The sequence below is a fragment of the Peromyscus californicus genome, unplaced genomic scaffold (assembly GCF_007827085.1).
Source record: "Peromyscus californicus insignis strain IS unplaced genomic scaffold, ASM782708v3 Scaffold_16__1_contigs__length_79575227, whole genome shotgun sequence".
In the NCBI taxonomy this organism is placed as follows: Eukaryota; Metazoa; Chordata; class Mammalia; order Rodentia; family Cricetidae; genus Peromyscus; species Peromyscus californicus.
In genome coordinates, this window is record NW_026294458.1 from 38186411 (window position 1) to 38330589 (window position 144179).

The window sequence follows — 144179 nt, forward strand, 5'->3', positions numbered from 1 at the left end:
TAGGTTCTGTAAGGCATTAAATTGATAAGAATGCCATGAGCACTTTTATTACAATTAGTTTTATAACTTTGATAGAATATGTACATTTGTAATAAAATAATAAATTCAATAATAAATTAAAATGAATTATAAAATAATAAAAAACACAGAGGTGGTTTTACTGGTGAATTTTATCAAATATTTATGGTAGAAATATTAGTTTTCCTTTCAGGATTTTGTTGCAAAAAATAGTAAAGAAAACATTTCCATGTTATTTTGCAAGGTCAACATAACATTTATGAAAAAATAAACAAATAAGAGTATCATTGTAAGAAAATAAAACTATTACAATTGCCTTCACGGCATAAACACAAAAGTCCTCAACAATCTTCAAAAGTCAAGTTTACCCACTCACAGTCATGTCCTGCCTGAAGATGTGTGAGTGGGTGGCAAGTGACAAATGTAAGATGGTCCTTAATAGACCAGAAAATATCCTGTTGTTTAATGATGTGGCTGACCCCACAATATCATAATCTCGATAAATCATAGAATCAACTTTTCAGTGTTTACAAAAGAAGAAAGCCTGTTGGGATTACATTTGCAATTATTTTGAATCTGTATGTCATTTTTTTCAGGACTGGACACCCTAACAATGCAGAGTTTGTGGAGTTCTACAGCAAACAAACCTACTGGGTTGTCAGCTGTATAAATCTGCACACACCAAACAATTGTGTATGGAATGTAATTCTCACTCATAGGAAACACTTAGGATTTAGCTTAATGAAAGTTGCAAAATCCTCTGCAACTTGAAAACACTGTTCAAAGGAAAGAAGATGTAACTAATCATGGATTAGTGGACTCAATACAATCAGGCTGCCTAGCCTTGGTAAATTGAACTATAGATTCAACATAATCACAAACACAACCCAATGGGCTTTCTCCCCTCAAACACTGAAAAGTTGATTCTATGACTAGTATTGAAATACAAACTCCCACAAGAAGCAAAACAATCCTGAAAATAAAGTTGGTAATGAATTTAAAGGCACAGTTATCAAACTGATGGCCTGAGCATATACATCGTCATACAGATCGATGAAAGGGAATAAGAAGGAAAAATAGACCTGTACGTACAATATCAACTGGTTATCCCAACAGATGCCAATCTAGTTATGAAATACAGATATTAATTGATGAAAGCATATTTATCATTTTCCAAGCTCAAACGGGAATTGGTAGAAAGTAGGAATGGTATGAAATCTGCAAAAATTTTTGCCTATTTCATAAGGACTTTTGTAACTGACAAGAAGTGGTAGGTAATTAAGCAAAACGAAGATTTCTCCTGTGACTTTTTCACAGTTTCCAGTCTTTTATTGACTCCACAGTCACTCTGTCCTGCTATTGGACCTAAAATACCAAATTAAAGTTTCTCCAGTTGACTTCCAGACAACTGAGAGTCAAATTGCTGATACAACGGGGAGAGGGAATGCCCAGTATGATGGGAAGAAGGGAAGAGAAACTCACTTTTTTACAAAGCAGATGGATTTAGGCCCCACTTGCGCACTTTCTTGGCTGGTGAGAGAACCTTTTGACAGGGGAAAAAAAGTGTTTCAATGAATTAGATCTAACCTGCTCCAGTTATGTGTGAAGGACCCTTAACAGAAAATTGATTTTTGTTTCATATCATAAGTAAGTGTGAATAAAACACGCTCTTTTGTCAAATAGATCATTTCTAATCTAAGTTATTTCTAATTGCAGGAGCTCATTCTGGTAGAGTCACTTCTTAATGAGATTTAACTTGATTTGAGTAAGAAAAAAAATTACTCCGTGGTGCCTCATTTGTTCCCGCTCATTTGAATAACAGCCAAAGTAATACTGTCTCTGTGAGATGTTTTTTCCAAATGGTGTTTATGCAGCAAGAAGTTATTGATGTTAACATTTTCTGTTAGTTATTTTTACTACAAAGCTAGACATTTCCGAAGTCCATTCATCCCTACTCGATAAACAGGATGGGGTCAAGGTTAGGAGGACCAACATTGAACTTAATTTTTTTTTAATATCTCCCCATGAAGCTCTCACAATTTAATTTTCATCTCATCATTTTGTTGATAGTGTGAACAACTTTTTAAAATGTGCTTCTTCCCCAACAACTAAAACACAAAGCCAGAACAGAGAAAGAATGCTGTGTTGCCACTGGGTGCTTTTGAAACACAAAGGCTGCTACTGATGGCAGATGGATTTTTGTTCTGAAGAGCTCCGTCTCTCTCCTCAGCCTCCTGCCAGCACAAAATTAAGTGGAGCTTTGGTAATTAAATATTTCAGTGAATTTAGGTTGTGAAAAAAATCTAATTTCGACCCTGGATCATTTAGCATTTATTGTCCGTGTGAGATAAAGGTGGATGCTTTAATTTGAACTATGCTAATCAACTTTAAAAGCCATTTCAGAAAACAATTGTAAATCCTCTACAATAACTCATCCCCTCAGAATCAGGCAGGAATCTCCTGCTTCCTTGACATTATTTCACCAAATACATGAACAAATGCTTAGAACATTTTCCTCTCCGTTCTTCACTTTGTGCAACTCAGTTTTATAAGAACCACATTGGATTCAATATTCACTGGTTCTTTTACTTCATTCTTTATTAATGGGCAATGAGTCATAGAGCAAAGCACAGTACATAGGGAGTCCATCAGATGTAAAGTCATTTGCATACTGTTGAAAGTAAAACATCTATGCACTGTGGGTCCTGGTGCCTCGCCCCCCACCACTGCCATCATCACTTAAGGAGAATCAGCCATCATCAATAAAACGATTCAAAACTTAACTGTAGCAGAGCTAGGACATTTTAAAAGAAGGATTCAGTTCCTGGAACCTTTGAATTCAAATACCAAATAATGAACTGTGAGTTGGCAAATTAGTGTGTACATCCCACAGTAACTTTTAATACCCCCACAATTAGATCGTAGTGGATAGTCCTCCATATAAACTCCCTAACTGGAGGGAACCCATTGTAAGAGAGTCAAATGGAAGAGCGAAAACTGTATAGTTTAGAAAAAAATTCTGCCCAGAACTTGACTTTCAAAACCACAAGCCTTGAGAATCTGAAAGCCATCCTTTGCCATGATTGTAGACTCTCCCTTGTACAGCTGCTCTAGGAATTCTGTAGCCCTAAAGCCATCCTCTCAACTGCTGATCTTTATGGATATCTTCCCCTCCCTTAAGTGTGTGTCTGGATTCTGATGGCAAGGGAGGTTGGACCCATGCCTAAAAGTGGCTGTAATGGGCTTGCTGTGTATGTGAGAAAGTCCTCTTTCCCTCAATCTTCTTCCTCATTAAAAGTCCCTGTTACTAGCCTGGATATGACATTACTTAATTATAGATGGCTTATTATAAAGTGTTTTTTTTTCCTTCCAGAATTTAATCACCAAAGTTGCTTAGTCAGCAACCAATATAATATGATGGTGCATTTTATCTTTTATAGCACAATTAACTATGAAAATGCAGACAATCCTTGGGCTTTAAATATTTTGTAAATACCAGCACCTAGAGACTGTAACAAATGTATCATATTATGCCATGAGTTTTTTTGGGGGGACTACTATTGTGTCAAGTTCTGGGACAAATTTCTTAATACATCTTAGACTACCCTGTGACATTGCTAAGTTGAAAGAGGTGAAGACCTCTCTTCAGATTTGTCAATAACGGGCTCCTCAGAGCAAGAAGTCATGCTGTCTTGGGTGGCAAATGTTTTTCAGGTATTGTCTAAGGACACCTGCTCTCCCACACAGGCAATCATCTCCTGACATGCAATATTCTTGGCAGAGTGAAGTCACTAGTCAAGAGGGAAGCTGAGCTTGGGTGTGATGCTGCTCTGATTACCAGGAGAAGGAAAGAGGCCCTGTGTGCACACAGTCCCATTGTCCAGTGAGTCCAGACTGCCCAGAGACTCATTTTAGAAAGATCTTCTCACTACACCCCAGAGTCTATTACTTTGAACTGATTAGGAAAAATCAAATAAATTTCATCTCAAGACTAGATTCCAAGGTATACTTACCCTGAACCTTCCATGAAAACACTATTGACACTCAGTTATGTTTTCTCAATGTAATGATAGTAAGCTGATCATGGGAGGTGTACAGACTGTGGTGAAGGTGTCAGTCGTGGTAACTGTGTTAAAGTCTCTAGGTCACAACATTATCTTGAAAATACAAGGCCTTCTGCTTCCGTATGTGGAGTTTCTAGTACTACTCCTAAAAGAAACCTGCCTAACATAAAAGTCATATATAAGGGTGACAGTTCCCCTCTTTCATAGTCTGCACCAGACCAATAAAAGTTTGTCATGTTTTACTACTCTAAAAACTGATTAAATGTATTATGTACAGTGAGAGAGTTCATAAGCATCCTTTTACACTGCTGGATTTTGTTGGGCATCATTTAAAATGTGTTCTACGTTTCTTTATATCTGTGTGTACAGCGTATTCTTGAATAATGACCAATTGTCAGGATTGTGAAAATAAGTTACTGAGTATTGTTCGTTTGTATTTAAAAAGAAAAACAAACACACTCAGTTGCTTTTGTGGTTTGGTTTTGGCTGGTTCTGTCTGGTTTAATGCTATAAATTGAACCTCCATCCCTGTGCATGTTAAACACGTGTTCTACCACTGAGCTATCTTCCCAGCCCTCCACTGTTTTTTATTTGGTTTCAAAAACCAGGACACTCATGAAACTTTTGTGGCACTACAATTAAAATGTATTAATCTTTGTTCCATGATAATTATTTTTAGGCTAGTACATGTCTGTCTCTCATTAGAGATGGCAGTCTTGTTGGAAGGTTGCTGGTGTAAATGCTTTCATATTTCTCAACACCAGTGGGTAAATCTTAATTTAGATATGTCTCCAAAGAAACCTCAGGAACACTCTGAAGGTATTCTCCTCATGTAAATAATTATGGAAAGAAAATACCACTTACAATTTGTAATGGAATGATGTTTTCTAATGTAACAGTCTTCGTGTTGTGTGTCATGAGAGCAAAATCATGTCTTTCACAGTGAAGAGTTCTAAGTTTGAAATGGAATTTACAGAATCCTTTTATGCCATGAGTGAAAACTGGAATCATTATCTTAGCAAAGTTAATGACTGATAGATACAATCTATGTCTTTATGCTTGAGCTGTGCTATTCCAGAATTATTGTGTTTCTGTGAAAATATACTGTAATATGAAGCAGTGCTAAGCTGATGATACTATATGTTAATGTTCACAGATTTACTGAGATGTCACACTGCTGGAGTGATTAGGGTTGCTGTACATAATGTCATGGTGTCAGCAATGTTGATGTTGGCTCAGAAGCCATTCAAATTAACATTGCTCATGGCATTTTTACATATAACAAGATGTTACTCATAATGGCAATATTGAAGAAAATACTTCTTCTGTAGGTGTCACACAACATCCCAAACTGTCAACAAAACAGATGAAGTAGAATTTAAAGTCAGTTTCTGGAAAACAAAAAGATGAAGCATTAGAAATTATGCAATTATTCACAAATGACTGTTCCAAAACATGTGTGTTTATATCTTTACTGCAGTTTCAGGCGGTGTTTACGTTATGAAGACATAACTCCGGTGTATGCCTTTGGGTTTTATAGAGTCTTCTTTCCGACATTTGCATCAGGAATTCAGTTTTGAAATAAAAGTCATTCTCAAATTAGGCTGATGTTGTTTGTTAAAATTAAATTCAAGTCCAAAGCCCTAAATGGCTCTGATAGCAATTACCCATAATCAAGTACTAGAATGGTGCAATTTGAAGAAACTAAGATGACAATTGTTTTTAAAAAGAGACAGTTGCCTAAAACAGATAACATTGTAATGCACATACATAGGCTACCGCCATTTTGAGAACTTTGTCAACAGTCTCCTGCTTTCCCAGTTGAAGCAGAACAGGAAAACATTTAAAATAGGCATTCATATAATGATATTTTTGCTAAAACATGTACTTATGTCAGCTCATTTACAAGAGCTCTTATTTTCAAAAGCCCATTTTATAATGTAATTTAACTTGGTAACCAGGGCATCTTTGTAGCACTGGTAAGTAAAAAAATAGCATTCCCATATTCCAACTGAATTTAAAATAGATAGATAGATAGATAGATAGATAGATAGATAGATAGATAGATAGATAAAGGGCAAGTCATTTCTCTAAGGTCACTCAATGAGAAACGGCATGAAACTCAATCAGAATTCACAGCTCAAACATCTGGAATTCTGGAAACACATCCCATGACCTTTCTGAAATTTTCCTTCTCTAAGTATGTGTAAATAAAATCCCATCCTTGCACAGCACTTAAAGTTCACAGAGAACTCAACGTGTAACATCAACCACAATCTTCACTCTCCTATGAAGACATTTTTATCCCACTTAATGCAAAAAAAAAAAAAATGAGACTTTTAAGAGATGAAGATACCTTTCCTTTGTTTTTCAAGACAAGGTTTCCCTGGGTAGCTCTGGCTGTCCTGGAACTCACTCTGTAGACCAGGCTGGCCTCAAACTCAGAGATCTCCCTGCCTCTGCCTCCAGAGTGCTGGGATTAAAGGCCTGCACCATCACCACCTGGCAAGATAAAGAGACTTTTCCAAAGTCACAGCCCTGCTCATTGGCAGAGGTGCAGCATCCTTCAAAGGCATCAGTCTTTCTTCTCCTCCATAATCACATCTTGTTTCTCCTCGATCCTTTCTGGTTCCACCTGTACAAAGCATATTTTCTCCACAAAGATCTATCTCAACACTACCAGGTCCACAGGATCCCTGTTGCCTAAAGTTTTCCTAAGTAACTTTGAGTGGAGAATACCTGCAAGCAACTATAATACAAAACTTATCTGTATTTCTAGAATAAAGCTGTTAAGAGAAAGTTCTAGTGAGCCTTGTACAGCAACCATTCAAAGAATGTAATCATTCAAAGAAGATGAATTAGTGAATGGAATAACTAAAGGAAAGAATATATATGTATATAAATATAATTTTCGCATAGAAAACTTATAGTAGTTAATAGAATTTAGAATATTATCTTCTTCTCCAGGCTAGAACAGAAAAAAAAACTGGCACATCTATTTCAGCCTGAGCATAAGAAAAAGCAAGGCTAATGTTCAGTTGTGGCAAATAACAAGGTGAGAAAGACATTCAATTCCAAACGAGTGTAAACTAGCCCAAGAAACCTAGCATTCTCAAAATTCAGGACAAAGGGAGCAGGCAGAGGTAAAACCTAAGTCCTATGAAACCTCATGTGCTGTAGTCACATCACAAACCCAGTTTCCAATATTTTTTTATGAACCCAGGGATGTTTCTTTCTCTTTAGCTACCCATCTCAGACCTTCCCAGCGCACTCCCTGAATAAATTCCCTTAATGTTTACATTCTCAGTCCAGTAGAAATTAGGACAGAAAAAAGTATTCCATGTTTGTGAATTCACTAGATATTAAGTTCTTCAAGAGTCAGACCTTGATCTTCAACATCCATTTGTCTCTAATAATTCCTGATTACTCAAGACCTGTTTGTAAAATGAACATTCCAAATCCCAGAGTACTACAGAGGGAAGGGTTCTTCCTTAACAGGTCAGTGTGTTCTCTTCCCAAGATGCTTTATAGGATGACAGTTAAGTTTTCCTTGAAGAGGTGAAGCCTTGTATGACAGTGTACACAATGAGTGCTCTCTGAGATAGATTCACACATGCTAAACTCAAACTGGAAAATAAAACCTGTTACAACTGGTTAATTTTAGTGTAAAATATGCCTGATTTAATTTCCTCAATTCTAGCCAGAACATTTCTTCTCTGAAGACAAAATAATATATGGGAAGTCCAACGATAATCAAAAGGTTACAGGGTGAGAATACAGCTGAAAATTGGATAATGAATTGACATCACTATTGCCCTGTAAAGATGGTCTTGACAAAGAGGCACATTGACCATCATTATTATCAGGTCTCCTTCACTCACCAAACTGTACCAGTGTAGGTCAGGTCTCTACTTGCCTCCTTAACTCTCCTTTCATATGCCCTGGAAGCTGTTAATGCTCTTTTAATAGAGTCATTTGATTTTTGTTTATAAAAATATGTCTTAATGTAGTTCAGTGAGTTGCTATCAAATCTTGCAGGCCTGGGAAGGACTCTGCCTCTTTGGCAATTTTATGCTTATCTCTACTCTGTTTATTGACTTTAAAATATAACTCTCAGAGCAGGTAGGGCAATTAGAATTTCTTCACCTCAAAGTTCCTTAGAGAGGCCCTCCAGTATGACAATGTCATAACAACAATTAGATAATAAAGCAATTAATAGAGAGAAGACTGTTTACCCAGAGGACTTGGCTGAATAGCAAGTCAAACTCTGTCAATGTCAAGAGAAACATAATTTCTCTTGGGTCTTATCTGGGTCCATACAACTCTCCTGATCCCATGAATGATATCAGCTTACTCTATTTTCAGTAGAGACCCAGCCGAGCTAGGTTCATGTTCACAGACAAAGAGAGTCAAAATGCCCTTGCCCTCTACCGCATGAGTTTCCAAATCAAGTGTCTTGTTCATCTGTAGAACTGCTACACTAACACAGTGAGTTAGTTCATGGAAATGTTGGCAAAGCACCTAGTATCTAGTGACGGCTTATATGTGCCCTCTTTCATCGTTTCTAGTCTTACTATCACAACCATGACCCAATCCATTCAAAGTGTATTCAGAGATTCACTTTTAATGACCTTGACAGCTAAATTCAATATTCCCAAGACTGGGATCATATCATGGGCACCTTTGGGAGCCCAAGAAATCAAGACTGACGTATTGCCTTCTACCTTCATAGATTCCTCACAACTTGAGTCTACTGATCATTCTCACATCTGTGCCTTCACAGGTAAACATTGATTTCTTGATTTATGCTGTGATCTACAGTGCTATGCATGCTGTGTGTTATGCTCTTACTATGCAAGTAAGAATAGAGGTTGGGACAGGGTTAACTCCAAGATCTGGTATTTTCCAAACCTATTTTATTGTTCCCAGCTGTCTGTGGACAATGTAATCAAATTTCAAGTTATGACAAGGACAAGACGGTTTTTAATGTCTTAATGGTATTCAGAACTGTATGCATTACCGTAGCATTTAAGAGTGACATTTAGAGAATGAAAGGATGCACCATTAGGAATTATGGGTCTGTATACAAATGAATACAAATGCAAACAGAAAATGCCTTGGCCATTCCCTATTTCTTTCCTGAGTCTCTGGTTTATGGGTGAAAGCTTCATTGGCCACAGAAACCATTTTAGAGGGATCATTACCAATTGCATAAAAGTCTGACAGTCAAAACATATTAGGTGATTGTTGGCCATAACTTACAGAAAAAGCAAGCATAAGTGGAGCAAAGCTGAGATGTGTAGATTATTGCAAGACCCTGGATATCAACAACATATTTGAATCCGGGAGTTTACTGTTGCCAGTTTAGTGTGGCTCTGAAAAGCACTTCAAACTCTGCTGCTGGATGGAGTGCTCATTTGATGGGTAAAAGATTTTTGTTTTCTTTCCTAACAGATTTAGAATATTTTGTCTTTCCTTTGCTGCAAAACTGTACTGTGGCTCCTTTGTCCACCCACGAAGTCATATGCTCTTCTACCTCACCTGAGGTGTTAGCAAGTAACTGGAAAATGCTTTTATCTCTACTCTGGAACTATATCTCCCCAAACCTAGCAGAAATGCTAATTTGTTTTCTTAAGGAAAGAGTCTAATAGAAAGATAAATTACCACAGGGGTGGATAAGAGTGGCCTTAGGAGACTGTATAGCATAAGCCTGATACTTTAAAATATGGAGTATCTAAGTGGACATTAATTACACCCCAGAATTCTCCAGCTTCATTTAATTTCTTGCATTCCAAATGGTTTGTTTAATGTGGTGCCCTGGTTATATTCCTTATGGAAAATAAAAGCATAAGATTATAATCAAAAGCACATAAATCATATAATTAATGGGGACTCAGAAGAGGCAACATGCTCACTGTCATGTGCTGATTCTTGTCTTAGACCTGGCCCTTACATGTGGTCCTTAAATTCAGCTGAAGTTGAGGTTGGTAATCGTGACTTGAATTACTACTATAATTAATGATAAGATTAAATCTCTTGAAAACCATGAAATGGCCATATGAAGTGTTTTTAGTATTATGTAAACAAAATGGACTTTGAGCACTCAGATTCAGGAAAAAAAAACAGTTGTTTAAGTCATTTGTCAGTACTTCGGGCAAACGCTGTGGTTGTTCCATGATCTGTTGATTGGGGCTTATAAACAGTGGAACAATCATGTGAAACATAGGATACCAGAGTGTATGCATGAGAGATGCTTAGAGTGCTTTAATAAAACACAGAATCTGGGGGTGGGGAAAATGTTTTCTTGGTTGCTTAAACTTGTTCTTCATAAAGCAGTTCAGGGTAGTGAGCACTGTGAGATGACGGACCCCACGCTGATTTACTTCAGCACTAAATAAAGGACCTGTAGCCTTCTAAAGTATGTACTGAAGACTTTCTACAGAGTGGCAAGACAGACAATAAGATGAACTCTACTCTCAATCTTGCACAAATAACGTTTCTAATTTTAACAATTTTGCACTGAGTTTTGGGGTGACCCTGATTCTTTGAGAGATAAAGAGATTTTCTTTCTTGAAAGTCACATTTTTATCAATTTCAGTAAACATAAAAAGAGTGCTAATATTACTTTTATAAATGTTTGAAAACCATTCTTGTTTCTTCCGTCTCAATAGATATCTTTCTTTGATGTCATTCATCAAATTTCTAGAATTTTCTAGACACATTTCAATGCTAACAAGTGATTTAAATGATTCCAAAGAACCAAAATTCAGTTCCAATTCATATACGGCAGTGTATTTCACTTGAAGCATCATTAGTAGAAGGACACCAAGCCTTGCTATGGTACACCAAGCCTGTGGCATATGTCCTAAACTTAAATTTCTATTGTTACAGATGCTTTATACTGGAACATACTTATCTTTCCTGGTTGTACTCTTTTCCCTAAGAACTTGGATATAAAGCACAGAGTGTTCATGCATCACACAGTAGGAAAGAAAAAAAAGGGCTTTTTTACTAAATAGAAACCATGCCTATGAATAATCAGAAACCAGGAAATAGCCCAAGATATAAAGAGCAGCAGAAACAGATGTAGAGAAAGAATTACACAAAGAGAGTGAAATTGAGTTAGAAGTAAATTTTAAGGTTGTTATTGGACCACTGGAGCAGTTTGAATGCCTAATGACTTCCAGTTCTCCACAAGACCTGTTCCTGTGTCTGCTAGAAGTTTTCAAGTACTTCCTGGCTCTTCTGAATTCTGATCAAAACTTCGTAGTGCCTGAAGAAACCTGTGTACCCAGTCATTTCATTTGTGCATCTTGAAAGAAACTGAATGACTAGGAATGCATCAATAGAATCTACCTGTTGGTATCTGATTTAAAATGGACTTATTTTGAAGTCTGCAAAAGCCTAAGGTATCACAGTAATTAGAAGAGTCCTCCCAACACAACATGCACATTATACTTCAAATGTTAGTAGGGCAATCTCATTGTCTACATGGGACAAGTATTGGTAAATTGCAATTATCCACTCAATATATTTCCAACATTTGCTGGAAGGATTGGGGCATAATTAGAGTATTTTTTAAATAAATTTTTGTTGATGCTATTATTTCTTTCATGACTCCTTAGTATCAGCAGAACTATTTATCATTCCCTGCCAGAGCATGTGAGAAGGGTTGGGTAAATTAGACGACAGGATGCTTACTCTGTCTGCTGGTTGTTGAAGTATTTATCAGTGTACTAATTAGAGCCTGTTTATGAGGCTGGGAGAGCTCACGGCCAATTTCTCACATGGCTCCTGTTGGTGGGCAGAGTTTACAAAAAGGATGGTTACATCTGCTGTGCCTGTTGCAGCTCAGCATTGATATTTTATTCATTTTATAGCTAGCAGCGGTTTTTCAGGCAGTATCTGTCTGCAACAGTGGATGCAGTACAAATACCAATGTAGCTGCGATATGTTTGCTCTGTTACATCAAGTGAGAAACTTGAAAAAAAGAAAAGCCTAAAAATTTGAATATCCTTGCAAACCAAATCTAATGCACCTGTAAACCGAAGTAGATGAGTTAGGTCACAGAAACAAAAGCATTCCCTTCATGCTTCTGCTTGATCACATGCAAGGCAGGACTGATAATGTCAGGAGAATAAAATCATCTTCATAGGGTCATTTTAGGAACTCAAGGGACCCAGAGGGAGAGGGGAGTTAAAATTTTATACTGGCCCTTTGGTTCCTGCCAGGATTCTGCTTTGATTTAGTATGTTAGTCAGGCAATCAGCCAAGAGCACATGCATTTGTTTTGCTCAGCATAATTACTAACTTCAGAATGAATACACTATTTTTCCTTCAGCCCATCTATTTTTATGATTAAATCAAGATTCAAATCAGGAGCAATTGAGATCAGACTTTTCTCACAGTAAAGATGACTAGTTTCTATTGTTCGTTGGTGTGAGACTCATCATCATTAGCTGTTGACAAATTTCACTCCTTTATTTTAAAAATCAGATGATGTTCGCTGTTTTTAAATTTGAAAATGAGGAAACTCTATCCTGTCAATTACTTTATGAAAGATTTGACGTTCTTTCTAACAGCATCTAGTCTTTCTAATAGTATCTAGCCATCAACAGTATGATCTCTAAATGGCCCTCTGGACTACATCACTCACATACTTCATAGTGAATTGTTGCTTACAGGAAGGATGAATGAAGACTCAAAACATCTGAAGTAGATCTCACAATACTGCCCAGTTGACAGACATGACAAACACTATGATCATGCCTTTGATGATAGTGAGTACCAGGCATTTTCTACCTCAGTCTCCGGTGTTTAACATCTCCCCAATTAAAAACAATTTGCAACTAAAGAGAAGCAAAAAATACTGAGGTAGAAATAAGATGCAAACATGAAGAAAATAGTCATGAACAAAATGTCATTTTCATATTACTCTAAATATCAAATTGTTCAGATCAAGTTAATACATAGTCTTATCAGTAGGTGAAAAAAATCTAAGCATCATGGGTGTCCTTCTTTACTGTTGCTGAGTGACAGTGGGGTTTGTTAAAGGTCTTACAAAACACTCCAGAAGAAAGGCTTGAGTCTACCTTGACACAGAGAATTTTGTTTCTACCTCTATCTTCACCTAAGACTTTTATCTTAGTGAATTCTGACTAAATATCAAAAGGATATACAGGCTAAGAGAAGAACATTAAAAAGACAAGGGAGTATCAAAGCCAACCTCTGCCCCCTTTGGATTTAGGGATCCTTTTTAAAATCCAGCTGGCCTTTATCTTTTGTTCTTTTATTTCCTTACTGAAACTCAGTTTTAGCAAATTCATTACAGAGAAAGTGAGGACTTTTTCTCCTGCATTAGTACCATCTTTGTGAATGATGCATCACAGAGTGTTGTGGAGACTTGAGCAAAAATGACTGCTCGAAGTTTGCTTTCTAAGCCTCTCGGAATATGTTGACAAAAGAAAAGGAGAAAATATGGACGTATTTTAAAAAGTATAAAACAGGTGAGAAAGAATCTGAGTTTCACCAGGGAGGGCTAAGAAAGACGAATAGAACGCCCAAACAAAATAAATTTTCAGGTTGAGTTATAAAAGATAGAAATGATAGAGATGTTGAAGATACGAAAATTTTCTCAGTCAGTATTTACCCACAAAAAAAGTCAATGTTTACCTACTTCCACAAGGCAAGAACAGTTACAATATATTTAGATGAGGAAATTGTTCTAAAAGGCAGGAGAACCAAGGGGAAGCAAGATATCAAGACAATATTGGAAGAAAAACTTCTAAAGGAAGAGGGCATGCTGTGCTCATACTGTGGGGGCATAGGAAGGTTTCCAGCAGAAGAGTAATGTCAAGCAAAAGCTCTAACAAGTCTAACAGTGCTGTTTAAGATGGATTGGGATTCATAACACCTAGAGCTAGAGATGCCAATAATACTAGAGTTCTAGTACTTTTCAGTGAATGCTATAAATAACTAAAATTTTTATCAAATTTATATCTGAAAAAAATCATCTCAAACATCTCATTTGACTAGGATCTGATTTAATAAGACATAAATGTGAGTCATTAGAGCAGTGGTTCTTAACCTGTGGTTTGTGACACCTTTGGAGGTCAAATGGCCCTTTCACAGGGGTCACATATCAGATGTTCTTCATATCAGATATTACATTCAATTTATAACAATAGAAAAATTACAGTTATGAAGTAGCAATGAAATAATTTCATGGTTGGGGGGTCCCAACAACATGAGGAACTGTACTGAAGGGTCACAGCATTGAGAATGTTGAGAACCTGCCATAGGAGGACTAATTTAAATTACCTGTTTACTATTAGGTACAAACAATGAAAATTGATCAGACATTTCATCCCTGGTGGCTCAGCTTAGTCACCAGGGACACCCTGACATCAGGACACACTGACAGACCTTGTGCTGGGAATTTATACCAAATGACAATCAGTAGATCCTGACCACAGCTTCCATGGCCCCTCTTCTGTTGTAGGTGAGGAAACTGAGTCTTGGAAGAGATAAAGAAGTTTGTCCCTGGTCATACAGCTAGTAAGTGGCAAAATCAAGACCTGACTGAATCTGAAAACTGGCAAACTGTCTTCACATGTACTGTCTTCTATAACCCTAGTTGGTGATGGGCATCAAAGCAACCTCTTCATGAATATAGTCACATATTTATGTAAGAACATGTAGGACTTTGTTTATATCTTCATGCTCTAATACTAGATATTCAGATCTTCCAAAAATGTAATTTGACAGTGTTTAGATTATTTAATATTTGGTTTAAGAGAGACACTGTTTTGTTTTAAGTTATGATCAAGGAGCTGTCAGAATTAATGATAATAGCAGGAGACCCCATCAAAAGAAACATGAAAATCATTAGTCACATTCTATTTTTTAGTTACGATGATGTGCACATACTGAGAAGTTTTTCTGCCAACGTGCTAGAGCATCAAGGTAGAGTCACTTTCATTTTCAGACATGGTTCTATCAAAATTCCCCAAGACTTAAGTGACAAAAATCACTTTCCTTTTTGTAGACTAAATTTTCTTGGTCCTACCCAGTCCCACACAGGCAGGAGCCAGTTTTTTAAAATAATCACTCAGAGGCTTGATATTAATTACAAACTGGTCTATGACTCAGGGTTATTGCTAGCTAGCTCTGACATCTTAAATTAACCCATTTCTATTAATCTATATTTTGCCACATGTTGCTGGCATCTTGTTCCTTGGGCAGCTGGATGGTGCCTCCCTGACTCTGCCCTTCTCCCTGTCTATCTGTTTGGATTTCCCGCCTGGCTGTTATCCTCCCCTACCATAGGCCAAAGCAGCTTGATTAATTAACCAGTGGTAGCAACACATATTCACAGCATACAGAAAGACCATCCCCTTTTATCATTCATTCATGCCTGGCAATATTTGCAATAAAGTTATTGGATACAGTCAAAGAAAAGGTTTCCAACCCGCCTGACTTTTAACTTTGCTGCATAAACTGCTGTGGGCTAATTCTGGAGCCCAACATAAATGTCTCAGGCCACTGAGACCACTTAGAAGGTCACTGTGCACTAAGTAGGCCAGAGGTGACAGGGAGTGATTAAATGAGCTGTCCAAAAGGCTTGGTATCAGCATAAGAACGAGCACCTCAGTTGTCTCCTTCTCTGCTTTGTGCTAGTGTTTGAATGTAAACATGCACAGTGCCAACAGAGTCTGTATGAGACCCGTCTGTACTACAACGGAGATCACAGCGTAACTATTAAAGATTCTTTTTCTTTAGTTCTTTATCATCACTGCTCTTAGTTATGCAGTAATAATTTCAAGAACGGATGCGTTTGGAATGGCTCTAAGAAAAGAAAGATGAAAACTCTTCAGTTAAATTCTTATGAGAATATAGGTTTCTGGTTCAAATGGAAAGGTCACATCAACACAAACACTGGAGAAACAATAAGGATTTTTGTCTTACAAAATGTTTTTTTTTCTCTTGTCTAACCCTTATGCAGATGCCACTTTATTTAAATCATGTATCTGTCTAAGGTTAAGGAAGGGAATAAAGGACAGACTATGACAAAACTGTTTCTCTCCCAGGAAAGCACTAACAGGGGAAATATCTATTTAAAGTAGATTGTCTCTTTGGTTAAGCAGAAAATGAACTTTCTACAAAGGGTTGTGGAACCCCACTCTGGTGGAATTGATGGTAATTAAAATCTGATGGTAGAATCTAACCATTTAAATTGGGCAAATAGGATTGAAATCGGAGCACTTGACAACCTCGAAATGAGGCTATAAGAGTTTCGCTGCAAGTGTGTGAAATGTTTTACTCCCTCTCAATTGAAATTAGTATTACAAGGACGAAATGAAACAGTTTCTAAATTTATATGTCTTTTCATTAGTAATAAAATGATACTTGTAAAGATGTACATCTTACAATATATAATGATAAAGAAAAACTGGCAGAAAATCTAAAGCTTTTAATAACAAGCAAAGATGATTAGATATTTTCTCTTATGAAATTTTGTTATTGCAGATTTTGTTATTATATAAAGCCTGAAAAGTGTAATGTGGTAATTTAAAGTTTTAAATTTAAGTGGCTAGTAAATTACCAAGTTACATTTTTTTTTCTTAGTTTAACTGAGGGTCATGTAGGTCAAAATGTTACTCTGAAAACCAAGTACAGAAAATTTCATTACAATATACATATTGTACATGTAATTATATTATTTTATTAAAATTAATATTTTAATACGTACTAAAATTATTTAACAGAATAAGTAGATAATTAATTTTTAGTTGTACAAAAATTAATAATATTTTTAACAAGGTCTCTAGTGGAAGAGAAATTAGGATTGCGAAAGTGAAAGTAACTGTTTTAACTTTTGCTCAACAATCTTTGTAGTATATTACTCATTCCAAATACTGTGTCCATTATCAAAGCTGCCTAGTGTATTGCTCCTCAATGGACTACTAGGTGTCCAATATCATAGAGGATGTGATCCACTGTCCATTTCTGTCAGGTTCTGTCATGTTCCAGAGAGCCACCAAGATAGTTTCTAGACCTCACTGTTCAAACAAGGTCTAGATCATTGAACATGACACTGAATTAAAATACATTAATAAGAAAGTGGTGAAAATGCCATTAATAAAAGACAAATGTATAGGACTCCGTGGTTAAGAGTGCTTGCTGCTTTTTCGGAGAACGGCATGGCATTCAGTTCCTAGCATCTATATTAGGTGGTTCACAACCACTGATAACTCCAACTCCAGTAGAATGGATACCCTCCTCGGGCCTCTGCAGGCACCAGCACATTTACCAGTGCGCACACAGAGATACACAAATAAATATAAAATAAATCCTTTGTAAAAATTATATACAAAAAAGGTAAACATCAAATTTTATTTTATGTCAATAGCTTTCCTTCTAATTGAAATTATTTCCTGAGAATTTTTGATGAGTTATAATACATTTATATGTTGAACACAAGCATGCACACACACACACACACATACACACCTTTTAATATCCCTAGTTTCCGGAGGATTTTGATTCTCAAGGAAATGTATGCTTAGCTCATATTAAAAGATTCATAATGTAACCACATAACTGCAAGAAAAATCATTATTCCAAAAGATATGCACAAGGAGGAAGAGACGAGACCCTGGGCTTTAGCTTCCTTAAAGTTGAGGATAGGCAAATGTTCATGATAGACAATGGATTTATGTATTTTTCCCATAGAAAATTGAGAGCCCTGATCTTGACAAGAGACTTGGCATAAAAGTAAGCCTAGCTTAGGCCAATGATGCTATAAAAAACAACCATAAAATTTTTCCATATATTTAATAGTAAAATTATGCTCAGAGCCCAATAAAATGAGCATAAATATCTTATACACATTGATTATACAAGAGAGTACTCTATGCTATAAAGTATACATGCTGCACATAAATAAAGCTGTATTATCCTATAAATTAAACTACTTAAAATTAATATGCTAGCTATAATAAAGATTAAACATTTAATTAACAATATTTTTGCTTGCCCTCTTATAAGTTTTATGATTTGGATGGCCAGGGTATTTTAACTTGCTGTCTAGAGATGCTTAAAGCGAATTCTTTTCAAAGGATTCCCTATTTTAATCACTTAGTTCAAGTGGAGAGAAGTCATGAGCATGCTCAGCAGACTGAGTCATAAAAAAAGCAGATATTCAATGTGTAGAGGAATCCCCACACACTGGAGGGGTAACTACACATCTAAAATTCATAATGTAACTTAACACACAAAAACTGAGATGGGGTCTGGACTAGCATAAAACTCCAAAGGGAATAGTGATAGAGATGACTCACAAGCAGAATGTTCTAACATTAGTAACACTTTTCATCTGCAGCACAAGATTCCAGCTGAGCACCAACTGATAGAAATAGAGACAAATGAAAAGGCTAGGCAGGTTGTCATAAAAGTGAATAAGTCAGGGATCAGAAATGAAGTTATGACCGGTGACACTGAAAAAGAGTTCAACCTGATGGACATGCAGAGGTCCAGGTAATTTCAAGAGACTCAGTGTCAATGGGTCCAAGAGAGAGAACAAGATAAACAAATGTAAGCTCCTCTCATCCCCTTTGATGGAAGAGATAACCCTGAAACATAATTATACCTACCTTCACCTAGGTAGCTCAGAGCAGGGACAGACTGACACATCCTCCAGAAGATTGGAGCTCAAGTGCCCTAACGTGATGATCAAAACAAAGTTCTTGTTTTCAGAATCTAATCTTTATATTAGCTTATTTGGTGTACTAGAACAACAACAGTAAGTTGCATGTTGTATAAACAAAAGAAACATATGTCTCACATTTGTGGAGACTGACATCAAAGATCAAAGCACTTGTAAATTCAGTGTCTGGAGAGAGCTAATTTGCTTGCCTTTTGCAACGCCTACTTTAGTTCTTACTGTTGGGAGAGGCAAATATACTCCCCAGGATTCTTCTATGAAAGAAGATCTTCCAGACTGAATTTAGCCACGCTGTACAGTACCTGCATAGAATGCATGAGGCCCCAGGTTCAATCCTTATTATGAAAAAAAAGCAAGAAGAATTTTCCAATTTGGGCAACAGACTGGTGAAGATCAAGGAAGTTTTGTTCCCAAGTCACCTGGTAAAATCTCACTACTCAGATTTATATTGATTTTTTTCTGTTGCTGTGATGAAATGCCTTAACAAAAACAAATAACAAGAACCTCAACCCCGGTCTATGGTGTTGTACTTCTTCCTCCTACAGTTTCCAGAACCTTCCCACATAGCACCAGCAGCTGGGACCAAGTATTCACACACAAGGAGTCTAAGGGGGACATTGCTTCCTCAAACCACAATTAATTAAAAATTAATTTCAAAATTAGACTTCAACACAGAAATTTTAAGAGGACACAACTGTTCAGACCACAGCAGTACTGGAGGTATAAAATGTTCCTTACAGCAAATAATTTTGGTGATACACAGTACAATGAAGCAGTGTCTAAAACGTCAGTTTAAGCACTCGAAAATGCATAAACCTTTGTGAGTGTGCTCTTTCTAATTTGTTTTCTCATTTATGAAGTAATTTGCTCTTTCCCCTTGCCTCACTCTATTATGAGTGCAAAGGCTGCCAGAGAAACACAAAAGCAATGTGATGGGGAACGTGGGGAGAGAATCTGTCACTGTCACTTTGCTTTGGAGCAATGTGATCTGCAGAGGTGTGGATGGACCAGTAGTGGGTCTGCCTTGAAGCTTGTCACTTTACCATTTGGAATCATGTTCACTACCTTGTCATATTTACTGCACCCTAACATATGCCCTGAGGGAACTACTATTCCATTTCACAGATGAAGAACCTGATTTGAGCATTTGTAAGTTATAAACACAAATCTGTGCTCTCAATCAACAGAGGCAAGGGTCTTCCTGGACCTAAGATCTCTCACATAGCGTGTCTACAAAAATACTTGTTCAGTGAATAAATTAATGGGTGAGGTTTCTCCACCAATGGACAGTGATCAAGAGCACAAGTAAAATAGGGAAGAGAAGCGAAGTCACAACAGAGTCGAAGAATGAAGGCACCAGTAGTAACTCATCCTCATTGCGTGTTGGCGATGTTCTGGTCAGTTGGTAACCAACTCATATGACTCATTCCTTAGAAGACCTTGCAAAGTGAGGTAGTAAAAACATTACTATATTTTCACTTGTTATACACAAGTAAACCATAAGATATGCCTCAGCCAGAATTTAAACTGTGCTAGGCTGACACCACACCCCATGGTTTTCAAACTTCCTACAATGCCACATAAAATTAAATAAGAAGTGACAATAGTGACAAAGAAAAGGTGCAATAATAAGAAGGTAAGACTAGATCGAGAAGCGTTAGGTTGCTATCTACCATATGCTAAATCTTAGTCTTACATAGATTATCTTTAGTTCTTGTATTAGCCCTAAAAGCTGTTGTGAAACTTTCACTCAGGATGAGAATACTGAAGTTCAAAGAGGCTTCCTAACTTTCTCAAGGTCAAGTAGCTAACAAATGATAAAAATATGATTCAAGCCTTTTCCAGTTCCAAATCATGGACCCTTATCTGTCCCATATGATATTGTTAGAAGTCAAGCCTACACATCTAGAAAACTAAAAATTTTCATTGTCAGCATCAATTTGTGTTTCTTAGCCATGTGCTAGAGAACAGAGAAATCCAAGTATTTGTGTTTTGATCAGTGGCTTTCCTAATTTGAGAAGTTGATTTCTTTAACACAGCACGTGTATTGTGACCTCTAAGAATAAACAAGGAGCTTAAGAGAACACTCTCATCTTACCAGGTCAATGGAAACATCCCTAGTGACCAAGAAGTCACAGATTTGTGTAATCAATAAGGTGAAAATGCTGTGCAAAACAGAGTAGATTGACTTCATAATGAAGACATAGTTCCAGTTTGGGACATTGAGTAGAAGGTACCCTTTTATCTCCTTGGGGGCACACAGATGGTACCATTGCCTACGGTTCTCTTTTAACTTCTGGAGTTAATGACATTCTTATTTTAGAAAGTTCTGACAGACAATAGAGTTGTGATTGAATGCAGTTGGATTACATTTTGGTGAGTGTACAGGCAAAATAAACATGGCCAAGAGGTAAGAGCAGAAAAAAATTCCTTGCTTACATCAGGTAGCAAGAACGTGGGAGTGACTGCCAAAGTGATGTCTTCTTCTCACAAAGGAAGTGAAGCCAAGAATTTCCCATTAAGAAGTCTATGTGTACTCATGCAGGAAAATACTTTAGAGACAGGCATCTTCCTAAGGATGTGTGGCTAAGTGCTAAGTTTAAGGCTACAGACAAAGCATGTGAGATTGAGAGGCATGCTTTGTTCGGTAACATGGAACATATATGTGAAAGGCTGAATCAGCAGGCAGGAACACTTTGGAGCATGTTCATTTTGTATCATAAAATGATAGTTCTAGGCATGCTCCAAACAGCTTTAGTTGAATAATGAAAAGATAGTTTGAAAATAACATATGAATTTGACCCCAAAAGTGAATACTTTCCCTAGAGGCTAGGAGAATCTATTGAAAGGAGAATTAAGTAGAAAATACGGATTCCTGAGTTGCATTTTTGACCAGTACTCTGACAGCAGTATGGGTACCAGTCATGAGCACACATTGGAGAATTATTAAAGCCTGTAGTACAAGACAGAGTGTGTTTTATTTGAAACAGAGACTCTATGTATCCCTGGATGACCTGCAATTTGCTACATAGACAAGGCTGCGTTTAGGCTTACAAATGTCCACAAGCAAACCAAATGCTGTGATGACAGGTGTGAGTTACCATGCTCAGTCAGGCCCTGAAGTTGCTGCAAGTTTCTATTCACTTTTCTTTACTTCATACCGATATTTATGAAATGATACCATCTATCAGAAGTGAACAACATGCCTCTTAAACAAGCTCTCAGTTTCTTGACTTCAAGCATATCAAGGCCTCCAGAAAGTTCCAAACACGATTTGCAGCATCGATGCATTCCATAGTGAGTTCCAGATTTTCCTGAGCTTAGGAAACACAGGTGCTGATGTTAAATAAGATGAGAGTCAAAAACAATATTGTCCACAGCTTTGTGAATTATGCATATATTGTACTAATTTTAAATTCCTGGGGGCATGTCCTATAATCAATATGATCTAAGAGGCTTCCTTTCTTCAATTTTGTAGAACTAGTTCATTTACCTGTCAATAATCAGACAGAAATAAGGTTTAGCTCATGTTTTGCAAATGACTTTAAAAAAAAAATTCCATAGCTTCACTGTGAGCTTGAGTCTTTTAGACCTGTCAGAACTGAGACAGGCAAAGCAGTGACTGACTGTTTCACTCTGACAGTTCCTTTGGAACAATTATTTAATGTGAACATTATTTAAATGTGAGAGTGGGATGACTCTGTCCCAGTGTGGTTTTTAAATTTTCAGCCTCAACATCTTATCCGCCATCTACATTTAAAGCAGCATATCATTCTTTGCTTCCTGCCTTCCATTTAGAGTTAGCACAGGGCTTACATATTGGAAAAAGTAATTTTGACTAAAGAGCCAAAGATAAACACATTGCTTTGCTATCCTTGGCTCTGTTATTCTCTTATCCCATCTGAAGGGGAAAATGCTGATTTTTTTTTTAAAACTGAAGCAAAATGTGATTGTATTTTGGATCTGTACAGTTGACAACTTAAAAAGCCATGCTGTCTTCCCAGCTTTAATTTAACCCTGTAGGATACTAATAAAGCTACTTTCATTGGCTGCCATTTTAAGGAAATACCTCAACCTGAAGAGAAGTTAAGTAGAAGCTGACACCATTGCCACTTTTCTCTTAGCCTGGCAGAAATGACACTTACATCACTGTGGAGGAACACTATAGCTGTGTTTACAGTGGAGTCCTAGACACACACTTGATATGAAGATGAAGTGAGATGAAATGCATAGGAAATAGTTGCATGTTTACTCTAAGAACTGGGTTGTGTTGAAGTAAATGTATAATCTGAAGAATTGATGTACCTTGTTCACAAGTCATTCTTTTTTTCAAGAAACAGCAGCCAGTATGTACTCATTCTGGAAATTGCTTTTAAGTACAAACAGTATTTATTACATGCAGCTACTTTCAGCCCTAAAGGACAATGGGAACAAGATTATTTGAAACAAGCAAACAAAAACTACAATCTCCAGCATGGAGGATTTTGTTGGTTTTAAGAGGGGAAAATGCCTAGATGATGATTCTAAACATTCCATCCAATGGCTCCACAGAGTATGGGCAAACATAATTTTCATTGTTGACGTAATGAAGATGATGATGCTTTTCAACCATTTCCCAGAGCACAGTTCATTTTCTGTATGTGCCGGGTTGTGTGGCCCTAATGCTGGTGATATGGGGAAAATAAATGCATAGATGAAAAACAGTAAGTCAAGTACCTCATTCATTGCTCTCAAAAGAATCCAGAGTTCCCACACCTGCTTAGAATGCTGCCATGGTGTAACCAGAAGTACACCGCAGATCATTTATGTGTTGAGTGAAATGTTAAAATTGTTCAAGGATGAACAAAACCATTGAATTTCAACAACCTCTCAAAAAATGTTCAGAAATTTGATTTCTTGGCTTATACGCTTTTAAGTACTTTTTTTTTCCAATAGGTGAACCTAAATGAAGTTAAAAACTGATACAATAATAATAATATAGGCAAAATACACTTCCAAGTGTTTTAATTATCAGACAACTAAAAAAGGTTTCCATTTTAAATAACCTGTATATATTCTCAAGAGCTATAGAAAATGTATTATTAAAACAATTAACATTTCTTGGTTATAGTTATTTCTATCAGCTTTATTCTTGTCTTTTCTATTTGAGCTCATATTATGATTGTGCATGTATCCTGTTTTTATTTATTTTTTTACATTATAGCATAACAGTTTTCTAGTTGATAAAAAATCTTATGTAACTAATTTTCTGTGGTTTTTATATTATTATTATTTTATCACACAAAACTAACATACTACATCTAAGACACAGCTAAGAATTCTGTATATAAGAACGTATATCATCTAATATTTCTGTAACCAGTGCAATAATGAACAGCTTTGTATATAAATCAGCCTAGCTAACATTTTAAAGGTGTGAGTAAATGATGACACATTTAAGTTGGGTCCCCAGATAGGCTGGTCCTCTATACATGTTCAGTAAAGACTATATTTCCCAGGTCTTGCTATACAGTTGACTACATGACTAGGTTTTACACAGTGTATAAGGAAAGTGCCCTACAAGAGCTGCCAAAGCCCTTCCTTAAACCGCACATGCTTCACATCTCTTTTTTTCAGTTTTCTCCATTTTGAACCATATAACAAGGGCTACAGTCCAGGAGCAGTGAGATAAAAGGAGGCTCAACCTGAAGGTTCTATACAGCAGGCTACTGTGCCAGCCCTGGAAATTACACCAAAACTCTATTTTATATTTGAGCTACTGCATCTTGTAACTAGTGTGTGCAATAGATTGCAATTATAGACAGTAGAAATGAATATATTTATAATGAAATAAAACCAACATAGTTACCCAACACACAGTAGTAGTATGTATAGTAATGCCGCTACATACTAAATCCAATTTGGGGTAGATTTGCCATCTATTAATGACACAATATCTATGAAACCACATTAATCAATAACATCTAATCAATCCTCATCTTTCACAAGTATTGGAATATGTAAGAACATTTGTTCCAAGTAATTAATGAATGAGAATTTGGTAAGTGGAAATACTTAATATTTAACTCCAGAAGGTGAATTAACTAATGAAACAAACCTGGAAGACAGATAATCCCTCAAATGTATACAAATAATAATATGCTTTAAATTACTCCCAAGCAACATTTCTACTATGAAATCATCACTATAATATATACCATATAAAGTATTCTGTAAATAGTAAATATTCTGTTACACTATTTCCTCTTTATATTACAAATAGATTTAAAGGTATCATTTATGTAATAGAGAAAGGTAAGTGATTACTTTGGGGTTCATAATTTTCCTAAAATCAAGTATATGAAAGGTGAGATCGATCACACTTGGATTTTATAAGGCTATTTCACTGTCATCACCATATAGTATCAAAGATACAATTTGGAAATTTAGCTTTATTTTTAATTTTACAACTTTTATTATTAAAATATTCCATGAAATAAAAACATCTCATAACAAATTAACCAGATATAAAACTCTTTCAACTCAATGAATTCTATACAGTTAGAATGGGTATGCAGAACAGAAACCTATAACTTAATTTTAATGTGAAGATTTTATTTTAAGAAAGACATTATCTTCTAAGTTAGTAAGTGTTTAGATTTCAAGTGCTTGGGGTAATTTGTTGTTGTTTTGGTTTGGTTTGATTTGGTTTGGTTTGTTGTTGTTGTTTGGTTGTTTTTTTGTTTGGTTTGGTTGGTTTTTTTATTCTGAGGCTTCTAAAGACAGGATTGCTGCTATCCACGAAGATGAGGCTTTCAAGGCTTTAGTGTAGCCAATTCATAGTTCTTTTCTCTCTCACAGCCACAAAGTCAGGAAATTTGGGGATTGTAAGGTAAACGTTCTCTGGCAATCTATAGGAAACACAACCTATGTGTAGCTAGAGTTTTCCTGCCTGGCCCACAGTCAGGACAAATCTCACACCTGCCAGTCACACAGCCGCTCAAACCTAACCAAGTAAACACAGAGATTTATATTGCTTAGAAACTGTATGGCCGTGGCAGGCTTCTTGCTAACTGTTCTTATAGCTTAAATTAATCCATTTCTATAAATCTATACCTTGCCACATGGCTCGTGGCTTACCGGCATCTTCACATGCTGCTTGTCATGGTGGCGGCTGGCAGTGTCTCTGACTCAGCCTTCCTCTTCCCAGCTTTATTCTCCTCCTTGTTCCGCCTATACTTCCTGCCTGGCCACTGGCCAATCGGTGATTTATTTATTGACCAATCAGCAACACACTTGACATACAGACCAGCACCTAAGTTTAAACATCTTATAAATTTTATTTTTGAAGCTGAAAATGTGGCTGATGTGAAAATGACTACTTCAAATGCAAATTTGTAAAGACAAAAAGCCTGTGTTTCCTCCTTTGCTAACAACCTGGCAATACTAAACCAGAAAGCCAGAGTCACAGTCACACACTCACAGAGAAGTCACCTAAGGGCTACATAGTCCAGCTCCCCTTCTGAGGAGGAAAGCAATCTGAATCAGGATGAAGAGATTTCAACCACATGATGTTGATGTTAAAAGTGAAAGTACCAAAGAAAATGTGCAGTGTGATAAGGATATACTTTATTGTCTGGAAAGTATCCAAATGTTGTAAATAAATATAATAGGGAAAGTCATCATCTTTAAAGATATATTTGATAGATAGGTAGGTAGGAAGGTAGGTAGATAGATAGATAGATAGATAGATAGATAGATAGATAGATAGAAGGATAGATAGAGAGATGGTAAGTTTAAAACTGTTTAAGGAATTCAAAAAGAAGTAAGATTATGGGGATATCTATGCTATGCAGTTGGCCAATCTTGTTTTTATTCTCAAACTACAGCTCTATTTTTCTAATTCAAATTATAGACATATGTAATATATCCATATGTACTTTGATATAGATAGATGATAGAAAGATAGATAGATAGATAGATAGATAGATAGATAGATAGATAGATGATAGACAGATAGATAGACAGACAGACAGACATAGAGATAGATTATTATCCAGCACATTGAATAAAAATTCAATGTATAAGTACAAAGAAAATGGAAACAAGGTTGGGGAGACATCTTCTAGTTTGGCAAAATGCAAACCTAGTCAATGCATTTGGAAGCCAGTGCAGTGGTGGAAGACAAATGTTTTCATAGATAAAACTGTGAGTGTAACATCAAATGTGTACACACTGTTTTAGCCTAGAAAAGAACCTCTGCAACAGTACATTAATTAAATAAACATACCATTCTATTGATTTAACCATGCTATTTGTTATATTTTAATGAAATTGTGTTACAGCTGTAGAGACACAAATCATTTAAGAAAGCGTGTGTGTGTGTGTGTGTGTGTGTGTCTGTGTGTCTGTGTGTGTGTGTTCCATTGACAAACTAGAAGGAATTAAAAATTTAATAACACTTTAATGAGAGAGAGTTAATCAACTTTGCTCCATATGTACTCAGAGGTTGAGGTGAGATATCTAAAAGTACAGGCTTCATCTTTTTACATTTCAAATGGGCTCAATGTCTTTCAAAAAACAACAAGGTGTTTTCTTCTCTGTCTACTACACCTCTATGGTAAAAAAAAATAACAACTTTTAAATAATAGGCTGATTCTAATTCCCAAGAAGTAAATAATTACTAAAAACATTATTTTCTCTAAGGCAAATTTTGATGGAAGTCAATTGTTCACAACTTTAAAAACACAGGTGCAAAGCTACATAGGAAAGAAGAGATGGCTTCATGATCTACACATCCTTGATTCAGAGGTGACAATTGTTAAGCACCACCCTTCCAGAATTTACCCTGTTAAGTTGATTAGCCTAACAAACAAGGAAGAAATGGATTCTGTCTTGTGCAATGCTAACACAGCTTTGCTCCTAATGAAACCAAACCTCAAAACATGGACCCCACTACTTTTGACTGCAGCTACCCATCCCAGCAGAGCTGCTCTCTTCTTCATAGAAAATGAAAGGGAAAATTGAGGTAGTCATGTTGGTAATGTAGGTGAAGAAAGAAATATCCAGATTCTTGAAGAATAAAGGAACTGGAGCTTAAAATCATACTTCTCAATTTCCCTTCATGGGGGTTTAAAAATGAAGACACTTAGCGGGAATTTCTAAGTGTTATGTCTAGTACCAATGAGCACAACTCCACCCCCAGCCCAAACCAAGTCTTTCCTTGCTGTTTGAGAAAAGTGCATTAGTCGAGGCTGTTTTATTTCTCTTGCGTTACTCTCTAGTGTGTAACTAACTGTTCCAGCTTTGACTGATACAGTTTGCCCAAAAGCTGTCAGGCAACGCATGCTCACAAACATGAAAATATAATGTTTTATCTGGTTTCCATTTACCCTGAGCCTGTGCCAGAGACGGGCTGCATCTTGTAGCATAAAGGTAACAAGCTATCAACAATTCTAGGTCTGTATTCTCCAAGAACTAATTTGGGATCCTCTACTCATGATCCCTTATATCTAGATAGTATTTTAAACTACTCTAACAGTGTTGTCAAATTTCCTAACATGTTTTATGCATGCATTTTCTAATATCCCAGACTTAGTAGGGACTTTTGCATCTGTGTGATATATCCAGTCAGTTCAGAGCCTGAGTGGAACAAAAAGCAAGAGGAAAAATTTCCTTCCTTATTGCCTTTCAAGCTTTGACTTTATTTCTGTCTTGCCTTTGACTTGATGTGAGACATTAATTCTTCCTGGGTCTGGGTTATGCTTTCTGATTGCAGCTACACCATCAGTCTCCCTGGAACTCACCTTCCCTACAGCAGGTTTTGCATTTGTTCAGACTCCACAAGTACCTGTCAATTTCTTTTTAAGAACTATATAACTTTCTATTATATATATATATATAATAGAAAGTTATATAGTTATATATATAATCACATTACTTTCTATTTTGTATGTAAATACTGTTCTTGTGCATCATTATTTATGAACTATATATGTTAGTGTTTCTTCTTTCCCATAGAATTCTGAGGAATATTTAATCTTATCCCTGCATTTGTTTTGTTTGCTAACCAAGTCTTAAAGTTCTTTTCCAATGTATAAATTGATATGGTATGGTGATATTGTGTTCCCCAATAGATTGTGCACCCTAATAAACTTATCTGGGGTCAGAGAGCAGAACAGCCACTAGATATAGAGACCAGAAAATGGTGGCACACATGCCTTTAATCCTAGCATTCCAGAGGCAGAGATCCATTTGGATCTCTGTGAGTTCAAAGTCACACTGGAAACAGCCAAGCATGGTTCAAGCCTTTAATCCCAGGAAGTGATGGCAAGAAGCAAAAGGGTACATAAGGCGTGAGGACCAGGAACCAGATCCTTGTTAAGCTTTTAGGCTTTTAGCAGCAGTTCAGCTGAGATCCATTTGGATGAGGACTCAGAGGCTTCCAGTCTGAGGAAACAGGATCAGCTGAGAATTTGGCAAGATGAGGTGGCTGTGGCTTGTTCTACTTCTCTAATCTTCCAGCATTCACCCCAATACCTGACTCCAGGTTTGTTTTTATTAACAAGACCTTTTAAAAATTCCTGCCACAATATGGTTTGTGTTAAAGGTTTCCCCACTTGCAAATAATTGAATTGTCTCATTGCCAAAAGCAACTGATCTATGATCAGCTTAATTTTTTTACTTATTAACATGGAATGAAAGTATATAAGTTCAGGTTCTCCATTCTCTCATAATTTTCTCTGGCCAAGTAATGTGAGAGTTCAAGAAACTATGCTTTATATATCTTCACATCAGGCATTACCCTTTAACTTCTGCTCTGGTCTGGCTTCTGATGGCTCACTGCTGAGGCTACACAGAGTGACATTATGTGTTCCACATCTCCCCCAAGAACTCTCGTAGCAGTGGTACTCCATAAGCTAGTTCCTAGGACTGGAGAAGTCCACACCATGCTCAGAAAGAATGGATTCTCCCTGAGTCCTGAAAAGGAGTTCTCTTTAATCCTGTGTCACTTCTTCGCCTTCCCTAGGGTGGACAAATGCCTGTTGGAACCTGGTGGATCTGTAGTTACACAGAAGCTGAGTTCCTTTCCTTTCCAGCTTTTAGTACACCCACCAAAGTATGAAAGTCCATCTTCGTCAGAGCTCAAGTTCCAGGCAAAGGGTAGATCCTTCCTGACAGAATGTTAGTGAGGGACCCCAAATCAGACCAGTGGCCAGGTACTAGGTGCTGCTAGGACAGACTTCATCTGTCTATAGATATCACCCTCCTTCCATGTTGAAGCTTAGTTTAGAGTCACTCTTTCTCAGCATTCATGAAAAAATAAGGATATAGAGAGTAGAAAAAAGAAACATCATCTTAAATAAACAAGTAATATCTTCAAAATACTCATAATTATTTTATTAATTTTGTACATGTCATCAGACCTTACCCCTGACACTCAGAAAAAAAAACAGTTTGAGGTATTAAAACTGAAAAGACATTTGCACATATTTATAAGGCCTTCCCACTACAAAAAACAAATAAAAAACTGAGTGTAACTAAACAGAACCTACATTTTGGGGGTTGTGAGGGAAAGCTGAATGAAGTGAACCTTGCTAATTGCTTTATAGCTCTTCTTCTCTCATTCATGATAAAAGGGCAGCAAAAGGTAATATGAGACTTAAGTTGTTTCCAAAATGATGTGTGTTGATTATTTAGTTCTATGAAATGAAGTGTAGGATTCAAAGGTCAAAAGCTGAAGCAATCCACTCAAGCTAAGCACTCTTAGCACTCCAAAGGCAAAGAGTTCAAACAGACAAACCAGCTTCAGTGATCCAGTGTCTGATTCTCAGAGCTTCAGTTTGAATACCTACTTACCCTGGACATCTGAGATAGATTCATCACAGTATTTCAGTATTGTGCGTGTCCACAGAGGGTCATACAATATGATGGTCAGCTAATCATGTTAACACAGATGGAGGGCAGAATCAAAGACGAGATTGACTTTTTAAGTGATTTAATTTTTGTTTAATGTTGAAGAAATTATCCAGGATTTGTTTTTCCTGATCCTATTTCACTTTGTGCTCCCACCTTGAAATAGGAAAGTTGAGGTAATTATATAACTAATTATTGTAATATAAACACTTGCTCCTGAAATATTCAAGCAAATTGGAGAAAGGGCGGTCCTTTAACTTGGTGGTTGATTTAATTATTATATTAATTTGCAGTGTACATACTTCACTTGAAGCAAATCTAAAACTGGAATATTGATTTATATATTGCATATTAAAATCTGTCCTAAATAATGGGGTCACAAATGATAGTTGGGACATCAGATTTCTACAGTTAATACAGCACTACCAGTAGCTGCACACACCAGGCTTTGGTGTTTGTCATTGAATTCTTTTATTTGTTCAGTTGCGGGAATAATTTGAACATAAAAAAAAAATCACTGTGACTTTTATATTGCTTTTGTGTTAAACGTGTATTGTTTAAAAATTGGCTTTAAAATATTTTTGCAAAACTGTTAAAGGATCAAATGCTCTCACTATTTCATACTAGGGGAAGCTACTGTTCATTCCATACTGAGCATAACATCTAAAAAAATGACATGTTATAAAGAAAGCCCCTTTGGACCATTTATTTCCCCACTTGGCATAAAAAGCTTAGGACAAAGGAATGACATTTTCATGTTGGCTCCTAAAATGTTCTGCAAACTTCCCTTGATCTGCATGTCCTCTTTGTTCTGGGATAAAAAGGATGCTGGCTTGTTAGAAAACTCTAATGGGAGCATCATGCTTGTATGGTGCTGACAATGTCCTCTTCTTAGGCAATGACTTCTAAATCAAGAATAGCCTTTCCATAGTGCCCTTGCTGCTGGACACACAGAAGCTGAGTGTTCACCTGGCAGAAGGGCCAGCCTGTGCTGATGTTCTCATATGAACCAGGACCAAGGTCTCACAGCCATTTGTATTCAAAAGAATAAGTTGTTTGGGATACTCTGTATTCTTTGGACATTAACAACAACTTTTACTATTTGTTTTCTAAATGCATTTCCCAAGAGTATTTTAGTTTTGTTTGGTGTTTTCTTTTTAAATAAGTGTCATCAGGAATAAAAATCAACCCATGACACAAGTAAGTCAATAGAAATAGTAGTTAAAACTCAGGTGCCCCATTAAAATGTTGCCTTAAGCTGGAATTACCTGTAATAAAACAAAAGTAACTTCCATTTTGGGAACAGATACACAATTTAATATTGTTGTATTGGGCTTAACTACGTAGCAGAAAATGCAACAAATTCATTTTTCCCCTGTGCTTACATTTACCTCTTACATGAACAATCAACAGAAATTACAAATAATGTGAGAAATGACTGACCTTTTAATATCTACGTCCTGAATATTTGTATTTATTGTCAATGTTCCCATTGCTAATAGGAAAATAGTTGGCCACCTACACAGGTGGCAGTAGCAACATCATCAAAATTCTTTCACTATCTTAACACTCATGAGCTACAGCCTGAAGTATATCTAAACTAAAAAAAAAAAAAAAAAATCTCAAATGTGGCTGGCATTCAATTTAGATGGATTTCTGACCACAGTCACATGGAGTAGTCAATGAAGCCTTCTTCTGGGAGCAGAGCCAGTCCTTGTCACTCAAAAACAGGATTTCTCACACCATTCAATACCAAGCTGCTGGATCCCTTTCTGTGTAGCAGGGTCAGTGAGCACAAGAGGAGGGAGAAGCTCATGACTCCTAGAATGACCATTCCTGATATCAGTGAGCTGGTGATGGCATTCAGCTGGAAGGGAGGCACATTCAGGGAACCTGTAAGAATCGTACACACTGTTATAATGTCTTCAAAATGTATTTGTCTCACCGTCATCCACTTTGTTCCTACAGATTATCCCTCATCACCCTCTCACAGCATCACACTGGAGTATGCAGTAGCCTATTAACTATATTTCAACCCAAGACTTAAAGTATTGTATAGATTAGAGTTTGATATCCCACAAACAGGCAGAACAAACCAAAATAAAAGTTAAAAATTAAAAATTCTATAAAAATTGACCAATACATCACATTATGGGTTTAAAATTCCTCTGTGAACTGTTAATTTAAAATGCAGCCAACTTGTGAAACTAGATCTCATTACGCTAGCTGACTACAGTTTCATAAAACAGATCACCAAAACATCTTGAAACATTACAAATATTTATTTGCTAATTATCTTACCAAGCTGTGAATTGTTGGTTGGAGTCTCATCTGAGGAGAGATAAGAGAAAAACAGAAGTGAAAATGTCTCCCCAAATATTTGTTTTTTTGGATTCTAACTGCATGATTTTGAAACTTCACCCTACTTATTTTCTTCACCAACCCCTTACCCAAGCTACATGGACAACTCATGAATGAGACATTCTGTTTTTATATTTCCTACTCCCCATGTACCAGATTTCATCCTCAAATCTACAAACAAAAAAAATCACAAAATATATTATACTGTATTCTTTCCTGCCAATGTTGTTTCATCATGTTCTCTCTGCCAGGTTAGGAAGGGCAGTAATTGTTAACAGCTATTACATTTTTATGGACTTATAACCTGCCATTTGTTATTCTGTTACAGAGAAATATTCATTATTTCGTGTCACTCTATTTCAAGTGTTGCCAATTTGCCTGATATAATCTGCAAGAACATCATTCTGTGATCCAAGATGATATATTTACTCTTAATAACTAAATAAAAGGCCAACTGGACTCCCAAGCTTGAGCTGAGGTTCTCTTTGTATCTGCTAAGTGGAAGACTGAAGCAGTTAATTTCCATTTTTCCTTAGTGGACATGACAGAAGCAGTGAGCACACTTTCTAAGTTTGCCCATTTTTATTGAGCAATTTGCAATCATGTTAAAATTAACCTTTAAACTGGCAACCAGAGTATTTCATATTCATGTTAACATGTACTCGTGTGTTTGTGGTTGTTATTTAAATCATAAGATATATACAGTTGACTACAGATTATACACATTTTTACAATTAATGCATGTGTAACTGTGTAGAACCATGGAGTTCATAAAGCGCTACTTCATGTGCTGTCACATATAATCCTCATGATAGCCCTGTGGTTTAGATATTATTGCTACCCCCATTATATACCTGAGGAAACTTCCTGTGTCATTGCCTCATGGCAAAGTATTGATATGTTAAAATCAATACTGCAGTTCAGAGTCTTTTTATCTAAACTAATATAAACTAAGTATAGAAAATAATTCATAGACTGAAATATTAATCTCCATAATCAAAAATATTTTCTATACTTGGCTTTGGGGGATTATTATAAAATATCCAATTCTATTTCTTTTCAGATACTTGACTGATAGCAAAAAACACAGCTATGTTATCAGGTCCTGAAATACAGATTTCAAAACTAATATGGCACCCACTCAGGGAACTCTTTGCAATGCACATCGGCAATCATTTTGGGGATGCTTTACAATGTGCATTGGTACTCACTCAGAGGATGATTTACAATGTGCAGTGCATTGTAATAGGACAAAAAAGAAAAATGTCACTCACAAGAACATCCTAACCTCTTTCTAACAATATAACCTCTTTCTCTCCATATAAAGGTACTTCCTTTCTCATGGAAATAAATAGGATGAATGGACTGTGGCGATTCATCCAAAAGACATCAATGTCCTGTGCACTAGATAATCTGGAGTCTTTTTTATACATTCTTTTGGGGGGTACATTTAATTCCTTTAAGATTGCTTTGAATAAAAAGCTCCATTCCTATGAAGTGTCCAGAATGAGGCAGAGATGCTATGACTAGATAACCCCTCCCTGATACACATACACACATCCTACACACTAGTTTCTGCATCCTGAGGTTAAAAGAATATCAAAACAGCAGATTTATGATATTCCTATTACAACCCACTACTGAAAAAGGTAATATTCTGGACACTCCCATGAACACTTTGCTATGGACATAATGTCCTGTGGGTTAGGACCAAACCCCTCATGTCAAGTGAAAACACTAGTTCCAGGTTCCAGAGCAGAAAAGATGAAAGCATTGCACTGCTGTAAAATGGCTGAAATTAAACCACGTACTGTTTGAACGCAGTTTGAAATTGCATTTGAATTATAGATTCTGATAGAGAATTGCCTTTCTGTTTGTTGTTGATGATATTCTCTAATTTATTGTGTTGTTGTAATAATAAAAAACAAAACAAAACAAACAAACAAACAAACAAAAAACACTGTCTAGCCCCGAAGAGGAAGCAGATGAGCAGATGTTTTCCTGGAGTGTTAGGTCACCACCCGCTTCTGTGTTCCACTCCACTCCTTTTGGTCTTGCAGTGTACATATATGCTAAAAGAAAGGCATGAAGCCTGAAGGAATTAGATAAGTTTCAATATTAAGCTCAGTGAGCTCCTCAAAAATATATACAGCTGTCTGAGGATTCACATTCGAGAGGCAACACAGTAGCAGTACCACAGCTGTTTAAGCCAGAAATAGCATATACATTGCTACTACGTGTTTTCCTCTCCTCTAAAAAGCTGTACTATTAATTTAAAAAATATAAACATTACTCACTGGAAAGATATACACAGAATAAATATTCCCCTTATCTCTATCAAACTTTAAAAAAAAAAGTTTAATTACCTATGCTGTAAAAACGAACCCTTTATTTTACGCTTTAAAAAGCACTGAACTTTTAAAAATTCCCTTTGTATAATGCGGGTTAATAGTCTAGCCCTGAACTCTACAGACCTTAAGAGCAACATCATGGCTTAGTTTCTAGCAGAGTGCCTGTCCTATGCACAGACTAAATATGTGTGTTTTTATGAATTATTAACTACCCATAAAACTCAAAGATGCTACTTTTAACAAGGGTTTGGCTTTGGATTACTCATAACTTATGTTAACAAAACAGTTGTTATTGTTTTCCAGCATTTGTACCAGAATTATTTGCTACAGGCAATTGTCAACCTTAGAAATGTCAACATTTGGAAGCTTTTAGTAAGTACACTGCAGAAACTTTGAGGATTTTACATCGCAAAAATACGAACATTTTCATAAATCAGCTAACAAAAGGGTTATATTATCAAGAAAAAATAATCAAAGCAGATTTGATTTTATTAAGAAGCAAAAACAAAATAGTATTCTTAAGAATTTTCAGCTTAGTGGACTTAACCCAGACCAGACATCTTGAGTCAAGGAGTGGCTCATTGAGTACATTGAGAAAAACTTCCAAGGATCAGGACTTTGGAGCTAGTAAACAACGCCTGAATTGGGCTTGTGTATAGAAAACCCATCACTGGACATAAAGAGATAAATTTTAAATGACTCAAGCAGAAAACTATAGTGAAACAAAGAAAAGGGGATAGCTTTGGCCAGGAAGCCAAACAGGAAGTTTCGATGGGATTGTCAAGGGTAGACACGGCTTGAATTCTGTATTCTTGTGGGATTTTCAAGAGTGCATGGATCTTATATTATTACAATGTTGATATACTGAACTGTAAACAATGAAGCCATTTTAAAGACCAACATCACCCTACTTATCAAAATAATATCAAAATAAAATGAGGTAGGGTGAGAGAGAAGGACTCAACAGTGTGTCAAAGATTTGAAAATGATCTTTCCAGGGTTGGTCAGTGGGAAAAGCTAAGTTCTCATGTGTCAGATTAGGGACACGCTTGAAGTGGAAACAGATCATAAACCAGAAAGGAGGAACTCTGAGCATGACAGCAGAAGTACTCTGCTAGGTCTCTCATGCTTTAAGGATAGATACTTTGGTAGCTAGAGAGATAGCACATCAGTTAAATGTGTTTGCTACTCTTCCACAGTATCCAAGTTATGTTCCCAGCACTCACAGTGCATGTGTTATACAAACAGAGAGAGTCTCACTCACACTCATAAAAATGTTTTTTAAAAGAAGAGATATTTTAGGGATCTAGACAAGGGGTTGGTGAAACCTAGAAGCTTGGATAGTTAGCTTTAATAGAGTTTTGAGGGTCTTAAATGTTTTTTGACTTTTAAAAATTACCTTATACTAACAAAATATTCCAAATTTATGATGTTTAAATTTTCTTGGGCTGGGTAAGAAGGAAGCAAGGTCACTAACTAAAGCATCTATTCAAGATGGACACAGATGTCTCTTTCAAAGTTCTTTCCTAATGGGAAAGTGACTCTACATATACTCCATAAATATAAAAATAGTTTTGTTTTGCCTACCCTGAAGCATTTCTTATTACTGGAAATAAGAGTTAGATTTCCATCCAATGTAATTCCATCAGCAATTTCTTATAGACTTGGGTATTTCACAAAACCCCAAACAATCATTTTCAAACCATTCAGACAAATCCTCAGAGAGCAGAGACAAAGTTTGAAATTTCACATTTAATAATTTTCTGCATTATTTAAAGGTCCCATTAGCTTCTTTTTCAATGATGGTATGCTTATATAAACACAAGGAAGTGAATAATTAACTCAATTTCATGCATTTTTTTTAGGCTGAAAGTACTTTTTTACTTAATTATTTATGTATTTCAGGCAAACTTTTTTTTTTACTATTAGGTGACATTGGCAGAAAGGTAAAGACAATTTAATTGAAAGATAATAACAGCCTTACAGCTAAAACAAAATTGAGAAAACATTATTAGCATATAAACCAAACCAAAATTGTTCTCTTTATTTTTTTGAGAACATTTTGCAGTGACATCATAAAGAATCTTGAAACCTACCTTTGAAACCTCTGTATTTTAAACATGAAGAATCTTATCTTAGAGAAACGCAGTTATTAACAGTCACGTGGCTTTTTAGAATAAAAGCTAGACCTAGAGTCAAGTGTGGTGAGCTTCAGTTTTAGTGTTGTTTTACTGCAGGCCTCTTTTATCCGGTCAATTCTGGAAGCTTCTAGCTTCATACAGAATTAAATCCACATCTATCCCTTTGTTGAATCTGTGCAGTTTTGTGCATAAACGTGTGTGGAAAAAGATATTTGTGTCCATGAGAATAGATGTGTATTGGCCCTGTGTCCGTCTTCTCATATAAGTGTGAGAGTGTGAATGTGCTCACTCGGGAGAGAAGGAAGCAATGAAGCAGGTGATATTCAAACTGGGCAACTCAACCATGTTTACTAGGATAATTTACAAGGACATAGAGAGTGCACAGAACAAAGCCATGTTTCTTGGACAGCAGGTCAGAGAAAGGGTTCCAGAGAGTGTAACTTTAGAAAGAAAAGTGTTGTTTTTTTTCTTTAAAGATCCTATCTTTTTATATATAACTGTCTATATGTACACGTGCACACATGGATGCACAAGTGAGTGCTAGTACCAATGGAGGCCAGAGGCATCCTGTAACTGGATCTGCAGTTACAGGAGATTGTGAACCTTTATGGGAGCTGGGAATCAAACTTGGGTATTCTGCAAGAGCAGTAAGTGCTCCTAACTGCTGAGCCATCTCTTCAGCACCAAGGAAACTATCTTGTAGGATCTTACTTCTGTATGGCTGCCAGGCTTCCAACAGTGCCGCCTGCTGGTCAATTTTAATAAAAAATTAGATAACAAGGGAAATAGTGGATACAGTCCATACAGGGGAAGCCACAATGGGAAGAAATTAAGCAGGAAATGTAAATTGGAGGCATAGCACAAAATATTTGCACTGGAGGGAGTGGGGCGTGTAAAACACAAGAAATGTGGGGAAGACACATTACCGCTGGCGTAGACACTGAGTAAATGGGAAACTGCTGTGATGTTAAAATTGTTCAGAAGTCTCACTGCTAACTACTGCTCTTTAGAAACCTGGAGTTCTCCTCGGAGACCGAGTAGCTGACCATTTTGGATTCCTCTCCTGCTACACAGAAACGGAGGGGCGTTCTTACCGCTCCGAGTGATGATGGGACCAGCAGACAGCACCGCGTTGCCGGAAGTGCTCTGAGGAACCCAAGTTGTCCTGCCCTCAGCATCTCTCCTTTTTCTGTGGCCGCAAATCTGAGGTGTTAATGAAAACAAATGGAATTCCACACACCAGCACAAAATTGTTTCTTTATGGCCATTTGGAAAGCAGATTCTTTTGGAAGATACACCACATGTTTAATTTTATTCATTTCCTTCTGTGCATTTATTTAATTACTTTGCATATAACGACTACAATGTTTCTTCGTCTGGCTTGGACCACATTTCTTATTTCCTCCCTGTTGTAATTGCGCACTGGCTCATTAGTTTACATAGCTCAACAGCTCTCCTGAAAACGAGCTGTGTTTATCAAACTTTGCTACATTTATTTCTCTCAAGCCTTTAATAAATTCTTCCCTAAAACGTTGGTCAGCACAGACCGAAGGTAATGTGGACTCTGCATTTACCTCCATCTGATGCACCGAGTTAAGACCAAAGAAATCAATGAGTTGAAGAAATAACTTCATATTTATACATAGAGTGGGTATAAATATAAACATATTAAAGTTAATTTAAATTTGAAAAACTGCTTACATTTGTTCTCAGGTTAATATTAATGTAGTTCTAGGGGGCCTGAATAAAAGTTCTGAATTTTTTAAAATTCACTACTCACTACATCTATATTTTGATAGTGGTTTCATGTTATTGGATCCAGATCTTTCGGGAACTTTAACTTTTAATTGAAAGGATTCCTGAAACGTGTGGCGCTAATACACCTTCTAGAACGGACCTAACTCTCCTCATGTTTCCCTCCCTCTTCTGCTCCTCCCACCCTGGTACGTGATGGATTGTCTCTCACACTTGATCTTTGCCCTGCTGGGGTTCGTCCATCCTCAGAATCACAAGCCAAACCATCTTCTCTGTCTATCCCTCCAATTTTCTTCTCCTTTCTCAAATGACACTCTCTCCCTCTTACTACATTCCAGATACTCATCTGCCTTTGCTATTCCTGTTTTAGTCTTGTTTTTCAACCATTCTTTCCTGATCCTAAAATATAAACCAAGTGAATTCAAATCCATGATAACTACATCAACTCCGTCCTCATCTTGGCATAAAGTAAACATTTGATAAATCCTTACTGGATGAACAATCAAGTCATAGTTCACCCTGGCCTGTGACTTTCCTGAGATCTGGTAGTCATTCAGCTTAGAGTAATTCAGAGAGATAAAATACAGTTGGTTATAAACATACTGGCATGAGGAGGGGGCAGTCGTCAGCTCTGCAGAGCTTCGTGAGGCAGTGCAGGAAGACAGTGGACATTTTCTGATTCTTGTGTTTCACAAAACGGAACACTTCAAATGAAAACCGGCCCCGCTGGCTTCTGCCATTTTCAATGACGGTGGTCTGAGGATCTTTGTCACAGCTGTATTTTAGGGGATGTGAAAACAGGACATCATTGCAAAGTACCAATCAACTAGGACTTGTAGATTAATTTGTGTGGTACAAAGGACATCCTCATTGTATTATAAGATAAAAGGAGCTGGCTGTGATGAAAACAATGGAGAGAATGTAAATAAGTAAATCAAGTAGTTATAACAAATGTAACTAGATCATAAAATGTGAGCAGAGCCGTTGTTGATCACAGGATAACGTGTAGTTTTAGGAGCACCATACTATCCCAGAATTTGAAAGTCCAAATAATAAAAAATAAACAACACAAAATCACACTCCTATCACCACACCACACCTACATATAAACTTTATAGGAAAGACCATTGGATTTATTTTGTATTCTCCCAGGGTATATGAAAATAAGTATATATTCATATAAGAATATATTGTTACTATTAAATTAGTAGTTCATTCTACAGATCTTTCTACATAAGTATTTAAAGAGCACCCTCATTATTTTTAAACAACTGCATAATGTTCCAGTGTACACATATGCTAGAATTTATTTAGTCAACTCCTTATTTAGATACAATTGATTTCTTTGACCATTCATTGTAATGAAAAACTAATAAATACCCTAGAAGTACATTTTAAATGTGTATAAATATTACACATATCTCTAAGATAATTTAATATATATTACTACATTGTCTTCTACAAATGTTTCATTTTGGAGATATATACATATATGATATATAATACACATACATATTAGTGAATTGTTCTCAGCTTGATTCGTAGTAATGAGGAAATATGTCCACCTAATTTTAATGTACACTGTTCTTACTATGAATGAGTTTATCTATCTTTTCCTATACACTGTGAATTGTCTACTTTCTTTGCCAAAATGCAACTGTGGTCTTGGGCTTCATCCTTCTCATTCATAAAAGATTTTCATGTATTAAGGAAAATGGCTCCTGATTTGGTACACGTTTGCAAGTTGTCATATTTTGTTTTTTGACTTTATTCCAAGGTATCAAAAGTGTTTTATGTATTTTATTCTGCTACCGCTAAAGCTGAATTTTATGCATTTAAATTAATAATCTATTTGGGGTTTTACTATGCTGTAGTGAGTGAAGTATAGAACTGATCCTTTGTTGTTCAGACCTTTTCTTTTCATTTTTTAATTCCTGTTCATCCCCTCACACTTGGGGCATTGTCCACTATGAGACACTGAATTCTCCTGTTCTGAGATCTACTTCTGAACTTACCACTTAATACTTGCTGTTTGTTTCTAGCACAACACTGCATCCTTTGCTGGTTCTAGAGCTTTTGCTGTGGGATCTAGTGGACCATGCTCTCTGGTTCCTATTCTCACTCCCTACCTGACATTTTGCATTTTTTATGTGTCAGAAAGCCATTTTTCCTTTATTACATTAGCCTGTGACTATTGGTTTTTTCAAATACTCTTTTCTTTAATATATTTTAAATTGTTAATGTACTTCATTTTTAAATCAAGTATTAGTTCTGAATTTTAGAATGTCCAAGTGACAAGACATTCTATTTTATGATATTATTATAATCACTGTCTTAATACACAGACTATTTGTGTGTTGTGTGTGCGACAGTATGTATGTGTATAAGTGTGTATGAGTATGTGTGTGCACATATGTGAGAAAGAGTGTGTGTGCATACACAGTCACATGTCTCTGTGTGTGCTTATGGATGCACACGCCCATAGAGTCCAGGGGTTGAGCTCCATTGCCCTCCTCAGTTATTCTCCACCTTATTCTTTGAGACATATTTTCATTCTCTGATATCAATTAAGCTTCCTGAGGGATAAAATCTCCAACTTCTATTGGATTTTTGACTATATCTTCCTCAATTTCCACTTTAGGAAACCTTAAATTTCACCTAGCATATCTTTTCAATAACAATAAGTCAATATGATTTTTTTTCAGTTTAGTAAAGTACCCTTAAATTGTATTTTTAAATAATGGTCTATTATTTTGAATCCTTTAGGAGGAATTTTATTATAATTTATATATTTTGTATATTATAATATGCACACAAATGCACATATGCACACATAAGTATATATTTTTTATTCCCTTTACCTACCTTTCTGTCTGTCATTTCTACATTAATCTCCTCTTTTTGTCTTTATAGTTGTTTCTTTTTATTTACATTTTTTTGTCTTTCATACTTTATGCTCTATTACCATGTAGATCTACTCCTGTGAATATATTCCAGTCACATCTTCCTTTTCCATCTTAAATTTGTCCAATTCCCTTTTGATATCCTCAAAGCCCTACATTCTATTTTTCTATTTTCATTTTCCCAAGTTCCTACAATTCAATCGTTATTGAAGTTCCCTTTTGATAATTTTAAAATCATTGTTGAGATGTTCAGTTACAAATGTTTTCAGTTCTGTATTTCTTTCTGATGAACTCATATTTAAAACTCTTTTTCTGACATTTTCAATTTTTTTTCTTCTTTTAGTGCATTGAGACACTGGAAAGACATGCCCGCCCTTGACTGTGGTTCCTATCTGACGCATTTGGATTTAGCTGAATTTGCTCCTTGCAGAGATACCTGAAGCAAAGCAGAATGGTAGTAACTTTCTTCACGGTGGCTGAAGCTCAGGGGCTCCATGCTTCAGTTTTATAATGATAGAAGCATTTAGCCACATTGCAGTTCTATAGCTAAATTCTCTCTGCCCGTCTGAGCTTGGAGAAATGCAGATAATTAATTGACCACCCTGCACTACAAAGGTAGGGGGTGACAGTCACAGGGGAGTCTTTGCCTTTCTAATGGGTTCCTTTCCTTCCACTTAATGAGATCTACCACTGTGGAGTCTCCAGGCACTCTCTCCAATGTCATTTCTGATGCTCCCCATCCCTGGCAGCAGAGGTCCAACATCTCCAATTCAGAAAAGACTCCTTCTGGCCACATTCCTTAGAGTTGCTTCTATAATTTGCAATCATCAGCACCCATATTTTACCCTTTAAAATTTCCACTAAGAAACCTGAGATGATTTAGAAGTTGTCATCATATTTATTCCATGTTTTGTAATTCTATATAGAAATGTTGGAAAACAAATATCAAATCAAAATGACACATAATCCTTCCACTTATAGATGCCCACAGTGAGCCTTTTGGCTTATAGTGTTTTCTTTTAGATAAATGAGTTTCAATTTTTCTTAATACACTTAAATTTTTAGTTTTTAGGAATGAAAATATCAAGATGAAAGGGCAAAAAGATATAATAAAATTGCTTATTTTTTTCCATTTAATAAGTAACCACATGATAGCAACACCAGTGTGAACTCCCTGGCTTATTGGTCCTCTGCCATTCACTTGGTCATTATTTTTATTGCTGTATATGCAGTGTACTCCCATGCTTTACTATTTCAATCAAACTGATAGACTAGAATATCATAAATACTGCAACATACACTTCTCAATTTGGAAAAATGGAATCAAACAATGTGAACTCTTTCAAGCCTTTTAAAACACACTGACATCTTTTTTCTCCAAAACTTTGCTGAGATTAACATTTCCAGAACTCTAATATATTAAAAGTGGTAGTTTGGCCATACCCTCAGGACACCACCCTAACCTTGATTAACCAATAAAGCATTCTTTAGTTTTCCATTATGTTACTCCCATCATGTGTCAATAACTGCAGTGGTCTGAGCCAACTGCATTTTACAAGCATGACTAGAAGACATTGCTTAACTCTCAGGTCTATTCTATTGTCAGATAAAAATGCTGAAAGGGAGCTGGAATGATTGAATGCTCTTATGATCAATGTCCCCTTTCACTGGACATAGATTGCATTCACTCTATCACTGTCTAGTGGGGAACAAAGTTGAAGTTATTGGCTCTGGTATAAAAGGAGTAGCAGGCTATATTGTACTTTCATATTAAATACTGATAAATGAACAAAAGTGCTTTGGGTTCTAAATTATCCAACCATTACTTTAATTTCACTGTCTTTTTGACATATGATAAGATGGTGTAGCTGCCAACAAACAATACCATCTGGTTTCCCCTCTTTTATTGAGAATGATAACCTTACTGTACTATTCCTAAGACAATGAAATATCTCCTTTCTCCTAAACATGAATATGTTAGCCTTATCAGCATTTTGTGTTGCAAACTGTCCTTAACTTTTGTACTGAAGACTTACAAGTTCAAACTGCAAAAATTTAAATTCAGCAGGTATAGAAGTGCTGTATAATTTGGTTGTCTGACCAACATATTACATTTAATCACCTATAACAGAGTCTTTAGTTTCAGAACAAAACTTAGACACCTACCTAAGGAAGAGATCATACCGAGTATCATCATTTGGGTTCCCAGATGGAGTTGTGTAGCAATAATCCATTAATACATTCCATCTGCAAAGAGGAACAAACATGATCTGGTGTCAGAGTCCTCCCTGGAGCACTGGTAACTAATGCAAAGAAAGTATTAGCCAAATTCTTACCACATGAATCATATTTTCATTACTTGCTATTTGTAGAAGTTTCTTGTTCACTAAGAATTTCTCTAAAATCTACATATTTAAAATTCTGCAACAGTTGTCAAGTAGGATGGAGACTAATGTCACAAATAACAAAAGATAAGGCAGGAAAATGATTAAAACTGGAAGGAAAAAAACTAACGCACAGATAAATTTCCATTTATCGAAGTTACTCTAACACCATAAAAATATAGTAATAATAAACACAGAAAATGAGTTTGGTGTATAAATTGACTCAGTAGGGGTAGAAGTGGGATTTCCTGATGACACTTTATTAGAAGAAAGTGATGAGATGGGTACATAACTTTATTCCACAGGGTCATATTGAAGTAATGTTTACGAATTTCATCATTCCAGATCCGTGCATTACAAAAAATTAAAACAACACACTACCATCGGTAGTAAATGTCAATAATATGAGAAGAAATTCCTACAGTTGGTAAAATGATTTTAAACAGTTGCATGTTGTGTAATCCATTGTTTAGAGACAGGGGGAATGTGAAGAGGCACCCCATTTCTAGGATATACCAATCTAAGGTATATTCTAGGAAATCCCAAATTTAAAACATAGTTTATACCCCCCAAATAAACCATCATGCATTACATAGCATTAACAGGGTTCAATTAACTCTTTGGCATTTGAGTTTTCTTAAAAGATCCTTTTGTTTGCTCTGTTTTTGTTTTGTTCTTATTTTAAACAGTGGGAAGTTTGGGGGGCCACTGGAAGTGGGATCAGAATTTATCCCTAGTGCAAGAGCTGCCTTTTTGGAGCCCATTCCCTATGGTGGAATATCTTGCTAAGCCTTGATACAGCGGGGAGGGGCCTGGCCCTGCCTCAACTTGATATGCCAAACTTTGTTGACTTCCCATGGGAGGCCTTACCCTGCCTAAGAATGGATGGGAAAGAGAGGAGAGAGGATAAGTAGCAGGAGGAGAGGGAGGGGGAACTGTGGTTGGTATATAAAATGGAAAAAAAAAACCTTTTAAATAAAAAAAAAAACTGTGTCATAATATGATTCCTTTTAGTTTAGAGGGATTTTTCTTGAGTTTTGTTATTTTTCTTTTCTAGAAAATTTGAGTGAATTTACTAGACAGAATTTTCTAGACAGTTGGCTTGTCTGTCTGTCTGACTGTATGTTTGTTTGTTTATTTCAGACTTCTCTCCGGAAACTCATATTATTTTAGCACTGACTCTTACAACAGTCATTGTGTGATGTTAAACATGCACACCCAGGGGCAATGCACAAATCCCAAGTGTATCAAATGTCATTAGGTTAGTCACCTTTTCGATGAAGAACTATAGAACATTCTGGCGTCCCAGAAGATCTCCACGCCTCTTTCAGTCACTGCTTCCCATTGTTTATGGGAAGTCTTGTTATTTTTCAATTAATGACATAAAATGAGTAGCTCTCCCTTAGACCTCATAATTTGTTGTTTACTTTTACTAGCTTGACTTAACGGTGTGGCGATGACCGTCATATTTCAAGTAATACTTCAGAATGAATAAGCTAACATTATGACTGAGGAAAGTTAGGTATTTTAGCTAATCAAGATATGAGTGCACAATTACCTTCCGTCCAGATTAGTAGCTTGCACAGCTGCAAATACTTTGGTTTTCAAAGGTAGTCCTATACTTGGGATAATTAATTGCTCTCTGTAGGTTGAATCCTAATGATGAAATAATAAACAATCCACGTTATTATCTTTCTATCAATAGAACATTTACTGTTTGAAACTGTTAAAGAAACAAAGAGCAATCAAATCAACATATATCTACATAACTGATTCCAAAGAGATTTATTTTACCCTCATCTTGGCAGAACTTCTCCTAACCCACATGAATACAAAGTTTATTTCGGGGCATAAATCATCTTTGTTTCCATGATTTAATCACATATGGTTGTTAACGTTCAGTACAATAAATTATACTCAATAGTTAGTGGTTACTATTAATTTGTTTAGTATCCAATTACCAATATTGAGTTGATTTAAAATATGATTTCATTTATTTATATTAGTCACTAATTTCAGTTTTCTTTAATTAAATGTGCTTCAATTGAAGCATTTCACTGTTGGAGTGTCAGGTGCTCGTTTTTGTAATCTTTCACTTATCTATAATTCTTTCTGTGATCATCTAAAATTACCAAAATTTATATTAAAGTCAGACAGAGGGAGAGAGAGAGAGAGAGAGAGAGAGAGAGAGAGAGAGAGAGAGAGAGAGAGAGAGAAGTACAGTCTCTGAGTTGTCAAAATGTCTGCTGTAGAAGTCTTGTCCAAATTTCCTTGTCCTTATTTTAGAGCAACTCTGAATAAGGTATTCCTATCATCCCCCACGTAGTAGTAGGTTAAAGCAGATTAAATCAGATATTAAAAAGTTGCATCTCTAACTTGATAATAAAGAGAAATAAAGAAATATATAAAATGTCAAAAGAAAAATTCCTTGAAATCTAAGGAATCAGATCATTTTACTTTCAAAAACTTGTTTTCCAGAGTTAGTATTTCTAAAGAAATTGCTGTTTTATGGCGAAATCATTTTTAACGTTCACTTTGAAATTTTAGTCACCAAAGAATATGGAGAATATTGTGTTTATCTGGCTGGACAAAAGCAGCGTATTTAGAATTTATAGCATTAAAACAAAAAGATTTGGATGTTTGACATCTGAAAGAATTGCATCCACACAGGAACATTCCATTCCTGAAACAGCCAGGTATACGAGAAACTGCATGTTACATCTGGGGAAACATTAGCCCCAGTATTTCTTATTACTGTCTACATTTCTGTGGCAAGTATCAATGACTTCTACAGCCATGGCAGAGAGCTAGTATTTCTTTTTATGTTTCTGGATTCCTTTTCCTATGACTTCAAGTAAATTTCAATTCATTACCTATCTTGTTCCTGCATCTTATGTTGGCATTAATATTGTCCCAAAGAATGCTGACTTCCTTCACAAGAAATAAGCTCATAAAACATTTGCAAATGATACACAGCCCCTTTGTGGTTGGGTCATGAGTCATCAAATTTTTTCATCACCGTTTGCATGGCCCTATTTATTCAGCCACTCAGCAAACACTAATAGTTGAATACAATTCAAACACAAAAGGCATCCTTGCTTTCTATTTCCACAAAGGAGAAAACAGTTGCTTTTATATTACACAAAGAGAAGGCTACAATTCTAGGTAAAATAATTTTCATACATAGAAAATTCATCATCAATAAAAGTTATTTTTTAGAAATGTAACATTCCCAAGCACATAGACTATGTCCTATTATACATAAACACAAAAGAAGAAAGAGGGTTGTGTCCAGACAGTGTGCAGCTGTTTCTGTCCTAACAACAAATGAGAGAAAAGAGTTCAGCAGTAGGCATGTAAAACAACTTGAAAGGATGCCTAGGGACTTACAAAAAAACTTCTCTAGGGGAAAATAGAATTTCTAATGGCTGTAAAATGACATTAAAATTTAAATGCTACAATACAATTACAATTGGGTGACTAAATATTAATATCCCAAATAAATAATAAATGTGGCTTGGAATCAATTAATGAAAGTATTCCAACATTTTCTTTTCTAAAGGGAATTCATAATTTTTAATGTCTTGCTATATACCAAAATAATATGATGTTAGACCAGTTTGCGGCAATGATATTTACATAAGACAGCAATGAATGAAGCATGTCCTTATATGAGCCATAGAGCATACAATAGGAAGGGTGAAATAAATGTAAGTGGTCACCTTAGCTAACAGTAATGTCTCCACACTAGTTCATTATTTTTAACAAATATACCCTACTAGTAGAAGACACAATAATAGAGGAAATTATTTACAGGGGTAGGAGGGTATGTTGGAACGTTCTCTCATTTTTTTTAAGTCAAATTGTCTACAAACATAAATTTGCTCCAAAAATGGTAAATCTGTTAATTTAAAATAATTTATAATATAGCATAGGGAGAGTTCAGTGGTTAAAGATCTTGCTGCACAGGATAAGGATCATTCCCTCCAAAGACACATAAATGTCAGCAAATCATTGTAGCCCACTTGAAATTCCAGCATTCAAGAAGCTCAGACAAGGGAATCCTTGACTATTCAAGGAATACTTAGACTAGCCCCATTGACAAGCTCTGGGTTCAGTTGAGAGATCCTGACTCAATAAAGTGAGAAAAGATAAGAAGACTACTGGCAATAACCTACCTAGGGCCTCTACACTTACTTCTGCACATACACATATCTATACACACAGAAAAATACATATACACCAACATGCTCCACACACAGACACACATAAAAGAATGAAAAAATTATTGAAAATTATTAAATTTTAAAATGTAATTCATAAGAAATTTCTAAAGTTCAATTTTTATCTTAATCATTAATATTTTTATTGAAAACTGATTAAAATTCAAATTTTAGCACTCTTTCATTTATAATATGAAAAAAATGATTGCCTTCTACTAAAGAAATGTAATATAAAGATTATTATTAAGTTATAGGCTTTTATTTGGCACCAAGAAAAACTGTAGGAATATGCTTGGGTAACAGTACTATCACACTATTTTTAGTGGTAAAGGTAAGTTAACAAGAAGATTGTCCTCATATGTACCATCATATGTAGTCTGATTTTCTACTTTTACAGTGGAAAAAAAAGTAGTTTAATTTCACAGGAAATAAAGAAACTACTGAGTGGCATATGGATGTATTTTTCACTATATTAATAACGGAAATTCTCATCTCTGCTTCACTCAGTAACCTTGAGTATTGTTGACTTCAACATGATCCACCTCAACTCTGTCTCAGAAAGTTTACACACAGAACTCAACAGGGAGAAATCTTGTCATTTGAAGCTATTTTTATAAATATTGCACACAAAAAATAACAAATATTTAGCCACCCTCTGAACAAAACATTAGTACATAGTTGCTAAATATACAGAACCAAGTAGATCGGTAGAGTCTCTTTGCAGAAGAAAGTTTACAAATGACAGGAAGGCAATCTTCAGTTCAACACATTTTAATGTGTTGTTTAGAACTCTGTGGTGTCAAACTACAAACTTATAAACATGATTTTTAAATGCCTTTGGAAAATGTCCTACTACAATATTTATAGCTCATTATATTCAAAGGATAAAGCACTGACTTTTAAATCAGTTGCATGAATTATAACTCAGGGCCATGATGACATGAATAATAATGCAAAAATCAGATTCATAATTTACAAAAATGTTGGTTGATAGATTGAAAAATTGATATTTAAATCAGGCATTTAAAATGTATGAATAAAATTTTAATCAACATGAAAATATCATTTGGGGGATTAATGTTACAGTTATAAATAGAAATCCATGTATTTTTCACGTGTTGCTGCCACTCTTGATATTTACATGATAAAAGTTTAGACAATGCTATGTCATCAATCCAAATTATTTCAGATGTGACAGAACTGTCATCAGCCAAAACCCATGTTCAAAATATTAACACATTCATCACCAATGATGACTCCAAGAGAAGTATCATTTGAACTGTGTATATCGTCTCACAAAACCTTTATTCCCCCAAATCTTAACTATGAAGATACACACACACACACACACACACACACACACACACACACACACACACGTGCATACATATATACACAGAGAGAGAAAGAGATGCAAATAAATGTAGATGGGTTCTTGGAGTAACTATTGCAGAATCACATTTATGGTATGAAATTTCTATCATTTATCAATTTTAGAAAATTTAACAGAGCTTATAGTGCAACTTTATAACTAAGATATATGAAAATGAAAGTAAATATGGATAAATGTTACCAAACTACATCAGGGTTAATGTGACTTTCAGTGGGTTTTTATAGAAAGGCTATTCATATAAATGATTCCTCACAACAGTAAAAGGGAAAAATAACGTCTTTCACCCATCAACTTACGTTATAAAGGAGCAAGTTCAAAGTGCTGACAAATGTTCCATTGTTCTCTCTCACAGAAATAGCAGCTGAGGACCTAAAACCAATTTGAAAGAGGAAATGTACTAATGAGATTTTAAATTAAAAGTTTTATTTATACTCAGATGTTAGATTTTAGAGAATAAACTCTTGAGTTAGCTTGATACACTTTTAACTAGGCCTTCAATAGGTATAGTATTTAAATCATCAAAATGGCACGCTATAAAAAAGTAAGGGAGCTCAAATAAAGACAGACTGTCATTTATGATATTTCTATTGATAAAGTCATCTTTTTATTTGGCATTACATATGTAAGATATTTGGGGCTGGAAAAAATTTCATTTCCTAAGAACTTAAATTTGAGGCAAGTAGATTGTCATCAATTTCACAAGACATTCTATGAAGTCGGGGATTTGTTCAACTTTTCTCATGCTAGAACAAACAGAATATGGTAAATAACAGGGTTTGATAAGCATTGATTGAATAAATGGACACATTCCTTAGATATGCCAGGCGAAGATAGAGTGAGGGGTGCACCCCCCATGCCTTTATCCTTTAGCCATGGCCTTTCCACATCTAGACTTTGCTTTTGACAGAGCATACCATCAATGTACTATGAAAATGTTCTGTATTTTTTAACCCTGAAACAAAAAGTAACTCCTTTATTTCCATGTACTAAGATTAAATGATAGTTAGACTCTTATAACACAGACCCTCAAATTAGAGAAGGGAGCTTAGCATTCACTTATTCCATTGTGTGTCAAAGTAATCGACAAATGTAGGTGTTATGTTGTGGACATACTGTGTCTTCATGTGTGTATTTTTGGAAATGATCAATAAGGACGTGGATATATTCTATAGCTCCAGTCCTTGTCTAGAATTGCTTGGGCCTACTTCATGGCATACATCTGTCCTCCTCTGCAAAAGTCATGAGAACTCAGAGTCTGGAATTATAGAAGCCCACAGTGAGGGCAAGTGGCAGTTGGGTCAGGCAATGTAGTGACCAAGTGTCCTATGCATTGGAAACACTGCAAAACTACATAAGCACAGGGCTTTTGAGAAAGGAAATAAGAACAATACTAAATAGATAGATCATAGGTAGGTAGGTAGGTAGATAGATAGATAGATAGATAGATAGATAGATAGATAGATAATAGCTGATTAGTTTATTGATAGAAAATTAGCTATATAGAAGATAGATAGATAGATAGATAGATAGATAGATAGATAGATGATAGATAGATGATACAGAGAGATGATAGAAATAGATGATAGAGAGACAATAGAGATAGATAGAAGATAGAAAGATAGAATATAGACAGATAGACAGATGGAGAGACAGATAGATAGATAGATAGATAGATAGATAGATAGATAGATAGATAGATAGATGATAGTTGGGTCAGTGTTGCACTCCATTACATTGTTTGAATGTGACTACAAGCCCATCAAAAAATATGAAGCAAGCATAAAGAAAATATGAGATAACAAGAATAAAACATGAACTCACGAAGCAAGCTGCGTGTTATTAACCAGGTATTCCAATGGATAACTACAGCTAAATTTGTAAAGGAGCCCAGGAAGATAGCTGATGATTGTTGGTGGGTCTGGAGTATCAATATATCCTGAAATATTTCCTATCTGTACTGAAGTTGCATTTCCAGAAGCACCGACACCAGGAATCGTGGACACCTGTTAGGACAACAAATCAAGTTCAATGATTAAATGTTCATATCTGCACATATATGCACTTCACATGCAAGTAAAGCATTTGACCACCTCTTTCTCATTTTGGTTCAGCTGTAACCTGCTGTAGAATTGAAAATATACAAACCTTTATGAAATGTATAAGTGACAGTGTGTCTTTTAAAGTCAATGAAACCTTATGTGTGCCAAAGATACTTGACTTCTACTTATTTTATAAGAAAGGAAAAAATTACATATGCAGAAGTCTACAATGCATTTCTAAAAACCTCATTGATAAATCCCAACTTTTCTGACATGACTTAAAAGATTTGTTTTGGCTCTGTTTGCTACATGACTTTTGTAGCTCCAGACTTCCCCATGTTATTCTTGTTGCTGTTATTGTTGTTGTGTGCATATGGCATGAGAGTCACAGAGCACATGTGGGGTTCAGAGGACAACTTTGTGGTGTTGATTCTTTCCTTCTACCTTTCTATGGTTCTGTCAGTAGAATACAGGTCTCTGGGCTTTACCTGCTGGGCCACCTTGCCAGCCTGTTTAGACTTCCACACTGGATACAGTGCTCCTTCACCAAAGCCCTCCTTGCTCTGGCCTTTGAGCATACCCCCTCAACCACCTCTCCTTTTCACCTCATCAGAACCCATTACTCATGTATAACACTGTGTCTTCCCAAACCTTCTGACTTGCCCACATGCATTATTTCTCTCCGCAGGACATGGGCAGCCTGATTGCTTTGCATTCCCTCAACCATCCTCAGAATACCTGGTGGTCAGAGTCCATTTGTGTCTTCACCACAGTGCCATGTTGTGGGTCTTACAAATAATTTTTGAACAAATAAATGCAAGTCACAAATCTCCTAAGGACTATCCTTTCCAATGTTTTCTTTGGTAGATCAAGGAGATTCCCATTCTCAGACAAATTTCAAGGAGACCACGAACTCCTGGAAGTTATAGGGAATGTTGCTTACGTTTGTGTTTCCTAACACTGCTTAGTTTTCACTGGATTCCCCAATACTACTAAAACTGAAAAACTATCATCTTAGGAATAATAATGTTTATGATTTTCATGAAACCAAGGAAGAACACAGTTGTTTTCTCACCATGCCAAATATCACACAACATTCACTAAATACTTTTAGGAGATAGCTCTGTAAGAAGTAATACTAGATCTTTCAATAATAGGATAAACTTCATGCATGATCCTAACAGTACACAGGCAGGGCTAAAGCAAAGATCTAGCTGTTGCATGAGGGAAAATCAATAGGAAGAGAACATTTGTTTTAATTCCAACCTACTGATACAGTAGTCTATCTACTTTTTCTCACATAGGAATGTCCTCCAAAAAGGCTCCAATGCTGGTGATACCAGAGATAAAACATGAAAATTAAGAAAGCCTCTCTTCCCTCCATCATTTATCTGACTTACTAGGTGAGTATATCAGTTCTGTAAAACACACACACGCATACACACACACACACACACACACACACACACACACACACACACACACACACACACACACGCACACACACACATTTTTTATATCAGCCAGCTTTCCGAGATGTGAAAAGCACACATGTGTGAATAGCATTTCCCCTGTCTTTTCTCTAGAGTTCTTTTCTATCTAGCAAGGCAACAGTGACTTCAATCTATGAAAGTGAGGTTTTGAAATACAGTGGGAGGATGGGAAATTCTGCTGGTCCCTACCTGTACTCCCTCCACTAGGAAACAAAACATGCAATAATCAACTAACCGCCCTCTCCCTTAGGCCTGCTTCATAACCTCTGTGAACACAACTCAGAGAGATGAATAAACGTTTTTAATAAAAAGAGTCAACAATACACAATCTGCAGGCTTGGAAATGGTCATGGGAACAATATTCTAACTGCCCTTTGGGATAAGATAAAGAAGGAGATTCAAATAAATCCCTTTCCTGTCTGCTAGCTCCCACCAAATCTTAGAAACCATGCCCTTAGAATAACCAAGCCTTCCTTTTTAAACCCTAGCAATATTTTTTGAAAACTGAAAGCCAATTTTTCCTTCTTTACTGTGCTAAATGATTATGTGTACAGCACCACTTTTGTTAGGATTTATTGATAAGATATTTGAGCTAGCTAAATAAAATATAGTACTAGATGAAATTTAATGTAATTAATGCTCCCACCACATATTATTAATTTCAATTAATTTTCATTCCCTGGTGTGTCGATTTCTTCTTTAATTCTATTTTTGGTATAGAGTGAACTAATAAAATAGTAAATTATATTAATTATGAATTCTCAGTCAGGGTAAAAATGTTCAAAGCACTGCTTGGGTTATCAAAATAACTGGAAAGAGGTGTTGCCAGAATTGCATGGGTAAAACTGGATATGATAAGTATTTTTAAATGCAAGGGCCAGTTCCACACCAAGAAGAACTTCACGCAAGAAACACAGCCTTCTTACAAAGTATGAATGGCAACTAGTGAAGGGTAAACGTGAAAAAAGAGTTCAAGTTTTTCATCTATATTTAATATTTCTTACTGAACGGGGTCATTAGAGCTAGATCATAGCAAAAGGACAAAAACTGTTCTTATGATCTGATGCATCCATAAAGTGTAGAGTATGGCTCGTGGTTAGAGATGTCCACCGATGTCAGTCTAACAGAATACTGCTTAGAGTAGCTCAGCCCATCACATGCCTCTCCACGGCCCAGCTCCTATCAACACAACCATTATTAGAAGACAGAATTGTATATTTGGGAGTTCAAACTTCCAACAGGCAAAAGAAAGTGAGTTGTTTGGCTTTATTGGAATTTTTTTCCTGAAGACAGATTGGGCTCCTGATTATTTCATGAAATGGGAGCTTGTTTATTTATGACCTCAGATATAGCACAGGATTTCATAGTAATCTTACCACTAAGTTGTTTCCACAACCCTCCAAGGTGCTGAGATTAATGATGAAAATGACCACTGCTGGAAAGGTGTTGTTATTGATGAAGCCCCTGCAGTGGGAATCCCCATGCCTTCCATTCAGTGCCAAATCTGTTTCAGAATAACCCGAAAAAAGGACTGTGCAAAAATTAATCTTCATTGTAATGGCCTGCACTCCACAGTAGACACTGATGTCTCTTTCAGCTGAAACAAAAAATACATAAAAGCAAAAGTAAGTCATAAAAGCACAGTAGAACACAGGCGGATGACTTGAGTGTTCCCCAGTTTACTTACCGTCTCCTTTTGAGTCTTGATCCAATGTGCAAGTCATTACGAAAAGTAGCCATGAAAAATAGTCATTGATTTAGTTGTTTAAGGGAGACTTTTTTGACTATCATAAGTCACCTCTGTTTCCTTGAGCCTAATGTTCAGAGGGTGTGCATGAAATGTCAGTCTCGCACTGCTGAATGACAGGAGAATTGAGTTGGGGAAATCAGGTTACTGAGGAAATTTAGGAGTAGAGTAACTGAATTATTCAGATCTCCTGTCTAACGTGAAGCAGTACAAATGATGTGTTTTCTCAAGAGAAAGGAAGCAGTTAAAACCTGCCCTCTGCCAAATTATTCAGCACATTGCTATTCGGTAACTCTTGCCATCCAGGATATAGAAACAAAAGCCATCTTGAACAGGCCCATTTTATTTAGCCAACAGTAAATCATATTAGAGAAAGAAAATGAAGAATAGTGTAGTTATACTGTGTACAAAATGCACAGCTTGCTTTAAGAGAAATGTTTCCAGTGATTATGCATGCATTAGTTGGGCATAGAAAAGCAAAACATAACTTGCATGGTTCCCCATGGCTCTGTTATTTCAAGAAGCATTTTAGACATGAATAAGCACATGCATAAACATACAGCACACAGAGAGAAAGAGAGAGACAGACAGACAGACAGACAGACAGAGACAGACTTTTCATGCCTCTAGCCATTCTTCTACAAATAATAAAGAAAAATTAATAGAAAAAGGAGAGTTCACAGTATAAGTAATTCCTAGCAGCAGATTTTACTTTCACTGAGCATTGTCCCATCCCAAGACTTTATTTGAAAATGGGATTGCTACAAATTTAATTAGTTAAGTGATGATGAGGTCACTGCAGTAGAGTGAGCTCCAGTGGAATATGACTGATACATTTAAAAGACTGAGGAAGAACATGAGCTGATGACAGAAGAGCAAAATGATGTGTTTGGGAGCCCAAATACACCAAGACTGTCTGGGCATCACCAGGCCACAGAGGGACAGGAAAGGGTGCTTGTCAGACCCTTGATGGGAATGTGGCTACACCCTGATCTTGAATTTCTGGCCTTCAAAACTATGAGATGATCATCCATGGTTTTAATTCACCTTGTGAGTCAACATGTGCCCATTGGTTTTAAATCACTTCCTAGGTGATACTTTGCTGTATCCGTGCAGGAAATGAATACAGTAAGTTCATGACCTTTGACATGGCTTCCCATTAAAATGAAGAATCTGAGACAGGCATCAAATTGACACAATGTAGAAACAAACAGGAGATGATTGGACTACTTTGATAAATTACCTTGATTGTTTAAGAAAAAAAAAAAGCTCAACAAAGTAAAATGATTTTGACATGTGATATAGAATGTTCATCTGAGAAATATGTAAATCTCATTCAAGATATTCAGCAAAGAATTAATTTGCTTAAATAATTCAATCTTCAGCAGGGTGGTGGTGGTGGTGGTGGTGGTGGTGGTGGTGGTGGTGGTGGTGGTGGTGGTGGTGGCGCACACCTTTAATCCCAGCACTTAGGTGGCAGAGCCAGGGGATCTCTGTGAGTTCGAGGCCAGCGTGGACTAATAAGTGAGTTCCAGGAAAGGTGCAAAGCTACACAGAGAAACCCTGTCTTGAAAAAACAAAAAAATAAATAAATGAAAAAAACAACAACCAAATAATTCAATCTTCTTAATAGTGTCAGTAGATATTTTTGAAATATGATTCTCTATACTTTATACTAGTCAAATGAACTATATTTTGAGAAAGTGAATAAATCAATGTGGAAGCTTCCATGTTTGATAATAATCATAAACTCATTACAATTATATTCAATGACTAAAAATTTTGTTGTGGACAAAAAAACAATAGTAGGCTAGGTGTATTACAAAAATTCTAATAATTCATTCACAAATGGATACATAAGATGAATGAAAATATGCTTTGCCATCACTGAAGATAATAAAATCTACTTAATTTGGGGAATATCTCTCCAGCCTTAAGCAATATTAACCATTTAATGTAACCATAATTTTTAAGTGGTCCTTTTTTGTGGTGATATATTGTGTACCCTAATATACTTGCCTGAGGATCAGAAGACAGAGCCAACCACTAGATTAGACAAAGAGATCAAGCAATGGTGGCACATACCTTTAATCCTATCACTCTGGAGGCAAAGATCTGTCTAGATCTCTATGAGTTCAAGGCCACATTGGACTGCATGAGATTGATACAGTCTAGGAGAGAAACAGAGCTGGCAGTGGTGGCATACACCTTTAATCACAGCACTTGAGATCTCATGCCTTTGCTTGGGAAGCACACATGCCTTTAATCCCAGGAAGTAATATGGCAGGGCAGAGAAAGGTATATAAGGCGCGAGGAAGCAGGAACTGACTCTCTTTGGGCTGAGGGTTTCGTAGAGGTGAGGACTAGTGGCTGGCTGTTCTGCTTCTCTGATCTTTCAGCTTTCACCCTAATATCCGGCTATGGGTTTTTTTATTAAAAGACCACCTAAGATTTGAACAATGATCTTTAATAGAATAAAAGAGTTTATTTTAAAGGGTTTTATTGAGTATTTGTAAACCACTTTTGTCCCTCTTCCTTTGGTGTAGTTGGAAGCACTTTAATCCAACTGTCAACTTCTTATTTAAGCCCCAATTGTTGATACCTTAACTAACTCCGCAAGATTCTCCCTCATCTTTCACTGGCCTCACTCTACATTCAGTTCTCTGTATCATGCTTGCTCCCCATGTTTGTTAAGCAAAATATTTTTCATGTGTTTAAAAGTATTAACCCAATGAGTGAGAGCTGAGGAAAACAAAGCAGTGGTTTCCCTGGGAGATGATTTGTAACGTTTTGTGTATAAAGAGACTGAATGCATTTAAGCCACCTGCTTACATAGTCTGTGCACAGTTACACTGTCAACATGCCAATGTTTCTCATGGAGATTTAGACAGGCTAAGTGTCTCATTAAAGAACTGAAATACATGTTAATCAATCAAACTGGTAAAAATGATGCTCTGTATTCCTTCACCTATCAATGTGGCCATGCTGTAGCCTGATGCAGATTTACTGAAGTCATGCAAAATGTAAATGTGACATCACTGTGTCAAATTTCTAACTCTGACTCTTTTATGTTCTGATTTTTATGTTTGACTCTTGAGTGTCCTATGACTTAAAAACATAGTAAAGACTGACCTCCAGAACTTCTTTTCATACTGATGCTTCTGTTATCAGGTAAGCCTTTTGAGCGATTGCACGGCACTGATTAGTACAAATTTGCAGCCAGATTTAAGGATATTTCTATCTCAGTATCAGGAGATACAAGGATACAGATGATTTGATTAATTGCTCTGATCCATGTTCTTATAATTATATAATATAATTTGACAACATTAAGTCTTCTAACAGCACTGAAAGTTGATGTAGATCTCCAAGTTAAAGATTTGGGGAGGGAAAGGGAGAAGAGGAGAGAGGGGAAATTCTGGTTGGGATGGAAAATTAATTAATTAATTAATTAATTTTTTTAAAAGTACTAAGATGAGATAAAAATGAGTCAGGCCATCACAAGCTAGGAATTTGTGGCTTCATCTGTATGTTGCTGAATTGACACAAGTTATCTCTGAAGATTGTTCAGAAAAAGAGCAAAGGCAGCTCTACTTATTAAATATATGTATAATGTCCTGCAAACACGTTTGCTAATATGTGTGGTCTAAAGACAAAAGTGCAATTACATATTAAAGGAATGGGATTTTACTCATGGAAAAGAAGTTGTACATCAGCGTTATTCACACACATATGCATATAAACACACACATACACAAACATATATATATGAGATATATATATATATATATATACACACACACACACACTGAGGTCCATCATGTCTTTAATCCCATTTATATGGTAAGTATAGTCTATGAACTCCCAATCAGGATACATTTTTTATACATCAGGAGTTAGATCGTTGGCAGAGTGATGGCACATTTATACTTTACAGGATTCAATCAATTTGCATCAGGCTAAAGGCATGATGACTGTGTAATGAGTATTACGTGACTGTGTAAACAGGTGTCTGGCTTAAATGTACTCAGTATCTTTAAACAGAAAAACTGAAAGACATGTTCTAGACTTTCATTCTAGAACTATTTTTGTTTTAGACCATGATCTACTATACAAAATTTACCAGTACATAAAATCCAGTAGTAAAAATCATGTACTACATTTGTTTTAGGCCAGAGGCTATTATAACCTTATTGTGTCCAAACTAAATGCTATCTCATGTCAATGAAAGATTCAAAAGTACATTTGTGATATACTTATTAGGTATCAGTCTCCACAACATACTGAGGATGCCCCATTATTTCAAGAAGGTTATGGACTGTGGTTCAATAAAGGAGAAAGTGGAAAAATGGCCCTCACAACATGGCCTGATGATATGGAAGCACTTTGTAAACACCATCTATCACCTACTTTGGTCAAATAAGGATGTTTGGAAAGAGCCTGTCAGTAAAAAGTGAAATAATTCCAACTGTCTAAGGCTTAGAAGGAGTTGATTAGGTGACGGCATGAAGAGTAGTGGGTGTCAATCACAATCATTTTTAGGAGGTGTGTGGTAGCCAAGGAAATTATTCCCTGAGATAAAGGATTCAGGGAAAATAAAAAAGGATAGAATTAGTTGTTGAGAGGCCAGTGTCTGTATGGGACACTCAAGACAAGATGGGCAATAGGTAATCAGAGAGAAGAGGAAATCATTTTCAGAGAGGAAAGAGCCAAAATGCTCATTTCAACTGTCTTCCTGTAAGCTCTATGAACAGTGAACTATGCTGATAACTGGAACTACTCAGGAGAACAATCAGGTAAAAAGAAAAATAAACTAATAACAGACAAAGTAACATCAAAGCTGTCCTTTTCTGCGATTATCCAGTTTCCCTGGTTCTCATCCTATGCCCCACTCCATATTGCTTTAAGAATGAGGCTATGGCATCACTTTCCTATTATCTATGAGTGGATATTTGTTTCCCCATTAAATTATAAACTTATCAAAGGTTCTAGATTTTCTTCCCAGAGTGCCTAGCAATACTAGCAAACGTTTAATTTATATCATGCATGTGCTGTAAATCTTTCACAAGCAACACTCATGGTTACTAGCTACATAATACGAGGTTCTAAGTTTCACAGACAAAGAAAATATATGGAAACAGACAGATCCACCCTGACAGTCCGTACCGCAGTCTGTGTCTGACAGCTGCCTGGAATGGCTCTGTCTGCAGAGTTTCCAGTGACATTAGGAATCTTGTTGGTAGCTACTATCTGGTTTCACGTTGAAAAACTTAAAATAGTATGCATTTCACAGGGTTTTGCTATTTGTTTCGGTACTTTTATTAACTTTTTCAGTGTGTGTTAATCTTGGCAACTTGTTGTCTTACCTCCTTTCTAGTAGTTTTAAAATCATTTTCTCTTCCCATTGACATATTTGCTGATGCTTGTCATCGCTACCAGCAGCAAGTAAGTGCCAGACAGCCAGTTGTGGATGTAGATGGGGCTGACATGGTGGCTTCGATATCTCAAGCCAGCAAGACCACCGTGAGTTCTCTAAGTGTCACCCCTTACACTTTATGGAAGAAGTGAATTACCAGGGAACCTCATTAAAATACAGATTCTGCTTCAGAAGATTTTAAGTGGGGCCTGCACTTCTCACACCTCTCATAAGCTCCCAGGTGATGCTGATGTGACAAGTCTCTCAGTCAATTCAGTTGCTAAGATACAGCTAATTATTTTGATTGGGCAGGAAGCTCTTAGGAGGATTTCACTTGGAGAAACTAAGCATGCCCACAAACATATATTGGTAGGATGCAAGATACACAGGAAGACAAGAGGGAAGGTACAAATACGAAAGCAACGAGAGAGAGAGAGAGAGAGAGAGAGAGAGAGAGAGAGAGAGAGAGAGAGAGAGAGAGAGAGAGAGAGAAATATATATATATCCCTTCTTAGTCCAAGGAGCTATTTCATTTTGAATCTGAATGAAATCAAGCAGACTTGTCTTCAGCCTGAGCCTGCTTCTGCTTTAATATGCTAGGAACAACCCAGGTGACAGATTTGAGAAAGGGACCAGTCTCCCTTTCTCATCTTTATACACCATTCCACAAACCACAGCAGAACATTCCACTTCTAAACGCAACTGCGCCAAGTGGAGAGGTGTTTTCAAAAGTGGTGCTGTTAGCAAAGACGGTGCACTGTGATCAAGGGACTGGAAGGACTATCTGCTTCCTGCCCATGGGGGACTCTGGAATGGTTGGAGATGTGCAACAGAGTGGATGGTCAACTGTGACCAGGCAGAGGCTCCATACACGTCAGATGCCAGGATCATGTGAACATAATCTTACACTTACACACTCACAGGCTGATGTGTATGTGCTGAAAAGAAGCACTGGTGCAAAGGTGACAGGGTAAACCAAAGCCAGTTGGGTAGAGAGCAAGGGATATTTTCAGCACACAGAAAAATGGCTTTAGAGTTTCATAGAAAATTTCACCTGAAAATCACTTACCTCCTGGACTTCAATAAATAGTCTAATAATAACTTGTGCCATCATCATAGACTTTAAGAATAATTTATGTAACATTTCTCTTTTTTCTATTCCTAAAATAAAAAGCGGTGGATTTTCACACTATGCCAGCTTACAAATTACCTAGAGAACAGATGTGTGTGTTTCTTTAACTCATTTTTAAAGTTATATTTCCTTTCACAAAGTTTTTATACAAGAATGAGGCTTTGGTACTAAAACAGCAAGAAGTCCTTAAGGGGTATTGATATTTCATCTACGCAAAATACCAGCAGCTGATGAAGAATTTAAAGTGGATTAGGGATTCGAGTTTCCTCTCTATATTGAACAGGTTTCTCACCACCTTATTTTTTCATAGCAACATCTGTTTCTCGTTAGCAAACACAAGCTGCTGTTTCCTGGGCTTTCAGATATTCATGTGGAGTCTGAGGCAAACTTTGAAGACTTATAATCACATTTGCTGCTATACTGTGGAACCAGAGGAGTCTGATAAACGTTTTAAGGCAGAAAAAAAAAGGGAGGAGATACAGGTTTTATTTGCACAACAGAAGTACAATTTTCATGTAGTTAATAATTTTGCTGTTAAGGAGGGGAGGGTGGGCCCTGAATTATTCAGTTGCTGCTCTTGCTGACTAATTGCTCTCTCCTCCACAATGTTTTATCATTATCGACTAACAAGAATGTGACCGGTATCCAGTGCCTGAATCAGTTCTTTGGCCTCATCTGTTGAATAATTATGGTCACAGATGCAAAGCAGGAAGCAGGCATTCCCTTGACAAACGGACAACCCAAGAACTGCCCCCACATAGGACAGCAGGAGAACTGGCTTCCTTTATCATCACAGAGGACCAGACATAGTCCCTGAAATTAGGATTCTATTGGCTGCTCCTCTGAAATGGAACAATGCAACTGTTAAGCCAAGCCAAACACAAAATAAGTTTATTTTGTAGAACTCACCCATTCATTCTTTCCATGAAAAAGGCTAAACAAATATACTCACCATATGGCTTTTTGATTCTTTAAAGAGGGGATATTTTTTATGTATGATTCTTCATCCTAGCATCATCTTTTAAACTTGCTATCCAAAGTTTGTTTGGGGGCAGGGGCTTCAACATTTGATAAAAGTGCCCCAGCTTTGTATCACTGTTGAGTGCTAACTTGACAGTATTAGACAAAATCTAATTCTGTTTTCCTACTACAAAATGAGGTTTAAAAGCACCTTTGCTTTTTTGTTGTGAGAAATAAAATAAGGATGTACCTAACACTTAAAACATGAGACCTATTATTGTAATTGGTGCTATTTTAAATAGAATGTCAAATTTAAAGTTAGGAAACACTGATTTGCCCAGGATTTCTCATAACCTTTTAGTTTGCCCTATGTCAGAACATAAGTGTTCTAGTCCCCAGTGGTCTCTTTGGTTGTGTCCTTATCATTAAGAAGGTGTGCTTCTTCACAAAGCTACAGATTTTGTCTGACCCTTCCCCACTACTCCTTTTTTAAAGGCAGAGGCTGGTTCCAAAAGGTATCCCTCAATCTCAAATGCCAGGGCTCTTATCCCTAAGCTTCACCTGTCCAAATACAACTTTCACTATCTAAAAGTTAACTGTCTGTTTAGTTTTGGAAGTGTGTGAGTATCATCTCATTGGCTCGTGAGTCTGTTCTTTGTCATTAGCTAGGGTAGCAAAGAGTTCACTACTTCTAAAATTAGATGGTATTTCTTTAAATTTAAACAAATTAGGACCATGGTGGTTATCTTGGCCTAAGAATAAATGGCATGGAAATTAGAGAAAATAGCTCCAATGTCTTGAAACAGCAGAGGTCAGATAGGGCGAGAATAATTCCCATCTTTATTAACATTGCTTTGCATTTAGATAGCCCTTCTCTTTTGCCAGACTCATTCTGATTCTATCTCAGTGCTTAGAATCTTGAGTAGATCCTGAAGCTCCTGGTGACCCCAAGAAGGATTCTGATGTGGAAAAGAAATGGAAAGTCAAAGGGCAATGAGCAATTAACTTTTGGGCTTTATTTGCTCACTCTGTTCTTTCACAAACAACCTGCAAAACAAGAGAGGATATGAAATACTCCACATAAAAGCCTAAAGCCTCTCCAGAGACTTTTACTATATTTGGGTTTGAGGATATTTTCTTCCTTTAATACAAAATTTAAATTTTAACCATGGGTATCTGTGGGTCATTGCATGTTAGTAGGTACATTTGGAAAGATGTAGGGAAACACCCATGACAGTGTTGGCATGTGTAAGATTGAAATGGGAAGTTTAATTGGTCCTCTCTGTTGAAAATTAGAGAATTTCTTCCTCTCTGTTCTTAGAATATTTACTTTAACATGGAACTGTGAGTATTTATGTCTCTTTGAAATGTATACAAATTCCTTAGAAAAAGTAGATAGCCCTTGATTAACCTTGATGACCCAGGGATGTCATTACTTAGCAAGGGAGATAATGACGTTGCTGTCTCCTAGACACTGTGAGGAAGGAGAGGTTTTAGTGTAAACTTTGCTTCAAATGGCAAAACTACTCTAATTATAAGGATATGGAAGATAAATTTTCCTCTCCATAAACCTGATTAACTAACACAAGCAACCAATTAGCATATAAAGTTAGGATATATGATTAATGGTACTGTCAGAGTCTTGCAATAAGGACAGATATTATTTGTCTAAACATACATGCTATGGCTGTTTCACTTGATTAAGAGTGCAGAAATCTAGTCTTCACACTACCCATGCCATTGATGTGGTACTCTGATGAGTGAGATTAGTGTTTATTCAATGCCAAAGGTGTTTTCCTCTTTACTATGCAGGCACAGAGGAGTTTTAGACCAAGAGATTCTATTTCTCAATGACAGTTTCCAAATACAAGATTGTCATTTAATAAAATAATGGACTCTGAAACAAAGCGAGAGCACACAGTCACTTATTATTAATCATAGATGTACATTGGGTTCATAAGTGTAAATACAGATTTCAGTCATCATACTTAGAGACCAACCCTATGTACTTAGGGTAAGATAATGAATCCCACAACTACTCAAAATGATTTTTGTTGTAAGAGGTCAGTAGATACAATTAACTACTGTAAATGAATGTTTTAACATAGTTCTTTAGTTTATACCATAGAATAAATATAATCTTTTGCTGTCCTTGTGACTTTACAGCCAACCAACACATTTTATTCTACTTTGAGAGAAAGAAATGGTGTGGAGTTCTGTGGGTGGGGCAGTGGAAAGGATCTGGGAGAAGCTGAAAGAGAGGCGACCATGATCAGAATATAATGTATGAAAAAAATTTATTTAAAAAGGGGGAAGAATAATATAAACACAGCAAGTAAGAAGAAGAGGAAGAGAAGAGAAGAAGAAGAAGAAGAAGAAGAAGAAGAAGAAGAAGAAGAAGAAGAAGAAGAAGAAGAAGAAAAGAAGAGAAGAAGGAGGAGGAGGAGGAGGAGGAGGAGAAGAAGAAGGAGAAGAAGAAGAAGGAGAAGAAGAAGAAGAAGAAAAAGAGTCAAAGGAGGAGAAAGAACATGGAATTACATCAGCCAAATTGTCTCTGTTGAGCCAGATTATCTCTGTTGAGCAATCTTTTGAACAAGTGAGCCCCTTTACCTAGCCAAGTAAGATCCTGTCTAAACTGCCCTACCTAGCCATCTGGTCTCTTAGCTCTCACAAAGGCTACCTCCCATTGCCTGATTTGAGGAATACAATCAGTGCCTCTGCCCTTCTCTCTTTGTGTCTTTATTTCTCCCTTTCTCCTTTCTCCTAAATAAAAAAAACAGTGTTAGCAATCACAGGGTAATGCCTATACCATTCTATACTTTCTTTCTCTATTACATCATTTATTTCCTCCTTAGTATTTCCAGTATCTGAGGACTTTCCATTCTGAGAGCTCAGGGCTCAAGATCTAAAAACACTCCTAATTTAAATTTCTGACTTAGGCTACTCTTCTTCCTTCACCATAAAAATAATCTTAACAGTATCCTTTTTTGACAAACCTGCCATATTTATGCCACCCCCATTTTCTGTTCACACACCATACAGAGATTCAGTTTTTACATAGCTATCTTCTCTCTGGATGTCCCTTCTCAGACCCAGGTCTGCACTTCCTACTAGGAGAGAGATGATGCCACTATCCATTCTCCAGAAAGTTCCCCTAAGCTATTATTTCCAAATCCCAACATTTTTTAAAGCATGAAGTATTTTAATTTTCCACATTAGCTGACAACATCAACACCAGTTGCCCATGGGCAAAACATCATCTAGCCTTCCCTTTCTCTTCCAAATCAAATCAATCTTAACCTCTGCTGAATCCAACAGAAACATTTCTCTTAACAAAGGTGTCTCCTTCTATTTACTCCCACTGCCAGTCCCTTCATGAGCTTTCTCTCTGCCCATAGTCTCTTCTAACTTGACTCTTTCACTTTTCCAAACAACACATCTTTCGTAAAACAAAGCAGACCATATCACACCTATCAAAAACCGTGTTAAAAAAAGATTCAGTGTCTCTTTTCTGCCTACAAAATAAAGTAAGAACATTTCCATTACACTATATACCAGACAGCATTCTTGCCAAAACAATTAAACATAATTTGCTCAAAACTGCAGCTCTAGTTAGTTCACAGGGTTTGCAGGAAGAGCATGCTGACAGTGCCTCTGACTTGCATGCAGCTGCATCCAGAGTGTCAGGATCCTATAGATTCGATAGTATAGGACAAATGACCAAATTAGAGGCAACTCGGCTGAGCATTAAAGCATATCAAGGAATTATGAAATGTATTAGATATGTGCATAAAGCTTAATGATTTTTAAACTTATTTCCATTAGCTATGCATACCAAAGCATGAAAAATAAGTTTACTTTAAAATAGTCCAGAAATGGGAGTGGAAGGGAGAGATGAAACAAAAATTATAAATGTGCATAGTAAATAAATCTGTATGACGAATTTGAGATTTTTTAAAAACTATTCTTACTTATGTGTGTGTTTGAAATTGTCCATTCTAAGTATTATTTAAATTTACTTTATTTATTTATTTTATATCCAGACCACAGTTTCCCCTCCTTCCTCTCTTCCCCTATGCCTCACACTCTCCCAATCCACTTCTCCTCTATTTCTATTCAGAAAGGGACAGGCCTCCCATACGTACCAATAAAGCACGGAATACCAAGTTTTGGTAAGACTAAGTACCTTCACTTGTATTAAGGCTGGGCCAAGCAATCAAGTATGAGCAATAGGTAGATTCCCAAGAGCCAGCCAAAGAATTAGGGACAGTCCCTGCTCTCCTTGTTAGGAGTCCCACAAGTAGACCAAGCTACCCAACTGTCACATATTTGTAGAAGACCTAGGTCAGTCTCATGCAGACTCCTTGGTTGTTGATTCAGATTATGTGAGTTCCAATGAGCCTGATTAGTTGTTTCTGTGGGTTTTGTTGTGATGTCCTTGACTGTTCTGGATCCTACAGTCCTTCCTCCCTCCCTTCAGGAGTTTTCCCTAATTCTGCCTAATGTTTGGCTGTGGGTCTGCATTCATTTCCACTAGTTACTGGATGAAGGCTCTCTGATGACAACTGGGAGAGTCACCAGTCCTATCATAGGAGATGGCCAGTTCAGGTTACATACCCATTATTGCTAGGCATCTTAGCTGGGGTCATTCTTGTAGATTCATGGGAGTTTCCCTTGCATCACTTTTCTACCTGACCTCGAAATGCTCCCTTCACTTTCCAGTCTTCTCTTTCAGTATTCTCCCCTTCACCCACCCCCCAACTTGATCCCTTAAGTTCCCATTCCCACCCATCTCCAGTCCACCCAGGAGATCTCTTCTAGTTCCTCTCCCAAGGAAGATCCATGCATTCCCTCCTTGGACCTTCTTTGTTACCTAGCCACTAAGACTGACAATTAATAGATGGGACCTCATGAAACTGAAAAGCTTCTGTAAGGCAACGGAAACTGTCAATAGGACAAAATGGCAGCCTACAGATTGGGAAAAGATCTTCACCAATCCCACATCCATCATAAGCCTAATCTCCAAAACATATAAAGAACTCAAGAAACTAGATATCAAAAAAAACCAAATAATTCAATTTTAAAATGTGGTACAGAACTAAACAAAGAATTTTTAACAGAAGAATCTCAAATGGCAGAGAAACACTTAAAGAAATGTTCAGTATCATTAGCCATCAGGGGAATGCAAATAAAATAACTCTGAGGTTCCATCTTAACCTGTCAGAATGTCTAAGATAAGCACACACACACACACACACACACACACACACACACACACACACACACACACACATACACACAAAGTGACAGATTATGCTGGAGAGGATGTGGAGCAAGGGAAACACTCCTCCACTGCTGGTGGGAGTGCAAACTTGTACAACCACTTTGGAAATCAATATGGTGGTTGATTTCAGAAAATTAGGAATCAATCTACCTCAAGATCCAGCTATACCACTCTTGGGCATATACCCAAAGAATGCTCAATCATATCACAAGGACATATGTTTGACTATAGTCACAACAGCTTTATTCGTAATAGCCAGAACCTGGAAAAAACCTAGATGCCTCTCAACTGAAGAATGGGTAAAGAAAATGTGGTAATTTACACATTGGAGTATTAAAAACAGTGACATCAAGAAATTTGAAGGGAAATAGATAGAACTGTAAAAAAATCATCTTGAGTGAGGTAATGCAGACCCAGAAAGACAAACATGGTATGTACTTACTCATAAGTGGATATTAGCTATAAAGTAAAGGTGCTTTAAAAGAGAATTTATTTGTGACATTCAGTACTATTAAAACCTCACCTTCACACATTCTATAGATTTACCTTTGAGAATTTGCCACAATGATCTCTATATCTTGCCTCACAGGCCAAGAATCCAGACAATAGGTCTGGGTTCATGAAACCACTTGGCCACACTCCAGTCTCACTTCAAAACTCTTGCTTCAACAAATGGAACCACGTACTGATTGCTCTGTTCAGGTTTATTGCTCTCATGTTTTCCGAAAATGGGAGTTCGGCAAGTATGAAGAGTGTAAATGCTGGCCAAAGGTCTTGAAGTTCACATGGGAGACTTGGAAAAGCAGTTTCTGATTCTCTGATCATTACTTTGTAAATGTGGAATGAAGATGATGTAACCCTAGCTAATAAATAATGACACTTACATAAGATACAGAGTACCTCTTATTTAAGTGTTGGTTTATTGACCTAGGACATGTCCACAAATATGGACAAATATCACAACTATTATATTGGTAAGTTTTTGTAAAATTCATTCAAAAGCTGACCTGTCCAACTTGATGATGATAAACATTTCATTGAAGCAGTATTTTGGAAGTATCATATAATATTTCACAAGTATTCCCTTAAATATGACTCCCAAATAAATATATTCTCATGTAAAGATAGTTTTAAAAGTCTAAATTATGTTGAGAAAAAAGTCATCAGCTAGGCAAATTCTTGAAGGAAATTAGACTCACAATTTATTGCCCACTGGCTAATATTTTTTTTCATATTTGTGAGCAGTCATTATGATATTAACTTTGATGACCACTTTGTATGTTAATGTGGATATAAATTACAATTCCAGAAAAATTTTCTTGATCTCATATTCCATTGTTAATATCCACTCAATGTAAAGGGATAGAACTCATTTTCAATATGTATTTAGATGATTGACTATTCACACATAACTATTCTTCCTAGAAGCAGTTAGACAGTTAGATGATGCCCAGACTCACCAGGAAATCTGCTGTGGAGGTTGGCATCACAGTTGTAACTGTTGAACTGAGCAGACCCTGGAAGCACTCTAACCGCTAGAAGGAGCAGCAACCATACCCGTTCCATGGCAAATCCTAGAAAAGAATAACAAGTAAGTGGACATCATCAGCCATCACTTTTTCTTGCTGAAAAGATTGAGTCAGATCTCAGCCCTTTGTTGGATAAACAATGTGTAGCTATCCAGTCAAAGCCAGGGTATCAGAAAAAGTAATCATAAAAACGGAGGACATAGATTTTAGACAGAATGGTTCCATATTTTAATCTCTTGACATCAGTTTGATAATGGTAAGAAGGCTATGTTTTTATACTAAAAGAACTAATGTTAATGAGGAAGAAAAAAACTTGTGTGAATAGGACGGAGTTAACCCAGTATCAGCCAGTCCACAGCACACTTAAGCAGACTAGCAAACTTAGAGGCAGCAGTACATGTGTAATATCTGAGGTAAACAAACAATCTGGGTATTCAAGCATTCGATGCTCTATTCTGAGAATGTTATCAATATTCTCAATGACCAAGTGACATCCAACATATCTTTCTTTCAACACTGCAGTTCTAGACTATTGCACTGTCTCAAGAATCAATGGTTTGTGTAATATTTTCCCAGGAAACACAAGAGTCAAGCAAAAGATTAGGAAAGCTGTATGTGTGTGAATAACACTGCAGTTTCTCCTATGAATGACTGTTCCTTAATGAGATGTGGAGACTAATATCCTTTCACAAAAACACTAAATTCCTAGGATAAAGTAAAGGAAGACGTTCTGTAAGATGCCAATGTGGGTTTGACAAAATAAATGGGCATTGACTGAATGTTCAATAATGTTTCCTTGAATGAGCTTTTATTGGCCTAATGAAGTTAAAATGGCTTCCAGAAATGTTCAATTTATTCCCACAGTATAGTTTGTACACTGGAAAAAAAATCATTTCAGTTAGTGGTTTAGGTCTACACATGAAAGGCACAAAGAAAACAGAAGTGTAAATGTTTATTCAGTCAAGTGCATTTTAAAAGCTTGAGCTTTGGGAGTAAAAACAATATTTTAACTTCCCTTAAAGATCTGACTTGTATGATTCATTAAGTCTTCAGTAAAAGGAAGGAAATGTGCCTCTCTTTTGAAGCATCAGTTTAGAACAAAAAGTTTATGGTGAACAAAGTCACTTTGGTGAGGATGTGGGAAAGGAAGATATAATTTTACTCTCAAAAACAGACTGAAAAACATAATTCAACAGGATCATTCTTCCTTTGGCGTCATACCACATCGCAGGCACAAGCCTCATTACTTTGGTGAGAACAACGGTCTAGCTGGTTACTTCTAATCCCTTGGGACACTCCATAAACAAAGAGCGCACAAGAATGGCTGCCGCACACTCTGGTTTCTGCTGACCACATCTACATCACCATGGTCTAGGTCCTCAAGACACTTTAAATAGAACAGAATAAGCTCATTCTTTTAGAGGCTTGAAGATGGCTAGGAAAAAGAGCAGGACTTTCTGAATGGGATGCTGAGCTGCCACAGCCTTATTACTATGGATCCTATTAAGCCTCAGAAAGTATGGAAACTCTAAATCCACACTGTTTTCTCCCAAAAAGAGAGTGTGTCTCCCAAAAAAAGGGTCCATGACCTTGAGATTTATCTGGTTGGATTATTTTTATTAGACTGACACATCATCAAGCTTTTGTTTTAAGAAACAAAACACAACTTCCCAAGTGTGCACTCTGCACACGGGTGTGGCAGATGTTTGCCTATACCTTCTCATTCATATATTATATTTGCCTGTACCTTCTCATTTATATTCCTTAATGAATGAATGAGGTTGGGATCATTACTTTATTGTACAGAGGAGGAAAACTGAGTCTCAGGAAGTTTAACTGACATGAAAAGTGAGTGAAGGAAATACAATTCTATCCCCTGTGTTTTCTTTTTTTTTTTTTTTTTTTTTTTTTGAGACAGGGTTTCTCTGTGTAGCTTTGCACCTTTCCTGGAACTCACTTGGTAGCCCAGTCTGGCCTAGAACTCACAGAGATCCACTTGGCTCTGCCTCCCCAGTGCTGGGATTTAAGAGGTGCACCACCACCGCCCAGCTTCCCCTGTGTTTTCTGATAGCAAGCCTGCTGCATGAGCTACCTACACATCAACAGTTACTAAATAATTTAGGTGTCATTTTCATTTCCACCCATCATCATTGGCCGTTTCCTTTGCATTTTCAAAGTTTGCACTCTTTAATAGATCTTTTCTTCTGAGAATGAATAAGCAAATTCAGTGTTAGTACTGCAAGTCTGAAAACAGATACGGTCTCTTTGAGGGTATCTCATTATGAAAAAACATAAAAGTATTAGACGTATCTGTGTTATTGAAAATGGATGGACACTGCTGCTAACTGAGCCAATCTACGAGCTCTAGTGAAAAGCTTGCTTTACAACTATACATCAAATCTGAGGCTGTCCAAAAGAGGCCTCTCACCATCTTTATTTTTTGCACAAATGCTGCAGCATCGCCCAGGAGATTAAAATCTCTGGCAGTTTATTTTTTTGATGAAGAAGAGGCAGAAGAGGGAGGCAGCTTCTGCTAAGAGAAAATACGTTTACTTTTTTGTGTTAGCAAATACAGATTCAGGGTCTTCTCAGCCATTTGTTGAGTTTGTCATTCCAAAGCCAAGATGCTGATCTGAAGACCTTATCCCTAAATTCTTTTTTTTTTTTTAACTATAAACAGATCTCATTTTACTAGAATACAGTTTTCCACATTAATCTGTATGTCTCTTTTTTTTTTGTTTTTTTTTTTTGTTTTTTTTTTAATTTATTTTAATTTATTTTGCAATACAATTCAGTTCTACATATCGGTCACGGATTCCCTTGTTCTCCCCCCCCCCCTCCCGTCCCCCTCACCTTCCCCCCAACGCCCCCCCCCCCCCTTCCCATCTCCTCCAGGGCAAAGCCTTCCCCACAGACTGAGGTCAACCTGGTAGACTCAGTCCAGGTAGGTCTAGTCCCCTCCTCCCAGGCCAAGCCAAACAATCCTGCATAGGCCCCAGGTTTCAAACAGCCAGCTCATGCACTGAGCACAAGATCTGGTCCCACTGCCTGGATGCCTCCCAAACAGATCAAGCCAATCAACTGTCTCACCCATTCGGAGGGCCTGATCCAGTGGGGACCCCTCAGCCATTGGTTCATAGTTCATGTGTTTCCATTCATTTGGCTATTTGTCCCTGTGCTTTATCCAACCTTGGTCTCAACAATTCTCGCTCATATAAACCCTCCTCATTCTCGTTAATTGGACTCCCAGAGATCCACCCAGGGCCTAGTCATGGATCTCTGCATCCAGATCCCTCAGTAGTTGGATGAGGTTTCTAGCACAACAATTAGGGTGTTTGGCCATCCCATCACCAGAGTAGGTCAGTTCGGGCTGTCTCTCGACCATTGCCGGCAGTCTGTTGTGTGGGTATCTTTGATAGCCAGAACATGGAAACAACCCAGATGCCCTTCAACTGAAGAATGGATAAACAAAATGTGGTACATATACACAATGGAATACTACTCAGCAGAAAAAAACAATGGCATCATGAGGTTTGCAGACAAATGGATGGATCTAGAAAAAATCATCCTGAGTGAGGTAACCCAGACTCAGAAAGACAAACATGGTATGTACTCACTCATAGCAGGATACTAGACATGAAACAAGGATGAATTGTCTGCTACTCACATCACCAGGGAGGCTACCTGGAAAACAGGACCCCAAGAAAGACACAGGGATCGCCCAATGACAGAGAAATGGAATGAGATCTACATGAACAGCCTGGACATGAGTGGGGGTAATGAAAGGCGAGGGTTGAGGGAAAGAGAGCTTGGGGGAGCGGGAGATCCCAGCTGGATCAACAACAGAGAGGGAGAACAAGGAATAGGAGACCATGGTAAATGAAGACCACATGAGAACAGGAAGAAGCAAAGTGCTAGAGAGGCCCACAGAAATCCTTATCCCTAAATTCTGAGCACACAGACAGCTTTGAGATTACAGCGCAGGACCACCACACACTGCTCTACAAGTTCTGTCCTGCACGAGAGTCTCCAAAGGAAAGGACAGTGAATAGGTCTGCACTCCTCAACTAAGCATGTGTGCCAGACCAACACCAGACACAACGGTGTCCCCTGGGTTAGTGACAGCCGTTCATATCTGACTCGCATTGTTTAATTTCTAGTGGTATCTGGACTGACCTGAGCTTTAGTGTTCAAGTATAAGTAGTACATCTCCTGTATAGGTGAATATATATATTTTGAATCCACATAATATTGGTAGTGTTTGTGGCATTTTTAAGACTTCTAGAAGTCCTTTGTATTCTACTCACAAGAGAAAAAAAAAAAGCTTTTAACTTGCAAAATTCCTATCCACAATTCTGTCTCCACCGTTCCCTATTGCATAGGAAATTGGAGCCTCTACTTGCTGTAATGGGAAGGGAGATTCACACTGTGTTTTTTCTTTTGTTTTTCTATGAAATGAAATTAGTTTACATTCATCACAGGGTTGTGTCCTGTCTGCTCAGGCTTCCCAGCTCTTCTTAATGAACACATGGGTTTATTTCTGTCTTAATTTAGGTATAGACTGATATCTGTGGACCACCTGGAATGCCCTGAAATGTCTTTTTCTGATTTCGGCTCCATGGAACTCTGCTAAATACTCTACAGAAGATCCTGTACTCTTCTCCTCATATATAAATGCAGCAACCAGGACACCTACTTAGGCAAGAACAGTAGTTTATAAAATGGCCTCTAACAGTTACAATTACAAATATCAAGGGTATGCATAAATATTAGTAACCATGAAAATATACATACACAGGAGATTTTTGCATCTGACTTAGTACCATCATAAACTTAAGATCAAAGCAGAAGAGGAAAAGAAGATTGTATGTAAAAATGGTGGGTTTTAAAGACATTAGAAGCCAGACATGGTAGGGTACATTTGTAATCCTTGCAATCAGGAGGCTGAAGCAGTAAGATCATCATGAATTCAAGGATGGTCCAGGCCACATAAAAAGACTCTGTTTCAAAGAGCCAAGGGAAAGAGAAAGAAGTTGTAAATGTCAATTTAACAAAGAAATCCTGACATTCCTTAAACTGGTACTAATAGGTATTAACAGCTCAGTGGAAGCATCACGTAAATGATTTGTTGCCCCACATATTTACCATATTACAATTCCCTTTTAAAATGGAAGACTCTTCAAAAGTATACGCTTCTAATTTGCTTGCTTAGGACTGTATCTAAAGCAAAATAAATAAAACCTCACTTCTCATTTAACTTTATATAAATTAATATAATTATCTCGTAAATACCATTCTCTAGATTTCATTACAAAGTAATATTCTGAACCTTCTTTTTGTTTAGACTTTGTGTGTGCCCACCAGAGAGCTGTACTTAATATTCAACCACTAATATAGATTTAATTTTTACCCATGTCATAAGACTTTAATTGAGTTATACAGGGTCACGGATTTAGGAAATGGCAATCCAGAACTCAAAATTCAGATTGACCTTTACAATGATTATAGCGCAGTTTGATTTCATTGGGGTTTTCTCAATAAATAAAATTAGTGTCCTTCTACTTTACAAAAAGTAAATTATATTAATAATGTATGCTTAAATATGCCCTGAGCAAAATGATTCATATGATTGAGGCAAAATATTTCTTAATATCCACATAATTTTCATAACTCTATTTCGTTTAGGCAGTGGGAGCATGCAGAATATCATTCTTTTTACAAATTGACTTAATGAAAGTACAAATGAGCTGTGAGGGCTGAGTGTATAACAGAATGTTTTAAGCACTTCATACATATCTTTTAACCAAATGGGTAATTTATTCTCTTTATTCTGGGGGAAAGAAAATAAAGAATTTGAATTGTTAACAAACCAGTCCAAAGCTAAACATCCATCTTGTAACAGGATTTATGCTCGAAGACTCTAGAAACTGCCCCCAGCCGTTATCTGAGATCCTAGCCTCAAAAATGATGCGCATAGCACTGAATCAAATGGAAGTTTTGAATTTACAAAGTACAGTGGATCAATGCAGTATTTTTCTTTTATTCATTTCTCAAATAATGATTGAATGTTTTCATGTAACTGGTACTATGAGGGAAGGGCAGAACTAATGTACAGCAATGGTGGAGGGCCGCATAGAACCTACATTTTAATAAAAGAAATCAGGGGACAGATCTATGAGTACAATATAAAATATGTATGTAATAAATGCTATGGGTAAAAATAGATGAAGAGTGAGGAACGAGGAAGTGGGGACGGAGTTCTGAAATTGTATATGATGCAGTCAGAGATATATCATCAATCCATAGGAACAGTTGTAAGTTATAAACAACCGGTTCTTTCTGTCCGTAACTCATACTTCCTTTCTTTCTATTTAAGTACTACTCAAATTTAAAAAGAAAAAAAAAAGACATTTTCAGCTCATAAATTATGCTCTAGGAATAACGTAGACACTTTGAAAAGCTGCATTAGCTTTTGCAGATGTATGAAGGTAGATACTAAGTGGTGCCTGAGAAAAGTAACCTTAAGTATTACACACACGCACACACACACACACACAGCCCACGCCTCTGTGACCAGGGAGTGGGTGGGTGGGGAGTGAACATGCCTGAGAGTACTTTCATCTGCTCTTATGAAATAACTTTGCCAAGACAAATGGGTGCCACAATTTACCAAAGTTCATGCTTTCTGAATGATATGTGCTAGATTATATAGCTGGGAAGAAAAATGGAAAATGCAAGTGAAGTATAATTTCTTCAAATATATAATCAACAGTCTAAGACTAGTGCCTTTTTCAACAAACTAAATCTGAAAGTTTGAAACACACACACACATACACACACATACAATTCAAAAAATTCTGTAGTGTCCTCTCTGACATCATCTCCTCCGCCCTGCTTCGCCGTCCTACACAGGTGTGCAGTCTCTGGCAGGCAGAGGCACATTCCCCAAGTTTCTGCATTATCTATCCTGGCCTCCTCCCCATGGAACATCTGAAACAGCTCAGGAAGCTTTGAAATAACTGGAAGCCGGTGTTTCCAGGGAAAGAGAGGAAAATAAATGTGTGTGTTTCAACAGACATCAAGGTTTGAAGTGAGGAAATGAAGGGCTACTCCCTTCTCAGTAGCAAGCATCAGGACCAAGTAAAGAGGCACTGATGTTTTCCAGGGATGCTCCTGTCTCTTTGAGTTATGAATCCTGCTGTTACCTCCCACTAGGGGGAAAAGAAGAAGGTATTTATTCACCCTCCAAAATCACTGTTTTTAAAGTGCTGGAGACCATAGTTCTTTAATAAAGAAAGATGGCTCTTGACAGAATGTCTAGACTAAAGCTCTATATTGTTTATTTTTATTATGCTTGGACACTAGAGGCAACATATATATGAAAATGAAAATATAAAACCTTCAACTGAAACATCCATTATTATGCACATATATATTCTTTAACATAAAGTGTCCTTGTCTTGCTAAACAAAGAATAAAACCCATCATGTAGTTTCAGAATAGTGCCTCAAACAAAGAAGGAAATGTGTGTCACCATCAAGAGCACATTGCAAAATTTTATGTCTCTGAATGTGCTGATGTATACCACAAGGAAATATGAACGCTAAAGGCTGCTCCTATGAGAAGAACCTATGCCAGCATTCTCTGACCCAGAAGGAGTGTTTGTTTATTTCCTTCTGCCACTTCCTTCATTTGTCTGTCTGCTGAGGGTTTCCTCAAGTCATCTAGTGATTAACTGATGCCCAGTGTTTAGTTTAGAACATCTCTTCTGGTACCTTAGTTTGAGGGGAGTAAAGGAGCTGACAGATTAAGCTAAATCACCTTAAAAGCTTTTATTTTTCTTAATAATTCAACGAGTTCTTTTGCAGGATATTTGTATATTTATTCATTCTGAAGGAACTTTGATGCTATACTAGTATATTGACTTCCTCCATTACATGAAGTATAATCATAACCAATTAATAATAAAATGATAATTTCACTGATTAGCATAATCACTTCTAAATAATTAGACAATTGACTACTAGAATGACTATTAAAGAATGAAAATATTTATACTATCTTAGTAGAGATGATTTACATAATATTTACCAGAAAGATACAGGGAAGGCATCAGCCAGAAGGCTACTCGGATGAATTATTCCAGCTGACTGTAATTGATTTCTCAATCATCAAAAACATTCTTGCCAACAATACTAAATAATGGAAATATAGCCGCATATTTTGATTAATCCTTGACTAACTCTGTAAGATTTTTTTTCACTATTTTAAATTTCTGTGTTAATCCATTCACTGTTTGTTTATTACAAATAATTATTAAACATTTTATTTAAGTGTGAGACTCAAAGTTCTTGAGGTGCAATGATGAGCAATTAGGCATGGTCCTGACCTCCACAGCGTTTATAGACTCAAGAGTGTATCAGCATCGTACTAACAATCACATGTGTGAAAAGGTGATTCAAAATGCACTTGGTGATGCTGGAGGAGAAACATAAAAGGTCCTTTGAGAAAGTCAAGTGGAATAACCTGGCTTAGCAGGGGATATCAGGAAGGGCTGGTCTGAGGAGTCTGGAGTTTAGAACCAAAGGACTGAGATTCAAGACTGGACGTGCTCACTCGGAAACAAACAGTTACCAATGACTGTAAAATTCTGGGATTGGCATGTAAAAATGAAAAAAAAAACTTTTTTAAATAAATAAATAAATTTATAAAATTCCAAACGAATTAAAATTTAAACTTAAAATCTGGAAGGATAAATTGGGGGATTCATGTATTTGATTGAATATTAATCCTTAAAATCTTGCAATGTATTTTCCAATACGTCAATGTATACCATAAAAAATGTCTCATGCACACAAATGTTGTTCTGGCAAGACAACATTTCAGGCAAAGACACTTGCTGCCAAACCTGACAATCTGAATTTGAACCCAAGACCCACATAGTATAGAAGAAAACAGAATCTTACAAGTCTCCCTTGGACATCCACGTACCAAGCAATAGCACACACACACACACACACACACACACACACACACACACACACACAGAATTAAAATTGTTGTAAAAATTTTATACTAGATATAATTGTGTGTGACAGTTACATTGGAATTAAACTCAATGAGAGTGAATTAGCTTGAATTGTGTCCGTGTTTACGTAGTAATGAACCCAGTAACTAGAATAATGGGAAGACTATTTATGCAGGTTGTGGTAATTGTGGTTGAAATTGTTGACAGGAAATGCCAGTGTGGTGTGATTGGCATTAGTATATACAGTATGTGTTTATGCTCTTAGGATGTTTGGGATCAAAGGTGAAACACTTTGGCTTCATCATCATTGTATTAACAGAGGTAAAGATTCTAGAAATTATTTAGAGTATATGATCTAGGTGCAATGAAAGATTCCTTATTTAAAAAAAATGTAGTCTAGGCATCTAATAACTTTCTCCTAGCTTCCAACTGATATTTGCAGGTATGTTATCTATTTCCTGGAATGTGATATATATGTCACAATTATTAACAAAACTTTGTATAAGCATGACAATGGGTTGGAGTCTGTCTCTCTTCTATGCTCATTACCAGTGTGGTCAGGCGAAGTCACAAGATGGACTTATATCCATTACCTCAAGTATGAAGTGTGGGGCTACAGAATGATGTCAGTTTAAAAGGAGCCTATAAACCCAGGAAGCTCTAACAGCTGCAGGAGAAAGATCACCTGCGCCCGTTAGCTAAAGTTAGACACTACGTCGGAAGGCACTGGTAGCCTGCTTTTTCCTTCCTACTGTGACAGTGGATGAAGCTGTAGATGGCACACCCAGAAGATTCTCATATTTACTTTTCATTCTAAGAGAGAGAATCGGGAGGAAGCCCCCAGCCTACTCTCCACAGAGCTAAGGAAAGCATTATTAGCCCTTTCACTTTGGGATGGTTTGATTCTTCCTTCCACAAACAAAAATGAAATAAAATAGTAAAGTTTAAATTAGATGAGGAAATACATTGCCATTGGCTGTGTGTGCTTATTTATTGTCTCCTTGCTGTGACAATTTTGGCATTTTTCCTCAAATGGCTTGAGGAAGCAATATTCACAAAATAAAACAGGCCACTGGTAATTTGTGCTAATACTTTATTTTGCCTAAAATACACATTTAGTCCTGCTCTCATTACTGTACCCGGGTTCCTATATTATTTGTTAAGTTGTTTCTGGGGACATAATAATAAGGTTTGTGGCCTCCCTCTGCATAATAACAGGGAGGCAAACAAGCCACCTTTATCCGTTAGGCACAGGAATTGATGGCAGGTGACTGAACGCATGACTGTGAAGAATAGTCTGAATGAAGAGAAGTAAAAATCAGCTGCCAGAATATTTCTAAAATTCAAAATGGCTGTTTGCATACAGCACACTAACATACATGTGGTGAAATGATAATGAGAAAAAATGGGATCCACTGAAGTTGCAACTATCTGGAGCAAGTATCACTTTACACATACATTATTTCGGGTAAATGTTGACATCAGAGAGAATCTGAAATTTAAATCTCTATATTTACACTTCCTTTCTATGTTTTTATTACATTTATTCAGTGTGTATGTGGTGTGTGTGAGAGAGACAGAGAGAGAGAGAGACGTGTGTGTATGTGTGTGTGTGTTTGAGAGAGAGAGACGTGTGTATGTGCGTGTGTGTGTGTGTGTGTGTGTGTGTGTGTGTGTGTGTGTGTGAGAGAGAGAGAGAGAGAGATGTGTGTAGGTATGTGTGTGTGCATGTGTGAGAGAGAGAGACTAGTATGTAGGTGTGTGTGTGTGAGAGAGAGAGGTGCATGTGTGTGTGTGTGTGTGTGTGTGTGTGTGTGAGAGAGAGAGAGAGAGAGAGAGAGAGAGAGAGAGAGAGAGAGAGAGGTATGTGTGTGTGCATGTGTGTGTGTGTGAGAGAGAGAGAGAGAGAGAGAGAGAGAGAGAGACTGGTGTGTGTGGGGGGGGGGGGAGTGAGGGTCTTGGGAACGTGTCATGCCATGTGTATGGAAGCCAGAGAACAACTTCCAGGAGTGAGTTCTCTCTTTCTTCCACAGAGGTCTATGATCCAACTCCTGTCAACGAGGCTGGTGGCAAGTGCCTTCTCCCACCAAACTATCTCTTCTGCTCCACTTGTTCTTCTTACCAAACACCATTTGGTTTTATTTTACCATTTTTTTAATTTTTAAAAATTATTCATTCATAGATCACTAAAGATGACCACTGTATCAAATCTTTAAATTCAGTTAAAATGACAATCTCATCAAAAAGAAATAATTATTACTCCAGACTTTTAAGTAGCAACTGTATTTCTCTTTACAATGGGCCATCAAAAAATAAGTGTGTGTGAACTGTACAAATCGTGTTAACGATTAAGTTATTTCAATGTTGTATATTTGAAATGTCTCATATGAAATCTCAAAAATAGATAATCTCCGAGTAACTCATTCTGCAGCATCTCTGGCACACTGCACCTTCCTTTACCTCTCACTGTCTATGAAATAAAGACCCACATGATCTAAGTAAATAGCTTTTATAATGATGTCACACAAGTTTGCTTATGGCATTTGATCCTATAACTAGATGAGCTAGACAAAGAGGTAGAAATTAGGCTAACTTATTTCTAGGATCAAAATCAAGACTGTCAAGGTTGGTATAAAGGTTCCAACAGAGAGGAGGGATATTACCTCTTAAGACGGCATGTGAGGTTTAGAATCTGGATAAGATGAGCCTAATCCTAACAAAATTATAGTCCTGCAACAGCCAGAGTTGAGAATATAGCACGTAACTCCAGACATGACTCTCAGCTCCTGTCTCATTAACAACAGTGGCTTTGGGGATCTGAAGGAGCAGCCCAGCTCTAGACATAGCTGTGGGCCACAGCAGGTGTGATAAGCTCTCCAAGTCAAAGAACTCAGTGGCAGGCAAAGTGACCATGGATGGAAGTGAGCACAGAGATGGCAATGTTTGGCTGTGGATCCGACTGCAGACAACATTGTATTATAACTAAACTCCTGGCACATAGGACAAATTTACACATAAATCATCATAGACATTGAGATCTCTTCTTTAGGAGCATTTACTTGACGGTATTTTGGTGAATATTCTACTAAGGAAAATGTGAAAACAAAAGCTTATTATGACAAAAATGTGTCTATAAGAAGACACATAAAAGATGTCACTGGTGATAAACAGGCAATTAGTTGCTAAATGAACCGCAGTAAGCATTTGCTACACTCCATTCACTGGACAGCTCCCTTCAAAGTCAGCTTACAAGTGCTACAAGAAAAAGAGCAAGGATTGGCTATTAAAATGACTACACCTGCTTGTTTCTTGGGTCCATTTGCTTGGAATATCTTTTCCCATCTTTTTACCCAAAGGTGCTGTCTATCCTTGATGGTAAGTTATGTTTCTCGGATGCAGCAGAAAGGTGGATCCTGTTTTCTAGTCCAATCTGTTATTCTGTGTCTTTCTATTGGGGAATTTAGATCATCAGTTAATATTTTCCATGTATAGGAGAATTCCCTGGATAATGTACCGGTCTCCACCCCCGCGAAAATGCAAATTCCCTAAAAAGAGAGTCTGAGGAGATGTCTTAGTAAGAACAATTCCTGTGAAAGCAAGAGGATATGAATTCAAATGCCCAGATTCTCTGTATAACCCAGGCATGGTTCCTTATGGCTATAATCCCAGAACTAGGGGGTCAGAGCCAGGCAGAATCCAGAAGTACAATGACCAGCCAGTCTACCACAAATGGCAAACTGCAGATTTATTAGGAGACCCTATATCAAAAAATAAGGGAGAGGGATAAGGATAAGACAGGATGAAGAGATAAATGTAATCAGAATATATTTTATACATGTAAGAAATTGTTAAGGAGTTAACTAATTAAAATGTAAGCTTGAAGGTGATACAGGAACACATATAACATGTCCTTCTGTCCTGTAAATATGCATGCACAGGCACACACACACACACACACACACACACACACACACACACACACACACAATTTTTAAATCCCTAGATAATTTTAAGCAATGCAGATTCCCGTCTCTCTCCCAGTGGTTCTAGCAAGCTTCCAGAGCTGAGACCCACTGAGATAAGACAAACAAGATTTTACTATAATTCAGATTCTCTATCTCTATTTTGAGTTGTTGTTTAAAGTTTTTTTTTAAGATTTCTTTTTATTTTTATGTATATTAATGTTTTGCCTGCATATATATGTATGTGTACTGCATGAATGCCCATGGAGATGAGAAGAGCGCATTGGATCCCCTGGGACTAGAGTTATAGATGGTTCTGAACCACCACCATGTGAATTCTTGGGAATTGAATCCAGGTCCTCTGGAAGAGCAGCCAGTGCCCTTAACCACTGAGCCATCTCTCCAACCCTTAGTTTTTTTGTTTGGTTTGGTTTGGTTTGGTTTGGCTGTTTGTTTTATTAGTAAATAAACTTTACTTTTACCCAGAGTTAGATTCTGAAAGCAGCAGTTCCAAGAAAGGGCAATACTCTCTATCACCACAACTCAACAGCACAACCCTGCCAGAACCAACCAAACAGAAACACTCACACTTATGGAACTACTAGGAATATATTTTTATTTCTTTGGTATATTTCTGATCAAACGTAAAAGCCGTTGAGTCAAAATCATCTTTAAAGGGAAACAGGTGGAGAGATTTTTTTCACCTCAGGTTCTTCTCCAATGTAAATCTTAAATGATTTTGATTTCTTCAGACCCTGATAATTCACACCAAGCTTCATAAATTCTATTGTTGTCTACCTGATCATGTCAAGTCTGTCACTAGCACCCTTCTCCTTTCCGACATCTTTCAGAAGAAAGCCCCAACTCTGTGACTTTGTGATCTGGCTAAATAAACAAATAAATCCTAACCTGTCCAACCCCAAGTTTCTGTTTCCCTCCCTCCATCCTACCTACTCAAGGATTCTTACAGCTGCCAGAGATAAGAATCTATTCTGTACATCTTCATCCTGGCTCACTCTGTATGGAGCTCTGAAAGCAGATACTCCTGCCCACCCCCACCGCCACAAGAATGTCTCTCTCTATCGCACTTGGGAGTCTTTTACACCTCACTCTTCTTTCAAGACACTTCTCCATTAATGCACCTCCTTTCTTTCTAAAGCTGAAAGTGTCTTTTTTTATGTTCGCAGAAAAGTCTGTGTCTTATTCTATAATAGTAGTCCTAAAATTGTACTGCATTTGATTAAGAATTTCTTGAAGTCAGTATTATTAGTAACTTGGTTCAGGTAATTCTTTGTTGTGAGATGTTTAACATCATCCTTGGCTTTTAGCCATGGTACGCCAGGTAAGCTCCCCTACTCAAGCTGTTACTCTCAAAAACTCTCCAGGCATTGGCGACCATCTCCAACAAACAATAGTCACCAGTGCTGACATTTGTTTTCCTTCCTAATAAATCCATAAGCTCCCAAAGAACAAAAATGTGCTTTCATCTTTGTTATTTAGGAACTAGCAGAGGACAAGGTGGGCTACAGACTCTCACAAACTCTTTGTTAATGGATGAGTGTCTTGTAACCCAAGGAAATGTGGAAAATTAAATGAATCCATGCTTAGTCCTTGTTAAGACAGTACTTTAGTGTTTAGATATTCCATCACTAATGGAATTAAAGTTTTCAATTTCATCTTAGTGTTATATTGGGCTAATATGCCTTTAATATAAAAAAGAAAAAAGAAATGGAAATTGTGATATCCAAATTGAGTTAAAATTATGTCAATTCATAAAAAAAATTGATGAATTAAAAATGACTTGAATTTATTTTTTATATTTTATTTTATTTTATTTTACAATATAATTTAATTCTACATATCAACCACAGATTCCCTTGTTCTCCCCCCTCCCACCTCCCTCCCCTTCCCCCCAGCCCACCCCTCATTCCCACCTCCTCCAGGGCAAAGCCTCCCCCGAGAACTGAGATCAACCTGGTAGATTCAGTCCAGGCAGGTTGAATTTAGTTGATAAACTGATCCACTTTTTAAAAAATATATGATTAGTATGTTCTGTACTTTGATTAATTGACTCACTTAAAAACATTCTTCAGCTAGTATTTCTGGTGCCTCATAAACAATATCAGTACCAGCTGAAAGAACACTCAAATGTAAATAGCACTATTTCTTACTAAGTCTTTTTTCTCTCTATTAATAGTGTTGGCATGCATTTTGATAGACTTGATAAAGCAAGGATTTTAGAGACCAGAAATATATAATTGCACTGTAATTTTAAGATTTATTCAAAATAAATTTCTATTTAGAGCTTTCATGTCAGAATTTAAATCCATGAGTGCAAATTCATATGAGTTCCAAAGATAAATAAATTCCATGAATGATTTTAAAAATCTACAAAAGATTACAATTCCTAAAATTTGCAAAATTGTTATAACTTACTATATGTAAATTTTCATAACTTGCACTTGAAATACAAAAGTTGGCCATGAATTTTTTTCCCACATCATAATACTTATCTAATGAAAGATGATTTAATATGAAAGTGCGGTTCCTGAGATACAAATATTGCTGTCCTGTGGCAGAATGATAACACGCTTAGCTGAGACACAGGTGGGGATGTGGCTGGATACTTCTCAGATAAGCACATTTAACAAACCCTCCATCCTGAGGTAAAATAACAAGTGGTGTTCACTTTTTCCCACTCTGTCAAATGATGCAATTTTATATCCAATGAGGGTCATGTCAGCAAATGCTTCAAGTAAGCTTTCTTTTACAGACTCTTAACTTTGCAAACAATAAAGCCACTCATTTTCTCTCTCAGCTTTCATTTAGTGAAAGTCAAAATAAAAATATCTCTTAGGGAGTGGATCTTTAGAGTCTGGATTCTTTAGACACAGGGTGACAGAAACTGCTAACCTAAGTTATCAAGCTTCAGCTTTCGTGTCCTATAAATTGAGCAGCTTTGGGGTTCTTTTAGTTTGGTTCCATTTTTAAGTGCTATTTTTCTAAAAAAAAAAAAGAGAGAGAAAGAAAAGAAAATCTTAAAGACTTACATGCATAATTTTCTATCTTACATTAGCATATCATTTTGTGAGTTCTAAACAATTAATATTTTAAGAGTCATTCAGTTATGACCAAATTTTGCCCATAACCTACTTTTTGTATGGCTCACGATCTGAGCAATTTCCACAGTTTTGAATGTTTAAAAGAGAAGTGAAACAATAACCTCTCATCTAAAAATGCGAAAGCTACCTAAAATTCAAGTTCAATATCTATTAAAACAGTGTTACAGGAACACAGCTTATTTGCATGTACTATTTTCCATGGCTGCCTTTGAGCTACAGTGACAGATATGAGTAGTGGAGACAGATACTTACCAAAAATAAAATATTTCCTATCTGGCCTTGTATGGAGGACTTCACTGAGATGACAAAAGCAATTAGTATATGATTATTTACACAAAACTTCTAAATACAGAGTTTAGGAATTATATATATGAAAGTTTAGTTCAATAAATATATTTTATTCATTTGTTATTAATTTTTGTAAACCTCGATAAAGGCCACTGGTCATTAGCCTCACCATGATTTTTATTCAGCATTTGGAACAGCAGTGTTGAACTGGCTGGGTGGCTGGGCTGCTTCTTAAAGGTACCTCTTTTCCTCATCACTGAAGAAATGGGAGTGGGATGCTCTCTAATTTCCCACTTGACATCACCCTAGACAGCTCATCAAAATGAAGAATAACTCTTAAGTTTGCAAAACTCAGCTTAAGGCTCTACTTGGCTGTGTCTTGGCAAAGCTACAATATCTACTTCCCAGCTAAATCATTTTGCAATGAAAACAAAATGCAGCAACCAAAGCAGCCCTAATTTATTGTCTTGTCCTAGTTTACATCCCAGTTTAAATCCAGAAACACAATGCATAAATTTGGTAAATTAGCCAACAACCAGAGTTTCTTGCAAGTAAGTATTACTAACGGGTTTTTAAATGATACAAAGTATTATCAGTCGCTCCTAATGAACTTAATGGTGCCCGGGCTCTTGAAAGGGTTATAAAAACACGAATCTTTGGTTATTTAAGGTTTGATGCCATAACTGAATAGATTATAACCCAAGCATCTGCCCTTGATTCAACTGATCAAAATCTACCTTTAAAATACAAATTTCTAGCAGTAAACTTCAGTTATCATCTACGTATCATAAGCCCTATTTAAGAGGAAAAAATAAAGCTTAAATGTCTTGAAGTGTGTAATTTACTGGAATATCTATCCTGGTATTGTTACTGTATTAGACAACTATTAAGAATAATGGCTGTATTTTAAGGACATTTCAGAAAAAATCTTTAAAATAAAATTGCATACAGCATATTTCCAAATTTTATATTTTTCTAAGTGTTGTTATTGTAAATAAGAATTTTAAAAATCACTTAGGGACATTAAACACTTAAAACTAGAAGCCATGACTCAAGAATTTTGAAGTGTGTCACACTAGGAAAGGCCAGTGGTTGAAAAGAAAATAAAGACAGATTTTCTCTTATGTATGAAGAGAAATCCTAGGAGTTTAAATTGATTCAACCTCCTTGTTTGTGTTGCAAATATATATACAACAACAGTTAAAAATTGTTTTACTTTAACCTGTAAAGTGAATTTTATGAAACTTATGAAAAGAAGCTGAAAACAAAAGGATTATTGCCTCAAATATGGATCCAAAAAGTAACACTGCTTTAACGCACAAAAAAATCTAGTTCTGGTAAGCGTCAAATGGAAAGAGACACAGGAAAGGAAGGAACCTTCCAAGAAATAGAAATCAAAAGTATCCTATCAGTCATGGATAAGTTCTCACAGGTCATGTGAGATTCCAGGTTAACACTTAACAATATGAAGCTGGTAGTTAAAATTATTTTCATTTAGAAGAAAATCAAGCCACAATTATTTTCAATTATCATATCATCTTTGTAACTAGAGATGATGCCACCCATATCCAGCCAGTTTCTCTAGTGCATTAGATCCTTAGTAAGAAGTATCCATTATAAATTGTCTGTTTCCTTCCACTACCCAAATATCTCTGGACTATATTAGAATGGGAATGGAAAGGGACTAGAGTTTATACCCAAATTATGATGGTGTGGAAATCCTACACAACTTAGGATCTCAATGCCCCACACACACACAAAAAAAAAAAAAAATTAAAGAAACTGCAGAAATAATTGGTCTCTTTTCAAATCTCAACAAAATAATCACAAAGGACTGCAGTGCGCACACACAAAAACAATCTCATTTTGTATCTACCTTTCTGTAGTGAAATACAGAACTTTTTGTTTAACTTCCTTTTGCTACTTTTCCGTGTTTCCCGGCCCAAACCCATCAATAGAACCAAAAACACTTTCAAGAGTTTTACTAATGGTTGTCCTGTGTGAGTAAAGAAAACATTATTAAATTCAAACGAGTCTTCCATGCTCACTCAGAGGCAGCATGAGCAGCCACTTTGAGTGACTTTCGTGCTGGGCACTTACCCAAGTCCCTGGATCTGGAGAGTCAGCTGTCCTCCATATACCTGTTTCCCTGAATGTGACAGTGCTCAAATGCCTACCAAACTTTTTCAGAAAAGATTCCAACCTTCAAATGAGAGAAGGGTTGCTCGTTATGAAAAGTCTTTTCAAAGAGAGAAAAAGCTGTGGGTTTTTAGACGAGTAGAAATGCTTCCACGGGTCTGAGATTTTGTGAGTCTAATCATCACCAACATGAAACCTGAGCGGATTTCAGTGCTCATTTCAACTCTCGGGCTCCTTTTTTCCATACTTGCTTTTGATCTTCTATTTTACACTGCACAGAAGTCTTGAGTGGTATGTGTGAAGAGAGCCTTGGTCAGCCTGATGAGGGAAAGCCTGCAGGTCTAGAGAAAAAAAAATCGTAAAGTAAGAAGTTAGCCCTGGGGTTGAATCTGGAGATAATCTGCTTGACTGTCAATGTCCTGTTGTGCTTCATGAAAGATTCCTGACCCTTTCAATGCTACATTTCATTTAGTGATGAAAATGAGATATGGAATATCATTGTGAAAACTGGTCTGATTGGGCTAATAATGACTAAGAGAATGTCAATGCAAACAAATCAAACAGGACCCAATTGTGAAGAAGAAGAAGCCAGACACTCAACGAGCTATATAATCTCTACTTTTGTTTAGGGGCCTCCAAACAATTCCCACCCCCACCAGCCTTGGGAGCCTTGCACCCAGCTAGCAGTCAAATAAGCATTCCATTCAGATTGCTCCTATGCTTTGTCTTTGAAAATAAAGTGGGGCTCTGAGACTCAGATGCTTTGGGGATGCCTTTCAACACACTTCAAAGAAGCCATGGCAAAGCTTTACTTTGTGTCCTGTTATTCCCAGGGATAACTACACAGGAAGATGAAGTTCATTGTGTTGATTTATAGCATTTCATCTATACTTAATAATACCTCTCCTGAAAAGATGCAATACTCAGCCAGTAATGCCACTGGCATATACCTGTATAATACTTGTTTTATTCAGTTGGCTCAGAGACTATTAACAACATTTAAGTTCTCAGTTACCTCCATGTTATAGGCAAGTTGCCTACAGCTATTGTGAATTGGGATTGAAGCTCAAGAGTTCAGCCTCTTTAAGTTCCTAGCCAATCTTCAGAATCTAATGCTTTCTCCCTAAACAGTAAGTGATTTCAAAGCTAATGTAACCAATGAAAAATGACAGCCCAAGGCTACTCACACTGCCTTCTACCTCATGTTTAATGTTCAGAAAGTTTGCTGTTTTCCACACTAAGCAAATCCAGGCTCTGTTTTACAAAGGGGTGTCAGATCTCTAAACAAGTTTAATATTCTTCTACATGAGTCAACAAGAGGTACATAAATCTATTGATTTTTCAGATTCTATTAACATAAACTTCCTTGAAGGACTAAGGATATAGCTCAGAGATAGAGGGCTTGCCTAACACACACCACATCCAGCATTCAATCTCTTGCCCTGTAAAGCAAACAAATACGTACATACATAAGCTTCCTTGCAATTTTGGAATTTATTAAAAACATAGACATAATAGTAGCAAACACACTGTAGTTCTAATCATATTGACAGGGAGAATAAGCTTTTGTTCATCTCTGGAGTCTCCTACAGTTCTGCCTGTATACAGTGAGGCTTTTGAGGCAGGTGTTTCCAAGAGATGTTTCAGGTTTTACTTTGAAAATGTATCAGCCATGACCTCTACCATTTTAAGTCATAAGACGCAAATACAACGAGTTCAAGCAGCAATTGATAAATTCTGTCATCTCCAGAAAAAGAATCAGTTGCTTTAGTCCTGTGAGAAACAAGCATTTCATAAATATTGAATACCACTACCCACATACTCTATGTGTTGGTTAGCTAAAAAGACCATAATTCCATTAGAGGCTTTCAGCAAGGAAAAGATAAAACAGTTGAGATACAGTTGCTGACATTATTTATTAATATTTTCCTTTGGAAATGTTGCTCACAACGTCACATATTCCACACAATTCTAAGAGAAAATTTTCCAGTTATATGTAAACTCTAAGCCCTCAATTAAAGAAATTTCCTGTCTTACAGGCTGTATTTCTTGGCTAAATGTCTGAGTAATTGTGCTTTCTGATAATATGCATATGCTTCTACCAGAGAATAATTTTACTCATATAAAATATTCATCAGCATCTGATAGCACCAGAAGTGGAGTGTTGAGCCGTTATCCTGTCCAGAAAAGGACTTAATGATTCATCATCAGAAAGTGACGACGCACCTTAGTTCTCACAAGATGTTGAATTTAGAGCAAGAAGGTACTCTGCTGAGTAAGACTCCTCCAATTAGCTGGATTTTCCCTAACATCCTTTAAAAGCCATTTAACTACACCTTCAGTCAGTGAGTTACTCCAACTAGAAAAGGCAAGTCCAAATTCCTCCATGACACTGCACATGACAGTAAACTGTGGTTATGTACGTTAGAATTATGAGGCCATTCTTACAAGAGATTGACATCCTTTGCATCATTTAGAATAAATGTCTTTTCAGTGTGAAGACTCAAACTAGATTTGTGTCTTTAAAGCAAAATGTTAGCTCCACTATAAACCACTGTATTACAGAGAAACGTAACCAACTTGTAGTTCAATATTTTCGTGTGATGAAATGTTTAGCATCATGTTCTGAATTCTTTTGTGCTTTAAAATGGATCCAAACTCAATCACAGGCAGCAGCTTATAAATACTTAACTTTAATTTTTCATTTAGGATAAAACATTCAGTCCAACAGCCACAAAATAGAATTTTTTTAATTTTATATGTGTATTCATTGTACATAGTTGTGCTGCATAAGAATATTTTTCATAGTAATATTTTTTATATTGAACATACCCTCAATCATTCCTTTTCCCCTCCCTCTCCCTTCCATTAGTCACCATGTTCGAAGACCCAAATCCTACAGCCCATTCAGTCCAAATTCCCTTTATTTTTATTTTCACCTGGTATAGCAGTATCTTACAGGCATAACCTAATGGTGTTTTTGCTAATGAGAGAGCCATAGGTTTTATAGATACTCACAAAGTTAGTTGTAGCACCTGAACTCTGTATTCAGAGTTAGCTCTGTGTCTCAGAAGACCTTAGGCTGTGCATCATAGACAAAGTATAAATTTCAGTGACATTTGAAAATGTGTCTAAACAAGCTTCATGCACAAATACAAAGGATTTCTCAGCTCAACAAGCAATCTAAAAAGCACTTCTGCTTTAAGGAATCTAAAAGCAGAATAAGCTAGCATCTATTTATTTGAAGCAGAGTCTCACTATGGAACCCAAGCTAGCCTCGAACTGGCAGCCATCCTCCTGAGATCTTGGAATACAGGTATGCCCCTCACACTTGGCTCTCTCCTTCTAGATCAGTATAAAAGTGTTACTCTGTAAATTAGTTAAGGAACAGACATAAAACTAAAATCATATTGTGTTTATTCTATCACGAAAGGAGAAAACGTTATTGAAAAACTCTTGAATTCTTAACTTTAAAGCATCAGTGAAAATACTGATGTATTGTTTCTCTTTTTTGACATGACACCTGAACTACTGTTTGCTTTTTCAAGTGTTTTTAGACACTACCCCAAATGGATGACTCGCTGGTATATGCTAGACACTTTCTTTGAAGAATCTGTGGTGACTACCGTATTTTTATTACTATTATCTCTTGGCAGTTGGGTATTTACACAAGCTCAATTCCAGGAACTAGCTTTACTGGGTATCTGATATTGAATAATTGTAAGAAAGCTTTTAAATCTTCCCTGTATTTGTAGGGCATTTCCTTGTTTCTTAGATTACTTCAGCTTACTTATTTCTGGAAATGCCTGATCAAAACCATTAGACTAAAATAATTGTAAATTGAAGTGCTGATGGTTATTTTAGAGCAATTACTGTATCCACTCACCAGTATTGCCCTATTTGCCAATAAAAGTGCTGGAACTGTGGTTTATATTTCCAATGACTCTTTGTTGAAAGCCACAAACTAGATTATGTTAGGGGAAAAAAAAGGTCTAATCATTGTTTCTGTTGTCATAATAAGGCAACCATATTCCTTTTAAACTAAAGATTGTAAGCAACTTCTAAGCTAGAAACAGGATCTTATCATATTTAGTACTTATGGTAGAAATGTGGATACTTATCCTGAACCCTATAGATAAACTGAGTATCATTTCTTCCTTAAAAGAGGAATTATCAAGTACTAGAAGGGTTGGAAGGTAATGCAAGCTTATAATGCGAGCTATCCAGTTAACCTGCATATGGACATATCTCATGAGGAGTAAGAACCATGCCCCAGTGGAGAACACAGAGCCTGACTAATGGCAGGAAGCTTGCCTGAAGGCTGTGGTAGCTACACTCCTACACAAGTGGTTATGTAGGAATGTGTCACCCAACATTTCCAGAAATCCACTTATCCAAGAAAAAGCAGATCAAGGCTTGTGTTTGAACACATCAGATGTTATACTACTGCCTCGTGTTTTTGAGTTATCTGCACATTGTTAGCCTGGAGTAGGCCTTTGAGTTTCTATCTTGCAAATTTTCTAAAGTCTGACAAGTCCATGTCATCATCTTACCAGGAAAAAAAAAAAACAGAATGAGTTCTTGCTAAAAATTCTTGTTCTTTTAGAAGAGTACCATCCCATTAGCTAACAGTGGTGCTCTCTTGAGCTGAAAACTGGATCTTAGGTGCCATTTATACATTCATTATTCTGAATATCCATTGGCCCAACATCAAACATTAATGTATGCCTTTGAATCATGTAAAATATGTGACATTTTGAAGGGAAAATAAGTCAAAATAGGAAGTTCCTGATGTCAGTTGTCTAATGGGTTGGTCATAATATTATAGCTACTTTTTGCACAACTAGAAGAATATTAAATTGAAACTATTAACAGAACAGAGGATTAAAGATGATGAGCAAAATTAATCAGCTTAAACTTTCTAGATTTGAAGTATCACTTTACCTACAGAGCATATAGATGAAAATATAAAGTATGTGGGAAAGAACTCAATCTCTGAAAGTTTTTTCATGAATAGAATATTGCTATTCAATTTTCTCTGTCATCTTTATAATTTTTCTCTTCCTTTTAACCTCTTTTCATGTAGCCACTTTATAGAGATGAGAGTGATGTGTTTGTGTGCTTGTGTCTGTCTCTGTGTGTATATATATGCATATATATGCATACATGGAAAATGCCAAATAATTTTTGTTTCAGGGCAGCCATTTATTCAAAACATTTTACAGAGACAATTATCCAAAAGAGAGCTTTCTTACAGCACACTTATTTTATGAAGAAAATAAATAACAAAAAATAAGTCACTGTGAGCCTGCAAGTTGCAGTGGAGCAAATTAAATGTATAAGATGTATTTCAGAACAACAAATTCTTTAGTTGTAAAAGTCATAGAATTACTTAGAAAATCATTTTAAAAGCAGTATAGCCCATCTAGTTACTTCAGTCTCCCCTAAGCATACTCCCATACACAGTCCATATGTGTAACATACTCTATATATCAACATGGCAAGTTAAACACACTGATTTGATCCTCTCCAAATTCCCCTTCTTCGGACAAAATAATCTGAGTTCTTTCAACAGCTCAAATCCTCTACAGTCTTATTTCACTGCTGGTAAGGATCTAATAAACATATAGTCCAGAGTTAGAAGGTGTCACTACTACAATCAATGCCTCTCTAAGCAGATTTGCCAAACGAGTGTGATGGCTAATTTTCAGTATTAACCTAGTTAGATTACAGGATTATAGTGTCTAGTACTTGGCTTTGAACTTCCTGTTCTTCATTTCCAGTATTAACCTAGTTAGATTACAGGGTTATAGTGTCTAGTACTTGGCTTTGAACTTCCTGTTCTTCACAGTTGAATGGGTCATTGTTTTAATTCTCTCAATAGGCAATAGAGATAAAATATAGATAGTAGATAGAATGAATGATGTACAGTTAGTTATAACCTATTGGAGGTGACATTATAAGTATACTAACAGAGCAAATTAATTCTATACATACTATTACTATCACCTCTTCTGTAATTTTAAAGACAGTTTCTAATTTTCAATTCTCTGGGTCAACTCTTTAGTTTGGGCTGAAAATTCTTTGGAATCCTTTTCTAGTCTTCCATGTATTCACTGTCTGCTTTGCTTCAGCTCGGGACAGAGCATAAATTCACACTTGTTTCACCAAGCCCAGTTTTAAAAGTTCAATCCATGTAAGAACTGACTTTTAAGCAATAGTCAAATGTGAAGGTTGTTCACTGTTTTGTCCAAGCATAAATAACTCTTTTGAATTCTACTAGACAAATGCTAATGCTCAAATTGAATGACACAGTTTATTGTTACACCACTTATTAAATCCTCAGAAGAAGCCAGCCTCTTTGAATAAATAACTCCAGGTCAGTATTAAATTGAGCCCGTGTACTCCAAAGGGAATTAGGCCATCTGTTAATCTTGAAGTGAAAAGGCTTTCTTCTAGATACTCCTATCTTTGAAGACATTGAATGCTGTTTGCCTCTAGCTCCCAATCTTTCAGCCTACAGTTGGTTTGTCTATGATAAACATTTTTATACTTTGTGGTTTGAAACTCAATGCATTTGTTTTTTATAATGATTATAAACAGATATACTAAGAACTTTGAAAGAAGGTTTCAAAAGCATCAGGAAGTCTCAGGAAATAAAGTCCTTTGAAAATTATATCCTGGAGAATATTTTAGCTGTATATAAGCAATTATTATGACAAAACATCGATTTTACATAATCTAATAACTGTTTTAGAAATTCAATGCTGAAATATTTTAACACATGATGGAACTCTCTTGGGCCTTGTCTGACCACTCTTCGCATCCCAGGCCCTCTTTCTAAACTAGACATTTATAGAAACCCTTTAATGAACAAAGAATCCATTCAGACCTAAAGTCCCTGGGCCAATTTCCAGTCAACAGGTTTCTTGTATGCTTTTAGGTGCCAAGAAGCAATTTTTGTTTTTTCAAAAGAATTCTTAATAAAGAGGGAATTAAACGTTAAGTGGCTTCTTGACTTTACCATTTCTGAATCCCTGTGTTAGGTTGCTGAAAGGTCATTTCACTTGAGCCATCAGCAGCCTAAGGGCTATAGAAAGTAAGTGAGTGATGTCATTTTCCTGGGTTTTCAATGGATGGATGATAAAAGTAGCTAGAGATCTCTTAAAGACATACACACTTTTTTTTTTTTTAGCATCTCCTAATTTCTTTGAAAATGATGATTTGGTAGTGTTACACATTTCAAGACTTGATGGGAAATGTAAAGTTAAAGCTATAGAATATTTAATAATGTATCCTAGAAAGAAAACCAAAGGCAAATCAATGCATGCATTTGCCCAACACAGATGCTAAACTCTACACTAAGCAATTGAATTCTCTGTGTAGAAAATGTAAACTATCACTCTGGTCAGGGAAGCAGGCAGGCAAACTGCAGGTCTTCACCTCTCCTTCCTCTCCTCCAAATCCAATTCCCCAGTCTCATCCCCACAAACACATTTCATTGGAACCCCATCTATCAGGATCCCAGAAGAATTTCCTACAGAGCAAAACACTGTGATGATATTGTGTTCCCTAAAATATTGTACACCTTGATAAATTTATCTCAAGTCAGAGAACAGAACAGCCACTAGAGGCCAGAAAATGGTGGCACACACACCTTTAATCCTAGCATTCCAGAGGCAGAGATCCACCTGGATCTCTGTGAGTTCAAGGCCACACTGGAAACAGCCAGGCATGGTTACTCACACCTTTAATCCCAGGAAGTGATGGCAGAAAGCAGAAAGGTATTTAAGGCTTGAAGACCTGGAACTAGGGTTGGTTAAGCTTTCAGGCTTTCGAGAAGCACTTTAGCTGAGATCCATTTGGATAAGGACTCAGAGGCTTCCAGTCTGAGGAAACAGTATCAGCTGAAGAATTGGCAAGGTGAGGTGGCTGTGGCTTGTTCTGCTTCTCTGATCTTCCAGCTTTCACCCCAATACCTGGCTCCAGGTTTGTTTTTATTAATAAGGACTTTTAAGATTCATGCTACAACACACAGCCACCACACTCTCCTAACATCCAGAAAGGACAACAGAAACCAAGGAATGAAACACCCACCCTACAAAGACAAGACCCTAGAATTGCAATCTTCCCAAACCTAGATGCCTGCGTTCCAACATGAAAACATAACCAATAACAACCAGGACAATATGTCTCCAGCAGAGCCCAGCAACCCCACTACAGTAAGCCCTGAGTATTTCAACATAGTTAAGCACAAGAAAAAGACCTTAAAATAGTCTTTATGAATATAATTGAAGTTCTTAAAGAGGAAATTAATAAATCCCTTAAAGAAATCTATGGCAATACAAAATGGTGGAAGGAAATGAAAAAAAAAAAAAGTTCAAAACCTGAAGAAGGAAATAAAATCAATTAAGAAACCCAAACTGAAGTAAATCTTAAAATAAAAAGAATTAGGATTCAAACAGGAACTTCAGAGACACATGTCACCAATACAACATAAGAGATGGGAAGAGAATCACAGACATTGAAGACACAACAAAAGATATGTATACCTCAGTCAAAAAAAAAAATGTTAAATCTAAAAAGCTCTTATCACTAACCATCTAGGAAATGTGGAACACCATGAAAAGACCAAATATAAGTACAATAGGAATAGAAGAAGAAGATACACCCATGCCAACAGCACAGAAAATATTTTCAACAAAATAAATAAAAGTAAATTAACCTAGCATAAAGAAAGAGGTGGCTATCAATGTACATGAACCATACAGAACACTAAATAGACTGTACCAGAAAAGAAATTCCCATTGGTACATAATAGTCAAAACAGTAAATTACAGCACCAAGAAACAATATTAAAATCTGTAAGGAAAAAAGACCAAGTAACATATAAAGGCAGACATATTAGAATAACATCTGACTTCTTAATGGACATTCTAAAAACAGAAAGGGCCTGCACAGATGTGCTGCAAACAGTAAGAGACTAGAGATGCCAGCCAAAACCAAGGACCTGGCCAAAATTTCCATCAAAATAGACGGAGAAAATAAGGCATTCCATGAAAGAACCAAATTTAAGCAATATCACTCTATAAATATAGCTCACAGAAGACACTACAAAGAAATTTTCAACCTAACAAGGTTAACTGCAGTCAACAAAATACAGGGAATAAATCATCTCAAGCCAGCAAACCCAAAGTGGGTAAACACACACACACACACACACACACACACACACACACACACACACACATACACACACACACACACACACACACACACACACACACACACACACACACAAAAGAGGCATGCACAGATGCACACACAACAACAAAATAACAAGAATCAACAACCATTGGTCATGGATATCTCTCAATATAAATTCCCTAATAAAAAGACACAGACTAACATAGTGAATATAAAAACAAGATTCATCCTCGTGCTGCATACAAGAAACACACCTTAATATCAAGGATAGACATCATGTCAGGATAAAAGGATGGAAAAAGAAATTCCAAGCTAAAGGACTGAAGAAGCAAGTTGGTGTAGCTATTCTAATATCTAACCAAATAGACTTCCAACCAAAATTAATCAAAAGAGATGGAGAAGGACATCTTATACTTATCAAAGGAAAACCCCACCAAGATGATGTTTCAATTCTTAACATCTATGACTCAAAGTCAAGGAAATACACATTTGTAAAAGAAACATTACTAAAGCATAAATCACATTGATCCTCACACATTAATAGTGGAAGACTTCAATACCCCACTATAACCAATGGACAGGTCACCCAAAGAAAAATTAAACAGAGAAATAATGGAGCTAATAGATGTGACAAATCAAATGAACCTAACAGATATCTATAGAACATTTCACCCAAACACAAAAGAATATAGCTTCTCAGCACCTCATGGAATATTCTCCAAAATTCACCACATACTCAGACACAAAGTAAGTCTCAACAGATTAAAATAAATTGTGTTATCCCCGTCAAGATGTTTTTTTTTTTTTGAGTTTCATCCATTTGCCTCCAAATTTCATGCTGTTATTTTTTTAACGGCTGAGTAATACTCCATTGTGTAAATGTACCACATTTTCTTTATCCATTCTTCAGTTGAGGGGCATCTAAGTTGTTTCCAGTTTCTGGATATTACAAATAAAGCTTCTCTGAACATATTTGAGCAAGCATCTTTGTGGTAAGATGGAGGAGCATCTTTTGAGTATATGCCCAAGAGTGATAACCCAGACCCAGAAAGACAAATATGTTATGTACTTACTTATAAATGGATATTAACTGTAAAGTAAAAAATAATCATGCTACAACTCACAGACCCATAGAAACTAAATAACAAGGAGGACTCAAGGAGAGATGCATGAATCTCACTGGGAAGTGGAAATAGAATAGACACTGTGGGTGGATTGTGAGTAAATGGAGATGGAAACAGGGGGCATCAGGTAGAGGGAGGATGGAGGGAAAGAATACTGGGAGAGACACCTGGAATTGGGGGGAAACTTGGGGGCAAGGTAGAAACCTAGTGCAATGGAAACTCCCAGGAATCTATTTTAGGGTGACCCTAGCTAAGAATCCTAGTAATGGTAATGAGGGATATGGAACCTGAACATGTCATCTTCTGTAACCAGGCAAGACTTCCAGTGAAGGGATTGGGACACCAACTCAGCCACAAAACCTTCGACATACAATTTGTCCTGCAAGATGTGCTGGGGTAAAAGTGGCATGGAAATTGTGGGAGTGGCCATCCAATGATTGGTTCAACTTGAGACTCTTGTCACAAGAGGGCGTCCACCCCAACACTGCCTGGAGGACCAGAAACCAGAGGCTGGATGATGGCCCAGGACCTAGGATAGAACCAAACACACCCAGAAAAAAAAAAAAAAAACACAAAGCAAATAAACAAACAAAAATAGTAAATGAAATTATTCTAATGATATTCTGCTATTCTCATATACAGGGGCCTGACATAATCACCATCTTCCTGCAGAAGGGGAGGAAGGATTGTAAGAGCCAGAAGGGTCAAAAATACCAGAAGAAAACCCACAGAATCAACAAAGCCAGATTATTAAGGACCCACTGAGTCATAACTGACAATCATGCATGAGCCTAACTCAGACCATCTGCATATATGTTGTAATTGTGTAGCTTGGTGTTTTTATTGGACTCCTAACATAGCGGGTGGGGGCTGTTTCTGATGCTTTGGGGACGCTTTTTCTCCTTGGACAAGGGTTGCCTTGTCCAGCCTTAATATGAGAGGAGGTAGCTGGTCTTATTGCAACTTGATATGCCATATTGGCTTGATATCCCTGGGAGGCCTGCCCTTTTCTGAAGGGAAACAGTTGCAGTAGTGGATGGGGAGGGACTGGGAACAAAGGAGGAGGGGAAACTGTGGTAGAGATGTCATATATGAGACAATAAATTAATAAAATTAATTGAAATAATGACCCCGCATCCTATCTGACCACCACAGATTAATGCTGGATATCAACAATTAAAACAGCAGAATGCTTACAAACTCATGGACACTGAACAACTCACTTTGGAATGAAAAATGATTCAAGACATATCCTAACTCATCAGATACACTGAAAGCAGTTCTAAGAGGCAAATTCATAGAATGAAGTGCTATTAAAAAAAAATGTAAAGTTCTCATATTAATAACTTAACAGCACACCTGAAAGTTCAAGAATGAAAAGAATAAATCATACCCAAAGGAGTAGCTGGCAAGAAATAATGAAATTTGCCATGCAGCAGTGGGGCATGTCTTTAATCCCAGCACTCAGGAGGCAGAGCCAAGCAGATCTCTGTGAGTTCGAGGCCAGTCTGGTCTACAGAACAAGATCCAGGATAGGCACCAAAACTACACAGAGAAACCCTGTCTTAAAAAAAACAAAACAAAAAAAAGAAAGAAAAGCAATAATTTCAGTGCTGAAATCAATAAAAAAAATTCAAAGAATTGATGAAACAAAGAATTGGTTCTTTGAGAAAATCAGTAAGATTGGCAAACCCTTATCCAAATTAACTAAAAGATGGAGAGAGAGAGTATAAAAATTAACAATATTGGAGAGTAAAAGAGGGACATAACAACAGATACCAAATAAATCTAGAGGAACCTAAGGACATACTTCAAAAACCTGTAATCCCCAAATTATAAAATCTAAAATAAATAATCATTTTCTCAATACATACCACTTACCAAAGTTAAATCAAGATCAGATAAACAATTTAAACAGATCTATAACCCATAGTGAAATAGAAGCAATAATTAAAAGTCTCCCAACCAAAAAATAGCCCAGGGCCATATGACTTTAGCACAGAATTCTAACAGATATTCAAAGAATCTTTAATGGTAATACTCCTCAACTTTACTATGAAAGAGAAATAGAAGGAACATTGCCCAAAGTTTTTTTAACAGGGCAGTTACCCTGATACCTAAAGCACATAAAGACCCAACAAAGAAAGAGAATTACATACCAAATTCCCTCATGAACATTAATGCAAAAATTATCAATTCAATGCATGCAAACCAAATTGAAGAATATATATATATTATATATTTCTCTGGTTTCATACCAGAGATACCAGAGAACAAACTGAAAGACAAAACCTACCTGATCATCTCATTAAAAACAGAAAAGGCCTTTGACAAATCTAATACCCCTTCATGATAAAAGGCTTGTCAAGATTAGAGATACAAAGGACATACTTCAGCATAATAAAGACAGTTTACAGCAAGCCCATAGCCAACAGCAACTTAAATGGAGAAAACTCAAAAGCAATTCCACTGAAATCCAGAAAAAGACAAGGTTGTCTACTCTCTCCATACCTATTTAATATAGTACTTGAAGTCTTAGCTAGAGCAATAAAACAACTAAAGGAGATACAAACTGTAAAGGAACAAAATGCATTGTAATTTGCATATAATACAATAGTATACATAAGTGACCCTAAAAAATTCCTCTAGGGAACTCCTATACCTCATAAAAACATCCAGCAAAGTAGCTGTATACAAAATTAACTCACAAAAACCAATAACTCTCCTATATACATATGACAAAAAAAGGAGAAAAATCGTGGAAACAACACCTTTCATAATAGCCTAAAATAATATAATATATAATTATATATATATTATTTATTATATATCATTATTACATATATATTATATATTATTATATATGTGTTATATATGTTATATTTATATAATATCTTGGGGTAGCTCTAACCAAACAAGTAATATATTATATGATAAAAACTTTAAGATATTGAAGAAAGAAGTTGAAGAGGATATCAGAAGATGAAAAGATCTCCCATCTTCATGAAACAGTAGGATTAATATAGTAAAAATGACTATCTTACCAAAAGCAATCTACAGATTCAATGCAAATCCTCATCAAAATTCCAACAAAGTTTTTCACAATTGAAAGGGCAATTTTCAACTTCATGTGGAAATACACACACACACACACACACACACACACACACACCAAAAAAAGGAAAAAAAACAACAATCATGAATAATACAAGAACTTAGGGAGTATCACCAGCCCCAATTTCAAGTTGTACTATAGCTATAGTAATAAAAACAGCATGATATTGGCACAAAAACAGACACCACATTGATCAATGGAATTGAATTATAAAGACCCAGACATAAATCCACACACCTATGAACCTTGACTATTTTTATTTAAAAAACAATAGAATATACACTAGAAAAAAAAGATAGCAACTTCAATACATGGTGTGGTCAAATTGGATTTCTGCATGTAAAAGAATCCAAATAGATTCATTTGTATTGCCCAGCACAAAATTCAACTCCAAATAGATCAAAGACCTCAACATAAAACCAGATACACTAAACCTGATAGAAGAGAAAGTGGGGAATAGCCTTGAACTCATTGGCACAGGAAAAGACTTTCTGAACAGAACACTGTTAGCACAGAGAGTAATATCAACAATCAATAAATGGGACCTCATAAAACTGAAAAGCTTCTGTGTGGCAAAAAGACACCATCATTCGGACAAAGCAGCAGCCTATGGAATAGGCAAAGATTTGTACAAACTACATATCTGATACAAGGCTAATATCCAGAATATATAATGAACTCAAAAGAACTAGATGTCAAGGAAACAAATAACCCAATTAGAAAATGGAATACAGTTCCAAACAGGATGTTCAAAAGATGAAACACTTGAATGTTCAACACCCTTAGCCATCAGGGAAATGCAAATCAAAACTACTTTGAGATTTCATCTTACACCAGTTAAAATGGTTAAGATCAATAAAACAAGTAACAGCTTATACTGGCAAGGCTGTATAATGGGAACACTCATACATTGCTGGTCAGAGTGCAAACTTGCACACTCACAGTGGAAGTCAGTGCAGCTCTTGTTCTGCAAGATTGGAATCAATCTATCTCATGATCCAGCTATTCCACTCTTGGGAATATTCCCAATGGATTTGTCATCCTACCACAAAGATACTAGTTCAACCATATCTATTTCTTCATATTCATAATAGGCAGAAATTGGAAACAATCTAGATGTCCTTCAACCAAAGAATGGATAAAGAAAAGGTGGTGCATACCCACAATGGAGTATTACTCAGCTATCAAAAAAATAAGCTCATGAAAATTGCAGGCAAACGGATGGCATTGAAAAAAGAATCAACATGACTAAGGTAACTCAGAACCAGAAAGATAAATATGGTATGTATTTGCTTACATGTGGATACTAGCTGTTAAATCAAGGATAACCAAGCTACAACCCACAGAACCACAGAGGGTAGGTATAAAGTAAGTGACCTCAAAGGTGTCTATATGGGGGGGGGGCAGCAGATTGAGCTCCTTAAGAAAGGGAAATAGAATAGATGGTTATGGGTGAATGGAGGACTGGAATTGGAGAACCAAGTAAAGAGGAGGAGGGAAGAGGGGACAAGGGGGGGAATATGGGGAGAGACAGCTAAAATTAAGGTCCATTTGAGGGGTAGTATGGAAACCTAATAAAATAGAAGCTTCCTGAAATATATACATATATGAGGGTGAAATAAGTGAACTTACCACATAATGAGGGAGACAGAGTCCCAAATGGTCATCTCTTGTCACCAAATGAAGCTTCCAGTAATGGGATTGTGTTACATCCAATAGAATTGTTCACTAAAAAGATCTCATGGGAACTCCCAAACAAGCCAGGCTGTTGCCAAAACTATATGCTGCTCACTGCAAAAGCCCTGGGTCCTGCAAAGGAGTTTTGCTAGGGAAATGGTGGTACAAAGTTTGTGGGAGCAACCAACCAGTATCTGATTTAATTTAAGGCCCACTCAGGAGAATGATCCCATGCCCAACACTGTTTTGTTTACAGAGAAGTTGACACTAGATTGCCCGGGGACCTAGGGTAAACCAAATACTACTGTTCTAAAAGCAAAAAAAAAAAAAAAAAATGGAGCAATAAAATGACTCCTAATGACATTCTGCTATGCTCATAAATCATCAGAGAAGCTCCTTCCTGTAGCATATGGAAAAAAGATACAGAAACCCACAGCCAGACATTATACAAAAAGTGAAAGACCTTGGAACACTTAACCCCAAAAGGTATATTTCCATGAAATCACTCTTCTCAGGGTTCTCAAAAGGGGGAAGAAACAGTAATGAGCCAGAGGGGATGGAGGATATCAAGGAAACCAGGCCCTCAAAATCAACACACTAGATGACCACATGAACTCACACAGACTGGGGCACTTGTATAGGATCTGAACAGGTCTGCACCAGATGTCATCCAGAGTGCTAAAAGAAGTGGACACGTGTCCCATTCCCTAACCAAGAAGCAATTACCAATTAATGATTTTGCAATTGAAACTTCAGTTTCCTCCAAAGTAATTTCAATGGGAAAACAAACTAATCATAAGAGTAGGTTAAGGGTAGGTCTCATGCCCAGCAATAGATGGCCAACAGAAAATGAACTCATGGCATCTTTGGAGATTTCTTGTGTCATAATGTCATGTTGTTTTTTTTTTTTTAATTTCATCTTGTTTTGTTTTATATTATTTTCTTCTCTCTTCTTACCCTACATGGTCCTTTGCATATATATCATGGCTTCTAGTTTAGTGTTTTTATGGGATTCCTGAGTGTCTGAATGTGTGAGTCTCAGCTTCTTGAACCTTCTCTTGGGCTCTTTTGTTTTGTCCAACTATGATGTGTTAGTTTTTGTTTTATCTGTTGTATTTTATTTTATTATTATCCCTTAGAAGCCTGTTTGTTTTCTGATGAGAGACAGAAAGTGAATGTATCTGGATGGGAGGGAAGGCAGGGAAGATCTGAGAGGAATAGAGGGTGGGGAAACTATTATCAACATATATTGTGAGAAAAAAAATCTATTTTCTGAAGATTAGATAGTTAAGGTTATAGTTATAAAGATTAGATAGTTATAGATTTCCTTGTTAAGAATTTCAGAAAAGAAACTCACTAAAGAGGTGTAAGTATAAATTTGAAAGACATTATAAGATAGTTCTCTGTTAGAAATATAAGTTAGGATAGAAAGTAAATCAGGTACATTTTGGACTTACCAAAATAGGATAAATAATGGAATATTTTCTCTGAGTCTGTCAAATGCAAATGGACTAGACATGGTTTAGGTATTTATTGCTTGTATATATTGTATATAGTTATTATACTTATTGTATATAATTTTTCTTATATTAGTTATAACTTTTTTCCTTTTTTCTTTTTATTAGAATAGAAAGGGAAAATATAGTGATACTTTATCTGTGCTGAAATATGATTTTACTTGTATATTAATAAATAAAGTTTGCCTGGAGAGCACAGGTCATAGCAAGCCAGGAACAGCAGTCAGGAGGTGGTGGCCCACATCCTTAATCTGTTCACATGGCAGGCAGAGTCTCTGTGTGGTTAAGGACACATCCAAGCGTGGTGACCAGAGCCTTTAATCCCAGTACCAATGATAGAGACCTGGAGGTCTGTATAGACAGGCAGTGATGAGGAAGTCATGTGGTTGGGTTTAGAGTCAATGAGAAGGCAGAAGAGAAAGATAATAAAACAAAAGTCAAGCAGGAAGAAACTCTCCTCTGGGGAAGCAACAGCAGCGAGGTGGTAAGATAAGGTAGTCAGACTCTCTGATCTTGTTGCCTATTTACCTCTTTATTTGGCTCTGTGTTTCTTATTTACTAAGACTGTTTAGAATTTTGTCTACAATTTTCAATAAAAGGAAAAATGTAAAAAAAATGAAACTATCAGGGTGAAATGCATGGATTGGCAGTTAAAATTGCTGCTCTTGTAGAGGACCCAGATTTGGTTTCCAGCACCCACATGGTAGCTTACAACCATCTTTAATTCCATTCCCAGGGGATGTAGTACCCTCATCTGGCCTCTGTCAGTGCTAGGCATGCACATGTTAAACATATATACATGTGGACAAAATACTCACAAAATATAAGTAACCCTTTTTATCTTCAGGGTGAGATTATATATAACTATGCCCATCATGCAAAATATAAAAATCAGTTCACAGTAATGGCTCCATATACTCATGTTGAATCAGATCAATGCACAACCAAATGAAAAAATAAACAGTTTACATTGGGTGGAAGAATTCAATTATCAAACATGAAATAAAAACAGGAAGTAATGCTTAAAACTACTGCTTTTATGAAAGTGATCAGTAGTCTGGAAAAGGAGCTTTGTGCAGTTATAAGAAGACCTCAATAAAAGTTTTCTCAAGCAACAATCAGTAGTGTTCGGCTTGTACAACCCATGTTCTCTGCCATCTTGGTAGCCACTTTTGTCCTAAGCATTATCCAACATATCTTAATCTCCTGAACCTGTCAACAATTCACATTTGAACCATGTGACCATGCAAGTTTACTCATGACTATTTATGTGAAACCACAGTTAAAACAGAGTATTTCATGAATAAACAACTTTGGTAACATTGCTTTGAATTACAACTTCAACAAGAAATAGAAACCCCATAGAGAAGGGATACTTATTCATGCTCATTCTGAGGATTTTTCTGGGGTTTTGTTTGTTTGTTTGGTTGGTTATTTTTTTTTTTTTTTTGGAGAAAATGTGTCTTCCTACAATTTTAAGAAATACAAGGGGGAAAACAAAACCAAGATCCAGAAAGAGTAAGAAACATATATTCTATATAATGTCAAAATTAATTAATTAATTTAATATATTGATTATTTACTGTTTTCTGTCTTCATTTATCTAGTTGCTTACTTATTTATTCATTTTTGAAACATAGTCACCATGTAGCCCTGGCTTCTCAAATTTTCTGTGTGATCAAGAATGGCTTTGAACTTCTGATCCTCTGGACTCTATCTACCTAGTCCTCGGATTACAGGTGTGCACCACCACATTTGTAGCTTTGTTTTGTTTTGTTTTGTTTTTATAACTCCTACATTGCAAGGAAAATATTTTGGCCCACGATGTATGTATGACATTGTCAATAGCTGTGTATTCTGTTTATTTAGGAACCTATGATCCAATGTATAAGTCATTTAGGTTTTTAAAAAATCTTTTAAAATGAAATATGTGCTTCCTAAACTCCTTGTATTATTACCTCTGCTTTTGACTTGGTCATGGTGTTATTTTCACTTGTCCTTTATCTAAATTAATTTGAATCATACCATAAGTAGAATATATTTATGAATATAAATGAAAGCTTTATGAGGAGTTCAGAGGACAAGAACCAAACAGTGAAAGGGAAGCAATGGTAGAATCTATAATGTATCCGCAGCTGTAAGATGGACAGCACTTCCAGTAGCACCGACACCAAATGAAGAACACACATTCCTTTCCAGGTGCTTCTCTTCATTAGTCTGTAAAAGAAAAGGGAGTCAAAAAGAGTGAAGAGGAAGGAATTTCTCTCCTTCCTGTGACTTTTCTAATGACCTTCTGAGAATTTATCTTTCTTTCATCTTAGATCTCAGTTTCTACAGAATTCAAATCTCTATGCCAAAGCTTTTCATTTGCTCTCCAAATGCATATTCACTTAATCATCCTTTCTAAGAGAATATGAATTAATTTGGTGGCTACATTTTAAAGTATTAGATTTCCATACTCACAGGAAACTTAAGAGTGGGAGTTATCTAGGTCTGCACGAGGAGGTGTAAGGGCAGTTCAACAGTTTGACCTTTCCAGAGGCCCACCTTTCTGATGGATGGGAGAAACCTGATTCAAAGGATCTTTTGTCCTCTATATTTTCCTGTACTTCCTTCACAGGACTGAATCATGCTATCTAGAATGGCAATAGCTCTCCTGTGAGCATAGAATGATAGCTTTATACTGAGAATGGCAAAACTGAACATCAAAAAAAATATGAAACCTAAAAATCATGGAGCTGATATAACAACTGTCAACTGCCTTCCTCCAGGCCCTAATACGTGAAGACAAAAACAATAAAATATCAAATTATTTTAAGTTTCTGTGGCAACTACAGCTGTAATGTATAGCCTTCCTTCAATGTGGGTTTCCCATATTCTTTGTTTCTATAGCATCTCACACAGACCCAAACTAGGTAGAGTGACTTCTGAGTCATTATTTCAGTCCAGAAATTGAACTACAAAACCCATGGGAACCAACGTATCATTATTACCTATAAATAAATAATAAATCTGCTTTGCCTCAGAACCTTACTTTAGCATTATAAAACATAATACATTATCACAAGGTTAATGCCTTTTGTTCGTCATATGAACTAATGATACTGGGTATGGTGGTCTAGGTATGAAGAATCATGGAAGCCTTAACTAATTATTCTTTATCAATAAAAAAAAATCTGGATTCAGGTATCGGGGTAAGAGCCTGACAGATCAGAGAAGCAGGGGAGCAGGCACCAGTGACTTCCTACCTCTTCTGTTCCTTCCTCCAAAAAGGGCCAAGATCCTCTCTCAATCCCACCTTAGTACTTCCTGTCTATCTGTCTATAGTCCTTGAAACCTCTATGGTTAATTTTGGTCAGCTAGTGGCTAGCTCCATCCTCTGACTCTAAGAAAGCTTCATTTATCAGAACACAATCAAAATATCACACAACATTTCCCCATTTTTGTCTAAATAAAAAATGAAGGTTTTAACTAATATACTAAAACTATATAAAATATGTACAATAACTGTAGACAAATACGTATGGGTAAGAATTACAATAACAATGTTCATGCTCAGTTTAAGGCTCAGGCTTATTACTAGCTAACTCTTACACTTAAATTAACCCATATTTCTTATCTATTCTCTACCATGTGGCTCACGGCTTGTTACCTCATTTTCTACACATTGAGTTTCCCCTGCATCTGCTGGTTTCTCTCTTGACTCTGCCCTTCTTCATGCCAGCATCCTTAGTTTGGTCACCCCACCTATATTTCTTGCCTGGCTACTGGTCAATCAGCATTTTAATAAACCAATTCAAGTGATTAAATCTTTACAGTGTACAAGAGGATTATTCCACAGCATTTTCCCCATTTGGTCTGATTAAAAAAGAAGATTTTAATCTTAACATAGTAAAATTACATATAACAAAAACATTTATTGAGTAAGAATTACAGTTATAGTATTCAGTCTATTTGTATTTGGCAAAATTAAAGAAAATACTCTATTATCTATCTTATCTTTGTGAGTCCAAAAGTTTTGTATCTAATTTACCTTTTATCATAACTAAACAAAACTATAACTAATTAGTTATGGTTATAGTTATAAACTAGATAGTTATAGTTATAGTAGTCTTCAACTCCATAAAAGATGTAAGAAGGAAATAATATTACTTGAGTAAGCAGGAAGTACATAGCAAGTGACTTTAAAAATATGAGAAATGACAGAAACAGCTGACTGCCTGTACAGTTACCAAAGTTCCCCTGCAATGATGGGGTATCCATTTCTGGCCTGTAGGCCTAGAATAACTGACAGACTTTTCTGAAAAGCAGAGAATTTTGAAGGACTGTCCTGCCTCATCTTGGAAAAGTTTGGCAGTCACTGTCCTTTTGCATCCTGCTGGTCCAGCTTAGACAATAACTGTAATTGAGGCAAGGGGAGTTTCTTTCCCAAATGGCAAGTTTTTATGATAAAGAAAGCAAACTCCATATGGAGTTTCTTTGATGCTCATCATCTTCTCTGAAGTAGATTGGTACTACCAGGAGCAGATGTGTCTCACTATCATGAAAAGCCTTAGGTTATTAAACATATTAAATGCCATATGCTGTATGTCTTTGAAGTTTTTGAAGACCATTTATCTATATAAATATATCTGTGAATGACCTTGAAAATATACCTAGCCTGACTATAAGTTTGACTATTATAGATGACTATTAACCTGTATTTCTTAATTATACATTACATTTTTAAATGATCTATATAAACACAATACCCTAAGCAAGAACAGAAACATACATACAGCATAACCAAATTAACCTTAAATTTATATCAATAAAGCAAAATCTAGACCAATATAAAATATTTTGAGATTAGTAGTTAGATTTTCTTTGTTGTTTAAAAGTAGAATTAATAGTGTACCCTTTTATCCTATCATTTCTATATCCTCCCTTTTTTCTTTTCAGAACAAGATCGTTGAATCTAATCTCCTTTGTTTAGCTTTTCTTTCTGATCACTACCAATAACAACTTCTAACCAACCCCCTTAAATGATAATAAACATCCATAACCCATTTTTTGTAGAATGTGAGAATAGTTCTCTGAACTACTTTCTGTTGTTTGTGGGCACTGTTATCATTGGGGGAACCTTAATAAAACCAGCTTAATTGTTAGGTCTTGACTGGAATAGTTTGTGAGGCTGGACCACATTAGCCAGCAGTCTTGAAGCTGTTTTGGATGCAGAATTCTGAGGAGACTGTAACAGAGGCATTTTGAGATACTGGACCACCTGGGCCATCCATTTTCATTGATGTCTTGTCTCCTTGTTCTGAAAATACATGAACTTTTAAAGGTAACACACATTGCAAGTATGAAATATACGGTGTGTAAGTTAAAGACAATTTTTTTGTTTTATGTTTGAGCAGATAAAATTTACATTATATGTCTTGAAGAACTAGATTTTTTTAATGTCTATAGCCAGGATTTCAGGGGATGTACCCAATCAAACTTGATTTTCTTTAACTTGGAATGAATCCATAGCTTCTCATTTCCTGTGGAAATAAAAGCATAATATCTCCCCCAAAACAACACATCTTTTGACTTAAATTTTGAAGTCAAGGTATTTTTTAAATATATAGGTTAATTTAATCTAGCAGCTTTTATAAATCCAGTGTCTCTTAGTAGCCAAAAAAATTCAAAGACAACACAGTAACATACAGTATCCAGATTCTCTGTGTGTTTTCCACCTTTATGTGGTTTATTAAATTTTTTATTACTCTATTCTTTTTTAACGGACTCTATTTTAAAACTATATTTTTTAATCTAAGACTGTATATACTCTTTCTCTTTTCTCTCCCAAGCCTATGCACATTTTCAAACGTACCATGACCCATTTAGAGACTCTTTTCACCTGAATCTGTCCTTGCTGTGTATCTGCAACCTTTTCTGTCTGCGTGAGCAAAACCTAAACCTACAATGTGGCTGATTTATTGCAGAGCTTGTTCTAGAGACAGCTCAAGCACACAGGCAGTGGCTGGGAGACATTTTCTCTGTACTGAAGTTGGAAAAACTGCAGGAACCTGCCACATGGTGCGCTAGTGGCTCAGGCCTGCACAGGCAGCAGCTGAGAGATGCTGCTCTGTATCACAGCCAGCATGAGGGACACGAGTCTAAGAAGCTGCTCTTGGCTCCATTGCTGTGTATCTAGAACCCTTTTTCAAGCTCTCTCAGGTTTCATGAAGAAATTCCCACACTGGAATGTCATATGAAGCCTTAACTAATTATTCTTTATCAATTAAAAAATCAGGAGTCAGATATCAGGGTAAGAACTTGAAAGATCAGAGAAGCAGGAGAGCAGCCACCAGTGGCTTCCTACCTCTTCTGTTCCTTCCTCCAAAAAGGGCTGAGAACTTCTCTCATCTCTGCCTTACTACCTCCTGTGTCCTATCTGTCTACAGTCCTCCAAACCTCTATGATTAATTTTGGTCAGCTAGTGGCTAGCTCTGCTCTCTGACTCCAAGCAAGCTTCATTTGTCAGAACACAGTCAAAATACCACATAACAGATCATTTACAATTACTATGTAAGAGTTCTTAGCAAATAATAAATACAGGCTGAATAAATAGAAAAAATGAGTTGTTGAATCTTTTTTTTCTGAAGGACTGAATAATGTGTTTTCTACTGTTACAACTTAAAGTAGAGAGATTACAAATTTTAGAAAAATTGTTTCTTAGATGAGCTCTTAAAAGATGGTTTGATGCCTAATCTTAGTTGTCAAGTTGGTACATCTGGGAAAATGGAACCTCAGTTGCCTCCATCAGATTGGCTTGTGGGCATGTCTGTGGGGCATTTTCTCAGCCCAGTGTATACAGTGCTGCTTCTGCACAGATGGCCCAGGACTGTATATGAAAGATAGCTAAGCATTCTAAGGAAGCAAGCAGGTAAAAAAGCTTCCCTCTGTGATCTCTGCTTCAGTTTCTGCCTCCAGGGTTCAGCCTTGAGCTTCTGACTTTTGTGTTCCTCCCACGATGGATTGCAACCTATATACCAAATAAACCCATTTCTCCCCGTGGTGGCTCTGGTCATAGTGTCTATCACATCAACAGAAAGTACACTAGGACAGATGGTGTATCAAATATACACTGAAAATCAAAGCCTTCACAAACACCTAAAATGAAGACTTTTTAATGAACTAATTTTCTTTATGATTAGAGTTGATAAGATAGGAGTTTGTTTTTTTTTTTTCAGATAACTACTAAATATCTGAGTTTTCCTGTCCAGGGACAGAACACTTGAGTCAGGCAAGACCAAGACTTTTCAAAAGCAATTCTGGATCTTGCCAGAGATCTATACATACAAATGCAATTAAATTCCCAGAATTCTGCCTCCCTCATTAACTGGGAAACTTAAGCGTGTAATTTAGTAATTCTCTATCTCTATTATCTGAGTACTGGGAATAATTTAAATTTGAGAAAAACCATAGCATATTGGTACTTAAGATGAATTATTCCCAAAATGAATTCCATGGGACCTGCAGAGTTGACTTGTTGAGTATCAACCACTTGAAAATATCTTTAAAAATTACCCTTCCTATCTTGGTTGAGTTGATTATTAAGCCTCAGATATGACAATGTTCCCAAAATTTATTCAAGTTAATCACCCTGTTATATAAATAAAACACATTGAAATGATAAATAATTGGTAAATTCATTTCACTAAGATAGGCTCTGAATTGTGGTGGTAAGTTAGAGAATAGCTAGAGTAAGTAGCCATACTATCAAATGGTCATGTTTTAAATTATGTTGACAATACAAAAAACTAGTGAATATAGTAGATAGTTTTAAAAGTTATATCAGAAAAAAAAAATCTACATTGCCTGGAACATATGAGCAAAGTAAGCAATATATAAATAAACTTCTAAAAGTAAAGTAAACAAAACCAACATATTTGGGTTTAAAGAAGCACCCATCCTAAAAGTTATACACAGATATGTTGCTACTGAAGACAATAGTGTGTGAACTGAGAGTTATAGTAAAGAGCGGGATATAAATATAAGTGAAAGAAGACTCAACATGGCCCCAGCAAGGCCACAATACCCCACTCATGTCTTCAGAAGACCAAAACTTGGGCATTAAGAAGAATGAGAGAGACAGAGAAAAAGAGAGAAAGAAGGGGTGAGAGAGAGAGAGAATGAAGAATTACATGTTACAATTACACACTGAATTGAGAATCGTGAACTATGTTGTTTTATCTCCAGCATACTCAACAGAACAGGTTGCCGGACTTAACATGAAAGGTCCTCTAGCCTTCTCATTGGTAAATTCACATTATAAGAAAAACCATAAGAGCTGAACATTAGGCAGAGCTCAGGTAATCCTGTAGAAGAGTCAAGAGGAAGGCTGCAAAGGAGTAAAGGACACCACAAGAAACCCCACAGAATCCACAAAGCTGGATGCACAGGGGCCCACTTCGACTTAACTGGCAATGACGAAGCCTGCATCTGTCTGACCTAGGCCTAATGCACATCTGCTACGGTTGTGCAGCTTGGTGTTCTTGTGGGACTTGTAACAGTGAGAACGGGGACTGTCTCTGACACTTCTGCCCGCTTTTTCGACCCTTTTCCTTTTACTGGGTTGCCTCCTCCAGCCTTAATATGAGGGGAGGTGCCTGTTCTTATGGTAACTTGATATGCCCTGTTGGGTTGATATCCCTGGGAGGCCTGCCCTTTTCTGGAAGGAAAGGGAGAGGAGTGAAGTGGGGGTGGGGTGGGGAAGGGACTGAGAGGGAAGGAGGGAAGGGAAACTGCAGGTAGGATATAATATATGAGAGGAGAATACATTTAAAAAAAAAAGAATCTATAACAATCTACTAGCATTGTTTCTTTCTTTCTTTTTTTTCTTTGATTTTTGGAGACAGGGTTTCTCTGTGTAGACCTGGCCAGCCTAGAACTCACTCTGTAGACCAGGCTGGCCTCAAATTCACAGAAATCCACCTGCCTCTGCTCCCAAGTGCAGGGATTAACAATGTGTGCCACCAACGCCTGGCTAGTATTGTTTCTAAAGGTCAGCTAAGTAGTTTTTGTTTGAATTTTCTTAAAACTATCCAATTCTCCCCCCCAAAAAAATCTCACTTTTAATAGAATACACTTACCTCCAACTCTCAGTACTACCAACTAGTTGTCAATTCAGAGTATGAAGTCAAAATTCATGAAATTGTGCCTAAAGAGATAGCTCATTTGGATCAAGTGGTTATTGTGAAAGTGTAAGTGGAGTTTGGATGCTGTCTTAGGCTTTCGATTGCTGTTAAGAGACACCATGATCATAGCAGCTCTTATAAAGGAAAACATTTAATTTGGGTGGCTTACAGTTTCAGAGTTTTAGTTCATTGTCATCATGGTAGGAAACAGGGTGACATGCAGAGAGTTCTACATCTTGATAGGAATTCTCTGGCATCTCAGTTAAGTTCTTCTTGGAGGGAGATGCTGGCATAGAATGGAGAGTGGAAGGAGATAAGTGATGAGACAGGTCTCTGGGCAGAAGAGGTCAGGGCTTACAGGTGGCATACAGAAAGCTCAGTGGTGTCAAGTCCAGAACAGAAATGATTTCTGAGACCCCAAGCTAGAGGTGGCTACTTGGCTTCATTATTTGCATGTAATCAAGAAGTTCATTCTTAAAGACCAATCCCTGGGATAGTGTTTCATGACTACCCACATCAGACCATGTTAATTAAGACAGTAAGGTATGGCCAATGGAGAACTAAATATTTGCAGAGAACAACTTTCTTCTACTACTGCACTTAAAGCTAAACAGGAAATACCCGCAATGGAATATTGCCAAAAAGTGAGAGTATTACCAAAACCTGCCTGTGGTGGTTTGAAAGAAAATGGCTCCCAAAGGTAGTGGCACCATTAGGAGATGTGGCTTTGTTGGAGGAGGTGTGGCCTTGTAAAAGGAATTGTGTCACTGTGGAGGTGGGCTTTGAAGTTTCATATATGCTCAAGCCACACCTGGTGTTTCATATCACCTGTTGCCTGCAAGTCAAGATATAGGAATCTCATCTACTTCTCCAACACCACATCTGCCTGCATTTCACCATGTTCCATAATGATGATAATGGACTGAAGCTCTGAAACTGTAAGCTGCCACCTCAATTAAATGTTTCCCTTTATAAGAGTTGCCATGGTCATGGTGTCTCTTCACAGCAATAGAAACCCTAAGACACTGTTCAAACTTGACTCTGACTGACTGCCACAGCTTAGACCTAGATCAACTGATTTTTCTTTTTACTGATAGGGAGGCATTCTCCATCTCTTGCTGTATTGAAACTGAATAAAACCCCTGGAGCACAAATGCAAAGCATATTTAGTCCCAACTCACTCTTACCTGAAATGTCCATCTCAGTTTTTGCAGGTTCACACAGAGCCACAGTCACTGTAATTATCCTCAGGGACAGTTCCCACACCCAGTAGAGTTTAAAATTTTGAAACGAATGCATAGGCGAGGGCAGAACATCAAGACATTTGCACGTGAAAAGGCTCAAAATGAAAAAGTCAGAGTAAAATAAATCAGTTGGAGTACTTGGTGGCAAACGCCTCATTTTCCTGTTGTGTTTACCCTTCTGACCCAACAGAACAGTAATGCAGATCCTCTCTCTGCATTCCTGATAAGGTTATTTACACTGCATCGCCAATGAGTTTCTGGCCTGTGCAATAAATTCTCAGCTCTGAAATGTGTGTGAGAGTACAGACACTGTTATTGGAAGAATTAACCTTGTAAATGAGGAGCACCCTTACTGAAGCTCTGGATTTTGATTATTCAAGAGCAACACAGGAATGCAGGCAGTATTCTGCAGAATTATAATGATCATCCTCACAAATTACCACTGACTATGAATAAGTAATAATATACTGGCAACAAGTAAAGAGCTCTGGCTTCATTTTTTTTATATGTGTGTATGCTGATTTGCAATTTCCCATGCCATCACTGGAAAGAAATCTTGTGAATTAAGGTCTTGTTTCTCAGTAGTGATCTGTATTAGGAACTACTTGGACTGAGGAAAACCAATATACAGACACACAGGAAAAACATTCTGTTTTTAAGCCCTACTGCCTATTGCTCACAGCTACCAACATGCCCCAGAGACTCTTCCAAGGTATCCAACCATCACCCACTGAAGTGTCTTCAATAATACCTGCTGAGATACATCATGATAAGCTAGATAGACTATTTCATGTTCATTTATGATGAACTTATGGGAAGCTAGTGATATTAATAAGTTTCTAAGTTAATGCTCAAAACTGAATTACTTAAGATCACAAGATAAATATATTTTCTCACTTAGGAAAAATCCTAGCATTCAGCATTTCACTTTCATTTGAGCCAGGTTTTTAGCAAAGGAAAGCCCCTGAGGGTTGGCATGGACTTTTGCCTTCCTCTGCTTCTCTCTCCTCCAACTCACAACTATGTCTCTTTTTTAATACCTTGAAGAAACACAAAAAAGATTTTTTTTCAGGGAAGCTATAGCTGAGATCTATGTGATGATTTTTATTTGTGCTTTAAATAATAAAGTTTGCCTGGAGATCAGAGGAAATAGCAAGCCATTTTAAGAAAGCAAAGAAGTCAGGCAGGATCTCTGTGTGTCCAAGGCCACACTAGGGAACAGAGTCAAGCGTGTTCAATCCCAGTACCAACGATAGCGTTCCAGGGCCTGTACAGACAGGAAGTGACAGAGCTGGCCAGGAAGAGGAAGTGATGTGAGGTGGTATTGTGTTTCCCAAAATATTGTGCACCCTAATAAACTTATCTGGGGTCAGAGACAGAACAGCCACAATATTAAACATGAGGATAGGCAGTGGTAGCACACGCCTTTAATCCTAGCATTCCAGAGGCAGAAATCCATGAGTTCAAGGATACAGCCAAGCATGGTGACTCATGCCTTTAATCCCAGAAAGCCAGCCTTTAATCCCAGGGAGTGATGGTAGAAAGCAGAAAGGTATATAAAGTGTGAGGACCAGAAACTAGAAGCATTTTGGCTGGTTAAGCATTTGGCCTGGTTAAGCATTCAGGCTTTTGAGCAGCATTCAGCTGAGACCCATTCTGGATGAGGACTCAGAGGCCTCCAGTCTGAGGAAGCAAGACCAGCTGAGGAACTGGCAAGGTGAGATAGCTGTGGCTTGTTCTGCATCTGATCTACCAGCATCCACCCCAATAGCTAGCCCCAGGTTTGATTTTATTAATAAGAACTTTTAAGATTCGTGCTACAGTGATGTAGCTAGACAGAGAGAAAATCAGATGGCAGAACAGCAAGGCATATAAGCCTGAGTAGATAGGAAGTGACTCTCTTTGGTAACTGCAGAGTTGGTGAGGTAAGGTTGGCTGGTGGCTTTCCCTATTTCCCTGATCTCTCTTAGGCTTTCACCCCTATATTTGGCTGCATGTTTTTTATTTAATAAGACCATTTAGAAATGCGTCTACAGATCAATATTAAAACTTTTTGCTAATAGCTTGAAAGCAAAGACTCATGCATGTGATGCCCTGTCAAACTCACGCATGAGACCCAGTAACCTGAGCATAAGAGGGAGTTCTTTCCTTTCTCCTAAATGGGCACCTACAGAATACATACTAAACACAACTACACCAGTTCCACTGCACATCATGGCATAGTTGATGTTAAAATCTATCAGCCAGGGAGTGGTGGTGCATGCCTTTAATCCCAGCACTCGGGAGGCAGGAGCAGGCAGATCTCTGTGCATTCTAGGCCAGCCTGATCTACAGAGTGAGTTCCAAGACAAGTTCCAAAGCTACACAGAGAAACCCTGTCTCAAAAAAAATAAACAAAAAAAAAAAACAGCTACAAAAGAAATGTATCAAAATTGTAGAGTTAAGATTTGTGTTTTTCCATAAATTATATTTCAAAACAGAAATGTAAATATCAATAATAAAATAGGGGAGGGAGTTGGTAGATTAAAAGTTAGAACAATAATGTGAGAATCTTGATCATTTCTAAGCTCAATAATAGGCATGTAGAGAGTTCATTATACTATTTTATTTACATGTTATATGTTTTTAAGCTTTTTATAATAAGAGGTTTTTAAAAAGCCAATTGCTTTGGTTGTGCCATCATCTCATAGTCAGAGTTCTGATTACTGTGAGACTCATGATTAAAATCCACTCATATCTTTGACATTTAACAGGGCAGACTGGAGGTATTGCACTCATATAGTCCAACCTGAAGGAATAGCTTGGCATTGCTTAGCCTCTGGGTCTTTGTTTGCATAGAGAAGGAAAATTAAAGAAACCTGCTCAGTCATCAAATATTATACAACTGGCCCCAGAAAACCAGAGTGTAGCTGAATTTTTCCTGTGCACCAAACGTAGATGAATTTCTATGCGGTCTTATTAAATAAAAAAAACACAGAGCCAAATATAGGGGTGAAAGCCTTAGAGATCAGGGAAATAGGAATAGCCACCAGCTAAACCTTACCTCACCACCAGAGAAGCCAAATGATTCTGTATAGGGTGTTTTCTTTACATCACACTGAATAAGCAAGGCCAGCCCAGTCCTCCTCACTACTGACTTAACTTTGGTATAATCTATGATTTCTACAATTCCTAGATTAAAAATACTCCATTTACTATTGCAAATACCCCAGCTTAAATACTGATGTGTCAAAACTGAAGGCTTTCTAAAAATGTTTGCACAGCATTAAAAATTTGCACCTAACCCACATGAAGATGAAATCGTTTTATAAGTAGAATTGTTTCATATTGCATGACAGTGTTAATGCTCAATAAGTGTCTAGTGAATTTGTGAATGACAGAAATAGCTAAATGAACAAAACAACTTTCCAATAGACAAATATAAAATTAAAATGTAAGAAAAAGGCAATAAATGCTTATGAAACAAGTGTATTTTTGAAGACTTCACACTTAGAGTTATAAAAAAACACTTATTAAAGGATAATAATCTCATGGTGTATTTTGGTTTTAAGTATATATATATATATATATATATATATATATATATATATATATGCTTCTAAGAGAAGATATTGGCTTAAGAGCAGTTAAGAGAAGTAATCATATCTCTGGGAAAGATCCCTTTACAACACATTTAAGACAGCGATATGACAGCAGTTTGTTATATTTGATGCTGGAAAGAATTGGTTTTGAAAGATGTAAACTTTCAAATCTAAAATGAGACAAAAACAAAAGGGTTGTGAAATCTAAATTAGCTAAATGCTTGTTTTTAATCTCCGCTTTGCTTTTTAGCTCTTCTGTACGGCATCTCCTGTGCCAAACATTAAGCAGTAACAGCTTGAGAATTCAAATAATTCTAACCACACGTAACAACAACATAGCAAGGCCAAATCTGTATTAAGCACTGTACATGATGGTTTTCTTTTCATAGCAAATATAGAAGGCAGTAATTATTAGCATCAAAGGCCAAATCTAATTGAAGATTTAAGCAAAATCAGCTGGTTTTTCTCCTGTCATTGCCACAATACCTAAGTTTCCAATCCCCATTTCAAATGAAGTCAGACACATTTAATATTCTCTTCCCAGAAACAGAAACAAAAAATGTCCATCCAGCCTTCTCAGATGTCTTGTGAAGATAACCTGTCAGTCAAATGAATTCCATGCCTACCATATGCAAAACATTCAGATGATATCAGAATAAAAGCCTCGTCACACCATGCACTCCACACAATTGTGTAGGCCTGTCAAATGTTGCTGTGCCAGGACTTAAAAACATCTATGAAGACTGCATCTAGGAATTTGATTTCAGTGGAGATTACACACACACACACACACACACACACACACACACACACACACACACACGCTCATCACATAGCTCATTGCAGAGGAAGAACACTGTCGCGGAAACTGACCATATAACCGCAGTTTTCTCTCACTGGCAGATCTCTTGTGTTTTTTCCTTGATGGCTGTAGTTTGTTTTCTTCTTTGAGTCAGCTTAACAATGAATTGCAATGGAAATTTTGCCCTAAAAATATTTAGTCTTGAGTTCAGTTGGTCAGAAAACATTCCAAGGAAGCCAAGGTCAGAGGCTCACAGGAATATGAAATTCATATGGGCTGCAAATTGTCCACACCAGAGATTAGACCCTATTAGAGAATTAGGTCACTAGATTCATGCTGGAATATTGTAGGAAAAAAAAAAAAGAACAGCTTGGAGATCATCAAAAGTTTCAAATCGTCTCAGCAGAAATGGAAACTCAGTAGTATGACCATTTTTACTGTTTTATTAATTACTATCTGGTTGTTGTTATATTAGGTTAAGAACTGGGAAAAAGAGTGGGACATAGCTATCTCATTTCCAAGTGAGGGCAAGTAGACATGTGATAGAGGCACATGAAAAAGTATGAAATATAGCACAGTTTAAGGGCCAGATAAGTAGCGCAGTCAGTAAATAAGGAAAGCCAAAAAAAAATAAATAAATAAAAAAATAGAAAGAGCAGCTTTTTAGTGTATCCAGGAGAAACTTCTAGAAAGGATGACCTGGGAGCTAATACACCTGAACATGGAAAGGGCAAAGAGTGTTATTTTGTAGCAGAATCCTAAGGCCCTTCCAAACCAGGAAAAGCACAATTCAGAAACTCTGGTGTGCTTAGGAGTCAAATGTTTTATTCCAGTTTTATTCTGCTAAGCTTATGATTCATCCTTTAGTTGCAACAGGAAATGTGAAAGGCTATGTTCAGAATAAAACTTCCCATCTAAAACCCTGCTAAGAAAAGAGAACCAAGGAAGTCATTTAACACAACCACTTCTCAAGGATTCCTAAGCTCCAGAAAGCTATATACTGTGGTTACCTTAGTGTAGACTCTTTAAAAAACATAGCTCTCTACAGTAGGGAAGGGAGGGTAATCAGAATACTTTATACATGTAGACAAAATTGTCAAAAAGCAAAATTAATCTATAAAAAAATTCAGCTGTGTGGCTTGACAATATGTATCAAAATAAATAAGTAGCTCCATGTTCTTTGATCTAGTAATTCCAGTTCAAGGAGTCACTTCTATATGCAGCCACCCTTGAGCACATTAATTCGTGTGTGATCATTTATGTTGCAGATTGTTGTTTTTTGTTTGTTCGTTTGTTGTCTTTGCAATTGTAGGGGAATGAGCACACACTAATGGCCTATTGGCAGAATATTAATATTAATATTAATTAAAATATATATATTATAAATTAAAATTAATATCATATTAATTGTATTCCAGTACTCCTATCTGATAAATACCTTCCAGACATGAAAAAATAAATCCTGGAAGTATCTATATACTGGCCTGTAGCTTGCACACTAACATCTGGCACATAAATGATGGAAAATGGGCCTGCATATGAAGACCTAGTGGTAGGAAGTGCTCAGAGAGAGCAGCACCACAGATTCCAGAGGGTGTGTATCGAAGGAATGAACGGTCTCCAATGACTGAAGTGACATGGAGGAAGAGCTGGGGTGGGAGAGTAAAAACTAGGAACTTTCAAGTGTGGAGTCCACACCCACATCCCCAGCAATTATGAAGTTAAGACAGGGAAATAGAAGGTCAAGCCAGCTTGGACTACATAGTGAAATCCTATCAAAAACAGACAAAAAGCATTGAAAACTGGGCACAGAACCAAGCATGTCTGAAAGACCTGAAGGTCATGGTAGAGCTTGACATTGTATCCTAAATATGATGAGAGCCAGAGCAGTATTCTAAACAGATGTGACAACATACACTTTAAATCTTCCTTAGGGAGTATGAACTGCATGGAAGTAACAGTGGAATGGGGATCCAAGATCAATGGTCACTGCAAGCCAAGAAATAAATTTAGAATGATGGTAGCAAAGATGTCAGGGCTGGGAAGAGCTGGAGGAAGGGAAAAACATAATCAAACTATGTGAAATTTTTTAGATTAAAAAGAAAAAATGTCGGGGCTAGAGAGCTGGCTCAGTGGCTAAGAGCATTGGTTGCCCTTCCAGAGTATTCAGGTTCGATTTCCAGAACATACATTATGGCTCACAACCATCTATTACTCCATCTCCAGTGTATCTGATGCCCTCTTCTAGCTTCTGTGGGCACCTGGCACACATAATGCACAGACAGGAGTGCAGGCAAAACACCCATACACATTAAAAAGAATGAGTATTTTTTAGTATAATGAAGTAAGTTATTTGGGAAAAACATTCTGGAGATAAAATGCTGGCAGTGTCATATACTGTATTATTATTGTGCTATCATGTATTCCTTTTAAGGAAGATAGAGTATAAAATTATGAAGTTCTAAATTGAAGTGTGTGTGTGTGTGTGTGTGTGTGTGTGTGTGTGTGCATATGTGTGCTCATGCATGCATGTATGTGACAGCAAAAATGAGAAAGAAAAACACCAAAAAATATAGAAATTCAAATTTGTGTTTTTAAAGATTTTATTTTTGTCATAGTTAAAAGCTGGTGGTTGCTAGTAACTGTGCTTAGGATGGGATACAGATTAACAGTTCATATTCAAAGCATACAGGACAGTGTCTTGCAAACTGAAGAATCACCTATGGCTTGAGATTTTCATGAGGAAGATTTAGGGAGCTTTATGCAAGGAAGACAGAGTGTAAATCTGTGTTTCAGAAAGAAGTGTCTTTGGAAATATTTCAGTAGGAGATCCCTCAAACTACGTGAGACCCTAGGTGCAGTCTACAGCACTGAATACAATTTTAAATAGATGTATATAGAGGTAACATATGAAAGGAAAAGGCCAGCTTGGAGATTATGGTGTTCTTCACAATATCTATATTAGATAGAGAAAGAAGAGATCTCATTATCACCATTGACAGACTAGGGAGGAGAGGGCTCACCTCAGGTCAAACAACAAATCAAATGGAAAAATGAGGCCAGGCTGCAAATCAAACTTCCTAGTCAAAGCAGACTAATTCTCTAGAAGTATGCTGCCTACATTGTTCAAATACAATATGTGAATCTAGAAATTCACATGACCTTTTTCAAATATTAGAGCTCACTGCAACCCACTAGCTAAATAATATACCAAAGGTCAGAGAATAGGAAAAAAATTGTGATTCCTCCTGTTCTGTTTTTTCTCCCCTATGAGATTTATTTTTACTAATTTCCAACTTTTTGAAAATCAAAGCTATTATTTAAATGGCATTAAACTCCTCTGCTGCTGCTGCTGAATCTCCACGTGTATATGTGTATAAAATACGTGTGGGTGTATTCAAATAAACACATTCTTTTTGACTGTGAATGTGATCTGTTTGCATTAACTCAACAGTGCAGGAAACATTTCTAAAAAGCAATCATCACTCCCTTTTCTCCATTTTAGGGCAAGCAAACGTTTTTACTTGGAAGTATTATACTCAGCACTAATCCAACCCATTCTCTTACCTGCTGTGCTGAGAGAACTTGGCAGGCATAGAAGTAGAGGCTGGAAAGACAGCGCCAAGTTAACAAACCATAAAGAAGTTGAGCATAAGTGATGGAGGGGATGCAGTGGTGGGAAGCATGAAGGGGATACAGTAAGCAAAGAGGGATGCAGTAGTAAGAAGCACATGTTTCAGTCAGCAGCACTACCTCTGAATGCTGCATATCCCACATCCTACACTGCAGTAGTCTTGGGGGAGTTTATTACCTTCTTCCAGCCTCTGTGTTCTCAACTGAACTATTGTATTAGATTTTATTCATATTGTTATTGCATTTTCTTCATGCCAATGATAATTTTTTCACAGGTTTGTGTCTCTAAAAATCAACATGTCTTTTCATCAATATCAAACTATCTTTTCATCTGACAAGCAGAGGAACCAGACACAGTACAGTTCTATCCTGTTTGGGGTTTGTGTTGTTATTGTTGCTTTGGGCCCGTGGATAGAGAACTATTCTGCATGAAGTGTCTGTTTTCTAACTCATTTGAGTTTTTTTGCATCGGTAGCATCACATACAATTTCATTTACTCTGAAATATGAATCTCTAATTGTCACTTAAATGTCTTCAAAACAGATTACGCTGTGAGGCTTCCGAGGAAGATTGCACACACAGAAGACTGCCATGTCCAGGTAAGGCAATTAGCAGTAGAAGACACTGCCAATGTTTCAGAATAAATCATCAGACTTTTAAAGGTAGCGAAGCATAGCGTAGCTGATTCAGGCATCGTGAAGGATTGCCACCAGGCTCCAACAGCTGCCTGACAAATGCCTCTACTAGCTTTTCAGGAGAAGCTATTAAACTTCCAGCCACATGTAATTCAATTAAAAGAAGAATGGAGCTATGAATTAACAAGTAGGAAATGCAAACAGAACAACTGCTATCTGCCTGCAAAGAAGTCATGAGCATATATTTTGTTTTAATGTCAAAATTTAACTCTAATTTGGGGAACTCTAAAGAATAGCTGCAGAATCACTGGACTAACTGTGAGGGAAGAGGGCTCTAGGTTTGAATACCATTTTGAATGTGATGGGCATGTAGCACTGCTTTAACACGTGCTAGTGTTAATTTCTGAAACAAATGCTTGTATTTTGTCACAGAATTGCCTTACAAAATTATCTCCGTGTCTTACAATGGATGGTGTCACCTAGACAGAGTAATGTGACATTGTTGTTATGAGTGTGCAAGGCTGTCTTTCTTTCCCATTGCTATTTTAACAAATCCCCTCAAATCTGATGACTGAAAACAGCACAAGCTAATGAAGGTAAAGTGAGGGTGTGGGCAGAACTGCACTCTTCTGAAGGGTAGGCAGGATAAAAGTTAGCTTAGTCACTATGTAAAAGATCAGGGGGAATCTCAAAATACCAGCAGTGTTCATTCTCGGCATTTTTGCTAAGATCAAGCGTAGACCCCCCCCCTCTCTCATATAATCTATCGATCAGATGGGGGATTGGTAAAATCCTTAATTTACTTCTGGATTAATATCTGAAACACATTAAATCATTAATACACTTATACTCCCAACTTCATTGTGAAACTGTTCGCAATTGTCCACATATAGAATCAAATGAAGTATCTACAGAGAGAGAGAGAGAGATGGTTAAAGGAAACTTATGGTCTAGAATGCAGTTCAGTAGTAGGGTACATGCTTGCCATGTGTGAAACTCTGGATTCAATCCCTAGATAAAGAAAGAAGAGGGGAGGGAAGGAGACAGGAAAATAAGAAGGGTGGGCACATATATACTACAGTATTATCCTTGTGAAAATCATTTTCTGGCCTCGAGAGTCTATCTATTCCTTGGCAGGTAGTACCTTTGTAGCCTCAATTCAGGCAATCACATGATTCTGACCTCTGCTTCCATCGGCTTATTGACTTCTCTGCTGCTCCTTCTTTCCTTTTTCCCTAATGTAGACTCTGTGACTACACTGAATCCACTGAAGTATTCTGGATAACCATTCATGCCCACATCAAAATCCTTAAGTTATTCACACCTCCCAAATCTCTTCTGGTAAGTAGAGTCACATTATTGCAGATCCAAGAGATTAGCACATAGGTTATCTTTTAGGATCCATTATTCTGCTCACTGCAAGAAAGAGCTTGTGTTACACTGGGAAGGGTGTTGCTCACCACATCCAGTGTTTCTATCTTAAGTGAAATGCCAACAAAAGTTGCCGTTTACTTCTTTAGTTCCTCCTTCTTTGACATTATTGATATACTCACCGTCATTAAGATTGTAATTTAAATTTATACTCAGGGTTTAACCTCAGAATTCAGGGACTTCTCTGTGTAACATGAATCTTAAAAGGTCTTATTAATAAAATCAAACCTGAAGCCAGGTATTGGGGTGAACGCTGGAAGATTAGGGAAGCAGAATAAGCCACAGCTTTCTCCTCACCAATTCCTGATCCTGTTTCCTCAGACTGGAAGTTTCTGAGTCCTCATCCAAATGGATCTCAGCTGAACTGCTGCTCAAAAGCCTAAAAGCTTAACAGACTTTATTCCTGGTTTTCACGCCTTTTATACCTTTCTGCTTCCTGGGATTAAAGGCGTGTGTCAACATGACTGACTGTTTCCAGTGTGGCTTTGAACTCACAGAGATCTGTATGATCTCTGCCTCCAGAATGCTAGGATTAAAGGTGTGCGTGCCACCATTTTCTGTGTCTCTGTTCGCTATACAAATGATGACTTTTCCACACCATCTTTCCTAAATATCCTTATTGTGTCACAGTTGATAAGAGTTTACCCTTCAGGCCAGAGTAGAAAAATAAGTTTACCTAACACACTGTGAAGAGCAAGTGGGCATGGCAGTAGGAGAAATATCTGTGTTAAACAATGAACTATGATTTCCATTTTGGATCAATTGGGTTAAGATAAGCCACCATGCACACAGTTTTCTGTCTGGCAGTTCCCACCATGAAAATGAGAGCCACCCTGACAGGTTCGGCTGGGGCTGGGTTTACAGGGTAGCAGGTCCATGGTATTAAATTACAATCAATTCTAATTGACCAAGCTATCATATCATCTGCCATTCACAGTTTGGCAGAAAGGGAACCGAGACTTTTTTATTTGGGAAGGCTTTCAGGCCTGTTCTGGGAGCCCACTTACTTTCTGGTGTCTCAATCCATCTTTCCTACTGCACTTACCAAAAACAATCTTTTAAAAGGGAGACTCTATCCTCACAGCAATCTCTCTCAAACAAAAATTAATCTAATATGGTCATATCACTACACCACCCAGCCTTTCAATTGTTACCTTGTAAAATTTAGAAACATGGAGACTATTTAGGAAAATAGTGCCAAGTTTCATTGAAAGAGTCTAAGCACATCAGCAAACCATGCTCAGAGACCTAGATGACCACATTATGAGGACCAGGCTGTGATTCAGACCAATTTTACCAGTCCAATCTTGAAATAACTTCTCCAGAAAGCTATACAGAGGCCAAGAGTGGTCCCTAACACTGTTAACATCAGTGATCAGAACACAGCATTTTAGGAAGAAAATGAAAGATAAAAATCTGTGTCAATGAAATTTTTAAAGTTACCAATTTAAACAAAAAAAGGCCAGAAAATGGAAGTGTCTCAGGGGAATAATAGCTTGTTCATGTTTCATGGATTTCATTCTGAAGTATAGCATTTAATGGTATAATTAGCTATCAAAAATATTTTATTTTATCTGTGCTCCATGAATATTTGATATTGTTATGAGATCCTTGATTTTTTTTCATTTCCTGACTTCTGTGTTTAAATGTGTAAACTTAATGTTGCATTGTTATCACGTCTTATATCAGTTATTGATGGTTTGTGAATGAAATGGGTGCCCTTGTAGGTCTTTTCTGCCTCTCACTTCCATAGATAATTTCTGCAGACACACATTTTTTTTATGAACCGATATTACAGAAGCTCTATAAAAACATAATGGGAAACAAGACAATTCTTACGGGATGTATGGGAGTTCTAAAAGGTTCTTCAGTTTGGAACAATTACATTGACTCTTCGAAAGGTTGTTACTTGTTTGGCTTCTTTATGTCATTACATCAATCCTACCTGGTACTGAAAACCTACTGCAAAAATTAAAGCGCCACAGCAATTTCCAGCCTATCAAGGACTTAAATGTAGCCTTACAAAGTCTACACCATGCTGTTTGCTCTAAAAACCTCAAGAAAGAACAGTACTGCAAGGCACACTGATTTTGAAAGTAATTTCTTTTCTTTGATTTTTGTGGTTTTCCATTGTTACAACATGGATAGTAGACTAAGTGGAAAAGATATTTCTAATTAAAATTTTTTAAAATCAAAAGTCTAGCCTTCAAACACACGTGATTTTATCAACAGTTATAAGAATAAATAAATAAATCCTCAGTTGGTGAAATAACTCAGCCTATAAAGCCCTTGCCTCACAAAAATTAAGCCCTACATTTGATTCCTAGAACTCAATTTTTAGAAGTGGGGCATGTGAGTGTGGTTCTGCCAGGTGATGATGGCTCACACCTTTAATCCCAGCACTCAGGAGGCAGAGACAGGTGGACCTCTGTGAGTTTGAGGCCAGCCTAGTCTACAAAGCAAGTTCCAGAACAGCCAGGGTCACACAGAGAAACTCTGTCTTCAAAAAAAAAAACAAAAAGTTGGTGGGTGAGTATGGTTGTAATCTCATTGCTGGGAAAGAAGAGCCACACCGATCCCTGAGGGTTGATGGCCAGCTAGTCTAGCCTACTTGCTGAATTCCAGGCCAGTGAGGGACTCTTATCTCAAAAAAGCAAGGTGAATGGCCCCTGGGAAACAGTATCCATAGTTGGTTTTAGGATTGTACACACAGATGCACACAGTCCACGCATATAAGAGCATCTTCACACACACACACACACACACACACACACACACACACACACACACACACACCACACACACACACACACACACACACACACACCACACACACACACACACACACACACACACACACACACACACACACACACACACACGTTTGTGTGCCCTCATACATAGGCACTGCCAATCCACATTCATACAAACACACAAATCCACAGAATAGATGTAACAGGCATAGATGAATGACTCTTTCCACCCATTCTGAGGGAGATGCCCCCCTCTCCTGCTTGCCTTCACCACTCCATTCTCACCTACTAGTTCAGTGCAGAAAAATAATCAGGATTCAAAAATCCAACTGCTCATCAACATCCAGCACTATGTTTTAGTGTTTATTTTTATATTATATTGATGAAGTATGGATATTAGCAATTGCTGAATCTGAAATTGGAGACTCCATTCTCACCTACTAGTTCAGTGCAGAAAAATAATCAGGATTCAAAAATCCAACTGCTCATCAACATCCAGCACTATGTTTTAGTGTTTATTTTTATATTATATTGATGAAGTATGGATATTAGCAATTGCTGAATCTGAAATTGGAGACACTATAGATAAGACGAAAATATCTGCTTGCTGGAAAAAAAATCTTGAGAACACGGATTTTTTTAAAGGACTGTTGTGATTTTTATGGCACAGTAAAGTCATGGAATGGGACCACTGATAAATATACTTCTAGCCTGGTCATTGACTTCAGCATAGTATCTTACAATTTAATCAGTTCAGTCATCTTAGGGGAAAAAGTGCTAAAATTTTTCACATCATGTTTTAACATTCTCTAGTACTATTTCAGTCTTAGGAAACTTGAGCTCCTTGGTCTGGCTAGAAGGCCCAATGGGCAAGGGTGCCTACAGTCAAAACTGATAACCTGATTTTGATCCCCATTACCTACATGGTAAAAAGTGACAACTGACCCACAAGATATCTCTGACCTCCGTAGACATGCAATGGTATGCAGTGTCTTCCCCCACTAGGCAGATAGATAGACAGACAGACAGACAGACACATACATACATACATACATACATACATACATACATACATACATACATAGACAGATATGATATGATGTGATATATAGAAAATGTGTAGAAAATGTTCATAAATTCTTGATATTTTAGCCTCAGATAAGACAGTATCTATGTAGTAGGTATATGCAATCAGAAAGAAAGAATGTCACATGCATATTTCCAGACTTTAAAGAGATGTTTTCAGAAAAATTTCTATCATAATTTGTGCTTCTCACATATATGGTATTTAAAATACGTGTTCTTGAACTGTGATGTGCTGAATCCCAATACAAAACAAACATGATCAACTTTCTTGCCTTAGGATACCCAGTAAAAAACATTCTGTACCTGACGTCCAAACTGTTTATGGGAAGACAGTTGTAGCAGGAGACTCAGAAAAAAATGTTTCTAAGAGTTCTTCTTGTTGTTCAGCTTTTCTTCCAGTACAAAACTCTAATTCCTACCAAGCAATTAAGAGATGATAAGTTTGTAGAACAGCGTCATTCTACAGCAGAGCACAACATCCTTTTTCCATAGTTTATCTATTAACTCTACCCATGAAGGGCCCGATAATTAAAGTTCAGTATACAAAAACCACATAACATTATTTGTTGCTTGTCTACTTTGCTTTTCAATTATTCATTAGAAATGTCAAGTCTGGGGACCCAGTGTGGAACCCAGATGTTTAGAGTAGTTATCTAGCATGCATTGAGCCCTTGGCTCAATCCCCAGTACAGTATAAAACAGACAAGCTGGGCAAACTTGTTGCAGCATTCAGGAAGCAGAAGTAGGAAAACCTAAAGTCCAAGATCCTTCTCAACTCCACAGCAAGTCTGAGGCTACCCTGGGCTACATGAGATCCCCTTCTCCAAAACAAAACAACAACAGCAACAAGGCTAAACCCATGTTTTTCTCTGAGCTCTAAAAAGCAGATCCTGCTGTAGACTTTGCCTGCAAACCATAGTTTTCCTATTCTACTTACAGAAGAAAGGAAGATATTGTCAAATTTAAATCCCTATAGGCTTAAATCTGACCCCCTAATACTATTAACCTTTGAAACGTGACAAAAAGTCTCCAAAATTTAAAACTACGAAAGCCATCATGTATTTTGCTCACAAATTTATGTAACAGTCCATTGTTGGTTCATACAGCAAAAAGCAGGGGTTGTTCAGTTGAGACTAAAAAGAAGCCTTCCCAAATGGCTCACTCCCAGAGGGCACTGGCTGTTGTTCATAATCAGTAGTTTTGCTGTGTGTTCAGCTTTCCTCACAGCATGTTCTTTAGAACACTACAATGCTTTGAGGGTGAGTTTCCCAGAAGACAGAACAGAAGCCTCAATATATTTTATACAAGCCTCAGAAGTCATGTTAAATCATTTTGCTATAGTTGCAATCTTTATCAGATACCAATAAAAAGAACACAGCCATCCAACATCTTGATAGAAGTATCAAAGGAGGAAGTAGAAGGTGGGTGACATTATTATGGTTGTATGGATATAACATGAAAAAGAAAGAAATAACAAGATAAGCTTGTCCCCCAGTACCTATACATGCTACCTCTCTGCTTTTGGAGTGAGGAAGGTTTGCACAAGAGTCAGCAAGTAAAATAAACCCATACAGTCTAAATTTAAAGACTCCTTCGAAATACTTTACAAAACTTTCTGCAAGTATAATGTATTCTTATAAGATTTAGTGATAGAATTAAAACTTTGAAAACTAAACTCCATAATATTACACACACACACACACACACACACACACAGAGAGAGAGAGAGAGAGAGAGAGAGAGAGAGAGAGAGAGAGAGAGAGAGAGAGAGAAGCACAAATACATAGATGCACACACAAACACAGGCACATATATATACACACAAAGAAAACCCTAGTAAAATCTGAGCCTGCCTAAAATGGACTAAGGAAGTAAATACGTATCAGTATACCAAAAGAAGAGCAAAAGGGAAAATTTTTCTGTGAAATTTTGTGGGGAGAGTTTAGTATAGTCCTGGACTAACAGGTTATATCTGAGATGCTTTCCCATTTCAGGAGCCTAACCCTACCTTTCAATTTCTTCAGACTGCAGCATTCCGATAATCACTTTGGGGTATCGATCTAAGCACATGGCTTAGATCAGTCAGTCAGTCAAGCAGCCTGTGACAAGGAAACAAGCTCTGCTGTGCTGTCCACCTCTGCTACCACTACAACTTTATCAAGTGTGTTGAGACCTGAATTCATCATGAAAACTCACAGCAGTGAACCAGGCACTTAGTGTCTCCTGAGATGACTGGCTCTTCTTCTGGAGGGAGAAGCTGACAGACTTAACAGAGACATCTGCATCATATTGAATTATTAACTAAAAACCCTCAAATACGAAAAACCTACTCTTTGCTCTAGAAATCTTAGCACATGTTGTTGGTGATTTTAAAAACCACGTTTCTCAGCAAATTGTGAGTATAGATATGGGTAAACACTGTGCCTACATGCTGTTTTATATATCCATTGATGACATGATTATACTAACACACTTTTAAATATGAGAAGTTACTTGAGGGTGAAAATTAATTTGGGGATCGAGGTTGGTTGAATGCTTTGAAGTTGCTTACAGTGAGTAAAACCATGAGGTTCTCATGTGGCTACTTGCTGGGGCTTAAAATTATCTTTATACAATGAGCACATGGCCTTATTGGTGATATATTTATTTCAGGTAGTTGGTCAAAGCCACATTTAAATGTCAGAGCCATAAGTTCCCAGTCTCCATCAGGACATACTTTGGAAACAACTCTGAAATCTTATAAACTTTCTAGTATCTCAAGGGCAGCATGACAAGTTAAATATCCCTGTTGGCCTAATTGGCAAAGCATACCTTCAGAGCCTTTCCCACAGTCTAAAATAGCTCAACATTCTTTCAGTGCCCAGTATACTATACTCTATCCATCATCACTTATTCACAGCAAATACTTCCTGGTCACTCTTCCCCATCACCATCTGAAAATCACCACATTGAGGATGTTGTCTGAGATTATAATCGTTAACACTCTGTTGCATTATCTAATGGGCTGGCAAGGAAAATTATATTAAAAGTGACCATATAAGAATTCTCTACCCATCTGATCCTTGGGTCATATATTATAACTTAGTACCATACTTGAATAGTTATAGGACCAGAAAGCTATATAAATGAATCACATTAACCTAGAACCACACAGCACCACTTCCTCTGAATTATGTCTTAATATTAAGGCTCAAATTTATATCTAGAGTCCAAATGAGATGAAACATGTAGTATGTTTTCACGGTACTATAAAACAAAGGAAGAATGACTGCCTTCTGGATGATTCAGGGCTCCTGCAGTGAAACTTTTTTTTTAAATAGGAAATGTAAGGTTTGCATTGTGGTGTGACCTGAGGTTACTCGTGCTTAGAAATCACATGGCTTAATTTAAAGCCTGTGTTTATTTAAGACTTTTCAAAGAGTCAAGTGGAAGTAATAGGACTAAATCCACCCACACACACTAAGAAATCTATTTCTTTTATACTTTTAGTACTAGGAAGAACTCTGGGTTAAAATGACAGGTCAACCATATGTGTTGACGATCTTGGCCCCAGGAAATTTCACTAAATTACTGACAAAGAAATAATTCATGATAACTGAAATGTAATAAGTATTAGTGATCTCTCCATTATGATGGTGCTAATTTTTCCTTTCCTTCCTTTTTTTTAAAGCAGGATATGGTCTTAAGTAGCTCGGGCTGGCCTTCATCTCACTAGGTACTTGATGATGACCCTGAATTCCAACATTACAGACATACTCACTCTTAATTACCTATCTAAGCTAATTGGGTGTCTGAGTGTGCAACTTGTGCCTACACAATGAAATGAGTAACAACGACAAAAAAAGCAATGAACAGAAATGATGGTGCTTGAAAAAGAAGCAACTTAGGAAAGTGAAGTTGAAAACATACGTGGGGGTGGTGGGTGGAATCTAAACCCCCAAACAGAAAGACCTGGCATAATATAGGAAAATTTGTGAAGAGCTTCTAGTGTCATTCATCAGGTACTGCCCACCTTTTTCGAGACAGAGTCTGTCATTGGTCTGAAGCTTTTTGGTTAGTCTAGGCTCACAGGACAGCAAGCCAGAGAAATCTGCCTACCACTGGTTTCCCAGCACTGAGGTCACAGGCTTCCCTGCTTATGCCTGGATTTTTAAGTGGATGTTCAGGATCGCACCCCAGGTCCTCATGGTTGCAGGGCAAGCACTTTACCTTCTGAACCATCTCTCTAGTTCCTATTTGTTTCATTTTTAATTGTCATATAATAATTATACCTATTTATAGGCTACAATGTGGTTATTTTTAGTACATGTATAACAACATACAGTGAAATAATCTAGGTAATTAACACTTCCTCAAATATCATGTTTTATATGTTGAGAACCTTAACACTTTGGTCTGCTCATTCTTTTAAAAAATAAATAGTAAATACTATGGACTGCATTCACCTAAGAACTCCAAGATTCATTCCTCTTACCTAACTCTATTTTGGAGCCCATAATTCAACTTTCCTTTATGCACCCCCTGCTCACCCCTCCTAATCTTTACTGACATTAATTGTACAAAATGATGAGCTTCATCAGAACATTTTCACACTGCCATTTAATATACTTTGATCCTGCTTACCCACTCTTCTCAGCTGCTATGAAATCAATTTTTAAGCTGTTTATCTGTATTTGTGAATGTAACAGTCCTTATTTTGTTGCTTTATCTTGAAATATGCATAATCAACAAAGTAAGATGAAATTTTCTAGGAAAATCTGAAACATGGACTAGGGAAATGAATATTAAACAGAAAAATATTATTATCCCAGAAGAAATACACACAGAAAGTAAGTGAGAAAATTGAAGTCATGGCGATTGTATCCTCGGAGAGCAGAGAGGAAAGAGAGTCTATGTGGGAAAGAATCCTACGATATAATAATAATATCACTTGAAATTAAAAAAAAAGTAGCTGAAATAAAAAGTAAACAAAACCATTCAGGGATAAATATTTTTAAATATTACCAAAAATTAGGGGCAAGGGACATAAAAACAAAGGAAAATACAAAAGATACAAAGAGCACACCAGTATGTCATTCAGGAGGTCTAACTGATCACCTACTGATATGATGACAGCAGAGTGGGCAGAGATATGAGGCATATCAGAGGAAAGACGAGAATTTATCAGGACTGAATGGCATAAATCTCAGAATCATCAAAACAGTGCTCAATACTCATCATGGTAGATGGCAAATTATATTCAGAGACACCATGTAAAATATGGTGTGCCAAAGATTAAAAAAAGGAAGTCCAAAATGCTTCAAGAGGAATTAAAGTTTCCCTACAAATGAAGGAAAATGATCAGTAAAATATTTATCACCAGCATATGAATCTAGAAAATATAATATAATACCTTGAAAACATGAGAGGAAATGATTCTTAATACAGAGAGAAGCTCTAGGGTCACTGTTTCAAGGCAGGAAACATTCTGGATAATGAGAATAGGAAAATGAGGTAGTGACTGGGAATCGTGGGAGGTAAGAAAGAGAAAATTCAGACTATGTTAAGAGCAAGTTGTTTGGTTTGGGGTTTGTGGGGGTTGGGTGTTTTGTGAATGATGATGGCACACAAAAAATGTGAAAATGGAAATATGGCATTTCACTGCATATCTAAATAGCTTTTGAGTTTATAATATTTTATATTTATTCATTCATTCATTTGTTCATTTGCTTATGGGATGTATATAACTTGACACTTGTATGGAAGTGAGAGAACACATTTTAAGAGTGCATTCTCTTCTTGCACATGGAGAATCTGGGAACATACTTCAATAAAATAAAGGCAATTTACAGCAAGCCCACAGCCATCATCAACCTAAATGAAGAGAAACTCAAAACATTTCCACTAAATCAGGATCAATACAAGGTTTTCTAATCCCGTCATACCTATTCAATATATTATGTTAAGTCATAGCTAGAGCAATAGGACAACTGATAGAGATTGGGAGAATACAAATAGGAAGGAAAGAAGTCAAAGAATTTTATTTGCAGATGATATGATTGTATATATAAGTGACTCTAAATATCCACCGGGAATCTCTTAAACATTATAGGCTCTTTAAGCAAAAATAGCAAGTTACAAAATTAAAACTCAAAAATCAGTAGCCCTCCTCTATACAAATGACAGACTTGGAAAGAAATCAGGGAGACATTTCCCTTCACAATAGCCTCAAAAAAATACCTTGGGATAACTCTAACCAAGCATTTGAAGACTTGTATAAAAATGTTAAGATATTGAAGAAAGAATTGATCAAAATACCAGAATATGGAAAGATCCCCTGTGCTCAGGGATCAGTAGGATTAATATAGTAAAAAATGGCAATCCTACCAAAAGCAACACAGATTCAACACAATCCTGATCAAAATTCCAACACAATTCATCACAAACTTCAAAGGACAATTTTCAGTTTCATATGGAAACACAAAAATCCAAGAATAGCTAAAACAATCCTAAATTTAAAAAAAAAAATACTAAAGGCATCAACATCCCCAACCTCAAATTGTACTACAGAGCTATGGCAATAAAAACTGCTGTAGGATAATGCTCTTGTACACTATAAAGATTTGTCACTTGACTTGCTTTAATAAAACACTGACTGGCCAGTAGCCAGGCTGAAGTATAGGAGGGGCAACCAGACTAGAATTCTGAGAAGAGGAAGGGCAGAGTCAGGAGTCACCAGCCAGATGCAGAGGAAGCAAGATGAGAATGCCACACTGAGAAAAGGTATCAAAACACGTGGCTAACCATAGATAAGAATTATGGGTTAATTTAAGCATAAGAGTGAGTTACTAATAAGCCTGAGCTACCAGCTGAGCATTTATAAGTAATATTAAGCATCCAAGTCAGTTATTTGTAAAGCAGCTGCTGGTTATTTGGGAACCTAGACAGTGGGAGAGAAATTTCAGCTTACAAAAACAGTGTGGTATCAGCATAATAACAGACATATTGATCAATAAAATTGAATTGAAGACCTAGACATAAACCTACATACTTATGGACACCTGATTTTTGATAAAGAGCCAGAAATACATACTGGAAAAAAGGTAACATCTTGAAAGAATGGTGCTAATCAAACAAGATGGCTATATATAGAAGAATCCAAATAAATCTATACTTAATACCCTTATCATCAACTCTGAATGGCTCAAAGATCTCAACAAAAGATCAGATACACTGGATTTGACAAGAATGCAGGGAATAGTCTTGAACTCATTAACACAGAAAAGGACTCTCTAAGCAGAACACTGATAGCATAGGTACTAAGAACAACAATTAATACATGGGTTCTCATAAAACTGGAAAGCTTCTGTAAAGCAAAGGGCAACCAATGAATTTATTATCATCAGTTTTTTTTAGTTCTTTGAGAATTTCATACAAAATATTTTGGTCATAATCATAACCCTCCTCCAACTCTTTTCAAAAGTACCCCTCCCCATCCACTTTCATATCCTTTTTATTTAAAAGCTTGAAATTATGAGATATAACAGTAAAGTAAATGTTCTTAATATTTAACTTTTAAAATATTATTCTGTTATAAATTTCATAAATCTTATTTTCTTGCCTTAAATACTGATAGTACTATAATCTTTCGTGTCTATATTGTCCATCAGGAATCTGATCAATAAAAACTACAGTTCACCATAATCAATATTATTCACCATTGATTAAGCTTAATTTTTATTATTATTCTTATCTGGATATGTCTCAAATGTGTTCAGATTTCTGAGTGTGTTATAAACCATCTCAGTTGGATTTGGAGGAGCAGTAGCAATCACATATTTACCAAAATCACAGAATCCATGTAGATAGCATAATTAATACTCAGCAACAACCCTATAGGGTTTGTATTAGTATTCCCATTTTACAAGTGAAAAACAAATTCAAATGGGTATAATAAAATTTTAAAGCAAACTAAAGCTAATTGTTCTAGAATACAGAGCTAAAATTTCAACCTACATTTTCCAACACAAATCCCATACATATTCTCCTGCAGTATAATAACATTTTCCTTTCCGTAGAAAGTATAATTACCACCACATACTTGATGAAGGATGTTTTACCAGGTTGTGATTACAGTGAACACATGCTCTTCTAGCCAATGCTCATCTAGCCAACGCCCATCTAACAACCTAAAAATGCGTAGTGAGACAAAGTGCAAGAAAATCACAGTATTTGCTAATGTTGTTCCTCTTCTGTTAGGGTGACACTTCTCTTTCCTGTCAAATCTGCCTAGAAAAGTTGACAAACATCTTTAGCTGCAAGGGACCATACAATGCAAGAGAGGAAAGAAGGACTTCTTTGGGGAGTGATGTCACTCAGAGTTTTGGAGATAGCCTGAGCTCAGAAACTTCCCCTCAAATTTTGGTATGAGAGAAATCTTTGAAGGTTACCTCTGTGATGTTCAAGATATGCTCAAAAATCAAAACTTGGGATGCTTCCAAAGTGAAATACTATCATTCAAATTTGTGAGAAAACATTTAAAACAAGTGAATATGTAAAATTAAACTTAATCAATAAATCTGAAATGTTGTGAGAGGGTAAGATACTTGTGAAATACAAATGCCCACCTAATAGAACTCCTCCAAATTTCTGGCTCTTACTCTCTTTCTAAAGACAGAAAAGGAAGCATGAACATTCACATGGCTCCACTTATGCCTTACACGATGGTAAAGCTGCTGTAAGGTAGATGTGAGCATAGCCTCCTAACTATGCTAACACCCAATCTAAGCTAATACTGCTGAACAAAATAAAAAGCTGTAAGCTATTAAAACTAGAGAAGCACACTTTAAATAATCCATAAACATCTTTTCAATGGTGAAACTATTCTTAGAGGATTTCAAGCTCCGTTTTCTTCTTTTCCTACCCTCACTGATAAATTCATCTATTTGTTTGTTTGTTTGTTTGTTTGTTTGTTGATTAAAGTGGTTTATCAAGGGAACGGCCTATCATCACATTTCATTAAAGGTGGCTCTGGGGCTAAGCACAGAAGAAAAGGTCATGATTGTTCTGACAAGCTCCCCATGATTAGACAGGGATGAAAATGAAGTGACTCCGTCACTAATTCATGGATCTTTATAATTAGATGGGCTTTACTTAAGCTAATAAAACCTCTCTGCCAAAAAAGTTTGCTCAGCCTTGTTGCATTCTGGATAATTCATCCAGCTATATTCAAGTATTTTTTGGAGTTTGTTATTGGTTTGTCCTAACCCCTGAGAAATTGTGTATGTTTAAAGCACACTATAAGGCTCAATTAATCATTTTTATTGACTGTTCTAAAAGTTGAGTCAAGACTATCTTTTCATTTGCAAATGGAGGAGAGGGCACACAGAGTTTAAGTGAATTGATTTAGGTCAAATCATAAAAAATAATTTATGTGTAGATGTTTACAAATTCTAGGGTTTTACTTTAAAACAACTGTTTGAAAATATTGTGGGGTTTTTGACTCTTGAAGACGGTTGAAAAGGTATCACAGAATGAATAAAAGTGAAAATAAAAATGAAAAAAAGGTATGAAAACATGAGTAATCATAAAGTTATCAAATCAACTTTAAGTAACTACAAAGACTATAACTAAGTTACAGTTCTAACACGTGTCCATGGTTTGTCCAGGAGCTATACAGTGGCATGAATGACCTCCATATGTACTGTTCTCTAAGTGTACTAGTAGCCTTGCAAATCATTTGAATACCATACTTCATATTGATTTGCACAGCTCCATCAGTATTGTCTCCTCGTGCAGCATATGACCAGAGACTTTTTCTGAAATTATCTCTGCTTCAGGAAGGATTAATGTAGTGTTGCATCGTGTCTTGGAGAAACAGCATCTTAAGAGTGAGGGCCAGCAAGGTGGCTCAGAGGATAAAGGAATCATCCCTGCAGTCCTGGCAACTCGAATTCCATCTCTGGAACCCACGTAAAGGCAGAAGAGAAGTGACTCCACAACATTGTCTTTCAACCAACACAGACACTGATACACACACACACACACACACACACACACACACACACACATACACACACACACACACACACACACACACACACACACACACACACACGTGCACACACATATAAATAAGAAAGACAAGAAAAAGAATGAAGACCACAGAAGCACTGAGATTATAGAGTTCATCCATTTGTCGCACAAACGTGTATTAAATGTATGTTTTGTGTTAGGATGGGTTACTAGGGTACTAGAGAGAAGACAGATATAGCTTGTCATTTTAAGAGAAAAATGTTTTTAAACCATGCATATCTGCTTCTAAAATTATAGAGAACAAAATATAGGGATGGCAGATATTCACTCCTCCTTTTCCCTTTTTTTCTAGTTATCAGAGGCTGAGAATCTCAATCCAGTTAGTATGATTTAGCAAAATACATAGTATTCATTAGTGAAATGGAGAAGAAACAGCACATTTGATAGAGAGTGATTGAGAAGATTAAATTAGCTGACTGATGTGGAATGTTCGCAGAACTATGTAAAATGTATGGTAGAACTTAGGAAATGTCAGCAGTATTCTGTGATAGTGGAATTACAATTTTATTCTAATTTCTGGTACTTGTATCTTTTAGTTGTTGAGGTGGAAATCACAAGAGGACATGACATGGATGTTCCAATGCCTAGATGGGAAGAGACATGGCTTGTTTATGGCTCTAGGTTGTATCCCAACATTACAGAATACAATTGAGATATAACAATAAATAAAAAATCATGCTATAACTAGATATAATCAAGAGATATACAAATTATATATATAGTATGACACCATTTTCATTAAAAGTTGCATATATACAAAGAAGACTATAAGAATATGCAAGAAAGCATCTATAGCCACTTTGAATAATTAAAGTTGCTTTAATTTTAAAATTTTTTCTTAATACTTTCATTTTCCAAAATTTCTATAAATAAACCACTTTATTATTCTTAACACATTTTTTATTTAATTTACAATCCAACTGCTGTTTCCCCTCCTGCCACTCCTCCCAGGTGCCGCCCCATCTCTCCTCTGTCCCCCCCATTCACTGCCCCTCCTTTTCTATTCAGAAGATGGCAGACTTCCCATGGATATCAACCAAACATGGCATATCAAGTTGAACGCTGAATGAGGCAACCCAGTAGGAGGGAAGGGTCCTAAAAACCATCAAAAGAGTCAGAGAGCCCCTGCTCCTACTGTTAGGAGTCCCACAGGAAAACTAAGCTACCCAACTGTAACAAATAGGCAGAGGGCCTAAGTCAGTTCTATGCAGGCTCCCTGGTTGTCAGTTCAGTCTCTGTGAGCCCTCTGATCCCAGGTTAGTTAAATCACTGCATTTATAATGAAGAAAAACGTGATTTTATGAAAAAATTTGAAACATACTGGTTTTTAAAATGTAAATTCATATCTCAGCAGTATAGGCTATTCTAGCTGTTAAATCTGCTCTTGACGCTTGGTAGAAAATAACAACTAAAGGTTATTCATTGGGCCATGTAACCGAGAAGTGCCTCCAGGGGTAAAAGGTAACACATTGTTATAAAGAGAGAAATGGACCCACAAGTTTTGAAAAAGGCTACTACTGGGCTGAGGTGTGGGTAGCTGGGCAACGGATAACACCCCATTCAAAGTTTGTTTGTGAAGAAGGTCCTGGAACTTCAGATTGTACTGAATATGTACCTTGATTTTGGTCGAGTGATGTTTTCACAACCTTAATTCTACCAATCCATGGGCGTTTTTATCTTCTAGCGTCTTCCTCAGTTTCTTTCTTTGGACATTTGAGGCCCTCATCGGAGAGGTCATTTGCCTCTTTGCTGAGGTGAATCCCTGGGTTTTATTTTCTTTGAGGCTCTTGTAAATGGGAGTGTGTCCACGATGTTTTTCTCAGTGTGTTTGATGTACAGAAAGGTTATTGATTTTTGTGACCTGAGTTTTTATCATATCACTTTGCTCAACTTACTGATAATTTCTATAAAGTTTAAGATGCGATTCTGAGGTCTATAACACCTGCATTTGATTTGCAATTATTTTATTGAGGATTTTTGCATCTATGTTCATCAGCAATAATGGTCTTTGGTTTTATCATTTGTTGCCTCTTTACTGGGTTTCGTATCAGAGTGAGCGTGGTTTCCACGGGGTTTGGAAGTGCTCCTCAGCCCAGTCCTACACTTCTGTCCCAACCCTAGAATGGAACTTATGTTCTAACAGGAAGACCACAAAACATGCTTTTTACACTACCCCTGCGGTTGAGTTACCAGAAATTTCAGAGTGTCAGCCATTCAGGTGTCAGGCAATCCTCTGAGAAAAGGGCACACCAGGTAAAGTAAGTGGGCCAGAACTTGGCAGGGAGCCATAGCAGGTACCACAGGTCCTGAAACACACCAGTTCTCAGAGGCCACACCAGCATCCTCCTTTGGAAACTCAATATATTGGTGTGCAAATCAGCAGTTCTAAACTTTCTACATGGCAGACATTTTAGCTTATTGGTTTAAAGAAATACTTTAATGTGTCTGTCCTTTTGAGACTATTAATGCTCAGTATGTGTGGTTTAGGGTATTTTAATTGTACTCCTTTTTATAAAGCACTTCAGATTTTAATGCATAGATATTTTAAGTATATTATTATAATGTTTCACTTCCTACCTACTATTTTGAAGCAGCAACATTCTCACTGATTTTCAACAGAGAGTAAGCCTGGTTTCCTGAGAAGTAAAACTCTCAACATTTTTTAATGGAATACCAAATTTACCGTCATGAGTAATTCCCCACTGAGCATCAATCTGACACAGTGATAAATACTTCCTTTGATACAGATTCTGGTTTAGTAGCCACAAGCGTACAAGATGTTGCTTTCAAATACTTATCTCTTGGCTAATATGTAATAATCCAGGAGTTCGACTTCACCCTTGAGTGAGAAATCACTAGTTCTAGAAAAAGGGAAATTTGGAAGTTCAAATTTGACACTCCTAGCTCAATTACCATCGATTTTTGCTATATTGAATAATTTTTAGGTAAGTGAGCATTTAACAAACATACTGACACATGGTTTTCAGTGGGTGCTGTCTTTCAAAAAATGTATACAACTACTTATTCAGATGAAAGTTGCTGAAACTCAAAACTTGATTAAAATTCATTTCGCAGATTTTTTTTTCGGAGCTAGCTTATTAACTATACAAAGCACCAGATGCACCAAATAAATTATATGTTGCCATCTATCCAACAACTCAATTTAACGATTAGGTCTATTTCAGGACCTCTTCTAGCCTTTGGAAACAACAAACTCATCAAAGAAAGAGAAACCTCTACAGAAGATTGCAAGAGGAAATCCTCAAAACAGCATGCATGATCAAAGCGGCAACATCTGGAGACTGGAGGTTGTACACAATGTCTTCATAATCTTTCCTTGTGTTTTAAGAGTTGAGACTCATTCACACAGGCCTAAAAACATGAATCCAGAATACATGTATTTGAATGTTTCCATCAGAAGCATGCCTTTCAGCAAGGTTGAAATGAGAAATTGTATTTTGGAAGTCAGTCATTCTGAAAATTATGACCAAGCAATTCTTTTAAAAATTTATTTATCTAGTAATAGGCTCTTGGAAATTATTTCTCTGATTAAATTTAGTGGTTGGATATTTTCTGATCTTTTTTTTAATGAAACCAGTGACCTTCTACTCAAGCTTTTCTCTCCACTGCTTCCCTTGATTTCAAGCTCAGTGTTCTGGAATTATTCTCAGGTTATTGATACACAGTAATCAGCACATAGATAGAATTGCTACTCTCTGAATAGATTGAACTGGTTGCAGTTTGAATTTTTTTCTTTTGTTTTCCAAATTACTGACACCTATAGATTGGTCAAAAATTGAGCTGTCTACCAAAGTTGTGTGTTCTCAATATGTTAGAACAGCATCTCAGACACTCTTAGTGTGAAATTATTCCCTCAGCTGGAATACAATGTGTGTGCTAAGCCAGGTATCATGGCACATGCCTTTAATCCCAGAACTCAGGAGGCAGAGGTAGGTGGATCTCCATGAGTTCAAGGCAAGTCTGGTCTACAAAGTGAGTTCTAGACAACCAAGGCTGTTTCACAGAGAAACCCTGTCTCAAAAAAACAAAACTACCAATGTGCTTGTTAACTTGTGTCAGTCAGGAAATTTTTGTTATTTTTTTTTTTTTTTTGGTTTTTTGAGACAGGGTTTCTCTATGTAGTTTGGTGCCTGTCCTGGATCTCACTCTGTAGACCAGGCTAGCCTCGAACTCACAGAGGTCCGTCCACCTGGCTCTGCCTCCTGAGTGCTGGGATTAAAGGTGTACACCACCACCATCCAGCAAGTCAGGATATTTTTAATGTCAGTGCTGTCACCAAGGTCCCAGTCTAGATGCCCCTTGCCACACCAGTCCTTGTTAGAGCCATCAAAAGGTTTCAGAGGAGACACATAGTGTACTATACAAGACAGACTTTATTGCAAACTGGGGTTCAGTCTCAATGGATGAGAGCAATTAATAGGCAAATATACAATTATCCCTGCCTATGCTCAGACCAGCTATACACCATTTTCTAAAAGTTTTAGAACAAGCAACTTTTCCTGGGGGATTTTTGTCCTGTCCAGGTGATTGACAGCATATTTGGCCCAAACCTTCAAGGAAAGAGCTCAGCGATTCATATTACAGATTGGTATGCCTTTGTTCATTATTGAAAGCCTCCTGCTATGCAATAATCTCATCAGGTTTAAGCCTCCTGGAGCCAAGGTTATGTCATCTTCATTAATGGCCTTTCAGGAAACCAAGGATGTCATAGTCCCTTCGAAAGTCACAGATACAACTCAAGTCCCATTCTGGTGACCAGT

The 144179-nt window shown here is 36.8% G+C and overlaps 1 protein-coding gene across 1 annotated transcript; it reads right to left on the minus strand.

Moving 5' to 3' along the window:
• Positions 1 to 31705: 31705 nt before the first annotated feature.
• On the minus strand, positions 31706 to 69853 carry Zpld1 (zona pellucida like domain containing 1). The gene is made up of 10 exons (XM_052739765.1): positions 69745 to 69853; positions 55122 to 55342; positions 52035 to 52216; positions 50510 to 50582; positions 46156 to 46253; positions 44380 to 44460; positions 39914 to 40085; positions 38650 to 38758; positions 33004 to 33033; positions 31706 to 32595 (listed from the first exon to the last, which is right to left on the minus strand). Exons 1-10 carry the CDS (start codon positions 69848 to 69850, stop codon positions 32420 to 32422), a joined length of 1248 nt encoding a protein of 415 aa, XP_052595725.1. The 5' UTR covers positions 69851 to 69853; the 3' UTR covers positions 31706 to 32419.
• Between the last annotated feature and the right edge of the window lie 74326 nt (positions 69854 to 144179).

What these genes read in the sequence shown, in the direction of transcription:
- Zpld1 (XM_052739765.1), bottom strand. Translation starts at nt 69,850, where the DNA reads ATGGAACGGGTATGGTTGCTGCTCCTTCTAGCGGTTAGAGTGCTTCCA. An exon ending in TCCCATCATCACTCGGAGCG is followed by an intron (nt 33,034 to 38,649) that starts GTAAGAACGCCC and finishes ATCTCTCCTCAG; the next exon opens with ATGAGACTCCAACCAACAAT. An exon ending in AACCAACAATTCACAGCTTG is followed by an intron (nt 32,596 to 33,003) that starts GTAAGATAATTA and finishes CGATTCTTACAG; the next exon opens with GTTCCCTGAATGTGCCTCCC.